The sequence below is a fragment of the Xyrauchen texanus genome, chromosome 46 (assembly GCF_025860055.1).
Source record: "Xyrauchen texanus isolate HMW12.3.18 chromosome 46, RBS_HiC_50CHRs, whole genome shotgun sequence".
Taxonomy (NCBI): domain Eukaryota; kingdom Metazoa; phylum Chordata; class Actinopteri; order Cypriniformes; family Catostomidae; genus Xyrauchen; species Xyrauchen texanus.
This window is the reverse complement of record NC_068321.1, coordinates 1626591-1763919: the sequence shown is the minus strand read 5'-3', so window position 1 is coordinate 1763919 and position 137329 is coordinate 1626591. Positions and strand designations below refer to the sequence as shown.

The 137329-nt window shown below is 39.8% G+C and overlaps 2 protein-coding genes and 1 long non-coding RNA gene across 3 annotated transcripts; 1 reads left to right on the top strand and 2 right to left on the bottom strand.

The window, feature by feature from the left end:
* Positions 1 to 36470: 36470 nt before the first annotated feature.
* Positions 36471 to 83576, bottom strand: LOC127637914 (gamma-aminobutyric acid receptor-associated protein-like 2). Its single transcript, XM_052119162.1, has 4 exons — positions 83416 to 83576; positions 82503 to 82558; positions 50313 to 50485; positions 36471 to 36926 (listed from the first exon to the last, which is right to left on the bottom strand). The coding sequence occupies exons 1-4, from the start codon at positions 83447 to 83449 to the stop codon at positions 36836 to 36838; spliced, it is 354 nt and encodes a 117-aa protein (XP_051975122.1). The 5' UTR covers positions 83450 to 83576; the 3' UTR covers positions 36471 to 36835.
* On the bottom strand, positions 66465 to 69028 carry LOC127637915 (uncharacterized). Its single transcript, XR_007969809.1, has 5 exons — positions 68746 to 69028; positions 68375 to 68452; positions 68008 to 68224; positions 67682 to 67842; positions 66465 to 67595 (listed from the first exon to the last, which is right to left on the bottom strand). It is a non-coding gene; the product is annotated as an uncharacterized LOC127637915 (long non-coding RNA).
* Positions 83577 to 113564: 29988 nt separating the features above from the next.
* Positions 113565 to 131083, top strand: LOC127638596 (carbohydrate sulfotransferase 6-like). Its single transcript, XM_052120176.1, has 2 exons — positions 113565 to 113661; positions 128120 to 131083. The coding sequence occupies exon 2, from the start codon at positions 128138 to 128140 to the stop codon at positions 129329 to 129331; it is 1194 nt and encodes a 397-aa protein (XP_051976136.1). The 5' UTR covers positions 113565 to 113661; positions 128120 to 128137; the 3' UTR covers positions 129332 to 131083.
* Positions 131084 to 137329: the final 6246 nt, after the last annotated feature.

Genomic DNA, 137329 nt, shown 5'->3' with positions numbered 1-137329 from the left:
TTTCACCCTCATTATGTCCACCCTAGTTTGCATATCGAATCTGGATTGTTTCACAGATAAATCTTTAGGACGGTCGGTCCGATTTTGCCAAGCGTGGTGTCATCGAATTCAGAATTCCGTCTGCTTTCATGTGACGAGGAGAGATGAGAGCAATGGAAATGTAGAGCTGAAAAGGGAGAGAGTCATTTGCACGTAGGTTTTGAGTGGTTTAAAAAAAGTCACATGCACGCCTGTAAGATTTGCATGAATACGACTGTAAAGGAGACGTGGTAATGAAAGCATTTTTCACAAGAACGCTGAAATGTTTTTTTAGGAATTGTTGGGTGTGATAAAATCAATCCTTTATTATTATTATTATTATTATCATTTCATGAAACTTATCGGGCTATGCTTGTGAGGAGGAGATTATTTTGTTGCGAGCAGAGCAGACTTGAGTCCAGTAAATATTAAAGAAATTGTTCCAAGAACAAATGCATCAGAAAATAACCGAAGGACTTGAAAAACTTTTAAGAATATAAACAGCATCGAATCTTGCCACGATAATGAGATGAGACACTCTTGTTATGGGCGTTTTGCCCTTTGAAATGAAATCTGCGAAATCCAATAAAGCCCTTTTGCGGTTCAATCGCTGAGTTATCGATTACAATAACAATCCATCAGTTCAGATTTCCTTGTAGATAACTTTTTATTTGTTATTTTATTTTATTAATAATCATGCCAAGGTCTTACATGAAATTGTGTCCAAAATTGCAGAACAAGAACAGGAAAAAAAAAACAAAAACACATACAACAATTATAAAAAAATAAATAAAAAAAAAAGCCAGAGGGAGAAAAAATAAATAATTAAATATATATATAAGGTTGAACAATGAAAGCATTTTTTGACTTTTTCAATGATTTTTTTGCTTTTTATGCCCATCAAAGACATAATATAGAAGTTACAGTCAACCAGAAAAAGTGTCGACATTGCAAATCTCAACATGTCCAACTTGATGAAGCCGGATAACCGTTGCATTTTAGAAATGAGTTCACAAGTGAAGGGATGATGAATTTTATTATGACAAGAGGAGCTTTAAAAACAATATAATAACAATAAATAGCGATACGTGAAATGGCTGAGGCTCCAGTGACTTAAAATTGTAACTACATGGTTTTGCGACGGGTTTTCACAATTCAAAGCCTTTTTTAAGACCAACTGAAGAAAACTCAAGGAATCGATTGAAGGGAACAATCCGCCTTAAAGGCTTGAATCCCTCTGCTCCCAACCACCAGCACGTGGTAATAGCTTGGCCCCCACCGCTGGGCGGCAGTCCATACAATGTCAGTCTATGGAAAAATGTTTGTCTGTGGGTGGCTGCTGTTTTGAAGGTGCTGGCGGTGTGGGCCTGGGGGTTGCCGAGAAGACCAGCGTTGGCCCTGTGAATCTGGGAGGTACGCTCGCGGAGATACGGGGCTTCGCTATGGCCCGCATCATATATGGTGACAGCGTGGTTGGTTTTCCCTGTGGCGTACCGGGGGACCATGCTAGGAGCGTGTTTGGGGGCGTTTGGAGTCGATTGGTGTAGGTTTGAGTGGAGTGTTTTCAGGGCCCGTGGCAGCCCTCGGTCAGGCCAGAGCAGGACAGAGGATAGAAACTCGCGATGGCAAACACGCCATCTTCTTTAACTTTGGTTCCGTTGGTCTGATTTAAAAAAAAAAAAGGTTGTATACTTTTTCTATATGTGATCCTCTACCTGTCTGATTGGCTTTGTCCTCGATCAGTCTTAAGAGTTTTGATTTAGACTCAAAAACATACTTCTATGGTCTAACTTGCTCTATATTGTCTTTTTGATCAGTGTGACTTGTATTTAGTTTGGAAATGTGTTATGTTCAGAAGTTGGTTAAGTTTACAGTTAAAGATGAATAAAGAGATGCAATCTTAATTTGTGTAAGCATGGTATCTTTATGATACATTTGGCTTTTATTAGCTTAGAAGTTGGTTATGTTAACAAGTTAGGTTATGGGATATAGGGATGAAAACCACCCATTTTGTGATGCACTGACAGGCTGCCATGCGGTCAGACACAGTCTGTGAGTGAGCTCGATCAGGTAAAGTGACTCCCTGACATGCTAGTGGCAGCTCTTTCATGACCGCAGCGGTGCCAAGCAGAAATTGACATTTACATTTATGCATTTGGCAGATGCTTTTATCGAAAGCGCCTTACAGTGCACTTATTACAGGGACAATTCCCCCGGAGCAACTTGGATTAGGTGTCTTGCTCAAGGACACAATGGTGGTGGCTGTGGGGATCGAACCAGCAACCTTCTGATTACCAGTGATGTGCTTTAGTCCTCTACGCCACCACCACTCCATATTAAGCATGCCGCCAATATTAAGCATATTTTCATTGTAATAAAACGGGTTCCCATGGGGCTGGGCACACAAAAGAAAATAGACCCCCATAGTGTGTGCAAAGTTTGGGAACGATCGCTCGTTCGTAGCCAACACGGCGGCCTAAAACGTACTAATTTCACAGAGGCTTAATATAAGCAGACTATATTAAGCATATTATTACTGTAATAAAATGTGTTCCCCTGGGCCTGGGCACACAAAAGTGTAATATGTTTCTCGTGGAAAGACCCCGAGTTTGTGTGTACAAATTTGGGAACGATCGCTCGTTCATAGCCAACACGGCGGCCTAAAACGTAATCATTTCACATAGGCCCATTATTGTTTAACCCCACTGGGTGGCAGTCTATACAATTTGACTCTGTGGAAAAGTGCTCACAAATAAGAGTTTTTTACATCTGAGGTGTACTGTTGCAGAAATAATTTTTAATGTCATTCTGAATTTTGCAAGCACAATATTGAAGTGAATAATTCAGGTGGAATTGTACAATTACACAAGGAATTTTTATTGATGGAATAATTCGGATAATAACTATAATAATAATAATAATAATTCATTTCATTTATGAAGTGCTTCTCTAGACACGGATGAGAGACAGACATTCACAGCAAAGGCTGTCCATTTAATTGGCCATATAAAATCAGCATGCTTTAAAAACATTGCCGTAAAATAAAGATTTTAAGCAGCATAACTTGCGTTGAAAATCATTGTATGGTATGGACAGGAACATAGTTTGTATTTTTCCTGTTAGATGTCTTTTGCAAGTATTTGTAAACTCAATTTTATTGATAAATCATTAATGTTTCAAATGAGGGCTGTTCTTACATGGATGCCCCCTAAAGGTTCAGCATTGAAACTGTCTGTGATTCTGTGTTAAAAAATCCACTTTTTAGCAGTTTTGCACAGTGCAGTTCTCAATATGTCCACTATATGTGTGTGTGTGTGTGTGTGTATATTTGTATCTGTAATTCGTAAATCTATCTAAATATCTGTCTTTCTGTCTCTTTATCTGTCCGTCCATCCGTCCGTCTGTATGTCTGTCTATCTGTTTGTCTTTTCGATCGAGCTATCTATCTATCTGTTTGTCTTTTCGATTGATCTATCTATCTGTCTGTCTTTTCTATCTGTCTGTCTGTCTGTCTTTGTGTCTGGCTGTCTGTCTGTCTTTTCTATCTACCTGTCTGTCTGTCTGTGTCTGGTTTTGTGTGTCTGTCTAACTAATTAACTAACTGTGAAATAATTAATGCTTCTCAACAATTTTTCCTGTCTGATGAGAGATTGAATAAAACTTAGTTTAATTTGGCTCGATATTAACTCCGTTAATAACTCTGCTCGGGGGCCCCTTCTCAGGGATGATTTTGCCTTTTTATAAATAGGAAGGAGGGTTTTTGCTCTTATAAATAGGAAAAACCCCACGACCGCATCAGTAGTTTAAAGGATATCCTTATTCTGGTATGAATAGGAAGAGGACGGAAATTGTCCTAAGGAAAAGACAGAGAATTTGATATGCATTATTGTTCTGCATGAACAGTGTCGATCGGGAAATTGTTTGTGTTATTATTATTATTATTAAAATTGTGACATTGTGGGACAGGAAATAAGCCATCCTCTATCGAAGGAAAATCCAAAACAATGGATGTTTTGCAATAAATAAGATTATAATACTGAGCCATATATCAGCAATTTGGCTGGGTGGTCAGAGAAAGGAGAAAGAAAAAAGGAAAAAAAACAAAAGGAAAAGGAAAAAACTTAGATAAATTCATGAGTAAATCCAAATCTATGGTTGAAAGGGTGAAAGGACCCTCAGTGGGATTTTAAATACATAAAAGAGTCATACGAGGTGTGGAAGAAAATAAAACCATTCTGGGACAAAGGTCCTGAACAAAAAGAGACTAATCAAATGGACGTAGCGGTCTCTGTTTCAAAACAAGCCGGCTAAATATGTTACTGTCGTGAACAAAGCTTTAACCCCTAACCTCCCAAAGACACCATGCGCACTGTTGTATCCCGATTTAACACAATTTAAGGGTAACTCATTCGCTGCAGCCACGGATGTATTCGATTCAGATTCAAAGGAAGATACGAGCGAAAATAAAACGGCTGCATTTCCTTTAATCAAGTGCCCAGACGGATATCATATCGTTTCAATAACATTGTCAGAAACGCTGGCTATATGCAAAGAATTACCATATAAAAACGGCATACCTTTATCATCGAAAAAGTTAATTAACGGTGCATTGCTATGAGGGCTCTATTACAGGACGCACTCTGAACTCTGTGGGAATTAATGGCATTCCTGTTAAGTGTAATATGACACCAAAATTAACCGTAACATCTCCAGATAACACACACATGTTTAAAATGCATGATGCAATGGGTGAACTGAACTATCAATCTGGGTCATAAAATAGAGAAAGGAACAGTACGTCACTCCACAGGCAGAGTGAAGACGATTAATACCTTCCAACACCCTAAAACAAAGACTCAAATGCAAAGCTTATTGGGTTTAGTGAAATTTTGTCGAGCATGGGTGCCAAACTGCTCGTTATGACAAAATCCTGAGAGAAGCAACACTCTCTAGTGTGGAGGAACCTATCAAGTGGACTGCTGAAATGGACATTACTAGCAAATCAAGATGAACCCTTTCATATGTACGTGCACAAGGCGGCAGGCACAGCAGCAGTGATCCTCGCTCAGTCCCATTGAGGAACATATAGACCAGTGGCATACTTGTCAAAATTTTAGAGGCAGTCAAAGGCCTCCCTGCATGTTTGTGAGCAGTGACTGCTGCGGCGTTGATGGTACAACATGCAGAACGTATTGTTCTCTCACATCCATTAGTTGTGCATACCTCTCACCAGTTAGGAACAATCATGCACAACATTACCACATTACAGCACAACATTGATCGTAGTATGAAGTTATTTTATTGGCTACTGCTAATCTGACCATTAAACCAACTTCCACTGTACACGCCCCGACATTATCATTACACAAATTGCTGACTCGAGGTGAATTTTCTAACGACACACATGATTGCTTCGATCACCTAAAAACATGTACTTTATGCAGGCCGGATGTTTCATCAACCGTCCTGGAGGAGGGGGACCATTGGTACGTTGATGGGTCCTGTTCCAAGCCAAATGATTCCGTATACTGGTTTGGGTAAGCTGTAATGGAACTTCTGAGTCTAATTATTGAAGCTTATTCACCCATATAAATCTGCACAAGCTGCTGAGTTGTTTGCATTGATCAGAGCATGCCATTTGGCTAAAGTTAAATCAATCGATATATACACGGACTCGAAGTATGCTGATGAGGTAGCAGAATGGGCTGCAAGGGAAGTTATGGTAAGCCCAGAGCTGAATCAAGCTGAAGAGACTTTTTCCATTATACAATCAACACTGTGGTAAAAGACAATTACATGATATTTTTACAGGCAAATCCATCTGAATCTGACAACTTCGGGCCTCAAATTAAGTGAAAAGGACGGGAACCGGGTCAGGAGGCCTGGGAGGCAGCCACAGGACGGGGACAGGGTCAGGAGGTCTGGGAGGATGCCACAGGACGGGGACTGGGTCTGGAGGCCTGAGAGGCTGCCACAGGATGGGGACTGGGTCAGGGGGCCTAGGAGGAAGCCACAGGACAGGGGTTGGGTCAGGAGGTGGCCACAGGACAGGGGCTGGTTCAGGAGGTCTGGGAGGCGGCCACAGGACGGGACAGGGTCAGGAGGCCTGGGAGGCGGCCACAAGATGGGGACAGGGTCAGGAGGCCTGGGAGGCGGCCACAAGACGGGGACAGGGTCAGGAGGCCTGGGGGGCTGCCACAGGATGGGGACAGGGTCAGGAGGCCTGGGAGGCTACCACAGGACAGGGGCTAGGTGAGGAGGCGGCCACAGGACAGGGGCTGGTTCGGGAGGCCCGGGAGGCGGCCACAGGACGGGGACCGGGTCGGGAGGCCCGGGAGGCGGCCACAGGACGGGGAACTGGGTCCGGAGGCCTGGGAGGCGGCTGCCAAAGGACGGGGACTGGTTCAGGGGGCCTGGGAGGCGGCTGCTAAAGGACAGGGACTGGTTCAGGGGGCCTGGGAGGCGGTCTCATGACGGGGACTGGTTCAGGAGGCCTGGGAGGAGGCCACATGACGGGGACTGGGTCTGGAGGCCTGGGAGGCGGCCACAGGACTGAGACTGGGTCAGGGGGGCCTGGGAGGCAGCCATAGGACGGGGACTGTGTCAGGAGGCCTGGGAGGTGGCCACAGGATGGGGCCTGTGTCAGGAGGCCTGGGAGGTGGCCACAGGACGGGGACCGGGTCAGGAGGCCTGGGAGGCTGCCACAGGACAGGGGCCGGGTGAGGAGGCCTGGGAGGTGGCCACAGGACGGGGACTGGGTCAGGAGGCCTGGGATGCGACAAGACGGGGACCGGGTCAGGAGGCCTGGGAGGCGACTACAGGACGGGGACTGGGTCAGGGGGCCTGGGAGGTTGCCAAAGGATGGGGACTGGGTCTGGAGGCGGCCACAGGACAGGGGCTGGTTCAGGAGGCCTGGGAGGCGGCCACAGGACAGGGACTGGGTCAGGGGCCTGGGAGGAAGCCACAGGACAGGGTCTGGAGGCCTGGGAGGTGGCCACAGGACGGGGACTGGGTCTGGAGGCCTGGGAGGCAGCCACAGGACTGAGACTGGGTCAGGGGGCCTGGGAGGAAGCCACAGGACCGGGGCTGGGTCAGGGGGCCTGGGAGGAAGCCACAGGACGGGGACTGGGTCTGGAGGCCTGGGAGGCAGCCACAGGACTGAGACTGGGTCAGGGGGGCCTGGGAGGCAGCCACAGGACGGGGACTGTGTGTGGAGGCCTGGGAGGCGGCCACAGGACGGGGACTTGGTCAGGCGGCCTGGGAGGCGGCCACAGGACGGCGACTTGGTCAGGAGGCCTGGGAGGCAGCCACAGGACTGGGCCTGTGTCAGGCGGCCACAGGACGGGGACTGTGTCTGGAGGCCTGGGAGGCAGCCACAGGACTGGGACAATGTCTGGAGGCCCGGGAGGCGGCCACAGGACGGGGACTATGTCAGGAGGCCTGGAAGTCAGCCACAGGACGGGGACAGAGTCAGGAGGCATGGGAGGAAGCCACAGGACGGGGACCGGGTCAGGAGGCATGGGAGGCTGCCACAGGATTGGGACTGGGTCTGGAGGCCTGGGAGGCGGCCACAGGACGGTGACTTGGTCAGGAGGCCTGTGAGGGAGGCGGTCACAGGATGGGGACTGGGTCTGGAGTCCTGGGAGGTGGCCATAGGACCACAGCGAAGGAGAACTCCGAGGGGACTCCGAAGGTGGAGCCATGGAAGGATGGAGGACTTCAGGGGCAGAGCCGTGGAAGGCTCAGGAGACAGAGCCGTAGAAGGCGGAGCCCTGGAAGGCTCGGGAGACGGAGCCCTTGAAGACCGGGGCAGGCGTGGGCGTTGGCTTGTTGCAGCTCAGAAGCTGAAACCGGGATTGAGAGATGTCTCCAAAACTAGCCCCACATACTACCTCCATGTATAATCTCCGGTCTTAGTCAATTCCCTCCACAGGTGTGTTGGTAGTCCGATCCGATTGACTTCCTTCAGGGTAGTGTCATCAAGACCGGTGTGGATGGCTACGGTGGAGGAGAAATGGGAGAACTTCCGAATTGTCAAACCTGCCTGGCTTAGTTCTGTGAAGTACGCCGCTAGATCCATTTTTGGTCAGTTGTTCTGTAACGAATAGGAAGGAAGTTCAGGAGCTGGATCTAGGTGCGGCAAAAGAGTTTAATGAACAGAAATAAACAAGTACAAAATAACGGGTAAACACAGGAACAAATAAAACATCCACAATGGGAAACAAAAACATAAACAGGAGAAAACATCCATGAAGGGCACGGGCAAAACACAGTAGGTAAAAACAAATTCAGGTACATTCAACAACTGACAAAGAACAAGCAACCAACAGGACATTATATACAAAAAGACTAATGAGTAAATGAAACACAGGTGAGGACAATAGAAGACAGCTGGCAGTGATGAGGGCAGGCAATTATGGAAAGTGCAGTCCATGGGGAACAGATGACAGAGGCAAAACACAGAGCAGACAACAGTGAATCGTGACAATTAGTATTACCCAAAATGAAGTAGGCCATTTTGGATTATCTGAAAATTGCAGGCTCTGACTCCTCATAGGTGATTCATGAGACTGTCACCACATTTACACAACATTATAAGTAAGTAAACTTTATTTATATAGCACCTTTCACAGATAAAAATCACAAAGTGCTTTACATGTAGAAAAATAACAATTTAAACAGTTAAGAAACAATTATACAAAGCATACAACATGATAGCTAAGTTAACTGAAAGCTTGACTGAATAGAAGTGTCTTCAGCTGTTTTTTAAAAGAATCAACACAATCAGCCACACGTAACGACAAGGGCAGGGCATTCCACAGTTTGGGAGCAACTGCCTGAAAAGAGCGGTCTCCCCGAGTTTTAAGTCGGGTTTTGGGGATCATCAGGAGATTTTGACCTGAGGAACGAAGAGTGCGGAATGAAGAGTAAGGGGTCAACATGTCCGCAATATATTTAGGGGTCTGTCCATGAAGTGCTCTAAAAGTTAAAACTAATATTTTATAATCAATTCTATATTTTACTGGAAGCCAGTGAAGAATAAATAAGATCGGAGTAATGTGAGTCCTTTTGTTTGTTCCTGTTAATAGCCTGGCTGCTGCGTTTTGCACCAATTGGAGAAGGTTAAGAGAAAATTTGTTAAAACAAATAAAAAGAGAATTACAATAGTCTAAACGTGACGAAATAAAAGCATGAATGATCAACTCCATGGTAGCTTTGGGTAGTATTGTTCTCAGTTTAGAGATATTTCTCAAATGATAAAAGCAGTTTCTGACCAACTGTCTAGAATGACCATCCAGAGACATTGATTGGTCGAACTGAACACCAAGGTTTCTTAGGCTCAACTGGACGGATGAGTCCAAGGAACCGAGGTGTTGTTTGATTTGGGGTACTTTTTGTTCTGGAGCAATGATCAAAGTTTCAGTCTTTTTTGTATTCAGTTGTAAATAATTGTTGTATAACCAAGTCTTAATGCATGACAGGCATTCCAATAAATCAGTTAATATACCTAACTCCGACTCTTTGAATGAGCAGTACAACTGAATGTCATCCGCATAAAAGTGATAAGACACATTTTTAAAATTACGAATTATATCACCAAGAGGGCTAATATACAATAAAAACAAAATGGGATCTAAAACAGAGCCCTGAGGAACTCCATATGTAAGAGGGGTCATTTCTGACAAAATGTTATTTACAGACTCACAAAAAGATCTGTCACTCAAGTAAGAAGTGAACCATTTTAGAACAGAGCCAGAAAACCCCATTTCATTGCGTAGACGATTTATCAATACTGTATGGTCCAATGTATCAAATGCAGACGGTAGGTCAAGTAAAATCACCACAGTGTATTGTCCAGAGTCAGCAGCCATCAAGATGTCACTTGATACTTTAAGAAGCACAGTCTCAGTTGAATGGTATTTACAAAATCCTGACTGAAATTTATCAAACAAATTTTTTCCTTCAAGAAATGAAAACAACTGCCCCGCCACCACTCAAGCATTTTAGATAAAAACGGCAGTTTAGATATAGGCCTGTAGTTAGTTGGTTCAAAAGAATCCAAATTAGGTTTCTTTAGTATGGGGCTGACAACTGCTTGTTTAAAATGGCTAGGCACAGAACCGGTTAAAAGGGAAAGGTTAATCAATCTAACAATATATGGTCCAACTAAATCAAACACATTTAATAGCAATGAAGTCGGCAATACATGGAGTGGACTTGATGATGGTTTCACTTTACTTAATAAACCCTTAATATCTTCTCAAGTGACGGGTGAAAAATTATCCCAAGAGTATGAGGCAGCTACACCACAGGTTATGATCTCAAGAGATGGGTTTATAGTAGCTCTAATATCTTGCACTTTGTTTACAAAAACGTGTAAAAACCTGTTACAATCAGTCATTGAGTGCACAGGCACTATAGGAGCAAGGGGAGAGACAATCTTAGATATAGTATCAAACAGGACTTTAGGATTTTTCTTGTTCAGTTACAAGATTAGCAAAATAGACCGACCTGGCCAGTTTTATCATAACATTTAGCAATGTGATAAGCTCCTTCAAATGCAGTCTATGCACTTCCAGACTTGTGGATTTCCACAAACGTTCAACTTTACGGCACTTTCTCCTGAAAGACATTATTTCTTCATTCAGCCAAGGGATTCTTAGGGAATGTGCTTTTACATTTCAGAGGAGCAACATTATTTTAAACAGACAGACAATGATTATTAAAAGACTGAAGAAAAGATTCAGCATCACTACAATCAATAAAAGAACTAGGGTCAAAAGATTTAGAAAATCTCTCGGCTGTAGTTTGACTAATAATGCCTCTTTGCAGAGACAGGTTGAAAAATATGCAACTGTGGTCTGTCACATTAATGTCCCTAACACTCAATTGATCAATGTTCATGCCTAAAGAAAAAACAAGGTCCAGAGTATGGCCTTTTATATGTGTAGGGCCAGAAACACACTGTTTAAAATTAAATGATTCAGTGAGTTCAGATGCGACAGTACAAGAAGAGTCATCAATATGGAAGTTAAAATCCCCAAGTATCAGAACATGTTCAAGTTTGATAATTGAAGATAAAAACTCTGCAAAATCCTCTAAAAACAAGCGAGCAGGACCAGGAGGTCGGTAAATTAAGACACAGTAAAATGAGTCAGTATTTCCAACCTTAGTCATCTGTAGTTCAAAGGAGTCGAAAGAGTCCGAATTCATCAACCTGCAGCAGAAGCGGTCCCGGTACACGAGCGCGAGTCCGCCTCCACGCCACAACACCCGTGCTGTTCCAAACACAGAACAATCCGGAGGACACAGTTCATTGAGATAGGTGTACTCCATTTCTCGCTGCCAAGTCTCAGTTAGGAACATAAAATCAATATGTTCTTTTGTGAATAAATCATTGAGGATGAACGTCTTGTTAGCAATGGAGCGTGTATTAAACAGAGCAAATCGCGCCGGCTGGGCACTATCTGATAGGTCGTGATTGACATTTGCCAACTGGCAGGTCACAGGACACAAAAACCGCTCTCGCAGAAAGGGATTTCGGAGCCGCTGAGTCAAAAAAGCCCGGTCCGGTTGACCAATCCAAAAGGGCAGCGATGCACAGGACGAGTTTCTGCCCAACGTGCAGACAGGAACCGACCGCAAGCATCGTTCGACCCAGAAAGATCCTGGACCACACGGACAAGGTGGCTGTCCACATTGTTTCCTCAGCCTGGCCTGGACACCTGCCCTGGAACCCCGCCTCCTTCTCCTACCGCGGGGCCTAACCACCAGCAGGCACACCGGCGATGACGTGGAATACTCTGGACTTGGAGGGAAAAACTCTGTGGACCTGGCCCAGGTAACAGAAAAGTCATTCATATTCTCCTTGATGTAGAATAACATGTGACGATCATATTTTAAAACCGCTGAGACACATCTACTAGTTATCAGGGCTGATAAGACAAAAAACAACCCTACAAAAACCACAGATGCACGTGAGGGGAGGGAAAGAGCAGAGGCAAAGCCGAACAAAGGCGCCATCTTGCATGAGACAAAGAAAACATTAAACACTAAAAAGTTTCCCCCTTTACATTAATTTCGTCTTATACCAATACATTGAAGATGCTTAATTGCGAACAGATTGTGAAAAAATTTAACCGTGTTGGTGAGGCCTAAATACAGTGGATATAAAAAGTCTACACACCCCTGTTAAAATGCTTGGTTCTTGTGATGTAAAAGAATGAGACCAAGATAAATCATGTCAGAAATTTTTCCACCTTTAATGTGACCTATAACTTGTACAATTAAATTGGAAAAACAAACTGAAATCTTTGAGGGGGAAAAATAAAAAATTTAAAACTCACAATAACCTGGTTGCATAAGTTTGAACACCTTTAAACTAATACTTTGTTGAAGCACCTTTTGATTTTATTACAGCACTCAGTTTTTTGGGTAGGAGTCTATTAGCATGGCACATCTTGACGTGGCAATATTTGCCCACTCTTCTTTTGCAAAAGTGCTCCAAATCTGCCAGATTGCGAGGACATCTCCTGTGCACAGCCCTCTTCAGATCACCCCACAGATGTTCAATTGGATTCAGGTCTGTGCTCTGGCTGGGTCATTCCAAAACGTTAATCTTCTTCTGGTGAAGCCATGCTTTTGTGAATTTGGAAGTCAAGTCAAGTAAATTTTATTTGTAAAACACACATAGTTTCAAAGCAGCTTTACAAAAGATCAGGCATTAACAGACGATAAAACTAATGTCTATAATGTTGATGAATCATCATTGTGAAATTAGATAAAATATGGTTTATCGTGTTTAAAAATAAGTAATTAAATAGTAATTGCATTAATAACCCCAGTGAGCAAGCTGAAAGTGACTGTGGCAAGGAACACAAAACTCCATAAAATGTTGATGAATGGAGGAAAAATAACCTTGGGAGAAACCAGACTCACTGTGGGGGCCAGTTCCCCTCTGGCTAACATCATGAATATAATGTAAATATTACTTATGTATAGTTAAATTCATGGTTTAAAATTATTAAACTAAGTAAGTGTTAAGGGTCAGTGTTTAAACATCGATTTTGTTTGAACTGTAAGATTAATGACCAATGTCTTTGAAGTCCATCCTGGATTAACTGCAGAAATTCACATAGGTGCAATTATCCTTGTTAATTGGCTGATGAAGGCTTTTGTTGGCAATTGTTAGTCTATGCATTCCATTTCAAGATTGTAGTCCATCAATAGACCGAGGTGATGCAGGCAGAGATCAGGGATGTGAAACGCAGTTCAACCTGGCCGGTAATTTCAATGAGGTTCGGTGTAGTCCATCCTAAATCCGAGGTTTAGACAATGGCATTATCCCATGTCTTATGGTTGGAGTTGGCATCAGTTAATCCTCTGAAGCCCATCATAATAGACTGAAGTGATGTTTGGCTGGCACCAGCTTCATTTAGTTATCATCATTAAGCTACACGTAGCAGTGGAGTCCAATACGAAGCATGAATGGTGCTGGAACCAGACGGTTCTGGTGACCTCAGGATAGGAGTCCCGAGGTTGAGACAGGGAAACAAATTAAATAATATAAACATAGATGCCATTCAATTTATTGCAGAGATATAAATCATGATCAATGTTTCTGGTTTCTAGTTCTGGCAGACTAAACTAAAGCAGCCTAATTGTGGGTTGGAGGATAAATTAAGTGTATGCCTGGCTAAATAGATGAGTCTTTATTCTAGACTTAAACTGAGTGAGCATGTCTGAGTCCCGAACAGTGTTAGGGAGACTATTCCATTGTTTAGGAGCCAAATATGAAAAGGATCTTCCTCCTTTTGTGGATTTTGATATTCTAGGAACTATTAACAGGTCAGAATTTTGTGATCGTAATGAACGTGATGGAATATAGCGTGGTAGAAGGTCACTTAAGTACTGCGGAGCTAGACCATTCAAAGCTTTGTATGTAGTTAACAGAATTTTAAAATTAATACGGAATTTAACAGGTAGCCAATGTAACGATGATAAAATGGGGCTAATATGATCATATTTCTTGGTTTTTGTTAGCACTCTGGCTGCTGCATTTTGAACCAATTGAAATTTATTTATTGATTTTGCTGGACATCCTCCCAGTAATGCATTACAATAATCTAGTCTTGAGGTCATGAGCGCATTAATTTAGCAATATTTCTTAGGTGGAAGAATGCTGTTATACATACATTGGTAATTTGATAATAAGTGCAGTCTCTGTACTGTGATGAGGCCTAAATCCTGACTGAAATCCATCGTATTTACTATTTCTCTGTAGAAATGAACATTTGGTAGGATACTACTTTTTCTAGTGTTTTTGACATAAACGGGAGATTTGAAATCGGTCTATAATTAGCCAATTCTCCAGGATCAAGTTGTGGCTTCTTAAGCAGTTTGATAACTGCCATTTTAAAGTTTCTTGGGACATGTACTAAGCATAGCGAGGAGTAATAAAATTAAGAAGAGGTTCTGATATTACAGAGGATACCTTTTTAAGAGCTTAGTTGGTATAGGATCTAACAAACATGTTGTGGCTTTTGATGTTTTGATAAGTTTTGTAAGCTCTTCATGACCCATGACAGAGAAGGATTGAAGTTGCACGTGAGGAAAATTATTAGATATTGTTTTCTGAGGTGCTTTGCATAATTCCAATTTTATTTCTGATTATTTCAATTTTATCTGTAAATAAATTCATTAAGTCATTACTATTGTGCTGCGACGGAATATCTGGTTCTGTTGAGGCTTTATTCCTAACCAATTTAGCCACAGTACTGAATAAACATCTAGGATTGTTGTGGTTATTTTCTATGAGTTTACTAAAATATGCCGACCTGGCAGATTTTAGTGCCTATCTGTATCTACAGACACTATCCTTCCATGCACCACAAAATAATTTTGTATTTTTCCACTCTTCAGAGCATGAGTGTGATCATTGTACCATGGTGTAGGGCTTATTTCTTTAAAAAAATTTAACCGAAGTGGGGTGACAATATCAAGATTGCTTTTTGTTATTTCATGAAGTTCTTCTGGGCTTTGGGGTTTGAGTGTATGAGATAGATCTAGAAGATTATTAGTGAAGCTATCTTTAGTGGTCGAAAGAATAGTTCTACCTCAACGATGGCGTGGTGGAGATTGAGTAACATTAGCTGATTGCAGCATACAAGAGACGAGGTAATGATCCGAGATGTCAGCGCTCTGCTGCAGAATTTCTATATTATCAACATCAACACCATATGACAGAATTAAATCTAGCATATGATTATGGTCCTGTTACTATGATGAGTTGGTCCTGTTACATTTTACAAGAGAGTTGAGAATATCGATAAATGCTAATCCCAATGTATCATTTTCATTATCGATGTGAATGTTGAAGTCACCAACAATTAAAGCTCTATCTACAGTAACTACAAGATCTGATAAAAAATTAGCAAATTCACCAAGGAAATCAGAATAAGGCTCAGGTGATCTATACATTGTAGCAAGGACAAAAGACGACAGAGATTTTTTTATTTATATCTGATAGTGTCACATTAAGCATTATTAGTTCAAAAGACTTGCATTTATAACCTGTCCTCTGAGTAACACCAAAAACTTCACTGTAAATAGTAGCAACACCTCCTCCTCGACCCTTCAGACGAGGCTCATGTTTATAACAATAACCTGGGGGAGTGGATTCATTTAAACGAATATATTCATCCGGTTTAAGCCAGGTTTCACTCAGAGTGCATCCAATCTATGATCTGTAATCATTTCATTAACAATTAGTGCTTTGGTAGAAAGAGATCTAATGTTTAGTAGCCCTATTTTTATATGCAGTGTATTTTTAATTTCTTTGTTTTGTTCACATTTGTTAATGTGGCTCGGGATAGGGAAGTTTGGGGTCCCCTGCTGGAGCAGCTGCCCCCGCGACCCGACTTCGGATAAGCGGTTGAAGATGGATGGATGGATGGATGGATTGTTTTGTTCAAGTTTGACTTTAATAAAAAATTGTCTAAATGATTTAGTGAGGGTATTGTGTTTGGTAGTGCGTGGAACATACACAGTCTCTATGAGATATCTAGGTGATAGATTCTCTGTGTTGTAGTTTATGTGACCTGTGTCTCAAGGCAGCTAGCAGACGTTCGGATTAACCAGTTTGTCTGCTTCCTGACCTGGGCCCCAGTTAGTCAAATACTATCATTATTATGACTATAAGACAAATTACTAGAGAGGAGAGCAGCACCTTCCCTGGAGGGATGGAGTCCGTCTCTCTTTAGCAGGTCAGGTCTACACAAAAAACTCTTCCAATTGTCTACAAATCCTCAGACATCCAGCCATTCAGTGACACTAATCTAGTATTTGTGTGAATGGGTGATAGGGACAGTGTAAAGCGCTTTGGTAACCTTTAAGGTTAAAAAAAAAGTGCTATATATTAGTGCAGACCATTTACCATGTTGAAAGTAAAAGTTTTTACTGATATAAAAAGGTAACTTATGTAGATATATGCAATATACTGTATATGTCAAAATGGCAATTTTCATATATGTAACAGGTTTTTAAAACATCTGTGGAATTTAAATGTGTACATAAATGCTCAAATATATGAACTCTAATTTAATTTGTTCATATATGGCCATATACCAGATTAAAATATCAGGCAATGTAATAATTTACACAGGCCTAATTATTGAATCATCATTTGTGTTTTTAGTTTACAGATTTATTGTATGTCTATTTTAACCTTGGATACATTTTCTTGCATTACCTAACTGCACCGTCATTTGATGACCAAACTTTCGTCATGGCAACGTAACTGATTACGTTGTGACAACCGGAAATGTGAAATTCCTAGATTCATAGCCACAATGTAACTTTGGAACTGTGCCAGTCCATCATGACGAGTTTGTGGCAACGTCAAGGAACAATTGTTATTTGTTGGTTACCAGTTGGTAATTTTTGTTTTTAACAATTATTCTATGGGCAGACATACAGTAGTGTAACCTCCCTTATGTCCTTATTTTACCAACATAATTAAAAGGTTATTCAAACAGTTGTGCATATGAATAACGAATCCATACTAAAAGTTAATGTATTTCATTTATTTTGAAAGAGAACAGAGAAAAAAAAATGCAAAAATAAAAGAAATTGAGACTTATTGCCACATAATTGCAATGAAATTACAAGGCTAAATTACTTCTGTGCTCAAATTAAACTCTACTTAGACCAACTTAACACCTAATGCATTTAATTAAATTTAATCTAATTTATAGCAATTTTAAGGATATATCTAAAAATGGTAAATGACTTACAATAATACAATATAAATTACAATATAATCTTCAGATCTACATATTTTTTTTTTCATAAATAAATCATTCTATTAATTTATAGCAAAAATGTCAAATTAATCAGTTAGCAATAAAATAAAAAATAAACAATACAAAACTAATATATATTGTAGTAGTTTCTTGTGCCAATTTTGTGAAAAATCACTCAGCATCTTTGGGGTTTTGATTTCAGAAGAATAGACTTTATCATCACACAATAAAGCCGAGTTGCCTGTAGTGAAACCACAGCAACAACTGACTCATCTCTAGGTTTGGTTCATTATATACAGTCCTCTGTGCTTTAGCCCTGGTCAGCTTATTTTTAGAAGTAAAAACCCTCACCATATATTTTCTCAGCAGTCATGAGAGCACACATGTAAGAGCTATTTCTGTTTCTGCACACACCATCAAATAGCACACATTCCATCACCGTCCACAGGCCTTTACACACACAGTAAACTGCATGTTTGCCCGTCAGACATAACTGTGGTACAAATCAACAATGTTTTCATTGATTACTCCTGATTAACTTGATAAAAATACACTACAATATATATATGTGTGTGTGTGTGTGTGTGTGTGTGTGTGTGTGTGTGTGTCAGATCTCTGCCTTCCCTATGAAGGAGGAAGCGGGAGTAAACAATCCACGTAAGACTATAATGCTTTTCATTGTACATCAAAACATAAACATGCTTTTCAGCACAATAAACAAACACATTCAACAACACTCAACAGCCTTACTTTTCAGCAGTCACTGTGCGTCTCTCTCCGTCTTGTTCTGTTTTCTCTCCTTAACTACTCCCACCACACCTCCCTGGAATGTGAGAGCAGTGTGGCACACAGGTGGAACTCGTTTACCATTTATCTCCCCAGCCTCTCTGTGCCCCAACGCTGCTCGGCCACACCCTGCTCACCACAATATAGATAGATAGATAGATAGATAGATAGATAGATAGATAGATAGATAGATAGATAGATAGATAGACTTATTCACAATTATATTATGTATAAATGTATTTTAACAAATAGCATCAAACATATTTACATACATAAAAGTTTATCCTGTTTAATAAACTTAAAAAACATTTGGCATAATGTTAGCAGACATTTCTGGAGATTAACTCTTTCCCCGCCAGCGTTTTAAAAAAAAAGTTGCCAGCCACCGCCAGGGTTTTTGACGATTTTCGCTAAATTTTAATGGCCCGCAGAATATTTTCTTCCATGAATATATGAAGATGCTATATATCACAATAAAGATCTGAGCCTCTGCTTTTAGGCAAAAAAAAAAAACGATTTTATTTTATCTTCATTTGTTCTTTTTTTATTGCGACTTGAACAGAGGTCGGTTTTGTCAAAAAACAACATTTCAGACAAAAAGCTGATAAAAAGGCATGTTTATGTCTGATATTTTGAGCTTCTCAATACTCCATTTCTTCATGTTTGAGACGATCGCAGTCTGTTTCTTTGATCAAAGAGTTGCGTACTCTTTCAAAACATAAAAGAGGGGTCTTCCTTACCGTATAACACCTAAAACACGGAAACCCGGAAAATTCCGTGTTTGGCGGGGAAGCATTTTTTCATAAAACACGGAAAATTCCGTGTTTGGCGGGGAAAGAGTTAATGCTGCCAAATAATGTAAAAATATGAACATAACTTCAAATAGAAGGTAATAATGTTACTTAACCAATCTGATGTGGTTGTTGCATTTTCATAAGTGGGCTCTCAATGCTTGTTGTTTTTTCTTCAATCATTGAATCGGATCATAAGTAGAGAACATGAAATATAAGTACTATCTCTCACATGTCGCATGTTTTAAAAATGCACTCATTTAACATTTTAAAATATGTTTTCACTGTAATGTTCTAATTGCAAAATAGACTGCAGAAGATGAAAGCTTTTTAAGTTTTAATTTGATTCCAAGTTTGTGAACATTGATTAAGTTTTGATATGATACAAAGCATTTGTTTTATAGCCACAGTCCACCTGTTGGCCAGTGAAATTTAACAGGTTTAAAATCGCCATGTAAGATGACCTCTGCAGCACCCCCACTTTCACCTACAGTCAGCAAAATTGGTACATATATATAGTCAGACAGGCTGCATCATCAGGTTATAATTATAAAAATTTAATTTATTAACTCCACCCAACAGGAAGTCAGCTATTTTAATATTTTTAATGTTCCAGTCTCAGCGATTTTACATACTCCTATTGGATTCATGAGACTGTCACCACATTTAGACAACATTATGCCAAGACATTGAAGATGCTAAATTGCTAAATTGTCAACAGATTTTGAAATATCGAATGGTGTTAACATGGCGAGGCATTAAATCAATGGCAAAAAATGAGAATCAAGAAGTGTCTCATATCTTCTGTGTGCAATGTGTGATTTAGATAAAAATTGAGATGTATGTTGGGGCTAATGAACAAAAGATTTGGTCATAGGGCCACCAACTGGCAGCAGGAAGGATGAAACTTTTAACAGACTTTGTAAATTTAACCCTCTTAAGTTTACATGAATTGCTTAAAAATTTTGGATAATAATGTCAAGACACTGCTGATGTAAATATGAAAAGGTATTTTTTATATTTTGTAAATACTGTTGCCATGGCAATGCATCCATTCTTATTATTCCTTTCTTCCTTTATTTGGGTGTTTTTGAGGTACTTGACATGCTTAAAATTTCATGAAATTTTGCTCACACATCAAGTCATTGGCCATTAGTTTTTGGAAAACTTTCACAAATGGGGGGGTGGGTGGGCATTTTGGATTTTTTTATATTGCAGTCTCTGAACCTTTAAATACTCCTCCTAGGGGATTCATGAGACTGTCACTACATTTAGACAACATAAAGCCAAGACATTAAAGATGCTATATCGCTAACAGATTTTGATATATCGAACGATGTTGCCTTGGCGAGGCATCAAATTAATGCCGAAAAGTGGGAAACGGGTAATGTCTCATATCTTCTGTGTGCAATGTGTGATTTAGATCAAAATTAATATTTAATTTAGCCTTGGGGACTAATCACATGGATTTGACTATTTTGGATCACGGTCATAGCGCCACCAACTAGCAGCAGGAAGTGCGCCCCTTACAACAGTCTTTAAAATAGTCTTCTAATATTTACCCAAATTGCTTCAAAATTGTTTTATATTAATGTCAAGACACAGCTGATGTCAATTTATGAAAGGATTTTTGATATCTTAAATAGTGTTGTCATGGGAATGTTTATCATTAAATGTTCTCATTCCTTTTTTGTATATATGTGTGGTTTTGAGGAGCTTAGCATGCTTAAAATGTAATGAAATTTGACACACACATCAGAGTTGTTGGCCATTAGGCCTGGGCAAAAGTTAACACATGGGTGTCGAGGGGGGCCCTATAATGCCACCTTTGACTAAAGTGGTGGGGCCAGTTTCACCTACAGTTACCAAACATAGTACATATGTTGTTCTCATCAATCCTGACAACTTTCGAAATGACAATCATTAGCTCCGCCAAACAGGAAGTTGGCCATTTTGGATTGAATTCTGATTTTTGAAAATTGCATGCCCTGAACTCCTTCTTGGGGATTCATGTGACTGGCACCAAATATATGCAACATTATTCCAAGACATTAAAGATGCTAAAATGTGAACAGATTTTTAATATATTGAATAGTGGTGAGGATATAAATTAATGGCAAAAAAATGGGAAACAGGAACAGTCCAATTTTTGTGTATTGTGTGATTTGGATCAAAATTGAGCTGTATGTTTGGAAATGGGGGCTGATCACATGAAGATGAGGTGTGTGTGTGTATGTGTGTATATATATATATATATATATATATATATATATATATATATATATACATACATACATACATACATACATACATACATACATACACATATATATATATATATATATATATATATATATATATATATATATATATATATATACATATATACATACATACATACATGGTGTACTTTGCTTTGGGGATAGGTTCAACTATGTTCATATTTACATAAACAGTATGAACATTTCATAATCCACATTTGGCTGAAGAATCAAGTAACTTTGAATCCGTTTGTGTAGCTGCTGCTTTTTACCTTTTTAGGGCAGTATGACAGAGTGACTGTTTAACTATAAAATGGTTAATTGTATTGAATGTAGAAGTGTAAGTTATGATGTTACCTCTTTTAGACATCAGCATGTCTTTTTCAAATACATTGAGGGAGGGCTCAGTCATTATGCCAATAAACAAAAAAGACACACCTTAGATCCTGTCACACAGTTTACACACACTGTAAAAATATCATTATGGACATAATGAAGGGATTTAAGTGTTTGTCATATATATTTGTAGATGGATTTGACAGACGTCAAGCGGGTTTCATGTCCTGTATTCTGTGTCATATTTGTTCTGTGCTAAAGTGTGTCTTGTTGTATAAATATAAAGAATCTGCTGTGACAACTTGTTTCAAAGCTTTTCTATATGCAATCCTTTTCTTGGGGATAGTTCATTTAAAAGTGAAACTTCTGCCATTGCTTACTCATCCTTATATTGTTCCAAACACATATGACTTTCTTTTGTCTGTGGAATACAAAGGAGACATTTTGCAGAAAGTGCTCTTTTCCATACAATAAAAGTAAATGGTGTTCACGGCTATCAAGTGGATAACAACTCAGTTTCAGATTCTTTGTCTGAAAGATTTCAGTTTCTTTGTCAGACTGGATCATATGCTTTCAATAGACATGGGTTTGGAACAACATAAGGAATAATTGTTGAATTGAATGTAATTTTGTGCATTGTGATGATGTTATTCATGTTAAGGTATCTGACAGAACAGTTGTACAGGGCTATGTGTTGTCAGGATTCTGCCGTGTTCTGTTCTGGAAATGAGAAGGGGAAATTCTTTTATTTTCTTCAACAGCCTGTTAGTCAAACTAGTGTTTTGTGTCTCAAATGTAAATTTTTTTTTTCACTTCCCCTTTTCTCCCCAAATTGGAATGCCCAATTCCCAATGTGCTCTAGGTCCTCGTGGTGGCGTAGTGACTTGCCTCAATCCGGGTGATGAAGGACGAATCTCAGTTGCCTCCGTGTCTGAGACAGTCAAACCGCGCATCTTATCACGTGGCTTGTTGAACGTGTTACCATAGAGATGTAGCACACATGGAGGCTTCACACTATTCTTCGCAGCATCCACGCACAACTCACCATGCACCCCACCGAGAGCGAGAACCACATTATAGGTTAACTCAACGTGACTCTACCCTCCCTAGCAACCGGGCCAAATAGTTGCTTAGGAAGCCTGACTGGAGTCACTCAGCATGCCCTGGATTCAAACTTGTGTCTTTTTGTTGAGCGACCCAGGCCCCCCCCATGTTAAATGTTTTTAAAGCAATAAGGCTGTGCTGTATTGTTGCGTTGTCACCGCAACATGAACATAGTCTAGTTTTCTGTGTCTAGTATTCTAGTTTTGATGAAATACAAGTTCATCATTTTTTTGACTCTCTTGGGAGGTGTGGGAGCAGCCACTCTCCCAACATGCGGGCAGAGACGATAAATCCTCTGTTGATGATTCGTGAGCGCAGAGAAAACCCTTACAGCAAACTGGAAGGCTACCACACTCCCGACACGTGGGTAGAGACAGGCAACCAAACAGATACACGAGACAGGACCAAATAGGCAGAGAGAGTGAGGTAAGTTACTTCACACCAAACACACTTCAACACTAAACACATTCAACAAGCCAGCAAAGAACATGACACATGAGGGGATTAAAAAAGGCAGGAACAAACAAGGGGACAGGTGCTGCTCGTCAGCTGAAAGTTGGCATGATCAGCGTTCGCATGGAAACCATCAGGGTTCCCATGGAAATGCTGATTCTGCGTGACAGTGGCACCTGAAACACATGAGGAAGGAATGTCAACACAATTAGACCAAAACAAACAGAACATGGAGCACAAGTGTCCGGATCCCGACACAGAACCATTACAGGAAGTCAGGATCCAGACACCATGCTCCGGACATGAAACAATACAGACGAAGAGCGCGCAGCGGTAACTCACAACCGGACCCGTGCACTCAAACAAATAACATATATGAAACGCAAGACAGACAGGGAACGATGATGTCACGGTCCCGTCAGACAAAAACCCCACCTGACAAAGTGACAGGACCGTGACAGATTGTCATTAAATTCACATAACTGCAATTAGGGCTGGGTATTGATACAGATTTTCCCATTTGATTCAAAGTTCTCGATTAGTGCTATATTTGATTAGAATAAACTCTTTCTTTTTTTGACTGTAAAGAACATAAAAGGTATTAAAAGAGACATTATTCAGTGACAACTCATGTGAATCTCATCTTAAACCAAACTTTATCTCTCAACATGCAGTGAAAAGATCTTGCTGCTGAACATCTTCGCCACTATACTTCTTAATCACTGGTGAATAAAATCTGAACATTTCCCGGCCAGTGACTAATCACAGACATTTTAAGCCACATAGCACAAAATGTGGTCGCATATTTGAGTGGTTTACCCGCATTGTTGAGGGTTGCGCATAGAGTAAAATATAGATCTTGTGATTGAAGAATCGATATTGAGATCCTTCAAATATATTGATATATATATTTTTATCCAGCGCTAACTGTAATGTTAAAGTAAAAAAAGTGCTGTAATGCAATGATCTATATAAAAAATTAGCATAAAGACAGCAAAACCAATACTACCATGTTACAAATTTCTAAATATATTTTTACAATATTCAGAAAATATATTATTATAATATTTTTTTTTTGTATCAAAGTTATTAGAAAGCAATTCTTTTAATGAAATTTTCATGACATTTGATGTCACAATGCAAAAAATCTTAATGTTCCTAACAACTGTCAGTGAATATTTGGTTGATGTATCCTCAGGTGGCGACACCTCCATCTTTCCAATAATTGGCAATCAAGCGCAGCCCTGTGAACCAGTAAAAGAGACCCTGCACACAGAATCTGTTAGATGCAGCATTAAAGTCCAGCTGAGAGTGACATGAAAAACACTCACAGTTGTCCCATAATAAACACGAGAGATGCCCTTTCACACTCTAGAGCAGGGGTGACTCACCATTCACCAACACATGATCGTTTAAAACTTTCTAGAGATACTTTTCCAACAGAAAGTGTGGGTACGATTGCAAAGATTGAAGTCAATTACAGTTTTGGTTTTACAGCCTCCTACTGGTGAACAAGGTTTGAAATTAATCTGCCAAATGCATCAGTATTTTGCTGATGTACCAGCCACTGTGGAAGAAGACCTGTAAGACTTCTCGGAGTGATATATAAAAAGAAATTAGACACAAAGGTATGTGTTTGACGAAACATGATTATATTTTGAAGACCACACGAAAGAAAAGCCACCGATGCATGTCTGATTTGTTGTGTGTGCCATGAGCTCTGAGTGCAATGAAAGCGCTTCTCCAACATACAAACATTCATAGAGTTCTGGGACTCATAACCTAAAATTTTGTTCTATTTTCTTTTCTTTAGGCAGCATAAACTGTTACCAAATCGCAGTACAAACATATTCGATAAGAACAAACATTTGGCAGCATTTTTTAGGCTTATTTATTAGATGATTATTATAATTATCTTTATATTTATAATTGTCTTTAGTTCTTAAGTTGTATGCTAGTAATTTTCACCTGTTGCTGCATACTGATACTTGCATGATGGCAAATGGGGCCGTTGGAGATGGTAAATGTTTGGATTTGGGGAGGTGGTTATATAAGATTTTTTTATCACTTTGTTATTTGTATTGCTTTTGTTTTGTTTAAAGTGCAATTTGAATTTAGAAATATCTTTTGTTCAAGTTTTTCATGTTTCAATAAATGTATAAAATTTTTTAAGCAAAATCAATAAAGCAAAAATATTCACTGACCTTGGGGATTCACCATATAATCAGATATATATTTCGAAAAAATGCATAATTAAAATGAATAACAATTGGCTCCTTAGTGAAAAAAGGTTCCTGACCCCTGCTCTAGAGAAAAAGCAGACAATGATGAACGTTTATATAATAAAATAATAGGCAGTATACAGCAAGTTATAAGCTGATATTCCATTTCGAACAAAGCCTGTCTGTTTGGTTTTTGTCATGTTAACCTCATGTACAGTGTACTCAAGACAAAGCCTGACAAAATGTTGACAGTATTTTCATCCAGTGCAGAATTGGCAAATAATTTACTTAAAGGTCACTATTTTAATTTTTAAGCTATTTTAAACAGTCAGACCAATTTTCAAGCTAAAATCAAGGTTTATCTTGACAAACGTTACCTAGCTAGTTATTATTGTTACAAATTAAAAACCTATTGTGATTGTGGTAATATATTGTATTTGTTATTCTTGCAGTGTTTCTGTGTGCGTAATATTGTATTTTAATAATATATTGAATAATTGAGAAACAAATATGCTTTGGCTCCCTTGCTACTCATGAGTGTGAATTAAAACTGAATTGGCCACGACCCACAGGATGTTCAATTTGAATTTAAATGGAACAGGTCACACAACTTTATTAGTCATCATTTGTTATTTTGCGTCAGAAATAAAAATAATTACATTACAACTATTCAAGTCACACAGAAGTACCTTGATGAGCGCTGTTCGATTCACTGTTTTGATGTATTTTCTTACTGAATATTTTTTTTAGACATTTTAAATAAAAATAATTCTTATTCAATATTAAAAATGTATTATAGAAAAATACTGTATATACTGAATTTACATTTCAATATTTATATATTCAGATTTATAATGAATACATTTGCTTTTTATAACATTATATATTCATGAGTTATAATTATATATTCAGATGTATGACTATATAATAAATATTTCAGTGTCTTGAGAGGGCACTGCGAAAAACCGCCATAAGTGTGTTTGCTTCAGTAATACACATTCCTGCATGCAGGTCTTTGTTTAAACACTCAACTGTAAGTGTCTGTTTTCTTGCAATGTCGTCATGCTGAAACGGGAATTTTTTCTCAGAAGGCTGCAGTTTTTTTTTTTTTTTTTTGTCTGCTGTTTGTTTCACCCACTTTTCTCACCAGACAAACATTTTTTTTTCCTTGTAAGATTTTTATTTGTCATATCTCATCTGCCTAAAAACCAAACAGACAACAGCTAAAGTTAGAATTTAGGATCAATGTTACTTTCTAAAAGTTTCTTTAAAAGAATAAAAAGAACTAAAGTACTAGTAAGCCTACTATTTCTCTGTGCATAGGCTGTACATATTACTATTTCATGCATTTGTTCTCTTTGAATTCATTCATTATATTCCTTCACTAACCCCTGTATCAGTAGATATTATTATGCTGTCAGTATTACTGTACACATGAAATGATGGATTCATGCAAACACGGATCTATCGGCATCTGCATTACCACATTCTTATGATGAGCAAACATTTGAAACTTTGCACTCAAATTAATGACTTTGTTTGACAAGAGCATATTATGTGTTAACAAGGCTTAGGTGTTTAAACAAAGACCTGCTAAAAGAAATCAGCAGCCGCAAGTGCGTAGATTTGTGGGGCACACCTTTTTTCATCCGCCATCTGGTTGTTACGAACAGAGTCCAGAATTCTTGCAGTCTGTTCTAGAGTTTACCCATAATCACACACACACTGAGACCAAACACACACACACTCTTTTTCATTTTTTCAGTGCTTGAAATGCATATTTATAAATTCATAAAAATTCCCATTACAATGTTATTTCCAGCACATCTCAACTTCTGTATTTTGTTTAATAGAGTTGTGTTGTGAAAATGATGCTAATGGAAAATAACATTTTTAACGTTTTCGTTTTTTTTTTAATGGCAAACATTTGTCCTGCTGAGTCTAATTAGCTAACATTGTATATATATCCTAAATACACACAATTAAATTTTTCATACTTTTTGATAATTTGTCAAAATTATGGCTTGATTGGACATGACACAATTCTTCTTCTCGCAAATGGTATTTTTCTTTGTTTTCTTCAAACTTGCCTCACATTTCAAGCATGCTCTTAACTGATATGTTTGTTAACTTGGTTAACAAGTACGCTAACTTTAAAAAAAAACTTTATTAGGGGCTAAATTGTTTGGTGTGGTGGAAATGCCCTTTTTCAGGACACTGTATTTTATAGACAATTTAGTACAAATCCAAATAACTTTACAGATCTTTATTGTAAAGGGTTTAAACAATGTTTTTCATTCTTGTTCAATGAACCATAAACAGTTAATGAACATGCACCTGTGGAACGGTCATTAAGACACTAACAGCTTACAGACGGTAGGCAATTAAGGTCACAGATATAAAAACTTAGAACACTAAAGAAACCTTTCTACTGACTCTGAAAAACACCAAAAGAAAGATGCCCAGGGTCCCTGCTCATCTGTGTGAACATGCTGCATGGAGGCATGAGGACTGCAGATGTGGCCAGGGCAATAAATTGCAATGTCTGTACTGTGAGATGCCTAAGACAGCGCTACAGGGAGACAGGAAGGACAGCTGATCGTGCTGGCAGTGGCAGACCATTTGTAACAACACCTGTATAGGATTGCTTCATCTGAATATCACACCTGCGGGACAGGTACAGGATGGCAACAACAACTGCCCGAGATACACCAGGAACACACAATCCCTCCATCAGTGCTCAGACTGTCCGCAATAGGCTGAGAGAGGCTGGACTGAGGGCTTGTAGGACTTTTGTAAGGCAGGTCCTTACCAGACATCACCGGCAACAACGTCACCTATGGGCACAAACCCACCATCGCTGGACCAGACAGGACTGGCAAAAGTGCTCTTCACTGACGAGTCATGGTTTTGTCTCACCAGGGGTGATGGTCTGACTCAACGTTTATCGAGGAAGGAATGAGCGTTACACCGAGGCCTGTACCCTGGAGCGGAATCAATATGGTGGTGGAGGGTCTGTCATGGTCTGGAGCGGTGTGTCACAGCATCATCGGACTGAGCTTGATGTCTTTGCAGGCAATCTCAACGCTGTGCATTACAGGGAAGACATCCTCCTCTCTCATGTGGTACCCTTCCTGCAGGCTCATCTGACATGACCCTCCAGCATGACAATGCCAGCAGTCATACTACTCTTTCTGTGAGTGATTTCTGCAAGACAGGAATGTCAGTGTTCTGCTATGGCCAATGAAGACCCTGGATCTCAATCCCATTGAGCACGTCTGGGACCTGTTGGATCAGAGGGTGAGGGCTAGGGCCATTCCCCTCTGAAATGTCCAGGAACTTGCAAGTATCTTGGTGGAAGAGTGGGGTAACATCTCACAGCATGAACTGGCAAATCTGGTGCAGTCCATGAGGAGGAGATGCACAGCAGTACTTAATGCAGCTGGTGGCCACACCAGATACTGACTGTTACTTTTACTGACCCCCCTTTGTTCAGGGACAAATTATTCAATTTCTATTAGTCATGTCTGTGAAACTTGTTCAGTTTATGTTTTAGTTGTTGAATCTTTTTGTTCATACAAATATTTACACATGTTAAGTTAGCTGAAAATAAAAGCAGTTGAAAGTGAGAGGACACTGAGTTCATATATATTCTTGTTAGTAATGATCTGATGTTTTACTATTATTTTCCTACATGAACTGAAATATTAATATTCATGTTGTTATAGCTATCAGCTGGTGTGCTGTAGCCCAGCAGCCTCTAGATATCACTGCCAATGGCTATAAACAAGGAGTGACTAAAGCAGCTTTGGGCAGTGCGCAAGCCAGGTGATCACATGACTAACAATCACCTTTCCTGGTTAAAAGTAAATGTGTTCTACATTCACATAAATGCTTACTGTTTCTTTACAAGCTGACAAACAGTGTCACTCCAAAACATTTATGCACAATAACCAGCTTTAAAGTCATTCTTATTATATTATTTCTCCACGTGAATTTCTTTAATCAGTAAGGTGGAGCTTTTTCACACAATTCTGTGACTGGTGGAGGCAACGGAACAAAATCCTCAATCTCTTCAGGGAATGTTCCTAACCAGTCAAAGGCTTGGACACACCTATACATTCTTTATCATTACTATTTTCCACATTTTAGAATGATAGTGAAGACATCAAAACTATAAAATAATTAAACTAAGAAATTCATACATTGACACATTCAAGTTACATTTGTCTACAAAACTCATTTCAAACATACAGACACAAGTATTTAGATAAAAAGGTTTTAAAAACACGAGAAAAATAAAGTCCAAACATATAGCTACATTCACATAAATCTTAACCCGTTTCATTGCTCTGTTTGGTTTAGACTGAATCATGATGGAAAATGATGGAATGTTTGTACATTTGTGTTGCAGTCTGTAATGAGGTGCGTGTGATTATTGAACAGTAGGTCATTGATAGTTTGTGGTCAGGGTGGAATAGTGATGTCCTGTTCGGAGGGCTCGACTCTTTGAACTGCTCCCTTCCAGCATTAAGCTCCTGTTACAGCACTGACAGACTCCGAGAACAGCAGAAAACTATAAACGCACAACACACTTTTATTTCGCACTCAAACAATTATGTAAAATTAAGTCAGCCATTGATTTAGCCACACCCCCTCTTTCCAAAACACTGACACAGACACTGTTGAACAGGCTTTTGTACTGACAAACTGTGTTACCAGCACATAGTTAAAACATGCGTAGCACATGTCTATCAGACAGTGTGATATGGTGTAAACACAAACTAGCCAAACATCAATAACAACAATGTTGGGAAGAAATATGCAAGTGCATGTTATGGCTTCTTAAGTAGCCATCATAAATGAGTATCACCATATATAGAAATTAACTTAAAGTAAAGTGCACGTAAAACACACCAAGTTGTCAAAAAAATAGAAAGAAAAAAAAAGCAAAGGCGCAAAGACCTAAAAGATATATGCACATCGTACAGTATGTTTCACAGCAACATACTGCAGGCTTTCATCATTACTAGGGAGTCTGGGTCCTATCAAGTACACAATCTATTGTACCATGATGTTGTAGGAGGTCTGGGGGCATGCTCCCCCAGGAGATTTGTATTTATTTTATTTTTTGCAAAAACAGCACCAAAGCATTACATTTTGGTGATCTTAGAAGCATCATTTGAAAATGTTCTTTAGTAGCCTATATACTGTATATTGTGTAGCATTACCTATGGACTAAAAATATATGGACAACTTTTTAGTCCCTTACACAGCACAAAATTAAGTTTGTCAAAGTGACATTTCTCAAAAGCCTGCTGTGGCAGTGTCATGGTACAGTGATGGTACAATATGGTGAGTGGTGCGTCGAGTTGGGCAGGGTGGCGGAAGTGTGGTGGCTATCTGGCCTTTTTGGAGGGCTCTCGGGGAGGGGCAGTGGAGTTTTTATTAATTTATTTTTATGTCTCTAAATATTTTCAGTATTATTGTCTATTTGTGTGTCTTTGTCAGTTGGCTTTTGACCACTGGAGTGATTGTTTATGTTGGGTGGGTGTTTAATGTTCGGGGGGAAAAAGTTATGATTTCATGTGGTTTGATTTAGCATTTTCTGTTATGTCTGTGTGAGTTGCTGCATAGAATCAATAAAAGTTAATAAAAAATTTTTTTATTGTACGGCAGAAAGCGTCAGAGTCAGCGTTTTGGTTTGCTGCTTACAAAGTCTAGAGCTGTAACAGAAACTGGTGAGATATGTCATGAGAAGTATTAGGGCCTGAGCACCAATGGTGCGAGGACCCTATTGTTCTTCTAGGCATTTATTAGAGCCCGAGCACTGATGGTGCGAGGACCCTATTGTTCTTCTAGGTGTTTATTATGGCCCGAGCACTAATGGTGTGAGGACCGTATTGTTCTTCTAGGCGTTTATTAAAGCCCAAGCACTGATGGTGTGAGGACCCTATTGTTCTTCTAGGTGTTTATTAGGGCCCGAGCACCGATGGTGAGAGGACCCTATTGTTCTTCTAGGCGTTTATTAAGGCCCGAGCACCGATGGTGCGAGGACCCTATTGTTCTTCTAGGCGTTTATTAAGGCCCGAGCACTGATGGTGCGAGGACCCTATTGTTCTTCTAGGCGTTTATTAGAGCCCAAGCACTGATGGTGCGAGGATCCTATTGTTCTATCGGGAAGACACGCAGGCTTGAGTGAAGTTTAAGATGCCATTTATTTGATAAATGTAAAACAAAGTAATGTCTCTCTCTTTGGCATAGGCCCCGTCCGGCGGTCTGAGGGAGTTGTGCCCGGAACCGTCATATCCTGCCGGAGATAGGAGGCAGGGGCGAGGAGCCTACCCCCATGTGGGACAGGGCTCAGCTTGTGGTGGTGGAGTGGTGGAGGTTGCCTGTGTTTTAGCACACTGAAACAGCAATGTGATAGATTGTGAGCAGACTTATAAAGCAATGGCTTACATGCGATTGGCTAGGAATTACCCCGCTAATGAAGTGATGATGTACAGCTGCTAGTCTTCTCGCTAGAACTACGCTGCACTTCCATTTCTATCGGGAAGACACGCAGGCTTGAGTGAAGTTTAAGATGACATTTATTTGATAAATGTAAAACAGAAAGTAATGTTGGCGTAGGCCCCGTCCGGTGGTCCAAGGGAGTTGTGCCCGGAACTGTCATATCCTGCCGGAGATAGGAGGCAGGGGCGAGGAGCCTACCCCCAAAAAGAGAGAAAGTAGTATACTACCCCCAAAAGAGATGATCCTGTTTGGTACGAACCGGGTCTTGTGTTGGGCGTTCATTCTGGAGAAGAAAAATAGAGATGTGAGCATCAGAATTGACATGAAATTTGTGATATCTCTGGTATGGTTGTGTGAAGCCTTTGCAATGGGATGTTTTTTTTTTTTTTTTTTTGGGCTCTCTGTTGTGGCCCCTGGTTGTGCAGAATCTGCCTAAGGCGAGCAGCATGGTATGCGGCCCTACGTTAGGCCGGCGTTGCTGTGCAGTATCTTTGTTGAAGGACAACATTTGATATGAGAGCCCTCCGACGAGGGAAGAGTTGTTTGAGGTATCTTTGCCGAAGGTGGGCAACGTGTGTAAAGCCATACGATAATGGCAACGTTGCGTGCAGTCCCTTCGTTGAAAGACATCTGATATGAAAACCCTCCGACGAGGGAAAGTTGTTTGGGGTATCTTTGCCGAAGGTGGGCAACGTGTGTAAAGCCATACAATAATGGCAACGCTGCGTGCAGTCCCTTCAATGAAAGAGAACAACATTGATATGAAAACCCTCCGAGGGAAAAGTTGTTTGAGGTATCTTTGCCGAAAGGCGAGCAACATGAGTAAAGCCATACGGTTATGGCGACGTTGCGTGCAATCCCTTTGTTGAAAGAAAACATTTGATATGGAAACCCTCCGACGAGGGAAAGTTGTTTGGTTATCTTTGCCAGAGTGAACGCATACATAACGGCATACGATAATGGCGATGTTGTCGTGCCATACCTTGTTGAAAGCCATCTCGTTATGGTGCGAGTTTCCGGCGAGGGCGGCTGGTTTGAGCAGTTCCTATGCGAAGGAACTGTGCTTGAGATTATGAAAGCCCGGCGAGGGGGAGGGGGGGGACATAGTTATGTGCTGTCCTTGTGAACGGTGAGCTTGCTTGAATTGAATCATTGTGTAGGTAAGGATGAGCTGGGGAAGAGCCACCAACCACCACCAGATATGCATGAGAACTTATGGCTGATGGGGAGTTGAGCTTGTTTGATGATTTGGGTCAAGTTGACTATTTCAGGTACGATTGGGGAGCGCAGCGGCCGAGCATCTTCATAGTAGATTCCAGTATACCTCGAAGGGTGCCCGTCGAGCTGGTCTGTGGAACTCCTGCGAAGCGAGGGAGGGGGTCAGAGGCTACGTTGAAAAACCCGGGAATGTGTCTGGCTGGGATGATGAAATAGACCTGATCCTGTCATGTTTCTTTAGGGGGGAAGCTTGCATGGTTAAGAGAATGTGTGTGATGTCTAGAATTCTAGAGACATGGCTCGTTGTGGGTGTTTTTTTTTTCCCCCTCTCGCTCTCCTCCATCTTATTCCTCGAGCTGGAGCAAATACGGTGAGAAGAATAATGTCTCAGCTTCATGAGAGTTTAGTTGTTGGCTGTAAAAGGAACATGAGAGTCTTAATGTACTCCCGGCATAGAGGCCTGAAGATGCAGTGGACGGTTTAGTTTTTGAAGGAGGTGTGCCCCAAAACATACAAGAATGTGTGCATGTTTGTGCAAATCATCTTGCACGAGACTGCTTTGTGAATGTGTGTTGATATGAATTGGTATCTTCAAGAATGTGATTCTCGAGCATGGATCAGTTCCGGCTATTCACGTCCCACCTTTACGACCTGAAGATGCAGTATCGCACATTATATTTTGTGAATATTTGCAAATCTCCTTCCGAATGTGCTTGATAGCTGATTCGACGGCTGATGTGCCAAGTTACCATTGTCTCTGACATATTTCGGAGACCAGATACACGCACGCCTAAACATGTATGGCTGAATTCCGGCATTTACACTGTCGATCATATTGGTTATGATTAGTTGTTGCTCTAGTGGTCTGACCACGATGAGTGAATGATTTGTGAAGACATGCCAACGAATTTCTGCTCTTTGATGATGCCTGAATGATAATAAAATGGGAGTATGCCATGAGATGGGAATTACTCGCTGTATGACCTGATCGTAGCGAAACCACCTGATCGTGGTGGTAGATAATCTGATGAATAGGGGAAGTGGTGCGGAGCCTACCGCTAGGTGTCAGAGGCGTGCCGCAACAGTGGTGCTAGCGATGAGAACATGGAAGTACGTCTGGAGTAAGAAAATGCTGTGTTTTATGGATCGTGTAAATGCGCCCTTGGAGGCGCTCTGGGAACCTCATCGAATGTTGTACTGAATGAAGTAAATTCTTTCACATGGCTTGGTGAAGGCTATATTAACCCGTTGATACGTATTTGTTTGCACTCAGGAGTGAAGTCAGTGTTCGACGTTGATATCCGATCTCTGTTGCATGATAGCAGTCCTCCAGAAACAGCAATTTGTTTATTTGTGCCGGAAGTGCGGATGACAACATGCAATATCAAAAACGGGACTTCATACCTTATTATGAAATAGCGATCGCCAGATGAATCCAGTTCAGCCTGCTTGGGTCAATTGTCCGTCACAGAGTTCATTCTATAACGTCCATTAGCACTTTTGTACGTAATTATAAATCTTGATATGTTCTCCGTGTTTACATGAGATCTCGCCTGGAAGAATTACGCTCCATCGTTCTTCGACAGACTATGCAATCTGAGCAGCATTCCTGTTGTAAAACTGTATATTATCTTATATATGAAGTCTTCTAAACAGAATGAGCCCATCTCAAAGTCCAAAACTGTTGGCATGTAGTGGCAGTATGTTGGCAGAAGTTGAGTCATTGGAAAGGGAAGGCGGGCTTCCGGAGAAGTGCTGAAGAGCAGATTTATAAAGCTTACAACTTACAATGACTTACATGCGATTGGCTAGGAATTACCCCGCTAATGAAGTGATGATGTACAGCTGCTAGTCTTCCCGCTAGAACTACGCTGCACTTCCATTTCTTCTAGGCGTTTATTAAGGCCCGAGCACTGATGGTGCGAGGACCCTATTGTTCTTCTAGGCATTTATTAAGGCCTGAGCACTGATGGTGCGAGGACCCTATTGTTCTAGGCATTTGTTAAGGCCTGAGCACTGATGGTGCGAGGACCCTATTGTATCTGCTCCATTTATTATTAATAGGGCCCAAGCACCGATGGTGCGAGGACCCTACTGTTCTTCTTGTCGTTTATTAGGGCCCGAGCACAGCTGGTGCGAGGACCATATTGTTCTTCTTGTCGTTTATTAGGGCCCGAGCACAGATGGTGCGAGGACCGTATTGTTGTTCTAGGCATTTATTAAGGCCCAAGCACTGATGGTGCGAGGACCCTATTGTTCTTCTAGGCGTTTATTAGAGCCCGAGCACTGATGGTGCGATGACCGCATTGTTCTTCTAGGCGTTTATTAAAGCCCAAGCACATAATTTATGATTTATAAGCTGTTTTCCTCATGGGGGCCGACAAAATGTCCCCACTAGGTCAAATATTCTGGGTTTTACTCTCCTCATTTGGTCCCCACAAAGTGATAAAATACACACACACACCTCCAGCAAGCCTCGCTATCCACCGTTGCTAGTTCTAATGTGACGTTTTTGAACTGGCAACAAAGGCTTCAGCTTTATCAACGCAAGATGCTGAATCTGTAGCTAAAGAAAGTAGTTCCATTCACGAGCGTTTTTGAAACAAAACCAGAAAATGTCTTGAGAAAAAACCCTGAATGATGTCTTCAGGTGTGGCAATCATCGTATAAGTGGAATAACTGACTCCGGCCCATTGAATTATTGAAAAATAATGCACACAGAGGTGTAACGATCACTCCGCTGCATTTCCACCTCAATTGTGCATTATCTTTCAATAATTCAATGGTCTGTGGTTAATTATTCCTTACTGTAATTGCTACTACGTGCCTCAAACAATACTCTGAATATATTTCAAATATTTTATGTAACCTAAAGAACCTGGCAAACTTTGACAAATCCAATGACTTTGTTGTATCAGTCCGGTACCTAGTCAACACATCTTTGTTTCCAGGCCGACCGATAAAAAAAATCCAGCCAATTAGATGACTTGCAGTGTTATAATATGTTGAAACAGAAATATAATGCCACATGCATGTCCTTAAAGTCAGGTTGACCTCTGACCACTCTCTTTCGCGCCACCCTCAGTGTGCAGGTGTTGTTTGTGTATGTGTTGTGTCTGATCATGTGTTTGTTTCTTTGCTCTTTCTGGAAGTGGAGAAGAATTGAGGACGTACTGGGACTTCAAGCAGGCTGGAGTGTCCTATCACCAGGCCTTCTCGCTGTGGAGCCGCAGTCTGCGGGAACTGCTGCTGTTTCATTAACACCAGAGATATAATGTATAATGTTGTTTTATATAAAATGAAAGAAAGTAAGTCTAATAACAAAATTTTCATTTTTGAAATCAGAAATTAGAAAAGTTTGTGCTTTTGGTAAATTTTTTTGTGGTTTGTCTTTTGTTATATTTTAATATTCAGAAATGAATACTGGGTAAGTCAGAGTAAATCATCTTGACGAACATATGTTTTGGTGTTTGTTTTTATTGGTTAGGTCATCCAGCTACCTTAACTTTCAATTATATTAAATGTATAATTTACAGGGGAAAAATACAGATAAATCAAACAGTAAAAGTTACTATATATTCTCAGTTTCAACATTATTATGCATCTGTAGTAATACTGTTAAACCATTCACAAAAAAAAGAACAAGATTACTAAAGGAGTCATTCTAACATTTCAGAGCACAATATGACAGGTGACACTAGAGGTGAGTGATCATGTTTAAAAAAATGAATCTTTCACCCTGTTTCCAACCTCAGTACAATCAAGCTAGTCCAAAAGAAATGGGAGCAATGCGTGATGTGTAGGACAGCCGGGAAGATGCAAAGATCTTAATATCCAAACGTGTTCTCACCACTGTATGCCACGTACAAAAAGCCATCTTCATCGTTTTCTTTCTCGTAGAGTTGTCCCATCGTCAGACTGAAACAAAAACACAAAACAAATAAACACTTGCTATGTCATAATATGATACAGTATAGGTAAAGTGCCATGCAATATACTGAATATTCACAATCAAAGATGCGTTAGTTACTAAAAAATAAATAAATAATAATAATTACTATTTACTTATCTAACATTTTTATCAGATTGCACTACAGATTACACTTCATATGAAAAGTAATCACATTACAAATGACCTTAAGTTACTTTCTGAAATACTTAACAGAAAAGTTTTTGTTTTTATTAGCAACAAATTCCTCCTTGGTTTATTGACATAGGCAAGTCAAACTCACACCACGCATTTCTCCCTTACAATGACTCGTTAGAGGGCGCACACCCTTCAGCGTGCAAACGGACGTACATATACACATAATTAATGATTTAAAAATATTCTACATAAAGGCTATTTTAGGAAATGTGAAACCCAGTAATGTAATTTAAAATAAGTAATTGTAATTTGATTACAAGTATTTAAAATGTAATGTGTTACACTTCTTTTTGACTAAAAGGCCATTGGATAACAGTAACTAATTACTTTGTAATCAGATTACATCAAACACTGTTCATATATATATTTTTTTATATTAAAACAATATCACACAAGCTAAAGTGCTGTATGGCCCTTTATCAGCAATCACAGACAACTTTTAAGGGCCATACAGCACAATCGCAAGTTTGATATTGGTTATAAACAACAGTTCAACGAACAAGTCAATAAATAAATGAGGAAAACCTAAGGGCTGTAACAAAAACAAATGCACTTATCTGACATTGCTAGTTCAAAAGATGCACCCAAGCATCCGTTACTAATTCAAAAACATCACTTTAGAAGTAAAGCCTGGGCTGTTTAAAACAAGTTGGAAGAAACAAGGATGTGTGTGTGTTTGAGAGAGAGAGAGAAACTGAGTGTGTGAGATTATCTGCATCTGTTGTAACTCCAAAGCAGAGATTAACAGTAAAGCTATAGCTGTTTAACTCAATTCCTCCGCTGTAATGACAGCTGTTGAAGGCAATGTCATTTTTGTCAAGTACTTCCTATTTTCTGTGTGTACAAAAGCTGTCTGATTGGGGGTATTCATTCCTCTTTCTCAGCTGATGGTGGTGGTGTGGAATCCCACCTAACAGGTAAAGAGCCAATCACCTTTCAAATACACACATTACCTATTTAACAATTTGAGAGGCACATTAGCTATACAAGCTGGTAAAATTTCATTTTTTAGGTTAATCTGAGATAAAGAAGCACAATTTATGATACCAGTGTTGTCAGATATCAGATACCTATCCTGGGTATGGTCTCCTTTGCTCTCAAAACAGCCTCAATTCTTCGTGGCAAGGATTCTACAAGATGTTGGAAACACTCCCTTGAGATTCTGGTCCATGTTGACATGATTGCTTCATACAATTTCTGCATATTTGTCAGCTGCACATTCATGCTGTGAAACTCCCATCCTACCACATCCCAAAGGTGTTGGATTCAGATCTGGTGACTGGGAAGGCCACTGAAGAACAGTGAACTCATTTTCATGTTTCATGTTATTGCATTATTGTTATATAATGCAATGGCATTCATACATTTTTAAGTGTGATTTAAGTGTACTTTTAGGGGTATGGAGTGCCAAATTACTCAAAATGAAAAAGGCCTAATTAAATAAATATTAAAAGTGACGTGCCATTAAACATAAGCCTGAAAATGATAAGACATTAAGCATGTGCTTGGATAACACTAAAATGAAATGCAAGGGATGTTTTTTTTAGTTATTCAGTATGTAATGATTATATATATAAACTATTTAATTATGAACTTAAAGATTGATTTCAATATTTATACAATTATTTAATTTTGAGTAATTTTGTCCTCTATATGGAGGCCACTGAATGTGAACAGGCAAGAAAAAGTATGTGAACCCTTTAAAACGTCCTGCATTTATGTATAAATTTGTCTTAAAGTCTGGTTGATTTTTATCTAAGTTACAGTTATGAACAAACACAAGCTGTTTGATCTAATAACAAATTACTGTAGTGTTCTTGTACATATTGAATACATCATTCAAATTTTCACAGTGTACGTTGGATAAAGTATGTGAACCCCAAAGCAAATGACATCAACAAAAGTTAATTACAGTCAGGAGCTGGCCAACTCAGCATCCAATTACTAAATTGAGCTTGGAGGTGTGGGTTAGAACTACTTTGACTTATAAAAAACAATTAAACATTTAGAGTTTTGCTGTTCACAAGAAGCATCTGCTGACATGGACCTTGCCTCACAGAAAAGAGATTTCAGGAGACCTAGGATCAAGAATTGTTGCTTTGCATAAAGCTGGAAAAGGTTACAAAGTTACCCTAAAGAGCTTAAATATTCATCCGTCCACAGTTAGACAAATTGCCTATAAATGGAGCCGATTTAATACTGTGGCTACTCTCCCTAGACATCATGTTCCTCAAACCATTCCCAAACAGTGTGCAGTGTGTGCATTGTCCTGCTGAAAACGGCCACTGCCATCAGGGAATACCATTGCCATGGAGGGGTTACCTGGTCTGCAACGATGTTTAGGTAGGTGGCTGTGGAGCGGGACGTGGTCGTGTGTCACTGGGGAGAGAGGAAGCAGTAAGGGCCATCACCCGTTGATTACTGATATTTAACACCTGTGTCTCGTTTCAGGGACGAAAGCCACCTGAGCGACATACTGGGAGAGACGCTATGTTTGTTCTAAATACTCTGTTGTGAAGCTGAAAAGCCAACACTTTGTTGTGAAGCTGAAGACAACTGCATTAAATGTTGACTCACATGGACTGTGAAACCGGTTACCGTGTCCTTCCTACTCGAACCCCTCTACAATGGCATGTGTCAAATTGACATCCAGGGTTTCGCAACAGAACATTGCCCAGTGCATCACACTCCCTCCACTGGCTTGTCGTCTTCAGTGCACACTGGTGCCATCACTTCCCCAGGTAAACGGCCGTCCATGTGATGTAAATGAAAACGGGACTCATCGGACCAGTCAACCTTCTACCACTGCTCCAAGGTCCATTTCCGATCGTTGTCAATTTGACTGGTCGGCACTGTGACTTGTGCCACAGTACACATCTGTCGGTTCGGACCAGATGGGATGGCCTTTGTTGCCCATGCGCACCGATGAGCCTTCAGGGCCAACACCCTGTTGCTGGTTTGTGGTTTGTCCCTCCTCGGACCACTGTAGGTAGGTACTCACCACTGCTGACTGGGAGCACCCCACAAGCCTTGCCATTTCAGAGATGCTCTGACCCAGTCATCTAGCCATAACAATTTGGCCCTTGTCAAAGTCGCTGTGGTCTTTACTCCTGCCCATTTCTTCTGCATTCAACACATTGTCTACGAGAACTAATTGTTTGCTTACCATCTAATCTACCCAGACCTTGACATGTGGCCTTGTTAGTAGATAATCAATGTTATTCAATTCACCTGTGAGTTGACATAATGATTTTGCTCATCATTGTATATATATATATATATATATATCTGTAAAACATTGTAAAAACATTTGTCTTAAAATGGTTATTTATAGGGAGTCACGTGACGCCATGCAAGGATCGGACGTGTAAACAGTGAGCTATGCGCAGTATTTTTTATCACTTTTCTCTCTCACGGTGAGATTCCAGAACTGTTCTAGGAGGACAATATGTCAAAGAATTCAAAATCCTCGAGCTCTGGAGACAATAAAAGACACTTACGTGCTCAAGCTGACACCCCCGAGCAGGCATGAGCCTGGGAGTCGATTTAGTCAGAGAGATGCGGGAAATGCTGCGAGTGATGTTAAACATGTCAGCAATGCTGACTTGGAGGATCTTGTTGTGAAAGGTCATTCAATCACTGCCATGGAGGAGAAGTTCATTGATGTGGTTACAAGAGTGGGGGATGTCGAGAAACTGATTGATTATCTGGAGTCTTCGGAGAGGGAATTATCTGCTAATATGCTTGGAACTATGGTGGATTTCGAGCATGTCTGGGAGAAGTTGGAGGACTTGGATAACTGTAGCTGGCGGAATAACATCCGTATTTTCAGAATTCCTGAAGCCAAAGAGGGTCAGGATATGGTGAAATTCGTGGATGGGCTCCTTACGAATCTGCTCTACATAACAAGCCATAAGCTGGAAATCGAGCGAGCTCACAGGGATCCTTCTCAGCGAGCTGTGGAGGAAGACAGGCCCGATCAATTCTGGCCTAATTTGTGAGATAATCTGATAAAGCTCTTGTGTTATATGAGGCGAGGAGTAAAGGAAGGCTTTCTTGGAAGAACCACAGCATTTTCTTGTTCCCAGACTTTTTTGAATTTGACGAGAGAGAAACGTGATCGATTCAAGGAATGCAAGAAACTCTTACATTAACAGAAGGTCTCTTTTGCACTGATATTCCTAGCTAAATTGAGAATAGATGCTAAAGATGGCCGTAAAACATTCACATGCCAACAGCGAGCAATGTCCTTCATAAAGTCAATGGAGCAAGTCAACTTGTGATACTCATGTTGCAGCCAAGTGGACCAGCTCACTGAACATTCACTTGACTGTTTGAGGAAACAGAGAACTTTTTTGTGTTGGAGTTTGTTTTGTGGAATAACACACCTTTGGGACAGTTTTGTGGATGAATCTACATGCTCTTTGTGTTATTCCGCCTACTGGCTGGAGATTGTTTTATGTATTGTAGCATCTGGACCAATCAGACACACATTTATTCATAATTTAATGAATAAGCCAACAGATGTAGCAAGCAGAGGCCCACGCAGGCTCCATTTATGTCCGATCCCCCACTGATCGTTATCAGCAAAGAAATGCAGAAAGCGTGATTCACTCCTTTCCCCCTAGGAAATGGACACAAAGCCCAGACACACTGTTCTAAAAATTAACATGTATATCCCCAGGACATTGTGTATATAATCATTACTGTCTTGTATAGTGTATTTTGTACTGTATACTGTTTTATACATGCCTTATGACAGAACTACCAGATAATGTACAATTAGTATAACCATGTTTCCTATCAAATCAATCCTTGTGCAACACCCTGAACATTGGTGTATATATAATCCTGATAGCATGCATTGTATGCTTGTTATATTAATCAGAGTGCATAAAGGGGCCAATCATGCAAATGAGTCAGCTTCCAAACAAAGGAACATTTCCCGCTTGGAAATTGCACCTTTCGTATTGGTCAAGCCAGACTCAAGAGGAGGGATCTCAATCAGAAGTTAAAAGACACGTCCCGCCTCCTTACTCATTCTCTTCTCATCTGCTCCTGGTCATGTTGAACCGGGACCACCCGGTCTGACCACAAGGTTGCAGGCCGGCAGGCCTCAACACCTCAAGCCATGTGTAACTTCTTCTACCATAGTCAATGAACACCACAGTTCATCATAATATCTTCATTCAATGCAGAAGAAATTGATTGCAACTTGAACATCATCGACTCGAGGAACCATCAGACTTTCTCCTGCGAAGCTGTTTTAGAGTAAGGTGAAAACCCCTTTGTAATAAAGGTGCTCTTAAGAATCTTGTGGTTCTCTCAGATGGTCAAGATTACTTTTCATAACTGCATTTCCCCTATTCTGTTCCAGTTTCATTTTATTTTCACTTTTCCCTTGTTGGATTATACACGCAGAAGAATTGAAACGATATGACTTGAATCTAGAGTTTTCAACTTTTGCAGTCCTGGAATTCTTTACCGTCATAAATCAAATGGCCCAGGCATCCTGATTGGTCAGAAAGGCCCCTCTGCAACCTGATCTTCCACACAGAGTTAAAGCAGACTTCTCTTTTGTAAGGTTACAAGGACCGTCAGATTTGCACAACTCTAAGACATTTCATCTTAATCTAGCCTTGCTAGATAATGCTGAAAATCACTTTGAACTGTGGTAAAGTTTGTACCTGACAAATTAATGATTATAGACTGATGGAACTCTTTAAAATGTGTGTAGCGATATGCAATCACCTATAATTGATAAATATAATCATTAATTTTGTATTATATTTTCATCTCATTCTACTAAGAATGGTAACTATAAGGCTTAACTTGACAAAATACAATGATGTTTAAAACCAATGTGATTTTGTAGGGGGGATTTTCATGTTTTACTACCTACACATATAACATCAATAAAAAATGTTTTAGTATGTAAGCATTTGTTTGGATATGAAGAAACATCTGGTGTTAAATTGAGATAAAATGAATATCATGTCTCTTGTACCATTCTCAAGATATAAAGCTCACGATTAAATATGCACTATTTTTGCAACTATTCTTAAGAGTCTGAAAAAAGGACCATAACTTAATTGTCGAAAACGACAGCCCAGTTGACCATGTGACTCTGAAAAGTTTCTTCTGATTTGCGCAGGACACTTTTGGGGGATGCGGCCAATCAGCTGCTCTTGCTCTTGCTCTCTTTGTCTCTTCACTCTTCTCCGATCTCTTCTCTTCGGCCTGCACGTGCTTTGTCTAGTCACTCCGCGGGCGGCCAGGTCCTCCCATGTGAGATCCAAGGGAGCTCAGGACTTGACGTCCTGAGGAGGTGTGAGAAGGCCTCGCTTCACAGCTAACCTCACCATTCATACAGACAATAAATAAATTCGGTCACAAAGAAATCAAAGCATCAACGTAACGAACTTTCGACCAAGCACCTAGAACCTTTCCGAACCTTTCAAAGAACGCAAGTAAACACCACAAAGAATGCAAGTACATCACCAATATTGTGCTCAAAGTGCTGGTGTATTAATTAAATAATTTGGGTAATCAGATTGCAAATCGATGTAGACTCAAAGAAGGATAAATGGTTCTTAAGGTACTGTATTGTCAACAGACTCCGTAAAGTTCATTTTCTTGGTACTGATCAGTTATTCCACATTCTGTCACTTTTCACCAACCTGTCTCATGTATATATGTGTAAGATTAGTTTTATGTTTAGAAAAGCAATAACGTTTGTCTGTATTCAAAGACGACTTTACTGCGGTATATTTTGATAAATAATCTCATCCCTGTTTCTACAAGATTTCGCTTCTAAACTGTACCTAAAAACATGTGATATTATTTTCAATAAGCCATGAGAATAATATCACTCCAATAAGTGAATCATAATTCACTTATTAAAGCTAATTCCTTACAGTAGAAATTGTGAGCTAGACGTTGTATCACGATTTCAATGGTGGAGAATCTATTAAGACAAATAATCTAGTTATTTGGTTGTTGAACGCGACTAATTCTGTTATACATTTCATTACCTAATAAGGACAGTTTAATTTAGTTCATAGCTCACATATTTCAAGACCCTAAATTCCCTCCTAAATATCGTATTTCCTAAATACCCTACATAACTGATCCCATCCACATCTCTAAATTATATATGTAATACCCTACACCCTGTATGAGTGTATACGTTTTTGTTTAGATTAGTTATGTGTTCGTATTTTAGTTAAATAAAGCTTTTGTGTACATTCTTGCGAGTTGATCCTGGTCTGCTTGTAAAAATCAACGTCAATTTAAAGATTCGATCTCAGCTCCATGCTAAGGTAGAGTTATTATTGTGTGGCCACGATAAATATCCTTTCTGAGAATTGATAGACGATCAATACTGAGTGTTCGCTGGACAAACATATACATTGATTTAACTGATTAATTAATTAAACAATTAATTCAGCTATATCTAATTCTATTAACCGATCCAAATGTTCATAATTAATTATAAGTAGTTATGATTATTCATATTTCCCTTTTAAAAATATTTTGACTGTGGTATATTTTGATAAAACATTTAACTTCAAAGCCATACCTATATGTGTAATATTATTGTCAATAAGCCATGAGAATAATGTTACTCCAATAAGTGTAATAATCATAATTCTCTTTATAAAGCTAATTCCCTACAGTAGAAATTGTGAGCTGATACAACGAGACGTTGTATTACAATTTTAATGGTGGAGAATTTTATTCAGACAGAAACTTGTTATTTGTCATTTATTTCAATTATTCCATTTTAAATGTCCTTACATAGTAATGTAGAATAAGGACCATTTAATTTAATTCCTAGCTCACACATACTGTTTCCCTACATATTATGGTGTAAAGGTACATTGGTACTTAACCTATACAGTGTACATTTATACTACCAAATTTGCTACATATTATGGTGAGAATTTGGGCACTTTTTGGGATTACTACATATTTGTGCATTGTGGAACGCACTGACGTTCATATGCATCGATTAAATTGTTTTCATTAGTGTTGACCAAGATCACAAATCACTGGTGTCGGTTGCTATGGCAACGAAAGTTCACAGGAAGTCCTAAAGAGGCTTTTCTGTGGCAACTAACCACACATGTGCAACCTGCTGATGCCATATTGTCAACACAGTACAGCTAAGCTAATAGCATAGCACAGCACCGCTAACCTAACAAGTCAGTGAACTTTCATTGGAAATGAAATACAATTTTATCTTTTACCATGTAATTCTGTCTCATAAAATTTGTATAGAAACACTGGACTTGAGTAATCCGATGGCAAAGTTGTCATGGGGGTTCTCGTAGAAGTGCATGGACTGTTTGAGTTTGGAGGGATGGACGCCAGTTGGTGCTGTTTTGCATGGGTTTAATGCACACGTTTTTTGGTTCTGGAGGAAGTTCGTGTTTTGATTCATGCACTGGAATGTGGTCTTTATAATCTTATGTTTGACACAGTCTATTTTTTCTTACAATGTCAAATGTTAATTTTAGAGATGCACCGATCGACCGGCCAGGGACTGGAATTAGCCGATTTTCCACATGCTCGGCCCGGACCGGTGTCCGGCCGGTCAGCCTCACGTCTTTCCGATTCTAAGCCGGTCCGTTTTGTTGCCAGCGGCGCAGGCAATAACGTCACAGCCGCATGTAAACGTCATTGGCGTTGAAGATCTTCACTGTGTGAGTGAAGAACACATAAAGTTCGAAATGTGTAATCATTTTAAGGCCAAAGTAAACCGTGGGGGAACCACCACAATAACTTTCGGATCAACAAACCTAATTAGACATTTATAACACAAATCACCCAGCTGAAAATGGCCATTTTAAAAAAGAAGCTAAAAAGTGAAAGCGGCTAAAGCTAGCCAGAGCTCAGAGCCAGTCACAAGTCAGCAGCGTCTCCTATCATTCCTAGGAATGAGCAATGAAAATACCAAAGCAATTACGAGGAAAATTATGGAATTCATGGCCCTGGATGACCAGCCGTTCTCCATAGTTGAGGACAGAGGCTTCAGAAATCTGATAAATTTCCTCGATACAGAGTAGGAGGTACTTTCTGACGTCACGTTGCCCGAGTTGTTTAATCTCGTGTCATGTCTGTTATCTGTCAACATTTGGGTACACAAATCCAGAAGAGGGGAAGTGGGGTGCTGGATGGCAGAGGCAGGATAAATACAATACAAATTGTGCCGTTGTGATTTAATGTGCTGAGTAACGTAATTTTTCCCACCGTGTCCGATATTAAAATCAGTGCGACACACATTGCAAAAGGCGTGGGCATTGTCGGTATGGCTTCGGGATATGAAATTCAATTCTTCCATCCAGCTGTTGTTAAATTTACATGTATATTTTGTTTTTTTCACCAGAGCACCAGCTGAGTCTTCCTCTCCCATCTACCAGTAATGCTTGATTTAACATCCCACGTCTACTGCCTGCGCAGATATCAACAGCGCAAATGGGTTGTAGGTTGCCAGATTGTGGTCATAAATGATTTGTAATTTGTTTGATGTGTTGATTGTGTGAGTAGGATGCGTTTCATTCAAGATCTGGCAACTGGACCACCTTGGAATAATACATTAATGTGATTATTCATATAACGTGGTTTGGGCTATACAAATTATGGGAGTTTTTTTGGGAGAAATAACAAAACGGGAGACTCCCGGGAAAAACGGGAGTGTTGACAGATATGGTTACAAGCCGTTCCCAAAGCAGTGCTCAGTTTTACAACTGATATTTGTACATCTAACTTAAGTTGAGCGTATTGACACTTCAGTTTTTCAGATCTTTGGAATTGTTTTGTTAGATGAGTAATAAAGAGAAAAGGTCCATTTATAAAAATAGTGGAAAATGACATCTGTTATATAAAGCAACTTATTTGCAGTTAATTGTTATTTCTACCTCTTTCTAGTCACAGAGCACTTTATTTTGAGAGTTGTTTAAGTGAGAGAAGATCCTGTAACTTAGTGCAGTTTGGGGGAAATTGTAATGTGTAATAATTTATTTTATTATGAAAATAAAATTTAGCATTGAAGAAAGGTAGATTTTGTTTGTATATGCGGTCAATAATAGTTCTTAGAAAGAAAATCGGAATCGGAAAAAAATCGGTATCGGCAGGTCACACTTGCAAAAAAAAAAATCGGAAATCGAAATCGGCCAAGAAAATTGCAATCGGTGCATCTCTAGTTAATTTGAGTGGATTGTCTCTCTCCACGTGGAATGTGGTTGGGGTACCCCATTAAAAGAAGGAAGGATATTTCTCTTCTTGACTGTAAGAAATATGATATAGTGTTTCTCCAAGAAACACATCTTTCAATGCAGGAAGCTGAAAAATTTAGGAAGATAAGGGGTGAACATGTTTTCTTTACTGCTGGCTTAAATAACAGCACAAGAACTCGTGGAACTCGAGGCAGAGCTGAAGCACCGAATGTCATCTAATGGCCTCAGAGATTTGACCAGATTAAAATATAGATATAATACTATTTTGTTTGCAGAAGGTGGAGTTTTGGTTATTCAGGGCAAGACAGTCATACTTTGAGTCAGGGGACAAGGCAGGAAAACTTCTGGCAAGAAATATAAAATAGAGAGAGTTTTTTCTACCATTCCCTCTGCTGGTGGTGAAATATTTACCCTACTGGTGGTGAAATATTTACCTCAGCCATTGATATTAATAATGATTTTAAAGAATTCTATCTTGATCTTTACAGTTCTACGTCTTCGTCTACTGATGAGGATATTAGAAACATTGTGGAACCATTAGAACTTCCTAAACTGACGACTGAGCAAAACAATTTCTTGATTCTGAGATAACCTTGGAGGAGCTTGGCAAGGTAATTAAGGCCTTGCCTACAGGCAAGGCCCTGGGGCCAGTTGGTTTGCCGCTAAGTTTTTTAGATCTTATGCTACAGAACTGGAATCATTAAAGAATGGAAAGCTTCTGCCAACCATGTCGCAAGCCCGGATCAGTCTGATTCTGAGAAAGGACAAAGATCCAAGTGAGTGTAAGAATTACCGTCCAATTTCTCTGATCCAGCTAGATGTTAATATATTGTCAAAAATAATGTAAACTTATGACATCTCTTATATATATATATAGATAAGGTGGGGTTCATTCGGGCCATAACTCTTCTGATAACATTAGGCATTTCATTAATATCTTGGGCAGTGGCGAATGGTCAGACTCGCTGCCATCTCACTTGATGCTGAAAAGGCATGTGATATGGTAGAAAGGGATTATCTTTTTAAGATTTTGGAAATGTATAGTTTCGTGGATACTTTTATTGGGTGAATTAAGTTACTTTATAGACACACAGTAGCGGCGGTTCAAACGAATGGATTAATTTCATATTATATTACTCTGGATTGGGGCACTTGTCAGAGTTGCCCTCTTTAACCCTTATTGTTCTGCCTTGCCCTGGAACCATTAGCAGCCACGATAAGAAAGGAGGAGGATCTTCCAGGAGCGGTGCATAAGCTTTTTCAGTACGCAGATGATATTTTATTATTCGTCTCCAACCTTACTAGATCTATGCCTTGCCTCCACATAATAATTCATTACTTTTCTAAATTCTCAGGATACTTAGTGAATTGGTTTAAATCTGAAGCTTTGTCTCTGAAAGCATACTGATCTATAACAGCTTTTCAGCCAGGTGCCATCAAGTGGCCCAAACAGGGCAGTACGTATTTGGGTATTTTATTCCCAGCAAATTTGTGTGATTTATTTGAGTTAATTTTGGCCCTTTAATAAAATGGTTTTTGTGGGCAACTATGTGGGAAGGTGGGCTACATTTACATTACATTTATCTATGATGGGGAAAATAAAAATGTTGTTTTTTAAATTAATTGTATTCCAAAATTCAGCTACCTGCTACAGTCTCTCCCTATAGATGTACCACTCTCTTATTTCAAGCGATATGATAGCATAGCAAAGTCCTTAATTTGGAATGGTAAACATCCCAGATTACATTTCAATAAGTTACATAGGCCTATTGACAAAGGTGGGCTAGGCTTACCCAAGATTTTATTATATTATTATGCATTCAGTCTCAGACATTGGCTAAAATATACTCGGCAGATGTACTCGGCAAATATGCTAGCGGCAACAACCACAGAGGCACTTCTGTACATTCGTGTTTGATTACTTCTGTCATGCATCTCCTAAAGTGTGTGTTTTCACGCAAGTTTGTGATCTATAGCCATTAACTTAAGACTGCATCTAACAATTAGTTTGACTAGCTAAAGACGCCATAGAAAGCCTGTTGCATAAAACAAGCTCACAGTTGTCTTTAGTAAGACAGTCTAATTTGCATTGCATTGTGGGAAAAATAAGACAGCTTAAAAAAAATGGCCGACAGTGGACGCTCAATACATTTTTTATTCGCTGAGAATATTTGCTTATTAGAGGACTACAATGCTTCAAAATGTATTTTAATGAACACATTTAGTGATTTAACCCAAATAATTAAAAACACAACATTTTGTTACCATTTTTGAAGTCAAAGTCTTCAACCAAGTCTCAACTCAATCCCCTTTCAGCCCACAGTTATTTTCAATGGCAAAATGGAATGTAAAGAAAAGTTAGCCTGAGGTTGTGCTGTCTTACATTTTGGTCTTTAATTAGACTGATTTAAGTTTTTATGCAACTGACTGAAAAAATTAAGATGTAATTAGATGACTAACTAGTAAGACTAGTCTAAAACAGTTTTATGCAACCGGCCCCTGATTAGATTGACTCGACAGCTGCAGAGATCCACAATCCTTTAATGTTTGTTCAGTTTTTTCTGTAGCCATTTACACAGTCGGTAACTGTGATCCAGAGTATAATTTAGATTCTATTCAGATTTTAGAAGTTGAGTAGTGTAATCCAGCCTAAAAGCAGATGAAGATTTTAGATGGATAAAATAACTACATCTTAGAATGAAGTGGCATTTTGGTGTTGATGTGGTACATTTATCAGGAAAGGCGATCCGACAATTTTACTGAAATTTAACAGATTTCATATGTGAAAGTCAACTGTCTTCTTTATTTCCTGGAATTTTTTATGAGGTGTTTAGGGGTGGTTTTGTGCTATTGTGGTGTGAAAGTAACTATACCATTCAAACATGCCTAAATGAATCATTATATTAGCAATTTCACCTGGACTGAGGGACAGTTTTGTCGACGAACAGGAATATGGCTTTTTCAGAAGGCAGCTGGATTCGCTTTCTGATGATCCACATGAACTGAGCCACTGTAATGTCAGACGGCACCAAATACTTCCGCTTGTCAATGTCAACAATCTGTGAGCCAGACACTTTCTCTACTATAACCTGATAAACAAGAGACAGTGACAAAAAAGTTAACAGCAAAGTTAAACACCTGTCAAGAACATGTCCCAAAATAAAAAATAATAATAATATTATGCTTAAAGAACATGAATCCTATGTTTATGACTATAAATTTTTTTTTCTTTGCATTGTGACATTATTTTCATGATCATTTCCAAGGCAACATTCCCAACATGCTCGGAAACATGCAACAGTTGATCCCGCGTTGGCTTCATTTGGAACTATATTTATTAGCTGAACAAAATAGTAATAATAAAGATAAATATAGGCACAATCAACAATCATCAGGGTCCAAGCATGTGCCATCCAGGACATTGCCAAAATAATAAATTGGACAGCTGTTTTTGTGTAAAATGTCTTCCAAAAGATTTTTTTTATCACTGTTGCAAAATAAAAAAATTACAAACTTAAACAGATATCATAGGGCTCTTCATTTGCTGGATATCTGTTGCTATTTTTGCTGCAAAGATATTACATTACACAAATAATAACTCAAATTCAGAGGATTTAATAAAATTTCTTGTGAACAAAATCAGTAGTTCCCCTTCTGTCACTCTCTCCACGTTGTGTCGGAGAAGTGACACTAGGGGTCTCCCTTGAGCGCCGATATATACCTCTGTTCTATGAAAAAAGGCCAATGAGAAGTTGGCAGACGGTATTTGCATATCCCGCCCCCGGACATACGGGCATTTAAGCGGGGCGAATACGGGAGTTCATTCAGAAAATTTCTTCGGAGCCGATGGTCGTGCATGCAGTCTGTTGCGAGTCACACACCAGTTCCCGTTTAATCCTCTGACGCTCTGCATGCTGTTGGATCTTACGGCGCATAACAGTGGCTTTCTCCTTCCTTGCACGGCTGTGCATTTGTTGCCCCTGGGCGCTTCGACAGCGCAGACAACTCGAAAGAGTTATTCTAAAAGAGTATTTTAGCTCTAAAAAGAGCAAAACACAGCGCCGTTGAACATCCTGAGATCCTCAGGATTCTCAGGATGCGTCTTATTAAAGATGATTTTTCCGCCCCGTGTAGTTTCTGGATGTGGTTGATTTCTCCCCACCTCTGACGGTCATGAAAACTGCCTGGCATACCTGGGTTGTGATCACACGCAGGCAGCGTTTTTATGAATGTCTATGTTTTCAGTACGAGAACATAGCCATGACAGCATTGCGGTCGCAAAAGGGCTTTTTCTTGTAGTGAGAGCCACTTCTGCCGCCCCCCACGCCTCGCCTCCTTCCTGCGGGATTGAGGCAGGCGCCGCGGGCGATGAAGACGATCTGGGGACAATGACGGGCTCCGTTTCGCCGGGTGAACCCCCTCGAAACCCCCCACCTCCCCGGCATGCTTGCTTGTTTCCGTCCGAGCTCGGGATGAGCATTCTCTCCAATGGATTATGTTTTCAGTGTGAGAACATAACCGCGGCAGCGTTGCGATCTCTGCTTTTTCTTGTAGTGAGAGAAAGCCACTTCAGCCACCCCCCGCACCTCGCCTCCTTCCTGTGGGATTGAGGCAGGCGCCACGGGTGTTGAAAGACGATCTGGGGAGAACAACAGGACGCGGTCGCCGGGTAAATCCCCTCGAAACCTCCCGCCTCCCCGGCACGCTTGCCTGCTTCCCCCGAGCTCGGGATTAGTGCGGTCCGCTTAACGGCCTACCGTCCGGTCCCTCGAGCTCCCCGGCATTGGATGATGACATCACCGCTGCATCGGAGAGTGTAACAGCGGCGTCTGATGTGGATAACTCGCCTGGGCCGCCACCTTCGGGTCTGCCGCCCAGTCTGAGCCTGATGCACGGAGGTCCGCTATGCTTAATTGGGCTTAATTGGTTCCACAGGCATATGCGGCACTCACAGCTTCCAGGCACTTTGCTTCCAGATCTCAACAGTCACCCGCATGCTGGACGCTCTGGTATGCCTGGACAGAGGCTCCCCTCGGGGCAGACGCTTTGGAGCACAGCTGGCCCGCGGGGCTGCGTAAGTACGCATTTCCCCCAGTGAGCATTCTTGCACAGGTGCTGTGCATGGTCAGGGAGGACGAGGAGCAAGTCACCTTGGTGGCCCCCTATTGGCCCACTCGGACTTGGTTCTCGGACCTCTATTCGCAAATTGGGCTGAAGACCCACAGAGGTGTGCGGTTAGGTCAGTGCTCGTGTTCCTACAGGAGAGGCTGGAGAGGAGTCTGTCCCCTCCACCCTCAAGGTGTATGTTGCCACCATTGCGGCTCACCACGACACGATAGACGGCAAGTCTCTAGGTAAGCACGACTTAATTATCAGGTTCCTAAAAGGTGCCCGGAGGCTAACTCCCTCCCGGCCAAGCCTGTTCCCCTCCTGGGATCTCTCGGTCGTCCTCACGGGCCTCCAGGGACCCCCCTTCGAGCCACTAGATTCAGCTGGACTCAGGGCCCTTTCTCTCAAAACGGCCCTGCTGATCGCGCTCGCCTCCATCAAGAGGGTCGGGGACCTGTAAGCGTTCTCTGTCAGTGACACTTGCCTGGAGTTCGGTCCGGCAGACACATACGTGATCCTAAGACCGCGACCGGGCTACGTGCCCAAGGTTCCTACCACACCCTTCAGAGATCAGGTAGTGAACTTTCAAGCGCTGCCCCGGGAGGAGGCAGACCCAGCCCTTTCGTTGCTTTGTCGTGCTTTGCGTATCTATTTGGACCGCACGCAGAGCTCTAGACGTTCTGAGCAGCTCTTTGTCTGATTCGGGGGACAGCAGAAAGGGAACGCTGTCTCCAAACAGGCTCGCCCACTGGGTTGTCGACGCCATTTCACTGGCTTATCACACCCAGGCCGTGCCCCCCCCCCTTGCGGGTCCGAGCTCACTCAACCAGGAGTGTTGCGTCCTCATGGGCACTGGCCAGGGACACCTCCCTAGCAGACATCTGCAGAGCAGCAGTGTGGGCAACACCTAACACATTTGTGAGATTCTACAATCTCCAAATTGAGTCAGTATCGTCCCGTGTTCTCTCAGGTCCGAGCCTGTAGAACTGAGAAGGGTCTGGCTGCAGACTTGCACTGTCAGACTTGCACGCTCAGACACGAGCGCTTCCGCTGCAAGTGACGTCACTTGCACGCTCAGACATCTTCTAGTACAGAATCTCTCCAGCAGTTTGTTAAACATCATATAAGTAAAGTATTGACTTGTTAAAAGTTTAAATAATGTAAATCGCTGGTACAATTTTCTGAATTGGCTGCAAAATGACAATTTTATTATTATTATTATTACTGAACAAAACGAGCTAATGCCTGTCAGTCTAACTCTGTGTACTTTAAACAAAGACTGGCTGTGTCGGATTGAGAACAGATCATTCAAAAATCGTTTCAGTAAACATTATATATATATATATATATATATATATATATATATATATATATATATATATATATATATATATATGCTTTTTCGTTACATGATAAGATTTTTACATTTTACCTTAATATACGCTATGTTTTATCTCTGATACAAATAAAAAGAAATTAATGTTATGCCTAACAACCACTCACGGTATTAAATACATAAAGGAAACTATTTAATAGAGTATATATATATATATATATATATATATATATATATATATATATATATATATATATATATGCTTTTCAGTTACATGATAAGATTTTTACATTTTACCTTAATATACGCTATGTTTTATCTCTGATACAAATAAAAAGAAATTAATGTTATGCCTAACAACCACTCACGGTATTAAATACATAAAGGAAACTATTTAATACAGTGGTATTACATGGTTTGCACGTTGAACCCAGTGTAGTTCAATAGCGTTTGGACCGCCCCGTCCTGTTTTAATGTCTACATTTTTTGTAAAATACGTAATGTAAAATACATGCAATATTCGGTCATTCGACCTTGCATCTCAGTTCAGTTCGAAAGCGGAAGCGCTAGTGTCTGAGCGTGCAAGTGACGTGACTTGCAGCGGAAGCGCTTGTGTCTGAGCGTGCAAGTCTGAGAGTGCAAGTCTGCAGCCAGACGCTATTGGTAGAACTCGGTAACACGCTGTCGATCTGGCCGGGTGAATCGCTTGTGCCTAGCGCCCTTTCCCTCAGCCGAGGTAAAATAGTGCGCCTTTGTTCCCAGGAGACCCCATCTTTCGGGTCCCTGGTTGGTTCCTCCCTTGCCCTTGTGTGTCTGCAGTTCAGCGGAGGAACTCGCCAACCCAAGCCACTACGGGTACTCAATCTACCCTGTACTGGAATAGGTGCTCCACAGGTTAAGGCCTCCTGTTCGGACTCCCCCTGTGTGTAATTCCGCGGTACTGTCCCCTCACGAGCGGACTCCCGTGTCTCCCTTAGGCAGTTCCAGCTGCCTCGGTCGCCGTGCTGTAGCTTCCCCCCTCTACGAGGCTGGATCTACCACCGCGCCAACTTTCCCACATAGGACCCAAGCGGCCATGTGATGTATTCGCCACTCTTTGCCTACTCTGCAGGGTAAGTGTGGTCTCCGCAGGGTCTTCTCACCCTGAAAGAATAGGAAACGGGAGAAGACCCCCTTCCCTTAATGCATGTAAGGGCCCCGGCTGTAGTAGCTCTATGCAAGACACACCCAGCCAGGCTTGGCCCGTTCCCAGGTTGGCAAGCATCACCTTGTTCCCCTCACTAGGGTAACCAGAAGGATTCTGATGACTTTTGTGGGGCATTGGGAAGGGTACGTGCAGTTTGATACAGCTGGTCGCCTTTGCACATACGAATACCTGCCCGCTCCTGTATCAGCAGTTCACGTACACGGCTCAGCGCATGGCATGATTGAAATGGGACCCCTAGTGTCGCTTCTCCGACACAACGTGGAGAGAGCGACAGAAGGGGAATGTCCAGGTTACGTATGTAACCTCCATTCCCCGATGGAGGGAACGAGACGTTGTGTCTTCCCCTGCCACGTCGCTGAGCCGAGCCGAGCCACTGTTGTGGCCGGACCATTTCCGGATCCTCAGAAAAATCCTGAATGAACTCCCGTATTCGCCCCGCTTAAATGCCCGTATGTCCGGGGGCGGGATATGCAAATACCGTCTGCCAACTTCTCATTGGCCTTTTTTCATAGAACAGAGGTATATAGCGGCGCTCAAGAGAGACCACTAGTGTCGCTTCCCCGACACAACGTCTCGTTCCCTCCATAGGGGAACGGAGGTTACATACGTAACCTAGACGTTTATCCTTCATCTATCAATTACAGTTGAAACTAGATGGGTACATTTCCTGAAGAAAATGTGAGTGGTGCTTGCCGTGGCAAAACTCGTCAAACAGCATGCTGGAACTCGAAAAGAACAAAAATCATGGTCGTAAATAAATCAACCCGGAAGTCTGTACGATTTTCTGGTGCAGAAATATGTGATTTGTTACTCGGTTGCTAGGGTAAGCCCGTGTGGTTGCTATGCAGTTACCAAGGTAATACAATACATGGCTCCTTTCCATCCCGAGCGAAATAAGTCAACCCGGAAGTCTGTACTTTTTTCTGACGCAGAGATATGTGATTTGTTACTCGGTTGCTAGGTTAACCCCATCTGGTTTCTAGGCAGTTACCATAGTGATACTAATCAAGTCTCCTGGCCATCCTGATTAAAATAAATCAACCCAGAATTCTCTTCAATTTTCTGGTGCAGAGATATGTGATTTGTTACTCGGTTGCTAGGGTAACCCCTCCTTGTTGCTAGGCAGTTACCATAGTGATCATAATCAAGTGTCTTTGCCATCCTGATTGAAATAAACCAACCCAGAAGTATCTACGTTTTTCTGATGCAGAGATATGTGATTTGTTACTTGGTTGCTAGGGTAACCCCATATGGTTGCTAGGCAGTTACCATAGTGATACTAATGAAGTCTCCTTGCCATCCTGAGTAAAATAAGTCAACCCGAAGTCTCTACTGTTTTCTAGTGCAGAGATATGTGATTTGTTACTCGGTTGCTAGGGTAACCCCATGTGGTTGCTAGGCAGTTACCATAGTGATAGTAATCAAGTGTCCTTGCCATCCTGAGTGAAATAAATCAACCCAGAGGTCTGTGATATTTTCTGGTGCAGAGATATGTGATTTGTTACTTGGTTGCTAGGGTAACCCCATCTGGTTGCTAGGCAGTTACCATAGTGATAGTAATAAAGTGTCCTTGCCATCCTGAATGAAATAAATCAACCCAGAGGTCTGTACTATTTTGTGGTGCAGAGATATGTGATTTGTTACTCGGTTGCTAGGGTAACACCATCTGTTTGCTAGGCAGTTACCATAGTGATAGTAATCAAGTGTCCTTGCCATCCTGAGTGAAATAAATCAACCCAGAGGTCTGTACTATTTTCTGGTGCAGAGATATGTGATTTGTTACTCGGTTGCTAAGGTAACCCCATCTGGTTTCTAGGCAGTTACCATAGTGATACTAATCAAGTGTGCTTGCCATCCTGAGTGAAATAAGTCAACCCGAAGTCTCTACGCTTTTCTGATGCAGAGATATGTGATTTGTTACTCGGTTGCTAGGGTAAGCCCATGTGGTTGCTAGGAAGTTACCATAGTGATACTAATGAAGTCTCCTTGTCATCCTGATTGAAATAAGTCAACCCGAAGTCTCTATGTTTTTGTGATGCAGAGATATGTGATTTGTTACTCGGTTGCTAGGGTAACCCCATCTGGTTGCTAGGCAGTTACCATAGTGATACTAATCAAGTGTCCTTGCCATCCTGATTGAAATAAGTCAACCCGAAGTCTCTATGTTTTTGTGATGCAGAGATATGTGATTTGTTACTCGGTTGCTAGGGTAAGCCCATCTGGTTGCTAGGCAGTTACCATAGTGATACTAATCAAGTCTCCTGGCCATCCTGATTAAAATAAATCAACCCAGAATTCTCTTCAATTTTCTGGTGCAGAGATATGTGATTTGTTACTCGGTTGCTAGGGTAACCCCTCCTTGTTGCTAGGCAGTTACCATAGTGATCATAATCAAGTGTCTTTGCCATCCTGATTGAAATAAACCAACCCAGAAGTATCTACGCTTTTCTGATGCAGAGATATGTGATTTGTTACTTGGTTGCTAGGGTAACCCCATATGGTTGCTAGGCAGTTACCATAGTGATACTAATGAAGTGTCCTTGCCATCCTGAGTAAAATAAGTCAACCCGAAGTCTCTACTGTTTTGTAGTGCAGAGATATGTGATTTGTTACTCGGTTGCTAGGGTAACCCCATCTGGTTGCTAGGCAGTTACCATAGTGATAGTAATCAGGTCTCCTTGCCATCCTGAGTGAAATAAACCAACCCAGAAGTCTGTACGCTTTTCTGATGCAGAGATATGTGATTTGTTACTTGGTTGCTAGGGTAACCCCATATGGTTGCTAGGCAGTTACCATAGTGATAGTAATGAAGTCTCCTTGCCATCCTGAGTGAAATAAGTCAACCCGAAATCTCTACAAATTTCTGGTGGAAAGATATGTGATTTGTTACTCGGTTGCTAGGTTAACCCCATCTGGTTTCTAGGCAGTTACCATAGTGATACTAATCAAGTCTCCTGGCCATCCTGATTAAAATAAATCAACCCAGAATTCTCTTCAATTTTCTGGTGCAGAGATATGTGATTTGTTACTCGGTTGCTAGGGTAACCCCTCCTTGTTGCTAGGCAGTTACCATAGTGATCATAATCAAGTGTCTTTGCCATCCTGATTGAAATAAACCAACCCAGAAGTATCTACGCTTTTCTGATGCAGAGATATGTGATTTGTTACTTGGTTGCTAGGGTAACCCCATATGGTTGCTAGGCAGTTACCATAGTGATACTAATGAAGTCTCCTTGCCATCCTGAGTAAAATAAGTCAACCCGAAGTCTCTACTGTTTTCTAGTGCAGAGATATGTGATTTGTTACTCGGTTGCTAGGGTAACCCCATCTGGTTGCTAGGCAGTTACCATAGTGATAGTAATCAAGTGTCCTTGCCATCCTGAGTGAAATAAATCAACCCAGAGGTCTGTGATATTTTCTGGTGCAGAGATATGTGATTTGTTACTTGGTTGCTAGGGTAACCCCATCTGGTTGCTAGGCAGTTACCATAGTGATAGTAATAAAGTGTCCTTGCCATCCTGAATGAAATAAATCAACCCAGAGGTCTGTACTATTTTGTGGTGCAGAGATATGTGATTTGTTACTCGGTTGCTAGGGTAACCCCATCTGGTTGCTAGGCAGTTACCATAGTGATACTAATCAAGTGTCCTTGCCAGCCTGATTGAAATAAGTCAACCCGGAAGTCTCTATGTTTTTGTGATGCAGAGATATGTGATTTGTTACTCGGTTGCTAGGGTAAGCCCATCTGGTTGCTAGGCAGTTACCATAGTGATACTAATGAAGTGTCCTTTCCATCCTGATTGAAATAAGTCAACCCGAAGTCTCTACGCTTTTCTGATGCAGAGATATGTGATTTGTTACTCGGTTGCTAGGGTAACCCCATCTGGTTGCTAGGCAGTTACCATAGTGATACTAATCAAGTCTCCTTGCCATCCTGATTGAAATAAATCAACCCAGAAGTCTGTCTGATTTTCTGGTGCAGAGATATAGTTACTGCTAAACGGTTGCTAGGGTACTCTGTTTAGTTGCTAGGGAGTGGCTTGGCAGCTGCCAATCATGAATCTCCAAAGGCTGCTTGTCAGTATGAATGATATAAACCAACTCCCATGCCTCTGTGACATTCAGAATGGAAGATATCCCTCTATGGATTTTGGTTGTTAAGGTGCTCGACAATGGTTGCTAGGAGGGGCTAGGAAGTGTTGATTTGATGCATGATTGGCTGTTTGCTGTCCCGAGTCAAACGAGACCACCCTTGTGTTTCTATGACACTTCTATCCGGAGATATCCCTTTGATATGTTTCAATAGAAGTCTATGGGACTTGTTGCTAAGGTGCTCTTAATGGTTGCTAGGGCGTGGCTTGATAGCTTCACAATGATCCTGAGAGACTGATTGGTCGTCTGAGTAAAATGAGCCCACCCCCTCGTCTCTATGACACTGTGATCCAGAGCTATGTTCAATACAAATCCCTATGCCTTTTCATTTCATGGGCCGCCCTACACCATTATAAGTCAATTGGGGCATTTTTGGGCAGCTCCTGCCCCCAGGGGTGCAACTTTTACCCCATATTGAGGTATGCTCTTACAGAGCCTGCCAGCCTCTTCAAATGTGGCAAATCACACGCTTCTACTGAAATCCTCGCTTGGAGCTGTGACGCGCCAAAGTTTGTCTCAATGTTAAGTCTATGTGATTTTTTCGGCCGCTTTTTGCCCCTGGGGCAAATACCGCACCTCGATCGCTTATAAAAGTCATAGCACACGTGTCCTCAATAGGTCGTTCGATTTGACACCTCATTCGTGGGTCTACGCCAAACGGTAGCGGGACGAGTTAGGTGCCGAAGTTTTGTTAAGAGATATAAAAATAAAAATAAAAATAAAAATAATAAGTATGTGAGATTACAATAGTGATGCTTTGCAAGCACCACTAATAAAAATAAAAATAATAAGTATGTGAGATTACAATAGTGATGCTTTGCAAGCACCACTAATAATAAGTATGTGAGATTACAATAGTGATGCTTTGCAAGCACCACTAAATAATAAGTATGTGAGATTACAATAGTGATGCTTTGCAAGCACCACTAATAATAAGTATGTGAGATTACAATAGTGATGCTTTGCAAGCACCACTAATAAAAATAAAAATAATAAGTATGTGAGATTACAATAGTGATGCTTTGCAAGCACCACTAATAATAAGTATGTGAGATTACAATAGTGATGCTTTGCAAGCACCACTAAATAATAAGTATGTGAGATTACAATAGTGATGCTTTGCAAGCACCACTAATAAGTATGTGAGATTACAATAGTGATGCTTTGCAAGCACCACTAATAAGTATGTGAGATTACAATAGTGATGCTTTGCAAGCACCACTAATAATAAGTATGTGAGATTACAATAGTGATGCTTTGCAAGCACCACTAATAATAAGTATGTGAGATTACAATAGTGATGCTTTGCAAGCACCACTAATAAGTATGTGAGATTACAATAGTGATGCTTTGCAAGCACCACTAATAAGTATGTGAGATTACAATAGTGATGCTTTGCAAGCACCACTAATAAGTATGTGAGATTACAATAGTGATGCTTTGCAAGCACCACTAATAAGTATGTGAGATTACAATAGTGATGCTTTGCAAGCACCACTAATAAGTATGTGAGATTACAATAGTGATGATTTGCAAGCACCACTAATAAATAATATTTTTATTTGCTGTTGACAAGAGGAAATTTATTACATTTAGCACATGTCCTCAGACTATCCTGTTTGTATACGTTTTAAGTTTTGTCATGTTTGGACCTTGCACACATATAAAGGTATAGAAGTAGTTACAGTTCAAACCCAAATAATTTATTGGCTTATATCTTCTAAACGATTTGACATATCAAAAACATATTTTTTCAGAATGGCACAACATTTTTAGGGGCAGAAATAAAATTGGAGATATAAGGTTTGTTTGACTTGACTCAAGGAATTTTGATTCTAGCCCTTGCATCCAGTAAGTGCACCATAAAAATGCGACCAGTAAGTGCACCATAAATTTCATAACGATTTACCATTCGCAACGCAAGTTATTAGCTGCTGAAATTTGATTGGCTGCTGGCAGCCATTTTTGTTGATTTGTTGAATCGTTTTTGTAAGAATATATAAGTTAGCCTGTGACCCATAAAGTATGCATGCATATCTTCAAGTTTTTTATTGAAACGGTTGCAGCGTTATAAGGAATTTTTAGATGTAGCGCACCCTATTGGCGAAATTAGACGAAACTTTGCATGCATTCCTTAAAATGTTCTGATATCAAAGTATTCCAGGTTCCGTAAAATTTGGACTAAAATATAGGCCATTAAGTAAACTTTTTCCATGCCCAAAGACTTAATTAGCTTATAACTAAATGATTATACAGATAAAGGGCCACATTTTTCCTGAGGCAAGACACTTATTACTTCAAAACAAATACACCAAAACATGTCAGCTCCTGTTGCCAGTAGGTGGTGCTATGACTATAACTTAATATTGGCATGTCAGGCCGGGACTGTTATCAAACATTTGAAGTTTGGGACAGATTGGACATTGTATGTTTGAGTTACAACAACTTCCTATTTCATGGCAAAACATCGAACTATGCCAGGCCACCACAGACACGGCATTCAAAGAAAACTATTTAGCATCTTAGGATCAAAAATTCCTTTAGATTAGACTGACCGAATATGATGTCTATCTGATTTAATATCAAGGAGGAGTTTGTTAAAGTAAGAGTCCTGGAAATGGCAAAAACTGAGCGAACATATAAGAGAAAAACAAAAACGGCTGACTTCCTGTTAGGATATGGCTCTAAGAGACTTTTTTGGTACATGTTGACATGTTACATATGCCTACCAATTTTCTTACGTGTAGGTAAACATGGCTTGAGGGCTGCTTCGTTTAAATTTGGTAGGTGGCGCTATCGAGCCATTTTGCCAGAACTAATTCTGAAACCCATATCAGATGTATATTTTCATCACGTCTGATGCATGTGCAAAGTTTCATGAGTTTGAGTACGTTTAGGGCCTCAAAAATGCTAATAATTTGGTAAAAGAATACAGAATAATAATAATAAATATAGCTGGAAGCAGCGATGATGGGCCCAAGCACCATGGATCCATTTCCACTCGGTGGCTTTCGGAAAACAAAGCATGATGGACACAGCAACAAAACAACATTAATGTAAACCTAAGGATTGTGTACCCTAAACATACAATGTGTAATAGATATATGCCACCAATTAAGTTTGACTACAACTCCCAATAAAAAACATACAATTCTATTTTTATCCAAATCACACAAATGAATGCAGAAGATACAAGACACATCCGGTTTCCTTATTTTTGCCATTCATTTACTGAATCGCCATGGCAATACCATTCGATATTTAAAAATCTCTATTCAGAAAATCTATCTATATATAACTGTAATTGATTTTGCCAATTGATTAATTTAAATTTTTGCTATAATTTAATTTCATTATTTATTGAAAGAAATATGTAGATCTAAAGAGTATATTGAAATGATTTAATTTAAACCAGTTTCAAGGATTCACAATATATACCTTGGTGTTAAAATAGACAACTCGTTCACTGTATTGATGCAAGAATAAAGTTCTAAAATCCATATCAGTTCAAAGACAAAAACGCCTACATTTACACAGCATCAAATTAACTTGATGTGACAAAACCAATCTCTAAATTACAAATTCAGGTTACATTTACCCATCACTCAATTTTAAAAGCGACACACGAGTATTGAGAGCCCAGCCAGGAGTTGTGTAGCACAGCGTGGTGCGGCGCACCTCAGCATGAGCGGTTGTGAGGGGAATTATTTTAGGCACTATCAATGTTTCTCAGTTACCCAGTTGTAAAGCTAGTCACAAAAACATGTCGACTCGAGGGGAAAACTCTAGCTGAATTTATTGTGGAGCAGCAGTGTCTGGAAATTATTCTAAACAATTTTGAAGCAATTCCGGTAAATATAAGAGGACCATTTTAAAATCTGTGGTAAAATATCTTGTAAACACTTCCTGCATTAAATATATGAAAATAATTAATCATGATTCTTATTATTTTAAAATATATTTTATTGTCACACTACATATATTTATCACAATGCAAACAACTGCAACAAAATGGGCTAATGAAAGGTGTGTTTGTATGACTAGTGTGTGCTTTGTGGAAGTCAGGAACAATCTGAAGAGAGTCTGTTGAACCTGGTGTGGTGCGAAACAACGCCCAGATGATATAGTCCCCAAAATGGCTGAATTTGCTACTGCTTTTCTCAAATTTTGCAATGCAATTTGCGGCATTTTTTGGGGGTTGTTTTGCTGTGAAAACTCAAAAATCACCATTATATACCTCTGCGTTAATTACATTTTAAATGCAATTAAATGTAAACATTTAATCCATAATAACTGAATATGCAGTTAGAAACCAAAACAAATAAATAAATGCACACGACAATACCATAGCTACATTTAGGTGAAAGATCTGGCTACTGAAAGACCCATTTTTGTTCTCATTAAAATGTTCTGCATCAGAGAATGCAATAAAAATTGTCTAAGTTAAAATAGATGTACAAAACATCTGTAAGCTAAAAACACAAATGAGGTTTCAGTAATTATGCCTGTTGCCATTATTACTTTATTTGATATTTAAATTTGGTATATGGCCATATACAAACAAATTAATATAAGTTAATATATTCAAGCATTTATGTACACATTTAAATACCGCAAGTGTTTAAAAAAACATGTTACATATATGAAAATTGTAATTTATGTCATATTCTGTATATTGCATATATCTACTGTATAAAATGTACATTTTTATATCAGTAAAAACATTTATAAACACTTATATTCAGCACACAAGTGTTTCCATTTTCAGATTCATAGCCTACTGTATTAATAGCACTTCAAATTCTTATCACATTTCATTACACGTCTAATGGGAATTTTAAGTGAATGTTAGGGATTATTTGTATAAATGCGGGTTTTGTGTCTCATTATCAGCATACAGGGTGAAGATTAAACGCGAGCTGTGTTGTGTGTGTTGTCTGCGGTGTTTAGAAGGATACACCGTTCATTTGTAGATTATACAAACAGCTGCTGTACATTTGGGAATGTTGCGACAGCTTCCTACTTGTCAAGCATTTGTTTTGCCCCTGTCAAACATAAAGGAAAGAGATGGGATTCCCATAATAACATAATACATTTGATAACTTCATCTCTATGTGTGCTATTGCAGGTCATGGGATATTGTGTAGTTCTGTAGTGGAGAATTACATAAATCAGCGCTGATAAAAGGTGTCTGACTGAGTGGTCTAGTGGTAATTAATTCGCCCATTGCATAAGAGGTTAAAGGTTTAAATCAGTCCATATAAAACGATATATAATGAACAAAGATTGCATCTGCACCTCAGTTGATGTATATATTGAGAGGGGACACATTTGTTTGCATTTTTTTATGGGATTCGACTGGAAAATATCTCAAACTCAAATGTGGGGTTAGTTGTTACATAAATGGTTTAAACGTTTTCACACACACTTATAAGACGAAAATTCATTTGTTTACTTGTTGCCATATCAACACCGCATACATATAAAAAAAACTGCGGGTAAATCCGCTTCGAAAATTTGCACGAGAGCACCGGTGACCAAGATGGCACAGCTCACAAACCCCCATGACACAACAGAGCCATGAATCATTCGATTTCTATAGGAAGAAAACACACTGCATGCCGGCGCTGCACATTAACAATCAGATCACCTGAGAGTGATTAAGAGAGAGAGAGATAAAGACAAAACACACACTTTCACTTTTCTATTTCCTGGAAAAGAGTGCGAGCTGCAGAAAAAACTCCTGACACTATACGACATTGATAACAGCCAAAAATAAATAAATTCAAAATAACACAGTCCAGTGCCGGATCGGTAAACAAAACATACACAGATCAGAAACAGAAACTCCAACTCAAGAACACATGAAATTAGAAATATACTTGACTGAAGAACGTCGTTACACACACTTCATATACATGCCATACGAAAGAGGGATCCCTTCTAGACAGGACACCAAAACTCTTCTGTGTTATTTTGGGAATCATTCATGGAGCTTGGATGTCCTCTATTGGACATTTTTATTTTGAAATGGTTTTCTATTATTTTTACATTCCGTTTGATAATTACATTATATTTTATTTATATAAATATGTTTTTTAACAATACACTTGCCAAATACCTCAAAACATGTGAATATGCACAAAAAGGAATGATGACATTTAATGCATTGCCATGGCAATAGTATTTAAGATATCAAGAATCCCTTCAGAATATTTAATCTGCACTGTCTTGACATTATTCTACAATTTTTTTGAAGCAACTCAGGTTAACATAATTGGAATATTTCAAAGTCTATTAAAAGTTACACACTTCCTTTTGCCAGTTGGTGGCGCTACGACCGTGACCCACAATAGTCACATCAATGTGACCAGCCAGCAAAGACAAACATTTCCTCAATTTTGATGTTTTTAAATTTCTGCACGCAGAAGATCGGAGACATTTCCTTATTTCATTTTTACATTATTTTATCGTTTCACCATGGCAACACTGTTCAATATATCAAAAATCCCTTCACAATTTAGCATTGTCAATGTCTTGGCATGATGTTGCTCACATTTGGTACCTGTACCATGAAATTCCTGGGAGGAGTATATCAAACATGCATTTTTCAAACAATCCAAAATAGACAGATTCATTTTGGGCAGAGCTTATGACTGTCAGTGCAAAGTTGTCCGGCTTGATTAGATCTATATGTTTTCAAAGTTTGGTGACTGTACCTCAAAAGGGATGTGCTAGATACCCAGATAGCAAGAAGTCGGCGGTCCGCTGGCGGTGCGCCGGCGGCAGTAGAAGCAGCAGAATGCCGATATCGCAAACACGTTCGACGGCGGTCCGCCGGCGGCAGCCGCTTTTTAAAAGCGGCAGCCGCCTTCCTGCCGCCTTCGATACGCGGACGGCCCGCTGGCCAGCCGCCGCTCCGCCGCCGTTATATCGAAGGCAAACGCTTTTTTCGAGCGATCTGCCGCCGCTTATTGTATATATATATATATATATATATATATATATATATAGCATGCAGTTTATCAAGAATAATGATTGATCAAACCAGACAAATTTCCATTTGGCGTTTTAATTCCACATTTCAAAGTACAGTAACTGTCATTGAAACAAGATGTCATATCACTGAAATATAAATAACAGAAAAATACAAACATTATATATACACACACAAAAGAACATGCAGGTTTCCAATTTCTTTTTTTTTAAAAACACTATTGTAACACTTACAATAATTGTTAATAATATAAAGAGGTCAGCTCTGGGATGAAAAGAATTACCAGTAAACATAAGCAATGAGGATATTTGGTACCAAAGAAAGTGCAGGATACCAAATAAATTGAGGTATAACATCATATTTACAAGTCATTTCTAACAATAGGTTAAGTGGTAATAATTTAGAGTAAAGCTCTGGAGTAGAATATACCATTATAACTGCAATGCTGACTTGTGGCACAAGGATTTACAAGCTATATGTAACAATAGAATAACAGTTAAACACTGTGATGGAATGAAAGTAGAATTTTTGGTACTAGTTAATGTGCAATATCAAGTATCAGAGGTATGAAATAGGATTTACAAACTATAATAGAATTGTTAAGCACTGACGGAATTAAATAAGCCAATACTAAAGTCACGGTAAGTAGAATATTTGATACCAGATAATGTGCAAATATCAAGTATTAGATGTATAATCTAGGATTTACAAGCTATATTTAAAAATAGAATAGTTAAGCACTGTAACAATGAAATAAGCAGCAAATTGTATATGAAATAATTGAGATCTTTGGTATCAAGGAATGTGCAGGTATAATATACATTTTGACATTCAACTTACACATGACAACAAGTGGGAATAAATATAATTAACAGCAGAAAATCTGGCTGTAGAGAACACAGCCAATCAGAATGTCTGGAGAGGTTGGGGACTTCTGGGCTAAGAATCACCGGTTTTCCCGACCCCCAGAATGAGGCAGTGCAAATTGGCATATCTTCAGTGATTCCTCGTGCGCCTATATAAAAGGACAAACCATCCCATATTCATCCAAGGAGCTGCCCTCAAAGCAGGGTCACGAGAAAAAAAAAAAAAAAAAAAAAAAGAGCAATTTCCACAGTGAACAGTGTGGATTGGGTGAGTGTAGTCTGACACTTTTAGCAGGCTTCTTTAGGGGTCTTGATGTTACTGACTGCAGGATAAAGAAAGGGTTCCAGTTGTCAGTGATGCTGGGGTGTCAGTAGTCAGCCTAGGTTTAAGGGGTCGGCTGTGGGTCCCTCTCAGCTGTGCGGCGCCTTTTTCCACCTTCATGTTCAGATGCTCCTTTCAGGTAACGCGTAACGTTAACCTGGATCACCTCATCAGTGGCATCCTGTGTTGCCGGGTTCTACCGGATGGCTCCTGTAGAAAATAAAGATCTGTCATTCCATTTGAATGGAATAAGGTCATACACATCTACTTAAATATAAAAAAAATATCCAACTTACTTTGAACAATGGTCTTCAGGAACATGTCTCTAAAACATGCTTTATCCCCTACACCAGTCCAGGTTGTATTGATGGAAAGGTGATTAGAGAAGATACTCTGAAGCATTCAGCCACACGGTTGTCTTTAGGTCCCTCCCACATTTGATTGCCAAAAACCGAAGCTGAAAATACAAAAAAAACATGTTACAAATTACATTTCTTTGAAGCTTCTCATAAATTTAAAATGTGACAGGCTGTGGATTCAGACTGTAGAATATGCAGTGTACGATCTTAATTGTACTTTTTAGATTACCCTATACCGTTATAAACGAAATCGGCACACTTACAAATCGTTGCTGGAGCTCTTTATCCTGCCTCAAACTGTTGTCAAGCAACGCCAAATCTTCCTGGGTGTCTAGGGGGGAGTAACAGATCCCCTGTCAGGGATAACTCTCCAACAGACACATTGGCACTGAAACGTTGCAGCATAGCATTTTGTCGTCCATGCTACGCACAACATCGCCAAACTCCCAAGACGTCGCAGCATTAGGGTTTGATCTGCACCTACAGGGGTTCCCAGAATAAAAGAATAAAGCAGTCAGTCCTGGACCTTCAAATACTAAACTATGACATTTATATCTAGGTCTACTACATGTACAGGTGGCCCCAGTGGGAATTAAACCAACAACCACAGGTGTTGTTTGCAAGTTGTACCCGATTGCCCAGTGCGAGCAAATGTCTTCAACATTGTCCCAACTTGCTTCACCTGCTCTTGAAGCGAGCCGCTGTCATCTGGGAAGTAACAATATATTGATTAGCAATACACTAAATATAATAGTAATATAATATAACCACAATTATCATACCAGTAACTTTCCCTGTAATTTCTATCCACAGTATGTTATGCATGGCATACAAGTTCATAATGAAGAACCCTTATGATAACATCAATTTCATTTTTTTTCTTTGAAGCAGAATATTTGTTTGTAAAAGGGAGGAAAAAGAAAATGAAATATTGGTATACAGATTTTGGTTGATATATCATACTGTACAGTGAAATGTGCTATTGTTATATCCCTACTCACCTGAAGGACGGATAGATCAGGCAAATCTCCAGTCAGGCCTTTGTAGAGTGTGTGCTCCTGCATATCCACAGGTATTTTAATTCAAACATGCAACATATTGTAATAAATCTACAATATTCAGCCTTTACCTTACACCCTCGGTTGTTGCTCTACACTTATTATATTAAATACTTATTTATATAGCTTGCTCACTGTATAATCATGATAGCCTAATACTTATAACACAAGATTGCATCTTAAACGAATGACTGAGTTGAAAACTTGAATAAGAACGCATTTTACACAGAGGGACCAGCTAGGGAAACTTACCTGCCTACAATAACTGTTTTCATTTGAGTTACATTAATCATGAATAACCTTAGCCGAGTCCCCAGGAACATCGGGCTATTAAAGTAACAAGCCTATAACTGCGGTCTTATTAATTCTAGCTTCACCATACACTCAACTGTGAGGTTTATCTGATTTTCTCATGGACGTGTAACACAATGCCCTGACAGTGACTTCACCGGTGTCCTGATCTTTATTAGAAACTGAGAGGAGACCAAGTTAATATAATTGATATCACAATTATCACAAAAATTAACAAACAGTCTGCTTTAAAACTAAGAAAAAACAAGCTTCTATACTAACGTTACATTAAAAATGAACACGTGGCGAACTAGCTTAGCCGCTATCTGCCGGCACACCACATTAGATTAAAATACTTACCCTTGTAGTTGTGCAGATAACTCGATATGTAGAGTTTAAAGCCCTTGTCCCTCTTGCTTGTCGGACCAGGGGACCAGGCATCAACAATGCGATGAACATCGCTGACGCCAGTATTTTCGGAAGATTCTGGAGACGTCGAGTAAAAACAGACATTTTGGGCGACGCGCAAGTAAACCGGAAACAGATTTGGCGACAGCGGAACTTCACTGTTCAGTCTTTGTCATGTGTTTTAGCAATACATTTTTAACATTTATAATGTGTTTAGATTTTTTGTATTACCTTTACAGGGACTTTAACACTTTCTTAAACATTTGTACAGGTCAAATTGCAAAACCTGTAAAAGGTAAAATAACAAAAAAAAAATCGAGGTTGGAAAAAATGTAGACATAAACGAAATTTCTGTGCAACTGTGAAACCAGAGGATAATTTCAGCTTTTTCATTGAGTTTATCCTTCACGTCAAAACAGGGATTTTCATGTTTATGATAGATATCACCATGGTTGCAAATTAATAAAAAATAATTAAAGTATAGGCTACCCGATATTTTGGCCATGTTGCAGATGTCTTTCACTGTTCACTGATACAGGCATTGGTGAAAAGTCTAACTTCATCAATTTATTCTGCTAAATTGTTCATACCCTGTATTAAATATCTATTTTAAAACCTAATCAGAATCAGAAAGATATTTATTGCCAAGTAAGTTTTACAAAAAGGAATTATTTTTGGTTTATTGGTGCCTGTCTCAATGTGCATCAATCAAATAAATGTAAACAATTTTCACCTGTGTATAAATAATTCAATATATTTTACATATATTACTGTATAATCGCTTCAGAGTTTCAAAGTAATTTAAATGTCATTTCCTAAACCTTACCTTATCATGGAATCAAGAGTCAAGAATCTGTTATAAACCCTAATGGCTTTGGAGCAAAAATAATAATAGCCAACATGGCTGGTCGATTTTGAGAGTCTAAGCTGTCCTCGTATTTCAAAGCGGCTTGCCGCGCCGACCGCGGTCGATTGCCATGAGGCAACCGCCAGAGAAAATGAAGCTGGCGGCCCGCCGTCTGAACGCACCTATAGCCGACAGCTTGGGGACGGCGGCAAAACGAAGCCGTCGCGGACATTTTTTGCTATCTGGGAAATGGGCGTGACGACTCGGCGGCAAACGCTTCATCCCTGCCAGTGAGACGCACCTATAGCCGACAGCTTGGGGACGGCGGCAAAACGAAGCCGTGCGGACATTTTTTGCTATCTGGGTAGCCCCCCAAACACGGCCATGTTCTAGGTGGCGCCGAAGAGCCCCTTCTGCACCGCACCACCTGTAACTCTGCCAGCGACTCTGATGTTGAAAAGAGTTTTCAAGTGTGTTATGTAACCCAAAAGTACTTTGAAAGCAGAATAATAATACAAATAATAATATTTGTATATTACAAATATTATTATTTAATATATAAATATTATATATTATTATTTGTATAATAATAATACAAACTGAGGTTGATTCGGGGCAGTGGTGGCTCAGTGGTTGAGGCTCTGGGTTACTGACCAGAAGGTTGAGGGTTCAAGCCCCAGCACCAACAAGATGCCACTGTTGGGCCCTTGAGCAAGGCCCTTAACCCTATCTGCTCCAGGGGCGCCATATCATGGCTGACCCTGCACTCTGACCCCAGCTTAGCTGGGATATGTGAAAACTAATAAATTTCACTGTATATATGCAAAAAACTGTGTGTATAATGTGTGACCAAAATAAAGGATTCTATTCTATTCAAATAATAATAATAATAATCCTTAGAACAACAATAGGGCTCTGCACTTTCAGTGCTTGGGCCATAATAATAATAATTGGAGAAAAACATTCCAAAAACAATAGGGCTTTAGCACCACTGGTGCAGGCCTCTCGGGCCCTAATAATTGTGAAAAATCCAAGCAAAAACATTAGGGTTTCAAGCCCTTCATGCTTGAACCTCTAAAAATCCAGACATAAACAATACGGTTTCTAGCCTACAGACTTGAACCCCAAAAACAATAGGGTTTGTAACCTTTTGGGGATGAACCCCCTAATAATAAAAATTCTGACCAAAAAATAGGGTTTCTAGCACTTTGGGATTGGGCAAAATTTAAATGATCGTGTTAGACTGTTATTAGAGACATGACAGAGCAACCATATTAGAAATTATACTGCAATGCTCGCATTTGCGTTACAGGTACTTATAGAAAGAGTACAATGTAGCATGATTAGAACACATGTCTTTGCAAATGTTTGTTAAACAAGTGTTATCATCATGTAATGCAGAACCTTTGCTTCACAGAGTGATGTATTTTAATAAAAGTCAAGGTATAGTACCAAGTTTGTGCATCTTTCTGGTTTTGGAATGTTTGTGTGATGACAGGCCTCTGTGTCTTGGCAAACGTGGAGTGCAATATTTTGTAGGAATTTCCAAGTTGGAAGTTTAACATCATGTGGTGTCCCATTGCACTTTTCCTAGTAGGAAGGTGGAATTATTTGTTTAGTTTTTATTTATTTTATTATGATTTTTATGACATGATAGTATTTGTATATGTTTTGATATCTAAGGGGTATAGCAGCCTTGTGACTAAAGAAAGATACATTACGGGGGTTCGGGGTAACCCTGACAGAAAATTTGGAAAAATGTAAAAGTCTGAATGGACCATTTTTATATTTTATTATATAAAAATCTACCAACAACAATGTCCATCACAATAGTAAAGATTATAATACAGTTAGCTAAAGTTAAGTAGGACTATAAATTGAATATAAATATCAAATAATGGAAACATGCTAATGAGCTCTCCACTATACTTTGTTGTTCCTTGCCATTTATGCCAGAGATGATGACATCTTTGATACATTTTTACAAAAATAATCCGTTTGTGAAAGACTTCAAACATGCTGATCATAATAAAGGTAATTTTAGGGGTAAAAAACATAATTGTTTAAAGGCGATCTGTAAGCCAGTTGTCCTGTCACAAACCTGGTTTAGCTGAACGGTCGGACTCATTTCAGACACATGAAGTTCACTTTGCTTCATTCTTGTTAGTGTATGTTGATCGTAGGTACCATAGGCACCAATGGTCTTTACAAGCAACTTGGGCTAACAATGCTTTTGGTTAACACAGCCCTGAGTGATTACATTCATTCTGTTGAACGATTTATCAGACTGAATCAACAAGCAAGTTTGTGAGTAAGAGTGAATTATTTAAATAGGCGATGGCATAGTTATTTTTTTAATTTGAGTAAATTATGTGGAATGAGTGAAAATGACAACAAGAAAGAAGTGTTTTTTGGTATTATTTGGTGTCAGTTTAGACTGCAAGCTCACAAAAACTTTTGATTAGCATGGTCTGAAGATGATCTGACCTAAATTAGGTGAAAATTCAATTATCGTTGTGGGAAGAGTTAGAAAAAGTAGGTTTTCAATTAATTATTAATGGCCGACAGGAAGTTTGGCCGACCATGACAAATGTGGTATTGTTGAACTCGGCCTGACCCAAGGAATCTATCAAGACCAGTGTCATAATAATAGGCTAAAATTATCAAAAGCATTATTAGCATTTTTATATACAGTACTGTGCAAAAGTTTTAGGCACATAAGATGTTTCACAATATTTTTGTCTTAAGATGGTTATTTAAATCTTCAGCTTTAGTGTGTCAATAGGAAATATACAATTTAGACTCCCAAACATCCCTTTTGCAAATAGAATAGAACAGAACAACAGTGAACCCTGCAACAGATGGCATGGCCCCTAAAAGTCCCCCACTGAACATCGAGTCAGTCTGGGATTACATGCTATTGAGACAGCCTTATTAGATAGAAGATCTGTGGTGAATTCTCCAAGAAGCTTGGTACATCCTATCCGCCAACAACCAAGAAAAACTGTGTCCAGGTGTACCTAGGAGAATTGGTGCTGTTTTAAGGGCCAAGATGGCCACACAAAATATTGATTTAGCTTTTTATATTTTACTGGACTTTGTATGGTATTAAGTGATAAGTGAAAACTATTTATGGCATTATTTTTTAAAACATCCTCACTATGCAACTTTTTTTACAAGTGCCTACAACTTCTGCACAGTACTGTATCTCGTTATATTTTTTGACCACAAGCTAGCACTGTCCTGAAACTTGTTGAGCACCTTCAGGGCACTGAGCCTGTGACACACAAAATGTTTAATAATGATATGCTAATGCTTTTGTAAAATACAGCATTTTATAACAAAATTCAAAATGGCAGACATAGGCAAAATTGGTATCATTCACACGTTATGCCCAAAAGAATCTAAATAGTCCAGTTTCGTGGTTTTAGGACAAACCGTTCAGAAGTTATAAGTAAAAATATCCATTTCTTTTTTGTATCTCATAACCAGTAAGTGGTGCTGTGCTGAAACTGCTCAGGTACCCTCAGGTCATGGTTGTCATAACACACACCAAGTTTGGTCTGAATACGCTAAAGCATTGCAGAGATATAGGATAATAATTAATTTGGAGTTATTCGAAAACGGTTTGGTCTTTCAAAACTCTTTGAACAAATTTTGTCAGCATGGTCTAAAGCCAAATCTGAGCACAATTTGGTGAAAATAGGCCAACTGTGTAGGATTTCAAAAAAGTAGGTTTTCAATTAAATGAATAATGGCCAACAGGAAGTTTGGTAGACCATGACAAATGTGGTATCATTGAACTCGGCTTGGTCAGTGTCATAACAATAGGTTACATTTATTTGAATTTTAAAATAGGTTGTTATATATTTGACCAGAAGCTAATACTGCTCTGAAACTTGTTGAGCACCTTCAGGGCATTGCACCTTCGGTGCTTGGACCCCTAAAAATAGGGTTGTCGATTTAAAGTGTTAATTTAATGCAATTAATTATGACCATTAATCATGGTCTCGACTTATATAAGGAATGTTCCTATCTTTTGAGTAATTCAAGCTTGATGAACATACATAAATGTTTTTTTTATGAATCTGTTGCAGTAGGAAGCCTATACAGGCAACGTGCCTCGTCAAACCAGCATGGAGGCAGCACTTTATTTACAAAGGTTCAAAATATGTTTAAACAATAGGTTTATGTTCAATGATATGGAAATAAAATAAACAATATTTTGACTGTTAAAGCCTTTGTATTGTCTGAATGCTTGTCTGTTGCCACTATAAATGCACAGTACTATATATACTAAATTCTATTTATTTGGAGGGCTTTCTCAGGAAATATTGATATGTGATTAATTCAATTAACCCTAGAATGCATATATGTGGGACAAATAAGATAAATCTTGAAATCTAGATGCTTATTCTTTAGAAAAAATGTACTGCAATAAAAATTGTATTACCATTTTAAAATTTTAAAAGGTTAATATATAGTTTTGTTCAATTCTGAAGCATTTCATACACATTGAAAATTAATTAGGAGTTGCATAATGGTCAATTTCCATATTTGTTGGTAAAATATGGAATATCTCAACAACACAAACACATACATAAAAGTACTAGGGTCAAATGTTTTGTTTTTTTACAAAAAAATACAAAAACTTGGTAATTGACTTTATGTACCAGTTCAGTTAAGATTTAATCTATATTGCTATATTACTCTATGTAGCTGTACTTGTCAGAGTGCCTTTGCTGTGTAGAGGCATCTAAACCCTGGTTGCTCTTTGGTGACTCCCACTGTAATGGGTACAATGTCATGCACTGTGGATAAAAGCATAGACTGAATGACAACTTGCTACACTTGCATTATACCACACATAAATACGAACGTGAACATGGTATTTAACATACTGTATATACACTACCGTTCAAAAGCTTAGGGTCACTTATTTTTTTTTTCACATTTTAGAATAATAGTAAAGTCATCAAAACTGCATTAAAGGAATTATGTTGTCACTAAACAAAATCCAAAATAAATCAAAATATTATATATATATTTCAGCATTTTTGCATAGAATTTGCAGACATGTACTCTTGACATTTTCTCAAGCAACTTCTTGAGGTATCACCCTGAGATGCTTTTTAAACAGCATTGAAGGAGTTCCCATCTATGTTGGGCACTTATTCGCTGATTAACTTTATTATTTGGTCCAAGTCATCAATTTCAAAAACTCAATTTTTAAATTAAATTTTAGTTTTATCATGAAATAAATGAATATGTTGGCACAAATATATTTTTGTCTACAAAACTAATTTCAAACATTAAAGCATACGCCTTCAGATCAAAAGATTTTTAAGTTCATGAGAAACATTTCAGTCAAGTGACCCAAAACCTTTGAACGGTAGTGTATATTTATTTACATAACAGATGGATACCACTTTTACTCTTCCGATTCCGATATCGGAAATCTCAGTATCGGCCGATAACGGTCCCGATCCGATACCAGTGTTGGTTTTTTGCATAATCAGTTTAGAATATCTTTTATAACATTACTGTGTGGAACTAATTTGGAGTACTCTTTAATATGTAAAGAAACACAAACCTCTAACTACACATTATTTCATTATAAATGTATAACTTATTAAGAAACACTTTATTATTAACTAGTATACTGGATAATGTAGCAGCAACATTAACAGTAATTCCAGTGTTCAGCAGAAAAGAAACCAGTGTTGTATTTTTGCCTTTTTTTATTCCAAAAAAATGTTTCAACTTGCATCTGGACTTTAAAGGATTCAGATCTCTTTTTTATTTAATTTAGTTGTAAGACATCAGTCCACTTTTCATTCACACAGTTATTTTTTGGAACCCATTCAACTTAAATATTGTTATAAATTGTAAACAAATACTAATGTAATAATAATAATAATAGTTATTCATATTAATATTATTGACTTTTAATTTTAATTTAAATACAAGAGTAATATATTTAAGTCATGCACTTTTTAAACCCTCACACTTTTATTTTGACATTCTGAACTCGCCAGGAAGTTCAGTATGTGTTTGTTTGTAAGCAAATTCACAGTAGTTTAATTCGCTTCATATTCAAATTCAGGTAAAATGCTCCTCCAGTGTCATTCTAAATGCATATCATAAAATAACCAAACTATTGAGTATCTACATCTGAGATGCTGTTCTTGACTAGCGCTCAAATATTGTGCACCGCTGTGAAGGCTAAAAATAGCCACGAGTGCATCCCCAGCCTGTGTGTGAGTATGTGTCAACAGAGCCGCACCATTCACTAATGCACTGGTGCTGTACATACTAAATATTCACTTATTAAACACAGCCTTTTGTGATTCACAGAGTTATTGCACATCTTCTAGTAGTTTTTAATAAAATGCACGAGTCATATGAACTACTTTAATTGTGTTTTTATGGTTCTTTTAATGTCATTCTTTTAGCTTGACAGTAACAAACATGACTAACACAAAGCATCAAATTTGGATTGGGCTCGTCCGACCGATACACGATCTGTCTAAAAGCTTTGGTATCTAAGCTAATACCGATTCAGGTATCGGTGCATCTCTATCGCAAAGACAGCCCGATCATGTAGATTTACACAGTACAACAATAGGAATATCAGACCTTTCCTATCTGAGCATGTTACACAACTTCTTGTTCAGGCACTTTTCATATCTAGACTGGATTACTGCAATGCTCTTCTGTACAGTTAAACCTCTGCAATTAATCAGAGCACGTGGCACATTTGTTTTTCAATAATCCCAAGAGAACGCATTTCACGCCTCACTTCATCGAACTGCTCTGGCTTCCAATGGTTGCTCGTGTCAAGTACATGGAATTGATGCTTGCTTACAGAACAGCCACTGGTCCCCCCCAACTCACTACTTCAAGTCTATGTGCCCTCCAGAATCTTGTGATTGGCGGGTGCCTCGTAAAGGCACAAAATTGCTTTCTCACTGTTGGAACGACCTACCGAACACCACCCGAGCAACTTATTTCAAGAAACATTTAAAGAAGCACTCTTTCATGAGCACTTGACTCAGTCCTACTAATAGACTTTCTTCTTTCTTCATAAAAATATTCTCACTCCAATCTTTCACCACTGTATCTCACCTACTTCCCTACTTTTACTACTCTAGTAATTTGAAACTTTGTATTGCAGCACTTCTCTTGTTATTGCCTCCTTATTACCAAACGCATTTGCTGTATTCCTCATTTCTAAGTAGCTTTGGATAAAAGCATCGGATTAATTAATAAATGTACAAAAACTTTGCATTACAATAATATCATAAAAAAAAATATTTAAAAGGTTTTTTTCTCCACACGAAATAAGTTTAATGCCTAAAGACATGATTTGTAGTTTTTTAATATATGTATGAAATCATGAGCACTCACATTAAAATGAAGACTCCAGTCATATCAGTAACCTTATAAAAGCTGTTTTATTCTACATGGAGAGGGTCCGCAAATGGGGACCACATGACCACACATCCATGTTAGAATCACATGACCAGCCGAATACTACTCACTTAATCTCAGTAACCGTCCTGTTATTTGACACTTTCACTCATTGATTAAAGTAATCATGACTGACTGTGAATACTACATTTCTACAATGTCATCTGAAACTGAAAAACACTGATTTTAAATTATGCTGCATCCAAGCTGCTAGATGTTAGTGTAGGTCAAAGATGACACAAAGACAAAAGATACTGAGTGCACTAAGTAATTAGTAGAGCTGTTGATTTAACCAGTTAATTCAGTGCGATTAATTTGATTAAAAATAACGTGTTAAAAAAATTTACGCCATTAACCGCAATGCCCCCGGTCCGTAATATGGAAGATTCCTGGGAAATGCAAGATTGTAGTACTTACTCCAGAGGGCAGTAAGTGAAATTTCAGCTGTGTGGCAATGCGCAGTTTATACAGTGAAGAAAAAACCTTTGAGCAGAAGAACAACACAGACATGCGTTACGTTCTTGCGTTCAAAACACTTGGAGCGCAAATCCGAACTAAGAGTTCTCAAGATGTGTTTAAAGATTGAGTATTAAACTATATTTATCTTGACACAGTGAACTAAACATTTTATGTTTATGATAAAACACACCCGAGACGCTACACAAGCATGTCTAACGCAAGTGTAAATTGACGGGTCCTTAAACAAGCCCTCATAATAAATCTCCAACTGATTGACAAATTCACTTGTGAAACGGATTGCTGTGAACTGTGTGCCAATGATTGACTTATGATCAATAATATGGTAGTAAACAATACATTGCAGGGCTCTACAGTGCGAGTATTTCACTCGCATTTGCCCCTAAAAATAGATATGTGCGAACTGGAAAAATAATTTACGAGCATAGTGTGCGATTAAAGATTACAAACGTAACCCCCCCATTTTAAGATATTTGTTTAAAAATTACAAAACCCACATTCCACAAGCAGAGTTTTCTGTGATGACGTGATCCAGTCAGAGAGAGAAAGGTGAACAATGGAAAAAAGTAGCGGTATAGGCGACATAGCATTTTATTTTAAGCGAAAAAGAGGAATTTGGCGAGGGGGATTCGCAAGGTTCAACTAACGAAGTCTCTTCACAAGGTTTACCGGAGACGGCTAACGTTAGGGATGCTGAAAACAATGTTAGCAAAGCTACCGTGACCACAGCTGTCACTTCTACATCCACTGTAGCCGGTGGAGGGAGAACATATAGATTCAATGCAAATTGGCTCAAAATGTTCCCATGGCTAGAGTTCGAAAACAATCATGTTCTGCAAATATTGTACAGGGCAGAAACAGAATCTATTTACAAATATATAAAAACAAATTAAGATACGAATAATCAAAAGATTTAAAAATAATGAAAAAAACTAATGAAATAATATAGGCCTAAATGCTCAAGCGCACCATCTTACCCTAGGATGGCACCAGAAAGTCCACCGGCTGCCCTTACTCGTACGCTATACGTTATTCAAGGACCCGAAAGCAGTTGCGGAACACTGACGATCGCTTCACGCTCATATCACGCGTAGACAGAGCCGGCCCAAGGCATAAGCGAACTAAGCGGCTGCTTAGGGCCCCGGTGGCCACCACGGGGCCCCCAAGAGCACATTAATGTTTTTTTTTTTGTGTGATTATACTGGCAATGGACAATGTAAATGATACAAAAACGCAATATTAAATGCAATATTATGTTAACGGGCTACAGGATGCAAGCACATTCAGACAGCAAAACAGCAATGTCACAAAAAAGGACATATCCTCTGGTGCAAAGAAAAGGAAAAAGAAGAAAACAGCACGATAAAGGTATGTTAAGTAGCTAGGCTAAGTTATGAACATTAGCTGGCTAGTTAGTTAACATAGCCTATGTAGCATATCTTCTTTTTTAGGAAAGTTTGATTAATCATCCGTAAATAGCCTTGACATCTTAATATATTATTAGTACAACATATTACTTAGCAAGTTTTAGATTAAAGTTTTTGTCTTCTGTGTAAAAATAACTTTCCCGGGTATATATTTTTGTAATAAAAATAAGCTTCTGTTCCATAAACTTTGTACTGATAACTGACAACTTAACATTATTTACATTAGTCTACCATTTTGGTTTCTTTGCTATTATATTCCAATATCATTATGCCTCAATTAGCTAGTTATATATTAAGAGTTGTTGTTCTAGGAGTACAAATGGCTTGTTGCTGTGTATAATAATTTGTGTTGAGAAAATAACATATTTTGTCAAATATTCTGTCAAATATGTACTCTTACGAAACTTCCCTAGGAGCACTGTTGAAATATTTTGGACGTGGGGCTGATGATAATTTTTCAACAATCCCAGATCATTATATTTATATGGATAAATATATGCCTTTGTTTTTGACAGACAGTTGCATTACCTTCTAATATGACATCTAACATGGCTAGCTTTTATTATTATTTTCATCTTTCATCAGGTTCATCCTTTGCATGTGAGGAGCACTTCCCAGCACATGCATCCACTGATGTTGTCATCTATCCTGTCTGACTCAGAAAGGACTGATCTGGTAAGCAGAGGGCCACTGCCTATAAAGGAAAACTTCACATTCTCTGAAAAACCTGATGGCCAAAGATTCCACTACACCTACAGAAAGTTAATTAATGGGGAAAAAATTTAAGTGGAGCCGCTCACTTATTCAAAAAGAAATGATACTGTCTACAGCTTCTGCTGCAAATTGTTCTCTAGGAAGTACACAAAACTGGTAACAGAGGATCAACAGGATTGGGTAAATATAGGTGTGCTACTGTTACATTTAAAAGGGTAAAATCATGCCAGGCAGACATTGGTATGTTGTAAGCAACACAGCTACAACTAATAAAATTGATAAGGGGTGTGTTAGATTTATAGTGTCCGAATAATCAAGCATTGACAATATTCAATCATATTGGCGGCACCGAGGGGGCCCCCAAATCAAATTCTGCTTAGGGCCCCATAAAGGCTTGGGCCGGCCCTGCACGTAGGGCATCAATTTGGCCAGCGGTGGCCCTATCTATTATGCTGTTCAGACTGTATTCGTTTTGATTGGTTAGATTTATATGCACTTTGTTTATATAAGTTATACTTTAAATGCAAATGTTTAATAGTATTATTTTTCTTAACAAATCAATGCATTTTTAAATAAATTGTGGTTAAGGTAGAGTATAATTTCATTTAATAATTTAATTAGAATTGTTTTAACACCAATTATGAAAAGAGCCGGAATGCCCATCGCTAATCTGAAAAGAGATAGTGTAGCGAAACATAACATCTCATGGCGGCATATCCAGTGCTCTGGATTAGACCGGAGAAACCATCAGGCTCTGTGTAAGAAGCCTTGAGGAGGCAAGTGCTGCAGTCTGAGGAGGAGAAGAGGAAGCAGCTGAAAATAAAGATAAACATTGCATACTTCATTGTGAAAGAAGAAGAACCTTTCATCAAATTTGGGCCGCTTATCAGACTCCACCACAAAAACTGAGTTTACATTAATCCCACATACGACAATGTGTGGAGATGATCGGTCAAATTGCTGACATAATGAGAGATCGCTGGCTGACCTCCAAGTATGCCAGACGGTCAACATACAAAAGCAGCTGGACAACTGATATCCTTTGATTTTAGTAGCCATGGGTTCAATGTGTGATTTGGGAGGTATGTGCTGTTCCACAGATGTGTGTCCCTTAGTACACGCACACACACTCATATATGCAGTATAAATATGTATGTAATAAATTGTTCGTTAATAAACTCTGTATTTAATTTTTACTGTGCTCCTAAATTTCTTTGTGTGCTCCTAAATATTTTTCATTTAGGAGCGCATGTACTCCTTGGGAAAAAAGTTAGCGCAGAGCCCTGCATTGTATTCTAAAGCCGCTTTTTGTATTGTCTTATCAATGATTAACTCTTCTGCCACAAGAATGTAATGCATTTTAATTATCTATATATATATAAAATTTGTAAATATTTAAAGATAACTATGTATCATTATTTCATCATTATATATTGAGCTATTGTTATATGAGGGGCTTTCTCAGCAAATATTTGCATATGCGATTAATTAATTGGGACATTAATTCAATTTAAAAATTGTAATAGATTGACAGCCCTAGTAATTAGAATTTAATGAGATTCAGTATTGAGAGTATTGGTAATTACAACAACAACAGCTCAAAAAAGCTCAATAGTTCAAAATGTCTGGATGCATTACAGTAATAAGAATTTGGGAGGGAGTTTTGGTTGTGTCATGAGAATATCACAAAACATATAAATATTTTTCTTTATGAAAAAATATAATAAAGAGGTTAAAATGATGGTAGATTAAATTATTTAACTGCTGCTAGTTTATGTTAATTTTAGATGGAAATCTATTTGTGGGGTTTGTGACCACCTCAGATCTGCATCAGCACCACTGACACTTTGTTTGTTTAAACTGGTTATAACTAAATCTCTTCAACATAACTGGTGAACCAAGTTAACCTTAACCCTGATAATATGCAAAATATACTGGCTTGTGCAAATCAGTGACCTATACAATCACTGTCACTACTAAGTAGCCCAGAAGACAATTTTGCATCACCCAAAGCCAAACCATGTTCCTGCATCAAGCTCAGACGAAAACAGTTTAATACTCACAGGAACTCTGTCTGGATATTTGTCACGGATTTTGGCTGATTCCAAACACCTGTGCTCTAAAGAGATGACGCAGAACAACACATGTTTAGCAGTAGATATGCTACATTTTTAGAAAGGTGTTGTAAACAACATTGTGATTGGTAAGCACTGTTAAGTTCATCAACACTGATATCATACATTAACATACATGTTTTTTTGCCAATAAAAATATATTTATAAATGTAATGTATAATTATAAGAAATCAAATTAAAATGGCTGTAATTAAACACTTTATATAATATTTCCTTAAATGTCAATTTTATATATATATATATATATATATATATATATATATATATATATATATATATATATATATATATATATATATAAACAGATAATTCCATGTAGGTGGATTTTGGGACTGACATTAGGCAGAATAACCACTTTATATTTATCAGCCTAACAGGTGCAGTTATAGGACAATAGACAATCTCTAAATGGCCAAATAAGTGAGTTATATAGTGACTGCTGAGTTCACTATAACACTATCAAAAAAGCCCAATTACCAAAGTATAGTCCTATCATCTTTATAAGATACTAAACATTAAACATCTCACAATCACATTGAAGATTACTGAATCCGTTTGCCAATATGCATCTCTTTATATTTGATAACAAAAAAAAGTGTCAGGCTACAAAGAAAGTGAAATTTAACACTGACATATAAATGTAAATAAGCAACAATAGTTTGATTACTATATTATCAGTATGAACACGAACAGAATGCCTGACATAAGCACACAAATACATATTATCTTCTTCATTTTAAGGCTAACGTAAAAACACACAGCAGTTTGACAAACAGATCAATAATGACATATCTGACAGGCCTTTTGTAATAATAATAACAGGACATTTAGGATGAATTACCCAGAGAATGATCCTCTTTAAACATCCATTTCATTTTTGCAGTTGTGTTGCGCAAGTAGCGAGATGTTAATGCAATATACAATTATATAAAAGCAATTAAATGTTAAAACTCAAAACGTCAACAATGTAGCAGCAGAAAACATACGTCTGCAAACAGACGTGATGACGTCATCTGCCACAAGTATCATCGTGTTCCACCGCAGGTGGTGACATCACCACGAGGCCGTGCCATCCTCTAGATTATGGGGGATTTCGCGCACTTTATTTGTCTGCAGGAATTGCAAAACTACTATTGCAAAGGTCAAACAGCTGTTTCAACTGTTTTTCATTGTTATTATTCAAATTAAATGTACGTTAATAATTAATATAAAATGCCAACCCAATTTATTTTTAAGGCTAAACGTGCTACGAACATGGCCAAGTCTCTCGCTGTTGCTATGGTGAACAGATGACGCTCCGTCACCGGAAGAATCACTCGTTGGACTGATAAACTCGTAAAAAGTGGCGATTTTATAAAGTTGTTACTACTCACACAGCAGTTAGTTCTGCAACCGAAACGGGGTTGTGTGATTGTTTTAGTGTTGAATGCATTACGGATAAACGTGTTTAAAATTGTGTGTTATGCGGCGGTTTTTATGTAGTGTATTCAAATAATAATGTCTTTCTATGAGGTTTACCCGCATCCCGCTTTAATCAGTCACAGAAAGTGTGTGCCAAACTGTTTGTGCTCGTGGTTTAATGCCTCACTTACATTTCTCCTCTACTATTGGCTTATAGAAGTCAAGGTAAGTTTCTTTAAATATATATATATATATATATATATATATATATATATATATATATATATATATATATATTTATATATTTGCAATTTCTAAAGATGTAATGTAATAAAGTGTCTGTATGAGCAGGGTTCTGGCTGAAAATGTGTTCAGATAATGAACATAAAACTGTGTGTTTAAAACTGCTAGATTAGATCATAAACTGTTCCTTTAGTTTGTACACTTTGCAATGTATATGTTGGGAAGTATGCTAAAAGTAGTAAAGTTAGGTTATTTATTCCTCGGGTGCAGGAAGAGGACAGGAACCAGGATGGGATGACAGGCCTGCTCAAACTCCAGATCCCCCCTCTCAAACCACAGGAGCAGATGTTCAGTATTTACCTGCGCCTCACCTTTGCATACCAGCATATGGCACTTTTCATAAATACATATAATACATTAAATCTCCGTTTTTTTTAGTTTTTTGCTGTGAGAACAATTAGGCCTAGATATGTTTGATAAACATCTAATATAAAATTAGCCTAGCATGAACAAGTATCTAATTTTAAACGCATCAAATGCCTGACCTCTTTGGCAGTATCCAACATGTGATAGTATCCAACATTTAAAATCACAATGTCATAATTTGTGTGTTTTGTTTCTAAGAAATAATTAACTTTAAACACTGTTGCAATATTAATCAGTTATCAGTGTTTTCCACCACCTTAGTTATCGATATCTGCAAAATCCAATATCGTTTGACCTCTAATCTCAATATTGTTTTGATGTTAGTCATTGACAAATGTACACATCCATAATCTTACAGTTTCTCTGCCGAAAGTGTCCAATGATTTTGATCAGGTCATATGAAATTGCCAATGGCCTGGATCCATTAATCACTGATAATTAGCAATGGAGTACAATTAAATTAAAACAATGTAAAAACTGCAAACTCAGCTACACAAGCCACACATAAGTCTTATAATGAATCCTATTAAAAACACAAAGGCCAACTTGCATAGAAAAGCCTAAATTTGTACATAAATTGAGGTCTATCCTATTCAAGATTTATTTCCATTGCCAGTGCTTTTATTTTAGATCTTTCAGTTGACATCATGATATACTGTATACCATTACCATGATATTAAATTACTTATACCGTTATATAGAATTCTGGTTGTATCGCCCACCCTTAGTTCAGATCTAGAGTGTGCCCACGATTGTGTGTGGGTCCATCTACAGTCAGATCAAAAGTGTTCAAAAGTGTTGTGAGTTCTTTTGTTGTGTTCAGGATTATCTTTATGAATGTTGAAATACCCAGCAAAAACAGGAAATTACTCATAATAGTTCTGATAACAGAACTAAACACTGATAGCTAAACACTCTCACTTTGTTTTAAGTGAACCCTAGGACTCAATCCTAATGACCTGAGAGGTCTGTTGGGTTTCAGGTATACTTGTTGGGTCAACAAGTATACCTGAAATGTATTTAGGTTGTAGGCCAGAGAGTGATTTATAAATGAGTAATGTGTTCACCTTGGGAATTTTGCCAAATATAATAAACTGTCTTGTCATTGTTTAACTGAAGGAAGTTATATATCACCACATATCCCTTATAGCTGTTGTCAGTTGTTTGTTGTTCATGTTGCACGTTTATTGGGCAAGGCTGACAGATGAGAATAAACCTGTTAAAATAGGACAGAATGAAGAGACGTGAGAAAGAGGTCTGCGCTGCACGTAATCCCCAGCAGTTATATTTATTTAACTGTTTTTTCCACATTGTTTTAAACAATAAAGAGATTTTCTTTTCTTTTGTTACTTCAAAACCAAGTTATGCAATTTTTTTTTCCACAATCAATATACATCTCCTTTTTCACTTATTTTCTTGTTCACAAAATTCACATTTGACATAAGGTATTCAAATAAACCTATAAACTTGACTCTTTGCATCTATAAAGCTAAGCCAAAATGTATTTTGTGCACTCTGAAATAATTACTTGTACCATGTGACTGGGAAAGTGCATTAACTTAGTACATATATGAACTTTCATGGAACCCAACACAGATATTATGAGTAAAAATTAACAATGAACACTCTAAGATGGTAACTGGAGCCTTTTTGAGGTAAATTAATTACATTAATTTAACGCACCACACCGGAGTTCCCAAAATCATCGTCATATTTGACATCTTTTCACAAATCAGAGCATTTACATATAGCAAGCATATAGGCTACATGATTGGATAGCATGTGTTATGCAACCTGATATATTTTGTGTTATTTTTCCACAGTCATTCATACCTGTTAAAAAAGGACAGAATGAAGAGTGCTGCACGTAATCCCCAGCAGTTATGAGGTGCGCAGGCGCAGTACGGCAATTTTCACCCGCGATCTCCCAAACTACTCTTTCAAAGCCACAGTCCACTTTCAAAATATGAGTCCCATTCTCATTCAATAGAAAACTGCGGTTTCGATGTAGTCAATTGTCCACAATAAGTAACACAGCAATACAGCATCACATTTCTGTTGAGATATTCTTATATCTACTGAACAATAAAAACATTATCCAAATGTGTACATACTTTTGGTGAGTCACATTCACCGAGAGCAGAAAAAGGACAAAGTGTCCCCTGGTGTTGTGGCAGTGGCCAGAGAGCTCTCTCTGAGGGAGAGGGAGGGTGAGCTGGGCCGCAGGCTTTGTTGGTAGAGGGGCCCACCGTTTATTGGTTGGTATGTGGGGGCTCGCAGCAATGGAGTGGGAGAGCTTTCTTACAGCATACACTCCATATTCTTAGAGAAGCTCAGAAGTGGGGATGCTGGTGAGATGGACAAAGTATGTGGTGAGACGGGCTGTTGCTCTAGTGTTTCTGGAGGCTGAAGTGTGTTGTCCTGGCTCCCTTGACTTTTTCAAGGAAGTCCTTGGGTCCTGTATCTTGGAGCAGTTCTAAGTTGTCACAGTCCGACTATAGTATGCTCTGTGTTTGGGGCTCAGCCTGAATTGTGTCCCTGAGCAGTGAATGTTGTGTCTGCACTGTGTTATTGTGGGATTTGTTGATCAAACGTCCATCCAGGTGTTGAAGTGTGATAATGTGGTAATCCTGACACTGCGGTGGTGTTTGTTGTGTTCAGGTTGAGTGAATTTGTGTATAATGCAGATGGATGAAGGAAGAAGAAGATATTGTCCTTTAGCACTTTTGCACCTAGTTTGTTTGGGTGATTTAAGCAGTTCTCTTTGACTCCAGAAAATATTGAAATTATCAATGTAGTTCAGTCTTCTCAAGTGTTTATAAACATATTTTGTCCTTGGGCTGGGAGCAGTCCACTGATGAGCGACTGAACTTTCAATCTCCCAAGTGTTTTAAAGAGTTCATTGAAATCCCTATTAAGGAGTTCTGACTGCTCCTTCTGATTATAATTGTCCCACATGTAAAATAACCAGATTTACTGTCTTGTGATTCTTTAGAATGTTTTGAATTTCCTTATTCACATCATAAACCGTTGCTCGAGGAAGTAGTGGTAGCCTTGTTACTAATGTTTCTGATAATAGAGTCACTGACTATCAGAGTGCTGGGCTCTGTTGTGATCTCAATGGAATCCATATGCCTACTCAACCTTGAGTGCCTGCTAGCTGCAATGTTAGCTGTTGACTAATGTGATCTTTTTCGATCACATTCTGGGTTTTGTAGTCCACATTTATTAGTAGTTCAAATCTATTTTCAAGACATACAGTATCTGGGGTGGAAGGATACCAGTATTTCCTAGTTGGGTCATAGCTGTATGTGGGCTTGATGATCCCAATGTTTTTCGAGTACCTTTTTGTCTAGCTCCCTGTTTATGCCATCGGTTCCCCTTCTGTCGCTCTCTCCACGTTGTGTTGGAGAAGCGACACTAGGGGTCTCTCTTGATCACCGAATATACCTCTGATCTATGAAAAAAAGCCAATAAGAAGTTGGCAGCTAGTATTTGCATACCCCGCCCCCGGACATACGGGTATAAAGGCGAGGCAAATACTAGAGTTCATTCAGAAATTTTCTTCAGAGCCGATGGTCGTGTATGCAGTCTGCTGCGAGTTACACATACACACCAAGTTCCCGTGTTTTCCTCTGATGATCTGCATGCTGTTGGATTTGATGGCACATAACAGTGGCTTTCTCCTTTCCTGTGCACGGCTGTGCATTGTTGCCCCTGGGCGCTTCGACAGCGCAGATAAAACTCAAAAGAGTTTTCTTAAAAGAGTGATTTTATTTAAAAGAGTAATTTCCTCTAAAAGAGCAAACACAGCGAGCGTTGAACGTCCTTTTCAGGACGCGTCTTTATAAAGATGCCGTTCCACCGCTGTGTAGTTCCTGGATGTGGTAGAGTGCTCTCCGTTTCAGACGGCCACGGGCGTTGTCTCGTGTGTCTGGGTAGCGATCACACCGAGGCTGCGTTTGTGGATGGTTCATGTTCTCACTGCGAGAACATGACCATGACAACATTGCGGTCGAAGCTCGTTTTCAACCGAGAACAAGCCACTCCAGCCGCCCCTCGCATTACCCGTGCCGCCACCAGCGTGGGCTTGGACTGGAACCCCCCGTCCTCCCCACAGCCATCGCTGTTGGATGACTGGTTCCTGGGGTCTGGACGCCGCTCACGGCCATGCCCCCCCAGTCCCGTTTTTCCCGGAGGTGCATGATGAGCTGACGTCGCTGTGGAGAGCACCTTTCACCTCTCATCACAAAGCCACTCGCTTATCCACTCTCGCTACACTCGACGACGGAGCAGTCCACGGATACACGCCGATTCCCCCGGTGGATAGGGCTGTTGCACTTCACCTATGCCCCGGAAACCCTACCACCTGGCGGAGTCGCCCTGTACTCCCCTCCAAGGCCTGTAGGACAACATCCTCGCTGACAGTGAAGGCCTACAGCGCCGCCGGACAGGCCGCTTCCACCCTGCACGCCATGGCCCTCCTGCAAGTCCACCAGGCCAAGGCGCTCAAAGAATTGCACGTGGGTAGCCCTGATCCCGACGTGCTGCAGGAACTGCGCTCAGTGACCGACCTCGCCCTCAGAGCCACGAAGGTCACAGCGCAGTCACTCGGGCAGGCAATGGCCACCCTCGTGGTCCAGGAACGACACCTGTGGCTGAACTTGGTCGAGATGCGTGAGACCGACAAGACTCGCTTTCTCGACACCCCAGTCTCCCAGTTCGGCCTCTTCGGCGACACCGTCGAGGACGTTACCCAGCAGTTCTCCGCGGTGAAGAAACAGACGGAGGCGATCCCTCAGATCTGCTCGCCGAGGGCATCCCCCTGCGAAGAAACAACAGGCTGCTCCGCCTCAACCTGGGCCCAGCTCTCAGCCCACGCGTCGAGCGCCCCGCAGGAAGCAGATGCCCCCCGTCTCATGGACCCCCTCGAGGACCCGGAAGGCTCCCAGGCGCTCCTGAGACGGACAACCTAGAGCCCAAGACGTTAGCTCCGGAGATGGTAAGACCGCTCCGTCCCCCGGTGGAGGGCCGGGAGGAGAATTTTGTTTTGAATGCATTTCATTTGCCACTCCCCTTAACTGGGGCAGCGGTACCCAAATTCTCAATAAAAGAGCTATTTCCTTTGCCTCTGGGTCATCTGGCCCGCAATTGCCGTTCTCACGGCACTCTGCCCCCAGATCTCAACAGTCCCAGCATGCTGGATGTCGTCACAGGTCCGCCTTCAGCCCCACGACTGACCCCCGGCCGGCCGCTTCGAGTCTTTTCTCAGCACCAAAGCCTTGGGACGCACCCTCGCCTCCCGACGGCAAATTACCTGCTCTGCCCCGCTGCGAAGCCGAGTACGTTGAAAATACTCGTCCCCTTGTTGCCCCTAGCACAGAGATTGGATGCGTGGCTTTCACTTCCCAACCCGTCACGCTGGCTGGCCCGGACCATCCGACTCGGTTGCGCAATTCAGTTTGCCAGGCCCCGCCCCCCTTCGCGGGTGTCTGCTTTACTGCAGTGCACGGCGAACATGCCCAATCCCTGCGCGCGGAGATCGCTACTCTGCTACTCAAAGACGTGATAGAGCCTGTCCCTCCAACCGAAATGAAGAAGGTTTTCTACAGCCCTTACTTCGTTGTACCCAAGAAAGGCGGCGGCTTACGACCAATCTTGGACCTGCGAGTTTTCAACCGAGCACTGCTCAAACTCCTGTTCAAAATGCTCACGCAAATGTGTATCTTAACATGCGCCTGGCACCTAGATTGGTTCGCAGCAGTAGACCTGAAGGACGCGTACTTCCACGTCTCAATTCTGCCGCGACACCGACCCTTCCTACGGTTCGCGTTCGACGGCCAGGCGTTTCAGTACAAAGTCCTCCCCTTTGGCATGTCTCTGTCCCCTCGCGTCTTCATGAAAATCGTAGAGGCAGCTCTTGAAGCCGGCATCCGCATACTCAACTACCTCGACGACTGGCTCATACTGGCCCACTCCCGAGAGTTACTATGCGCGCACAGAGACCAGGTGCTCAAACACCTCAGCCGCTTGGGGCTTCAGGTCAACCGAGAAAAGAGCAAGCTCACTCCGGTTCAGAGCATCTCCTTTCTCGGCATGGAGTTAGACTCAGTCTTAATGTCCGCACGTCTCACCAACGAGCGTGCACAGTCGGTGCTGAAATGCCTCACAAAGTTCAAGCCAGGCACAACGGTCCCTCTAAAACTCTTCCAGAGGCTCCTGGGGCATATAGCATCCTCCGCCACAGTCACGGCCCTGCTGATCACCCTCACCTCCATCAAGAGGGTCGGGGACCTGCAAGCGTTCTCTGTCAGCGACACTTGCCTGAAGTTCGGTCCGGCAGACACTCATGTGATCCTAAGACTGCGACCGGGCTACGTGCCCAAGGTTCCTACCACTCCCTTTAGAGACCAGGTAGTGAACCTGCAAGCGCTGCCCCGGGAGGAGGCAGACCCATCCCCGTCGTTGCTGTGTCCGGTATGTGCTTTGCGTACCTATTTGGACCGCACGCAGAGCTTTAGACACTCTGAGCAGCTCTTTGTATGCTTTGGGAGACAGCGGAAAGGAAACGCTGTCTCCAAACAGAGGCTTTCCCACTGGGGAACAGAGGCTTTTCAGCACTGGCTTCAGACTTGAGTCCCGAGACGAGCATTGCGCCACGGCACGCACCGTGTGATAATCACCCCCGCATGCCCCCAAACACTCAAACCCTGGACAGACCTCTGCTTTCTACGGGCAGGAGTGCCCCTGCAGCAGGTGTCCCGACGTGTCCTGGTCACTACTGACGCCTCCAAATCGGGTTGGGGCGCCGTTTGCCTTTGAAGAGGGGCCCCGCTTCGCTGGCATATCAATTGCCTAGAGTTGTTGACTGTTTTCTTTGCCCTGCTTTAATTTCTCCCATTAATCCGAGACAAACATGTCCTAATCAGGTCAGACAGCACCACTGCGGTAGCGTACATAAATCGCCAAGGCTCAGGTCGCTGCGTGCCATTCAAATCCCCGGCAAACTCAATGTGGTAGCGGACGCGCTGTCACGACAACGCTTGCCCAGTGGAGAGTGGAGGCTTCACCCCCAGTCAGTCCAGCTGATCTGGGAACGATTCGGCAAGGCCCAGGTAGACCTGCTTGCCTCCCGAGAGACCTTCCACTGCCCGATCTGGTATGGCCAGACAGAGGCTCCCCTCAGGGCAGACGCGCTGGCACACAGCTGGCCCACGGGGCTGCGCAAGTACGCATTTCCCCCAGTGAGCCTTCTTGCACAGGTGCTGTGCAAGGTCAAGGAGGACAAGGAGCAAGTCACACTAGTGGCTCCATACTGGCCCACCCGGGCCTGGTTCTCGGACCTCGTACTCCTCGCGACAGCCCCTCCCTGGCGAATTCCCCTGAGGAAGGACCTTCTTTTCAGGGGCAGGGCACGCTCTGGCATCCGCATCCAGACCTCTGGAAACTCCACGTCTGGTCCCTGGATGGGACGCGTAAGAACTAGCTGGCCTACCACCTACTGTCATAGACACGATCAACCAAGCCAGAGCCCCTTCCACCAGGCAGCCCTACGCCCTGAAGTGGTGGTTGTTCACAAATTGGCTTTCTTCCCAGGCTGAAGACCCACAGAGGTGCGCAGTTAGGTCAGTGCTCCTATTCCTGCAGGAGAGGTTGGAGGGGAGGCTGCCCCCGTCCACCTTGACGGTGTATGTTGCTGCTATCGCGGCTCACCACGACGCAGTAGACAAGTAAGCACGACTTAATCATCAGGTTCCTCAGAGGCGCCCGGAGGTTAAATCCCTCACGGCCAAGCCTGTTCCCCTCCTGGGACCTCTCGGTAGTCCTCACGGGCCTCCAGAGACCTTCGCGCTCGCCTTCATCAAGAGGGTCGAGGACCTGCAAGCATTCTCTGTCAGCGACACTTGCCTGGAGTTCGGTCCGGCAGACACTTATGCGATCCTAAGACCACGACGGGCTACGTGCCCAAGGTTCCTACCACTCCCTTTAGAGACCAGGTAGTGAACCTGCAAGCGCTGCCCCGGGAGGAGGCAGACCCATCCTCGTCATTGCTGTGTCCGGTATGTGCTTTGCGTACCTATATGGACCGCACGCACGCTGTCTCCAAATAGAGGCTTTCCCACTGGGTAGTATATGCCATTTCATTGGCTTATCACACTCAGGCCATGCCCCCCCCCGTGGGTCCGAGCTCACTTGACAAGGAGTGTTGCGTCCTCATGGGCACTGGCCAGGTGTACCTCCCTGGCAGACATTTGTAGAGCAGCGGGTTGGGCGACACCCAACACCTTTACGAGATACTACAATCTCAGGGTTGAGTCAGTTGCATGCCGTGTTTTCTCAGGTCCGAGCCAGTAGAACTCGGTAACACGCTGATGGGCTGGCCGGGTGAATCGCTTGCATATAGCGCCCATTCCCTCGCTTGAGGTAAAACTGTGCGTCTTTTTTTCCCAGGAGATTCCACTCAACTCGAATCCCTGGTCGGTTCCTCCCTAGTCCTCATGGGTCCGTAGTTCGGTGGAGGAACTTGCCGACCCAATCCACTGCGGGTACTCAAATCTACCCTGTACTGTAAGACTCCCCCTGTGTGTATTTTCCGCGATACGGTCCCCTTACGAGTGGAACCGCGTTTTCCTTGGGTAAGTTTCGGCTGTCCACCGGTCACCGTGTGTAGCAACTCCCCCCTCGCTGAGGCTGGATCTACCACCGCGCCACTTCCACGTGTCGCCTAAAAACACATGTGATGTATTCACCACCTTACCTCCCCAGCTGGGTAGGGGTGGTCTCCGCAGGGTCTTTCCCCCCTGAAAGAATAGGAAATTGGGAAAGACCCCCTTCCCTCAGTGCTTGTAAGGGCCCCGGCTGTCTATTGATCTATGCGAGAAACATAGAGAGAAAAGAGGCCCAGCCAGGCTTGGCCCTGTTGTAGAAATTTTGATACTCATTGATCAGTGATAGTCATTGCAAGGGAATGCCCCTGTGTCTTAGGAATGCAGAGGGGGAGGATCTGCTTCTGTTAGAGACCTTGGATAAAAGAGTATAAAATACAAGTCAGCCCTCCCCTTCTCGTTACACTCATGGCACAGATTAACTCTTGTGTAATGACTGGGTCCTTCTTGCAAGAATAAATTATTTTAAAAGACTGTTTGATTCAGATTGTCTCTTACGCAGTGATAATGGTTGGTTAATAATGTTTTTTGCCACAACAATTTGGTGTCAGAAGTGGGATTCCTTGGAAGTGCCTTCTGGACCTGAGTGTGGATGGTGTTTGGCCACCTGGACTGAGAAGTTCCAGCTCTACCTCGTAAGCTTAAGAGAGAGGGGCCGACCACATCAGGGCCAGGAGAAACTCCACTGGAATCAAATGAAAAGGAACCCGTGGCAACCCAAATATCTCTGGTAAGGGACGACTAGAATTCTTTTCTTTTGGTATAAAAGTGAGTGAACCATAGTGGCTGAAACTGTTTTCTGTGGTGCGAGTACCAGAGGTTCTCGAGCAGAAACTGAGACCTACGAACAGGTTAAGAGGTTTTCTAAGCAGAGACTGAGTTCTCGCAAAAGTTGTTTAATTAGGTTAGCTGAAATACTGAGCGCTGGAACGTACTCCAGAGAAAGATTTTGAGCAAACCATAATTAACAAAGCACTAGGGAGTGCACCCTTAGCTGATCTTGGGTTAAGAAATCAGATCTGTTGGAGACGTCCGACATATTATTAGATGTGCGTCGAACAGTAAATCCACAGAGAAACACAAACAGCCAGTATGGGGAAATCTCAAAGCAAGCTTGCCAAATTTGATACACCGGTTTTCTGTCATAGGAGAAAAAACTATAGGAGAAAATGTATGCAGGACATAGAGAAAGTATCAAATACCATGATTTCCCCAGGGGAGGGAACACTGAGCACGACTAGACTGAGAGTGGTGTGAGAATCAGTGGAACAGGGCAGCGGGGCGCAAAGTGGTTGTTGTGGCTGCATTCAACATGTGTGTAAGAAATGTGTACAGACAGTGGGCTGTTGGCTTAAGGAAGCAGATAGGAGAGAGCGAAAGCAAATTCAGAAAGATTTAGCATGTAGTATTGAAAAGTGTAGGGAAAAAAAAAATGTGTGAAAGATATGTTTGTGTGTCAGCACCACCAGAACCAACTAATGAAAAGTATGTTTGTGTTTCCCCACATGAAACGACGATTGTGCCGGCGCCGCTGGCGTATAATCATCACTATGCCGTGGTGGAGCTGAAAGCCCTGAAACTGAACCCCGACCTCGACTGCTCTCCGCCCAGGAGACAAGCACCGCAAGCAGCTTCTGCCGACTCTGACAGTGAAGGAGACCTGAATGAACTTTTTTCTGAGATCGCACAAGCAGTGAAAGCAAGTTACATTGAATGGAAGAGCGATTGACCTCCACCCTGGCACACGCAGAGGAACAGCTGCTGACAAAGAAAGACAAAGTATCTTCAGCTGGCAGTTGTGCGACTACAATCTAATGTCAGTACATTGAAACCACAGCAGAAGTGAGCCGACAAAAAGAAGAGAGGCTACAGAAACCAGCGGAAGTGGAATTGCGGCTTGTGTGAGACTAATGACCATGAGTTCAGAGAATGCACGAAATGCAGGCTGTGCAAACAAGAGAGACACTGGGCTTCAGACTGTCCGGAGAAGAAAAAGGCAGACTGAGGCAGAGCAGAGAGCAGCGAGGGAGGGGGCCGGACACAGGGTGCTCGGCAGCTGGCTACAGAAAAGGGAAGTGAACATTTTTTAACCACACACACATACAACACACACACACACATACACTGATGTACATACTGCTCTCTGCAATGAAGACAATGCTTGCAAATCTTTCAGTTTGACTGATGAAGATTTATGTGATAATGTTTCGGATGAATGTTTGAGAATGTACAAAAGTTCAGGGTTTTTACAAATGCCGAGATATCAAATGTTAGTTGAGGGGCATTAGTAAATTTTTTGGTAGATTCTGGGGCTGGCCATTCTACGATACGACCATGTGACTTACCATGTGTCCCAAAATTGACAGGTTCAGTGCACAAGAGCACCTCAGCATCGGGCCATTTGGTTTCTGAAAAATTCACAGTGCCCTTAGAGTGTGAGTCGGAGAAGGGGAGGACATTTAAACATGCGTTTTTGTGTTCACCAGATTGTCCGGTACCTCTAATGGCCAGAGATTTAATGTGTGAATTGAATTTGACCCTTAGTTCCTTTGGAATTAGCATTGAGGAAGAACCACAAATATGTTGTTCTAAATTTGAACCGCAGTGGGCATATGAATAGCGTGTAAAAAAATGATGATTGGGCAAAAATGATCTTGAAATTGGCAAATGATCAAACAATGTCATTTAACACAGAAAATATGACGCCTGACTAATTGCATTGCACGTCACATGTCGTAATTGAACGGGAACCACAATATGAGGAGGGGTGGTTTAACGGGGTAGAAAATGAGACTGTGAAATTTGATGAGATTTTCTGGACAGAAAATGTGTGTGCGCTCTCAGCTTGCCTGACAGAAAAACAAATGCAGTTCTATTTGATAGCAGGAGAAACTGTACCACACTTATCTCTGGCCAAGGCCAAAGAGCAGCTGAGGACAGATCTGGGTGCTTTTGTGAAAGAATGCATAAAAGCAACAGATTGGGCGGAAATAGGTGTATTAGGTAAATAGGTTCACTCAAACACAGCAGAAGTGTAGGGGCATTTATGTCAAAATGTGATTTTGAGATTGAAGTACAGAGAACTGTAACTGCTATTGTGAAGAGTGGGGTGGAGAAAAATGGGAGGGGAGCTACTTCTGTCTCAGACATTCACCCTGCTCTGACAGAAGTACCTCCTAGGCTGTGGCAAAGCACAAGTATGACGTGGGGCTAGTGAAAGGCTGTGAACCGGTTGTAATCACCCCAAAATCTGATTACAGACCCTGTCAAGTGCAATACCCCCGAAAACGGGAGGCATTGCAGGGTATTATGCCAGTTTTTGACTCATTATTGAAAGAAGGCATAATTATACCATGTCATGATTCTCCAGTGAGCACTCCAATCTTCCCTGTGAAGAAAATAAGAGATAAAATTCACCAACTGAGTGGCGATTTGTCCAAGGTCTTCAGGCCGTAAATTCAGCTGTCATTTCTAGGGTGGCATGTGTACCAAACCCTTACACAATTTTGTCACAAATTCCGCAAAATGCAATGTATTTTACTGTGGTGGATTTGGCTAATGCTTTCTTTAGCGTCCCAGTGGACCAGAAGAGTCAGTTTTGGTTTGCGTTTGATTTTGACAATAAGGGTTATACATTCACATGGTTGTGCCAGGGGTACACTGAATCCCCAACGATCTATAATGAAGCGCTTCGAAGAAGCCTTGAACCCTTAACACTGACAGCTGGAACGGCTTTGTTGCAGTATGTGGATGATTTGTTGATCTGTGCATGTGATGAAGCTACGTGTGTGGCTGACTCTGTATCCCTTTTGAAGCACCTAGATCAAGAGGAACACAAAGTCAGTCTTTCAAAATTACAGTTTGTGAAACAGGAAATAACGTTTTTGGGACATGTCATCAGCCAAACAGTAAATCCATCTGTGACAAACGTGTACAGGTCATAAAAGATGTGCCAAAACCAATTACGAAAAAACAATTATTGTCATTTTTAGGAATGTGTGCTTATTGTCGTACATTTATTCCTAATTATGCCATTCTTGAACAGCCTTTGCGAGCCCTGATGACAGGGAAAGGGCTGAGGTCATGTGACAAGCTTTTTGGGCGAGCGAAGCCGAAGAGGCATTTGCTAACATGAAAGTGCAAATGGCTCTGGCTCCCACTTTGGGCCTGCCAGATGTAAACAAACCGTTTGTTCAGATGGTTGATGAGAAAAATTAGTTTATGACTTCTGTTCTGTTGCAGACTCATGGAGACAGACTGCGACCTGTGGCATATTTTTCAACCAAACTTGATGCAGTAGCAGCAGGTCTACCACACTGTTTGAGGGCGGTGGTGGCTGCTGAACTGGCAGTACTGGCATCCAGGGAATTTGTGGGGTATTCTGATTTAACTTTGTTGGTTCCACACGCAGTCTCCATGATTTTACAAGAACAGAGAACGTCACATTTATCTACAGCCCAATGGCTGAGGTACCACACAATTTTATTGGACATGCCAAACATAACTGTTAAAAGATGCACAACTTTGAATCCTGCCACACTCCTCCCCACAGAGGAGGATGGCGAGGGACAATCACTGTTGTCTGTCAGCGCTTGAACAGGTGTGCATACCACGTCCAGATCTATTAGACACGCCATTAGACATTTGTGACAATATCCTCTTTGTGGATGGGTCAGCTTCTAAGATCCACAAACAGGAAAGAATAAGGTTGGTTACGCGATAACCACTGAATTTGAGGTCGTGACATCTGGCAAACTGCCATCAAATTATTCAGTTCAGGCAGCTGAACTGGTTGCTTTAACTGAAGCATGTAAACTTATGGCAGACATAGTGTTATGCCTTTGGGGTAACACACAATTTTGGTGCTTTATGGAAGCACAGAAAATTTCTGAAGTCAGATGGTCGTCCAATATTAAATGCATCTCTTGTGTCTGAGCTTTTGGAGGCCATTCTTTTACCAGACAAGGTCGCGATTTGCAAATGCGCAGCGCACACTAACGATAACAGTTCAGTCTCAACAGGAAACGCACAAGCAGACGCGGCAGCGAAGGCCGTGGCAGCGATGGAGACAAAAGAGACTACGTGTGCTTTGATATCTGACAATAACCTCAACATTTCTTCTTGTTTACAGAGCATGCAAACTTTTTCCACAGGAAACCGGTGGAAGGCAGCTGGCTATAGCTTTAAGGAGAATGTGTGGATGAGCTGTGATGGCATGCCTTGTTTACCCAAACACTACTTTCCTCATTATGGAAAGTTGATACACGGGTTAGACCATGTATCAAAAGCGGGGATGGTTGCGCAAATGAAAGAATTGTGGTTTACAAAGGGTTTCACGATATTTGCTGAACGTTTTTGCAAAAGATGTGTCATTTGTAACACACATAACGTGGCAAGAGGGATAAAAACACCTATAGTATCTCAACCACTATCAGGGGGGCCTTTTGAGTATCTGATCATGGATTTCATCGAGTTAACCCCTTGTAGGAAACAGAAATACTGCCTGGTGATGGTTGACATGTGGTCCAAATGGATTGAGGCCTTCCCAACCTCGAAACAAGACTCGGCAGCAATAGCGAAAACTCTTTTAACCGAGATTGTTCCGAGATGGGGAATTCCAAGGAAAATCAGCTCGGACAATGGGACACACTTTGTCAATGAAGCAATAAAGCAGGTGGGTCAGTTTTTGGGAATTGACATGAGAACACACTGCAGTTACCACGCCGCCAGTGGAGGCGCTATTGAGAGGGAGAATCAAACAATCAAGAACAAATTGGCTAAGTGCTGTGAGGAAACTGGGCTCACATGGGTTAAAGTACTCCCAATTGTGTTGATGTACACCAGAATGAGAAAAAGAGTCAAAACAAATTTAAGTCCATTTGAAAGACTTATTTAGAAGACCCCCATTCATGGGAATAGAAGGGGAAACAAAGGCTGCCATCAACAGATCTGTGTGAGAATGACATGTTGAATTATCGCAAAGAAATGTCTTCTCTGTTGTCCAGTGTTTGTGTTCAGGTGAAAGCTACTCAGGGGAAGGTTGCTGAAACCCTCCTGCATAAAATCAGGCCTGGCAATTTTGTTGTGATTCGTGACCTGAGGAGAAAGAGCTGGAAGACGAAAAGGTGGCTGGCACCATTCCAAGTGCTACTAACAACTCACACGCCAGTGAAGGTCGCAGAGAGAGCTACATGGTTTCATGCCAACCATGGCAGGAAAGTTCTGCCCACATCGCAGGAGAATCAGCAACAGGGAGAGATTGTACCGAGTGAATGTCAATAAACGCCAAGGTCAAGTTTGAACACCAAGCACCACTATCATTGGAAGAGCAAGGCCTTCCACAGAGAATAACACGGCCTGTGTGCAGAGTGAACCCCATCGTGTGGTCACAAGCAGTAATCATCGTGAAAAGGTATGAACAGAAAATAATTAAAGGAATATTAACAACAGACCCCTGCATTCTAGCTGTGTGTGTGTTTAAGAGGAGCCAGATACAAGAAAGGAGGAGACTGGAAAATGCAGGCAGCCCTAATTGTGGAAACAGCTCCGGCTGGGCACCGTTAATCAGCAAAACAGATAAGACACTGAGTGCTTCAAAAGACTGAACTCCTTCACACGTTCTGGTCAGACAGCTGCAGTACTGATCTAGCAAACGGAAGAAATGGAGCGTCCGAGACCGTGGCACCCATTCAGAGTGCCGGGAATGTGTGGTCTGGGTAAGGGTATGTGCATAATGACTTTGCTTGCAGTGACAATTTGTATGATAATACTGCACCTTACCGAGGGCCTGAGAGTTTTATCAACAGAAAACCACACCAACTGGACTGAGACAACTGCGCCAAACAATACCATCCGACATGTCAAGAGAAGCGCATTTATGTTCATGGAGCCAACGCGTGGCCTGGAAGGAGAAATCATCACAATTCAGGAAGGAACAAATGTGACTTTCAACTGCAACCCATTTCAAAAGAACTGTCGCAGCGAAGAGTATGCTCCTTTCTATGTCTGCAGAGATCCATGCAAGTGGGGCGACGTGAAAGCGTACTACTACGACTACAAGAAGGGGAACAACGAAAGATTCAGAGTACAAACGAACCACAGACTCAGCAGCAACAGGGATGGAATGCGAGTGGAGCTGAAACAAGTAAGAATTTCTGATCAAGGCAGGTACTACTGCGGACTGGATATAGAAGGAACAGACTGGTATGAGACGATTGACATTATTGTAGTTGAAGCAGCTCCAACAAAGATGACAAAACCTTTGGAGGCACCTGAGCTTGAACAAGAGACAGAGGAAGAGATGGCTTGGATGGGAAACGGAGACACAAGAAAGGTCAAGCGAATCCTGAAGTGCAGAAGGCCATGATAAGTTGTCAAGGGAACAAGGCCTGTGCTCTGGCGATGCTGCAAAAGGAAGAACTGAAGATATCAATGAGCTGCTGGCTTTGTCTGCAAATGTCTCATGCTTGGAAAGCTGTCCCACTGACTGTAGCGACAGCAAAAGAAACAAAGTGTCTGATTCCACAGCAAATGACTGATGTGCTCAAAGCTGTGATTGATCTGGAGAAAGGAAAGACACCAACAAAGGGACCTGCGGACAACTGCGACCACGTGCAGCAATATAACCACACTGATATAGCGATTCCACCTCTGAGAGTGACGGCGACACAGGGTGACGTGTGCATTTGTCTGAACAATGCGAGACGGTTTAAAGCAGGTTGGTCTGACTGCAGGGTCAGAATCAACGTGAAGGACAGGACAGCGGACAACTGCACAGCCGTCATCAATGACAAAGAAGTCAACTTCACATGCCAATTCAGCAAGCCACATGAAACTTCACCTGCAGCAGTGTGGGTGTGTGGCAACAGGGCATTTCATCGGATGCCAAAGAAATGATCAGGGTGTTGTTATCCAGCTTTGATGAATGTGGGTACATCTGTGTATTTGCCAAACAAGGCACCTGGGGTGGGAAGGGAAAAAAGAAATGTTGAAATCTTGCCTGGGATTTTGCCAAAGCACTATGCAGGGTACACATGATCTGATCCATTGACGACGCCTGGAGCAAATGTGGGGTGGTCATTGTTCTTAGGGGTGGGTACAACTTTAACAATTAATAAGATAAATGGGCTAGCATGGACAGTATTAGCAATAGCTAATAGCACAGAAAATGATTTGACAATGTTAAATGATGAAATGAAACAGTTAAGTTATGCGGTCATTCAAAACAGGTTGGTTCTTGATATGTTAACTGCAGAGAAAGGGGGAGTTTGCAAAATTTTGGGAATGTCTTGTTGTTTCAATATTCCAGATTACAGCGACAACATCACGAATGTAATTTAACATATGAGAAAAGCTGTACAAGAGCCAGAACGTGTTGAAAGTACATGGGTTACTTGGTTTATGAATCTCTGGGGAGGATGGGGGTATTGGCTGATTCAAACTGTGTTACCAATTGTGGTGATAGGACTGTTGATATTGTTATGTTTACCATGCATCATAACATGTGTTTCCAGCTCAGTACAGAGACTGGTTAAAGCAGGGGTGTCTAATGGTGAAAATGACAGTATATCAAGAGGATGATGAACACAAATCTGATGATACGAGTAGCGAGAGCTACTGTGAAATGTGTTAAAATGAGGTATGTCTTCCCTTTCTGAGAATGTTTTGATATGTAAAGAGGGTTATAAGCAGCTGTCATCCGTGTTACGAGATGACTTACAAGGAGAGGGTTTGAAATGAGGGATTTTATTATACTTTTAGTCTTTGTATTTTTATAGCCTGCTGACATAACCAAGAGATGTGACATAACCAAAATGTTAAATTAATGTATTTTTCCTACTTAATCTGTACACTATTTCTTGTTTATACTGAGGTGACTGAGGGTCTGATTTTATGTCAGAAGTGCAGTAACAGTGTTTACTCATTTAGCCCGGCTTCAGATAAAGTCTTTTCGCATAATTGATAAAAGTGGGAACGGATGGAGGAACGAGACGTTGTGTCCTTCCCGGCCACGTCGCTGAGCCGAGCCGCTGTAGTGGCCGGACCATTTCCGGCTCCTCAGAAAAATCCTGAATGAACTCTAGTATTTGCGTCGCCTTTATACCCGTATGTCCGGGAGCGGGGTATGCAAATACTAGCTGCCAACTTCTCATTGCCTTTGTTTCATAGATCAGAGGTATATTCGGTGCTCAAGAGAGACCCCTAGTGTCGCTTCTCTGACAAAATGTCTCGTTCCCTCCAAAATGTAAGATTTTTTCTTCCTCGTCTGTCTGTGTGAAGGCAGCTGTGTTGTCCTGGTTTTAAAAGAATCTAAAATGCAGTTAGAAGGAGGCTGTTAGACTGCTTTGACAGAAAATAAACTTTTTGTTATAATATTACAGTCCTAAAGTCTCTGGTTTTAGTGTGGATGCCAAATTAAGTCATTTGAGCACTGTGTTGAACTGCTTATATAAAAATAATAGGTTAAACTGCAAAAGAAAGTTAGCAAACCGTAGTGAAGCAGGAAGTATTGTCAATAATAGTTATTTGTGTGTAGTATAAGTCATGGTTTAAATTAGTAAACTAAGGAAATGTGAAGGGCCAATGTTTACATTTTTTTTAATTTTGTATGAACTGTAAGATGAATTACTAAAACGACAGTATTTTGAAGTCAAGTCATTTTTATTTGTATAGCGCATTTTCACAGCACACATCGTTTCAAAGCAGCTTTACAGAAAATCATGCTTTAGCAGAAAATGAAACTGTAATATCTATAAAGTCTTAGAGTCATCATTGTGTTGTTTGATTAAATATGATTGTATACTGTGTATAAAAATATATAGTTAAATAATTTTATTTAGAACCCCAGTGAGCAAGCTGAAGGTGATTGTGGCAAGGAACACAGAACTCCATAAAATGTTGATTAATGAAGAATTATAACCTTGAGAGAAACCAGACTCACAGTAGGGGCCAGTTCGCCTCTGACTAACATCATGAATATAATGTCAATATTAGTTATTTATGTGCAGGGCAGGTCATGGTTTAAAATGATTAATCTAACTTAGTGTTAAGGCCCAGTGTTTATAATGATTTTGTATGAAATGTAAGATTAATGACCAAAGTCTTTGAAGTCCATCCTGGATTAACTACAGAAGTTCACATAGATGCAATTGTCCTTTGTTAGTTGGCTGATGAAGGTTTTTGTTGGCAGATAATTCATAGTCTATGTATTTAATTTTAAGAGTGTAGTCCGTCATTAGACCATGGTGATGCAGGCATAGATCAGTGAGGTGCATCACAGTTCAACCGGCAGGTCATTTCGGTGAGGTCTATCATAAGTCCAAGGTTCAGGCAGTGGCAAATTATGTATCCCATGTCGTATGTTTGGAGTTGGCATCAGTTCATCCCCTGAAGTCCATAGTAATAAACTGAAGTGATGTCTGGCTGGCACCGGCTGCATTTAGTCATCATCACTCAGAGACAGGTAGCAGTGGAATCCAACACCAAGCAGCAATGTTCACCTCGGGATATGAATGAATGGATATGAATGAAGGTTGAGACAGGGAAACAAATAGAAATATATTAGCGTAGATGCCATTAAATTTTTTGCAGAGTTATAGATCATGATAAATGCTTCTGGTTTCGGCAGACCTAACTAAAGCAGCCTAACAGTGAGTGTGTCTGCATCCTGAAATGTGTTAGGGAGACTATTCCATAGTTAAGGAGACAAACAGGAAAAGGTTCTATCTCCTTTTGTAGATTTTGATAGTCTAGGAACTTTTAACAGGCCAGAATTTTGCGATCGTAATGAGCATGTTGGAATTTAGTGCGGTAGAAGGTCACTTAAGTACTGCGGAGCTAGACCATTCAAAGCTTTGTACGTAGTTAACGAAATTTTTAAATTAATCCAACATTTTAAGGGAAGCAAATACAAGGAGAAAAGTAGAGGCCCTAAAACCGATCCCTGTGGCACTGTATATTTAATGTTTTTTTTTATTTGACAATTCCTTGTTTACACAGAGTGCAAAGTGGTAGCAGTCTGCTAAATGGGACCTAAACCATGGAGGATATCGAACTCGAACTGCTTGACAGCCTACATTATAAACTGCTCTGACGAGGTAAAGATGGAAACAGATATTACACATGGTCAGTTTTCTAAACACCCATCATCATTCTCATTAAATATTTTTGTTTGTTTTACTGCAGTAGCACTAACTGGTAACATGTATAGATTCATATTTAAGTGAATCTGTTGGAGTTTATTTTATTACAACTGTAAATGTTGTAGTTAAAGTTTCCAAATGTGTTATGCTAGTAGTTTTTTTTAAAACAAATACTATAGTGTATCAAGTTCAAGCTCAGAGATGGAAGGGAGAACAGTGATGCAGTCAAGTAAGGCTCTTTATTTCTCTGCCTTCAACACTCAGCGTGCACTCTTCTCTGTGCTTTTCTCAGTTCAATCAGATCAGTGTAACACAAACTTTGTGAACATAAACTTCTCTGAGTCTTCAGCTTCACAATAAAATAAAACACTCAATAAGATACACCAGTCACTGGTCACTCATGTCATTCTCTCTCTGCCGTCTGGCGGTGGAGGGGCTGTTTATATGCCATACTCCCCATGCTCACTGGAATTAGAGACAGGTGTTAGACATAATTTAGCTTAGGTTCAAGCACCCTTACTGCTTTCTCTCTCTCCGGACGGGCGCTCCACCACGAGCAGTATCTGGGGTATATATCAGTGGGGATTTCTTTAAGACTGCAAGGGAAGCTCAGCTTCCCCTATAATGTCAAAAAAATAATGGTCAAATATGTACTATTGTGTAAACAATTTAATGACTAAAAATGCGTTAGAACACGTTCATCTCGAAGACGAGTTCGTTCAGAATCAGCTACATTACATATAGCAGGTCGGCTGACTCGATTTACTTCTCATACATTCCCGTAGCATCAGTGCATTTCCCTGTTGAAGCCGAGCGTCCATTGACTTCAATGGGGCTGCTCTGAACAGTTTTTTTCAGTGCTCCGAAAATAGACGGTCATTGGATAAATGCTGCGATCATCTCTGGGGGTGAATGAGGAGTGGGCTGGCCCGGACTCCGGGCTTCCACGTGATGATTGGAGGATCTGTCGAAAGATTGCATCTCCTTTTGATTGACAGCGAATCTGTACTATAAGAAGTCACTGAAGCTATTTCGTGCTCAGTCCCATTGCGGATTTCTCAAGTGTAGTGGAAAGACAAACTGCTGCAACCTATTTCTTTATATTTGTTTGGCGAAATTGCTAGTCAATTTGCATAATACATTTCACACAATTATACACCACATTCCTTGTTTCAGTTTTACCAAGTTTAATATATTTTGTTTTAGAGCATTCGTTCGTTCATTCATTCATTCATACAGTAGGCTAGGCTAGCGTCGTACGGGTGAAACTACGCACGATGGCAGACGGTGCTAATATTGTCGACCTGATTTTGGCGAAACCATTTGAAAGTCTTCCTTACGAGGAAAACATTAGAATTAAACAGCAGGGCAGATCAACACCTAAGATTGATTTAGTGCAAAAAATAGGGTAAATAAGTTTATAATGTAGGCCGAAAATGAGCTTCCCCTCTTTGAAAGACCAGCAGCCGCCACTGGTATATATATATATATATATATATACACGTATGTGGCAGCAGGTCGTGGTCTATATATATATATATATATATATATATATATATATATATATATATACTGCTTTTCACAGGTCTTACCTGTGACAATGGTAGAACAATGGGAAACTTTCATAAGGGTAAGCACAATTGAAAAATATAGCAGCGATGATGGGCCCAAGCACAACTTGTCCATTTTGAAGCAATTTATTTAAACACAAGAAGGCTATTTATAAATGTGATCAGCCCCCATTACCAAATATGCAGTTGAATGTTCATCAGAATCATACAATGTACACAGAAGAAATAACTTCCTGTTTCACATTTTCTTCCTTAATTTATTGCATTGCCATGGCAACACTGTTCTATATATCAAAATATTTTTGGTTTTTATAATTTATAAGTTTGGTTCCAGTCACATGAATCCCCTAGGAGAAGTATTCAAAAGTTCAGGGCCTACAATTAATATAAACTAAACTAAAATGGCCGACTTCCGGTTGGGTGGAGCTAATGACTGTAATTTTGAAACTGACCCCACCATTTTTGTCAAAAGGTTGTGCTATAGAGCTCCCCAACCATGCCCATGTGTTACATTTTGCCCAGGCCTATTGGCCGACAACTCTGATGTGTGTGCAAAATATCATGAAAATTCAAGCATGCCGAGTACCTCAAAAACATTTGAACATTCATAAAAAGGAATAATGAAATTGAATGCATTGTCATGGCAACAGTATTTAAGAAATCAAGAATCCCTTCAGAATTTTAAATCTGCACTGTATTGACATTATTTAAAAAAAAATTGGAAGCAGTTCAGGTAAACATAAGAGGGATCTTTCAAAGTCTGTTAAAAGTGCCACACTTGGGGATGTGTTAAAATCCAAGAATTTTGGTAGATTAATTTGGAGAATAAGCACATAAAAAAACTGGATCCTAACTAGTATTATGATTGCCAGACAGATCATTTTAAGGGGTTGGAAGTGGCTGTAGCGCCCCCATTTCAGGAGTGGTGTTCAGAGATGGCCAGGTTGGCAGCTTTTGAGAAGGGGGCATCCAGAAGACTGGGGAGTTTAGACCTGTTTGCGGAGAAATGGGGCAAGTATCTGTCTCTTTTGAAGGGCTCTCAGGGAGGGACAGTGGAGAGAGCGGTGTAGTGGTTGTGTGTGTTTATTATATATTTTGTTTTTTGTTTTGGTTTTTTTGTTTGTTTGTGTGTCTATGGTTGTGTGACCACTGGGGTGTGCGCAATTGTGAGGGTTAAATGTTGATTCTGTTTGTATGTGTTTTGTTTTCATTGTTTAATAGTTGAATCGATAAAAAATGTGAATCACAAAAAAGTGCCACACTTCCTTCCACCAGTTGGTGGCACTATGACCGTAACCCATATTAGCCACATCAATGTGATCAGCCTGCAAGGCCAAACATTTGGCTCAATTTTGATGTAAATCATATGATGCACGCAGAAGATATGAGAAACTGTCTTTTTTCCCATTTTTTGACGTTAATTTATCGCGTCGCCATGGCAACACCGTTTGATATATTAATGTCTTGGCATGATGTTGCCCACACTTGGTACCTGTAACATGTGTAAGGTATGGCGGAGGATCAGTGGCCTTAACAGATTCACGAACAAACAAGAACTTACTGTTAAAAACTCCCCTAATTACTGAAATAGCGCCAACCAGTCTCCACAAGCACAATAAATGCATTGACAAAGAGACAATGAACTATTGACAGAGAACCGCATGTGACGTCCGCATGCTCACCACGTGCTTATCGTGTGGACAGGAAGGGGGAAACTTTGAACGTAACAATGTGTGTGTGTGTGTTTTTCAGTTAAACACAGAACTGCATATTGCTAATGAAATACGTGTAATCCCTGTATGTTGTGTATTTCTGAGGTATATCAAACTCGTTAGAACTGTTTCGTTGTGTGTTTTAAACTCTGAGGCCTCATATTTAATAGCCTCAGTGTATATTCCCTTTCTAAGTGTACTAAACACATGTTTCTTGGTATCAAATTAAACCTTACGATTTGTCCGAGCTGAATTCGAATATAAGATCTCTGTAGAATGATATTACGCGATGTTTTACTATCTTTTGAGTCATTCAGCCCAAAATCTCTTACTGTCATAAACATGCAAATGAGCTTTGACAAAGGAACTCTCTCATGCCCAGAGTAAGGAAGACTTTTACTGACCTCCAAAGGAATGTTCAGAGAAGTGCTGACCCTCACTTCATTCTCTTACTGAAAAAGAGAAATGAACCCTGTTAATCCTATATATATATTCTATATATCCATGTGATAAATATTGACATGTATCTAATGTGCCATCTCACATTTTCCCTTAAATGTGCTTGATCTATGTTTTCTTGCAAACTAATGGGTTAATGTTTCAGACTTTGCATACTATGGTTAACCAAAATCATATGTGTGGCATATTTGGTCTCTATAACTTGGTATTCTGAAGATTGAAATGACTGTGTACATGATGTGTCGATAACAACAACATATTAGTATTACAAGTATGTTTCCTATTTTCTTTCTTGCACATGCAATGGGCAATTTTACAACAAAGAGCAATAAACCAAATTCCCGCCTAGAACTCAAACCCTTCTTATTGGTCGAGCCAATGAGAGGTGGGACCTGTTTCCTGAGGGTATAAAATTGCTGCGCCCACTTCCTCTCTCTCTCTCTCCTCTCTCTCTCTCTCCTCTCTCTTGTCGCTTATCTCTTGCTTTCTGGTTCTCTGAGCCTTGTGCTCTCTCACTCTCTCGCTGAATGATGCCAAACTAGAAGGCCCCAAGGACTCCCAAGCGTGCGCCAGGCTACGTACGGCCTTGTCTTTCCATTCACCAAAGATATCAAGACAACATCATCAAAGATCAACTGGAGCCTCAACAAATTGCATCAGGACAGTTTAATTCAAATGGGACATGCAAGTATCAAACTTAGTCTCATTATTTGATACATTAAGTATCCTTAACCCCTTTCTAAAAAGGGCGTGTCAGAACTAATACTGATGGTTTGCTCAGGCTGTTGATCTGCTGAACTTCAAACAATGCTATAACTTCTTGCCTTCCTGTATTCTGCTTCAGCCCTCTTTCCCTTGGTAAACTGTATGAATGTATGTATATGTATGTTAGAGTAGTTTAAATGTTTAGTCTAGTTAATAAAGTCTTGTTCATGTCACATGTAAAGTTGTCTGTGTCTCAAGCTCATATCTAAAGTCACTAATCATAGATTTTGACTACTTGCTCTTAATACTTAGTAAGAAAGACATTTCCCTTGCCCCGAAATGTACATTTCTATTAATTAATTAATTAATAACCAGTATTGAGTGTTCACGGGATGAACCGAGTATTTGGTTGTAATGTTAATGTAGCTACATCAAGTTAACCCGATTAACTGATCCAAATATTCATAATTGATTATAACAAGTTATGATTGATTATTAATATTTCATAGAGCTGATTCGCTACCTAATGGTGGAAGAATATAGAGCTGATTCGCTACATAATGGTGGAGAATGCTGCGGGCATGATTAAACAAAGGTTATGAGCTTGAACCACTGTCAACCTAAAAGTGTGCATTGAATAATTCCGGTCAGAATAGGACATGACATGCTAAACGGCATTTGCTTCACTAGTTGCTGGCTTGTTTGGATGCGGATAAGGTGATGGCTTGAATTGACATCTCTACTGTAATTGAAAGAGTCTTAACACATTTAAGCATATTTTCAAAAGGTATCAGTGTACGAGTAATATGATTTTAGCGGAGAAACCCTAATTTCAGTATTAAAGTGTAAGTCTGTTTTGATGAAGGAATCTCAGCTCAGCGGCATGTAAACTGTACCAGAATTGATTGCTTAACCTGTTTCTGATGAAGAAATCTCAGTACAGTGTTATATAAATGTAGATTTGGGCGATGCTCCCCTTTTCACGGTATAAAGGCCTTACAAATTATAGTTAGATTGATGTCCTTCATCTAAACTTTATCTGTGCATCTAAAAGGCTTAGCTTCCTGGTGATCAAAACTGTGTTTCACTCACTGAAACTCTGAAGTGCATTGGTTCCCATGACAACGACTTGTCACAGGAAGTGCTCACTCCAGATAGCACATGTGTTTCCTTCCGACGCCATTTTGTAAACAAACCAGCCTAGGTGGCTAAGCTAACCCAACTTAGCAGCCCCTTAGCTTAGGCTAAGCTAACTAATAGCTTCAACAGTTAGCTGCTAGCATAATTTACATGAAGCCTTTATCTACAGCTTGTGTGCATGCAGAGTGAAGTGATCTAAACCATTTTCCTTTAACCCCATTTCTGGTTTCTGAATTCTCACTTTCTCTTTCCTTAACTTTAATTCTTCTCATCTAACTTCACCTGCACCTTTCAGGTGCATCCCTTACTGAACGCTGTTCAGCTAAATTTGCAGTTACTTTGTTAATTAAATCTAAAAACTTGATTACATGTAAACTGTTTAGATAGAGAATAATTTTTGAATAATTTTCATACATAATGTACATTTCTATTAATTAATTAATTAATAACCAATATTGAGTGTTCACGGGATGAACCGAGTATTTGGTTGTAATGTTAATGTAGCTACATCAAGTTAACCCGATTAACTGATCCAAATATTCATAATTGATTATAACAAGTTATGATTGATTATTAATATTTCATAGAGCTGATTCGCTACCTAATGGTGGAAGAATATAGAGCTGATTCGCTACACATGAAATCCCTAGGAGGATTATTTCAAATTCCAGAGCATGTATTTTTCAAACAATCCAAAATGGCCAACTTTTTGTTATTACTCGTTATGACTGTTAGCACAAAAGTTGCCCGGCTTGATGAGATATATATGTGTACAAAGTTTAGTGACATTAGCTCAAAAGGGATGTGCTACAGAGCCCCCCGAAAACTTCCATGAATTATGGACAAATTATGACAAGAAATGTTCCTCCTTTTCTAACTGTCCATGATATAGATGTGTTTAAAGGTGTTTTAAATCATTAGGCTTATGCCCTGCTATACTAATATAATTCTCGTTCAAATAACATGTCCAAACAAATGCATGCAGTTACAGTCTAAAGTTACCTTTATCACTTTTTGCAAGGTGTGGAATTTTGGTTAGTGAAAATGTTGAGTGGGTACTGGATAGTGACCTTGGAAACTACTAGCTACAGTGGCCAGAAAGTTAATTTCAAACCCTGGTCACGACCTACCAGTTCAGAAATCTCAAAATGTTTTCATTGTAAATTTGTATTGTTTTATGTTTGGTTACTTCCATCTAATCTAAAAAAGTAAAAAACTTTCTTTCATACTTTTATACAGAACACATGACAGGAAATTGTTATGATTTTTTTTATTTGTGGCCACAGTCTCTCATGAAAATATATTGCCCATATGAAGTGATTTTGAGTTGCAAATGTCACTTCCTGTGTTCTGTACATTCCTCCACTGTCTGCTAAAATGTTTTGTTGTTTTAAGCATTTTCATTTCCTTGACTGTTTTCTCTACCTATTGGCCGAGCTTTCAAACTGAATCAAGTTTGCCTGGATCCAGTATGTCAGTGTGCTGCTGATCTTTCTGTGGCTTTCCCAGCTCATTCAAACCTTCGTCTTTCAGAACCAAGTCTTGCCAACCATCCCACAACTGCCATTTAAACAGCACAGCTTCTAATACGACCTGTGTTTTGTTTTATTGTTAGTTTGATCTTTCTTTTTTGTCTTTTATTTTTTTATTACTATCATTTGATTGTACAATTACAAGAAATGTGTTGAATTTGTTGTTCTGGATCAGTTTTTGCAATTTCAGCTTGTGTTTGTTAATCAGTTTTTCTACATACATTGTTTAGCATTGTTTTCTTTTGTTCAGGTCAAGTACATTTATAAGAAATTCCCCTCAGAATGTTGGGTAATTTTCTGGTTTTGAGTATAGCTCAAGGCCATTCACTTAGTGCTCAAGCTATTGATTGCAGAATAGAAGTATTTCAAGTAGAAACCTTACACAAAAAAGAATGCCAGACTTTAGAATCCAACTGAAGTTTCTTAAAATGCTGTTTCTGTTTGTTTTTGTTACAAAGAGTATAGGTAGTGTTTTTCTAGGAAGTGTACATGTGATGAGGAGGAGGGCATGGTGTGGCCGTGAGGGAGCATGGCCGGCGCTGAATCAGATGATCAGCGAGAGAGCGAGATATATGGGGGCCGGAGACGCCAGTTCGAGAGAAATGCACACGGCCGCGCTGCAGATGTGTCTGTGTTCATCTTATGTTTTATATTGTTTTAAGTTGAGTTTTACATTAAACTTTGTTGACTTCAGTTGGTTCCCGCCTCCTCCTTGCACATCCTTTATCTGTTACAGTGGTACTGAAACCCAGAAGGGAGGAGGGATGCCCGCTGCCGTCTGACAGAGGAGCAGCCGCGGCCGTCTGACTGGGGACAGAGGGATCGCTGATGGATGGCTAGAGACAAAAGTATATGTAATTATTAACACAGAAGTACATTATTAGATTTGATTGCGTAGTACTGATTTGTAGTGTTTACTAAGGTAAAGAAAGTTTCAGAATAGTTAACATGTTTGTTAAGTTTATTGCATAGGCCTACTTGAACACTGAAAATTAATGTTGCAAACATTTTCCATTTCCCCAACCTTTGTTATGCTAAATTAAGTGATTAACAGTCTCTGAAAGATAATTTTTTGATGGTTTATTAGAAAACTATATTCAAAAGCAAACTATTTTCGTATGATTTACTATATAAAAATCCCAGGAGATCAGCAGTTACAGAAATACTGAAACCAGACCATCTGGCACCAACAATCATACCACGGTCCAAATTACAGAGATAAAAACAATTCCCCATTCTGATGGTTGATGTGAAAATTAACTGAAGCTCCTGACCCATATTTGTATTATTTTAGGCACTGCTGCCACATGATTGGCTGATTAGATAATCGCATGCCAGACGGGCTGGTTTGAATATTTCTGTAATTGCTGATCTTCTGGGATTTTCACACACAACAGTCTCTAGAATTTACTCAGAATGGTGCCAAAAACATCCAGTGAGTGGCAGTTCTGTGGACAGATATGCTTTGTTAATGAGAGAGGTCAACAGAGAATGACAAAGTCTACGGTAACTCCGATACCTGCTCTGTACATTTGTGGTGAGAAGAATATCATCTCTGAATGTTATTCTGAGATGCGGGTTGGTGCTGTTTTGGCAGCATGAGGGGGACCTACACAATCTTAGGTAGGTGGTTTTAATGTTGTGGCTGATCGGAGTAATGCTGTTATATCTCGCAAAGTAAGCAGATAAATAAGTATTTTAAACAGATAAACATATAAGTAAACTTACACAGAATTTAATGCATTTATATAAAAAATATAGAAATAAAAGAAACAGTATAATTTACATAAGTAGGCCTATGTTTGTTCTTTAAAATCAACTGTTCAAATCTTATTTTGGCTCATTTTAAATGAGCTTTATATTGTTCCTCACACAACGAATCTAATCAGGGAGGTTCAAGTAACCTAAGATGTCTCAAAAGCTCCTGTTGCAGAAGATTACTCATTGTTAAGGCAGATAGCTCCGCCCACTCTGCAGTCAATCACCACTAATGGCCACGTCTCATGTTTTTTTTTTTTACATCCAGCTGGTGATCAGAGAGAGATTTTTTAACAGAAAACATCAAAACTCTCAACTCAGACACTACCCGAGGTAAGACACGATTTAGGAATATACAGATACTGCGTATTAAATAAATATACATAATTACTTGGTGTATTTGCAGGATAACTCTTGAAATGGTCTGTTTGTAACTGGTATTTGTTAGTTTTGTTTGGTCGTTCATTTTAATGATGAATCGCAGTGAAGATGGAGCAGCAGTTGAGTTTCCAAATGATGCTCAAAAATGCTGTCTATTAAAACAACAGCTCACGGTTTTTAGAGACTCCCGTGTGAAGCGTGCTCTAAAGAAAAAGTCACAATTACCGACCCTCTTATTAAAGAAATCGTTCAGCCAATACAAGTGTGGAAAATACAGTCATGTAGTCACGTTATTTCGAAAACCGTATGACTTACCATTAACACACTTAAACATTTTTCCATTTCATAACGTTTAGTTTTCCGAAGTAGGCTATATGTTGTTCAAGAGAGCGTTTTCGTAAGTTTGGAGAAATGTGAAGAGAAGTTATGTTGTGGATGAGAGGCATGAACGAAGCAAAAATCACTACGTTTTCAAACGGAAATTTATTCATATAGACATAGTCTTTATTTTATGTAAAATAATAAAAAGAGACATTTTGCTAAATGTCTTAGCTGCTCTAATTTTATATAATGAAAGTGCCAAACATTTATAATTACACATGTCAAACATTATTATACTCTGAAAGTTTGTTCTTCGCGTTGCTCTCAAGCCTTGCACTCGCGTGCAACATGAATCATTTGAATGCATATTGAATCACAATCTGTCAAGAGATCAATCATGTTAGATAAGATTGTCTTCAGAGACATCATAAACGGGCAGGAGATCATAAAATTGTAACGTTCAAAATGTTGTCTGTAGGAATTCATGCCTTCACTTATAAGGGCAATTTAGCAATACTTTGATGGAGTTTGTGTACTCAAGATCGTGCATGAGCACTTGCTGGACCAACCTGAAAAATAGAGCTATTATGTTGTAGTCCAAACACCTGGATGAGAATTCGCTGTTGGTTCCCTCTGGATTTTTTTATGGGTTGTCATAATGGGATATTTGAACTTATGAGTAAATTAAGTTCTGTGGTAAACATTGCTTGACTATAAGTGGACGTTTTGTTACAGAAATTACGCGCTTTCATAGGCCCTACCTCAAATGTGAATTTTGAAGTCCCCGTGTGATTTGAGTTAGAGAAGCAAATTTGTGATCCCATTGTTGTCAGATTTTATTGATTATTTAAAATAATAAATTATTTAAATATTATATTTAGAAAAGTATTGGTGATTGCTTACTCATTCAAATGGACTTTCTTGACATCAAACCTTGGACAATGTCTTGAGGCACTTTGAATGCGTAAAACTGCAAACGAGATTTGAGAACTGCAATGAGGGGAAGATTTTCAGTCAATAACAACATACATTTTGGTCTGTTCTTCAAAAAACAAAAGTTTTTATATGACTTCAGAAGACTTGGAATATAGTACACTTTTTTGGGGCCTTTTTTGATCTTGGACGGCATCAGTCACCATTCACTTTTATTGTATGGAAAATGGCAGCATGCACATGCTAAACTTCTTGTTTTGTGTTCCACATAAGAAAGTCAAAAGGGCTTTGAGTGATGTGCATGTGAGAAAGTGAAAACAGAATTACATTTTCTGTTAACTTTTTATTTAAAACAGCATGGTGTGATTGTATTTAGGGATGTGACATGTTGCGTGCATAAGTGTTGTTGAAAATGCTTGTTTTGAAAGGGATTTTTTGTTGTTGTTGAGACATGAATCCATTAACTGTTTTGCATTTAATTTGCATTTCATGTAATATACAAGCCTCTAACATGCTGGACTCTTTATATACAGTTGAAGTCATAAGTTTTCATACACCTTAGCCAAATACATTAAATTCCTGACATTTAATCATAGAAAACATTCCCTGTCTTGGTCAGTTAGGAAAACTACTTTTATTTTAAGAATGTGAAATGTCAGAATAATAGTAGAGATAATTATTTATTTCAGCTTTTATTTCGTTCATCACATTCCCAGTGGATCAGAAGTTTACTTTATTAGTATTTGGTAACATTGCCTTTAAATAGTTTAACATGGATCAAACACTTTGAGTAGTCTTCCACAAGCTTTTCAAAATAAGTTGCTGGAATTTTGGCCCATTCCTCCAGACAGAACTGGTGTAACTGAGTCAGGTTTGTAGGCCTCCTTGCTCACACACGCTTTTTTTTTTTTTTTTTATTTCTGCCCACAAATCAGATTGAGGTCAAGGCTTTATGATGGCCACTCCAATATCTTGACTTTTTGTCCTTAAGCCAGTTTGCCACAACTTTGAAGGTATGCTTGGGGTCATGGTCCATTTGGAAGACCCATTTGCGACCAAGCTTTAACTTCCTGGCTGATGTCTTGAGATATTGCTTCAATATATCCACATCATTTTCCTCTATTTTGTGAAGCGCACCAGTGCCTCCTGCCACAAAACACCCCCACAACATGAAGCTGCCTTGGCCTGCAAGGCTCACCCTTTTTCCTCCAAACATAACAATAGTAAGCATGCACAAACCTTTTGGCCACTGAAAATTTCCAGCCGAAAATGGAAATTTTTTTTTTTGGCCGAAAGAGAGAAAAAAAGCTGAAAATATGAGCCAATATATATATATATATATATATATATATATATATATATATGCATGCATGCCTCCCCGCCCCTCAGTGCTCAGGTTTCACTCTCGATCGATCTTATCATAATCACGGCACTGCAAGCAAAGGCCGATGTCAGCGGTGTGGAAATACTATATAATACTAATAAGCAGTACCGCCGCAACCTATACACATACTACGCAGTCTGCGTAGGGCACCGACTCCCTAGGAGGGCACCATTTTTCCCTAGGAGGGCACCAGAAAGTCCACCGGGTGCCCTTCCTCGCACGTTATACGTTATTCAAGGACCCGAAAGCAGTTGTGGAACAGTCGATCACTTCACGCTCATATTGCGAATGCGACAATCTTCTTGACTACTGGGGCATGAACAAAGATCGCTTTCCATTGCTTGCACGCATTGCACGCAGGTATTTATCTGCCCAAGCACCAGCACAGAGAAAGAGACTATTCAGTGCAGCATCTCATGTTCTTGAGTTGCAAGAAAGCTTAGCAACTTTTGATCTTTGAAGAGAAACCTGACACTTTTACTTAAATAGAAAGCAGTCCAATTTTCTGTGCATAGCAATTACATTATACTTTGCTTTAGCCCTTCAAAACTTTGTTCTTCACTTGAGGCTTCATCTGTCATTTACATTTGAGTTTGGTTTTAGTTCTATTACTACTGTTTTGCACTGTTATTTTGCACAATTTTATATTAAAGTGGAAATACGTTTACATAAACAGAATTGAGGCCCTCTGCCATTCTGTGTTTTGCCTGTTGTTTTCATTAAAATGACCTTGTAGCATATTTAAACTTTTTGTATTTGAAGATGCTATAGCCTAGAGCTAATAAGTTCATTACTTGACTGCTGTTTTGCATATCATTAGAGTTTTCTAGAATGTTACATGTATTGGATAACTGGTAAAAAAAAATAAAAACAAATCTGTCAAATTTGATTGTTAAAGAACTAAATAAAGAATAATCTATTTAATATTGTTATAATATATTTTGTCCAATTTTGGTGTGTTACTTTCAATAAAAGTGTTATAATTTATTTATTCAAATTCATGAAATGAATTAAAAAGTATAATATTAAAGTCGTTTTCGGCCAAGTATATCCTGAATTTTCGGTTTCGCCCAGAATATTCATTTCAGTGCATCACTAAACAATGGTCATTATGGCAAAACAGTTACATTTTTGTTTCATTAGACCAGAGGACATTTCTCCAAAAAGTAAGCTATCGTTATGAAAGCTTTGGGTTTCCTTTTATCTTTGTTCACATTTCTTTTAAAAGCAGCTTTATCAGACAATACATTTAATTATATTTCCTTTTTTCTTGAACAGAAAAAAGTCTTTTCCGTCTTTTCCTTTATATACATTTTAGAAAGGAAAAGACGGATTTTTTTTTATTTATTATTGTATTTTTTTTAAAGAATAGTTTACCCAAAAAATTAATGCCTTTCATACAAGAAAGGCATTGTTTCCTTTTAACAAGTGCAACTTGCACGAGCCACTGTGAATGTGCTCCTGCAATATAGCGCTCATAAATACACTGTGGACGTAAATATTTTCACTGCAAAATGTCTTAAATTTGGGTTGTTTCTCTCCAAAACATATGCTTTCAGAAGAATGCAGAAGGAAAATGAGACACAAATTGCAAGGACTACTTTTTTGACACTTTTGGGTCCTTTTTTTAAACTTTAAAGTGAGTTACTATCAACTGTCATTGGAATGAAATGACTGATATTCATTAAATATTCATAAATAATAAAAATTTGTGTTCTGCATAAGAAATTGTTTCAGGTCTGAAATGGCATAAGGGTGAGTAAATATAACCATTTGAATTTTTGGGTAAACCATTCCTATAAATGATTTGTCTACCATTTATTTATTTTAAATTTTTTATAATATATTTTTTTTTGTTTCTTAATAAAACTATTAATAGTAAATTTAAACAACACACAATCTTAAATATTTCTTATTCAATTTCTGTCATCTTTTTTTTTTTAAATCCTAAAATCTTTTTCATTGGAGGTTTAACATATTTTATTCAAAATAAAGCTTTATCAGTCCATACATTTTGGATGTAAATCCAAAAACACAAACTGATAAAACACAAACTGGATGAAGCACTCTTAGCTCAATAAAGTCAACTTGTGTGTTCACTTTATTAATATCTGCATCTTTGGTAAATTCGCTGCCATCTTCTGGTTATAGTTAGAAAGATGCCAAAGAGTATTGTGCTTTAATGAAAGCAAAGAAATCTTACTATGTTTAAACAAAAAGAATTGACATGGTCACAAATTGTCACAAATTTGGTTATTTGACCTGTGACCTGCATAAAAATAATAGTTTATAGCTAGTGTAGAAAAACCTTGTTGAATTGGGTGAGCCCAACAATATTAGATTAGTTGTTGTAATTCGAATAAATCTCTATTTTATTTATGTACCAACTAGTAATGAATGTTAGCATGCTAAATACATACTAGTTAGAAGAACTACAGCATGTAGTTTAGTCACCATGTTAGCACAGCATTTGCTCTATGAAGCAAATAATTCATTTGATGTTTGCCATCTACCTGTCCTCATCTTTACCATAATGGTAACTCCCAAAAATCCAACATAACAAAATATTTAAATTTAACAAGTATCACCCTTTATAGTCATCTTGCACAAAACACATAAAATAACATTTACACTCCCTATCAAGTCCCATGCAAAGCATTCTGGGAAATGGAAATCACCTGCTCCATTTCATCAATGCTACACATTTAAATACTCCTAGGTGATTCATGTGACTGGCACCATATTTAGACAACATTATGCCAAGTATATTGAAGATGCTCAATTGAGAACCGATTTTTGATCAATCGGTCGGTGTTGCCATTGAGAGGCAATAAATTAATGGTGATAAATGGGAGACAGGAAGTGTCAAATATCTTGTGTGTGTGATTTAGATCAAAATTGAGATGTATGTTTAGTCTTGGGGCTAATCACATGGAGGTGACTATTTTGGGGTCACGGTCAGTGCCAACAACTGGCAGCAGGAAGTGTGGCTCTTACAACAGACTTTAAAATAGTCCTCTTATATTTACCTAAATTGGTTCAAAATTGTTTAGAATAATGTCAAATGTATGTGTCCACCATGCATTGTTTTACGAAAGCCACCAGGTAGAAATGGACCCATGGTTCATGGGCCCATCATCACAAATATATGTAGAAATATAGCTGCAAGCAGTGAAGTTGCATTTTCAGTCTTTTATAGATATTTTAGATCCCTTAACCATACCCCTTGCCACTTTTCAGCAATACAAAAAAATGGCAAACAAAGATTTGTGTGAGGTAGAGAGTGTAATTTTAAGTTGTTAATCATTGAAAATCTCCTGAACCATTCCTGTCATAGGTGTCATATTTTATATCACTTGGAATGTGGCATGTCATAATTGGTCAAGATAAGCGGGAACCTGTGTCATAACACTTCTTGAGGCTTCAAATTTTGAATGTTTAAATGAGTGCATATGTTTTACTGATATGGCCACTTCAGTGAATGGAGCCAAAGATCATTTAAAACTTAACACGTTTCCTCGCACAGAACAATCAAATTACTTAAGACTTAACAATTAAATGGATTACTTTTATGATGGTTTTATGGTGCTTTTGTGGTGTATTTTATCGTCATGTTTTTGAGCCGCAGCATATTTTAAAAACTCCTAACTGCATGACTAAACAATTAGAGTTTATATTAATTTTATAATTTTGAAGTTTAGACTTTGTTAATATTATATCATTCTTTTGAAACGAGTTGAATACGCAGTCGAAATCAAACAAAATAATGTCAAATTGGGAATCAAATCAAATCACTTTGTCACACGACCATATACACCAGTGCAACAGTGGTGAAAGTTAGTGTGCAGTTCTGAGCAACATAGCAGTCATGACCGTGACGAGACATATACCAATTACAATAAATAACATTTACACAACACAATTTACATATCAAATGTACACCTAATTACACAATAATATGTAATGTACAGTAAACAATACACACAATATAGAATACACATATAAAAAATTAAGAATTTATAAAAAATATGTATACTATATAATTATGACAGTCCAGTGTGAGATATAAGATTAATAAGGTGCAGTGCTGATGTATATTGATCGTGAGAGATCAATTGTTCAAAAGTCTGATTCCTTGGGGGGGAATAAGCTGTCATGTAGTCGGTTGGTGCGGGTCCTGATGCTGCGATACCGCCTGCCTGATGGTAGCAGTGCGAGCAGCCCATGACTCGGTTGGCTGGAGCCTCAGAAGACTTCACCTTCATCTTAGGGAACCGAGGTTACGTGCATAACCGAGACGTTCCCTTACAACTCAGTACACTTGACATGCGTGCTAACCCATATGGGGAACAGAATTCCATCATGCCGCACTACACGACATAACCTTCCAGAGAGGAAACAATGCCAGTCCCGCAGGACAGCGATGGACATGAGTATGCTGCAAGTAAGTGACCCTCATGTTGGGCCAGGAGGGGAGCACTCGGAACGAATATATGAAATGATTGCCTACAATGGTGCTGGCTTCAGGTGCGTGATACGCAGAGATGGTTGGAGAGGAGAGGAGTGGGTAATGCATCTAATCGCTCTTGAAGAAATATGAGATATAGGTAAGTTAACTGGGTCTTTGTCTTGTGAAAGACACCAATCAGTAAACGCATTCCATTTTAGCACGTAGATGTGTCTCGTGGACTGAGCTCTGGCCTGTAAAATGTTGTTTATTACTGAATGCGTCAGTTCTGATGCATTTAGTGCGCTCCGTTAAGGGGCCACACATGCCGGTTCCACAGCTTGGTCTGGGAATGCCAGAAATTCCTCAGCGGTATTTCCCATGGCAAGCTGTATAATATCTCTATCATTTCTGGAAACCATTTTGGCACAGTTAACAGAACTGTTTCAATGTCCACCCGGACTTTGCTAATGACAGAATAAATGAGGCGCACCAGGGAAGCATTTTGCAACCATACGTGGGCCAGCGTGTTATAGCAACAAATTACGCCACTACTGTTGTGTTGTCTGAACTAATAAGAATGTGGAATATCGGAATGAAAAGCTCTCAGAGCTAGAAAGACAGCCAGTATCTATAGGCGGTTTTGCCCCTGTTTCCAGGTGTCGAAAGGGAGCACTTTCTTTCTGAAAACTTGACCCAGCATAAACCCTTGCTGGTAAAAGGCTGTCGCTATCTATGGTGCTAGAGCAGCTAGACAGTGACAAGTTACCGCAGTGCACAGGAAAATGAAGTTTAAACTAAAACCGACACTGAAGAATGGTCTGTACGCACTCGTTCATGAGGTGCGTATGCCTGTATTCCTAAAAAGGAGATTTTCTGGCAGGGGAAAAGTGTGCTTTTCACCAGTTAAAATTAGAACAGATTTTCAATATGCAAAGTAGTAAGTCTCTGTTTTCTCTCAGTAGTGCCTCTGATTGGCTGGTAATAACAATAGCTGAGGTAATTCAAAACACACACACCCCATTCATTTTCAATGGGGCGAGTGCCACATCGATACATTTAGTGAATGTGCAAATCTAAAAAGCCACCTGTAACTGTGCAATTGGTACATGAAGTACGCGTCCTTCAGATCTATTGAGACAAATGAATAGATTTGGACGGATGTGTGATAAAATCTAGTTTTGAGTTACATCATGAATGGGCACGTAGCAAGCTCTCAATTCAGGTGTCTCAGAACTAGAATGGGCCGAAGCCTGCCATCCTTTTCCAGAACAAGGAATTAACAGCCGTAAATCCCGCTGTGTGTGTTGCAATTTGTGCATGCAACACCAGCTTATTGTGTGGCCAGACCACAGATTATGCTCAATTGTTGTAAACACCAGCTCTGACATGTCCGTGAGGACATGCAACGCACTCAAGCAGCAGGACAGCATTCATATGAAACAAGCTCTATTGTGTTTTTTGCAAGAAGATTGTGTATTTTGGCTCGTAAGACTGGCACATCTTCGATAGAACTGTGGAAGACAGAACACCGTTGAAATGTGGTGGCCGATATGCAAATTGGATTATATAGCCATGTTCGATCGTTTTTTTTTTTTTTTTTAGCACCCAGTCGGAATGCCAGTAGGAGCTTTGCTCATCCATTTGTTTGAGGAGCTTAGCTTGGAAAATTTGAAAACAGTCATCGCATGGAGTGCTGAACCAGTTTGACCCGCAGCTATGTATGCTCTTCCTGCCTGTGCGGATGTTAGTCGACACAGCTTAGAAAGATGAACAGGGTGTGAGTTCCACTCCCTGCTACTCGCAGGGCAGAAATGTGCCGCTACCGCCTCTAGGGGTTTTCTTCCCCATAATCCACATTGGAGAGGATGTAATCACTGTACGGGTGAGCTGAATAGGGCACGCACCAGGATTTTGGTAGTTGGTTATGAACTTCAGGGAAGAATGGGGCAGATCTACATGGTCACTGGACTTTGTCTGGACTTACGGAACATTCATCAAGGTGAGATTGTGTAGGTTGCTCTGGAGGAGACCATATGATATGGAGCTCTTTGACCATTCTTGAAAGGATGCTAAGCATCGGCCTCGCTGAGGGTAGGGGTGGTAGCATCATCCACTTGACATGACATCGTCGTCATCCCCAGCACCAGACCACCAAATGAGATGAGGCTGTGCACCCCGAATGATACGAGGCTGTGCTCGTCACGCACCTAATGTATTGGCGTAGATGCATTGCATGGAGATTGAGGGGCTAGCATGCATGTGCCGGCACGAGGTCCATCTCAAATTGCTCAACCTCGCGGCCCTACTGTGCCTGCTGGGGTGACCTCAGGTAGAAGAGGCAATGGAAGGGCGTGTGAGGCTGAACAAGGGCGATTCGTGAGCGCAGCATCTTGAGACTCATGCATATCTGATGGCAGTATGTACCTCTCACAAAAGGAACACTTACGGAACAATATCTTTAAAAAGACGCGAACATGTAAGCCTGCGTGCGTGATTTATTTATATATTTATGTATACACGCACACACATTTCGCACAATATAAAATATTAAATTGCTTTAAGGATACACAACACCTGCCGATGTGCTGCAGGGTATCCGGATGCTTAAGCGGCCCATTTACCAGCAAAGTGATGTTCGACGGAACACTGCAGGGGAGAAAGAGTCTTCACGAATCAGTGGGTGGAATCTTCATGGAAACGAGTAGTCTGCGGTGAAGCAGTAGAGGGCTTCTAGATGAGAGATGAATCAATGTCTTGAAGGAAGAAAATTCTGAGTAATGGTGTTTGTGCACCTGCTTTTATAGCGGACAGCTTCACACCTAAAAGGGCGGGGCTCTAACACAATAGCCAATATTAGAATATTGCCATTATTTTAGAGGTCATGTGGAAGGACAACACCCCAAATGCGTTAGCACGCAATGTCAAGTGTACTAAGTCTTGAGGGGAACTACTGGCATTATCACACCAGTGACAGCATTAATATTAACACTCATTCTCTCCATGTTTATTATTGTATTAAAATAAGGCCCCAAAAAAACAACAAATGTTGACCGAGTATAACTACTCTCACGAGCCGTCAGACTTTCGCAAGCTTACAGCAGGAAACTCTTGAGGAAAAACAAAATGATAAATGTCCTTTGTCTGCTACTGATCAGAGTTCTTGCCCACAAGTCACCATCTGATGCATCTTTGATTTCATGGACACATCAGGGTAATTTCCTGCATTCTCTGTACTTGCGTTCTTGAGGATTGGAATCGAACTTCGGCAGTGACATAGAATGAGTCCACTAGAGCGTAAGAATACAACAGAATGCAGATTGAGAACTTGGTGAGCTGTCTCCTCCTTACATAGGAAGCTGTCTTCTATGGCAGCATCCTTACTGAAATGATGCTTCAAACCGATTTGGAGCAATCTTCATGGGCGGATGCTCCACTCATTATTAAAATAGCACTATTCACGTGCGGTACATGGGAGTCTTGACTCAACTGATTTCAATCAATACAGGTGATGCATACTCTGAGCATATGCATAGAACACACACATTTTAGGTAAAATAATCAGTTTTCTATTATATTAAACTATTTTTAACAATACGTTTCAGTATTGAATGGATTATAAGTACTGTATACACTCACCTAAAGGATTATTAGGAACACCTGTTCAATTTCTCATTAATGCAATGATCTAATCAACCAATCACATGGCAATTGCTTCAATGCATTTAGGGGTGTGGTCCTGGTCAAGACAAACTCCTGAACTCCAAACTGAATGTCAGAATGGGAAAGAAAGGTGATTTAAGCAATTTTGAGCGTGGCATGGTTGTTGGTGCCAGACGGGCCGGTCTGAGTATTTCACAATCTGCTCAGTTACTGGGATTTTCACGCACAACCATTTCTAGGATTTACAAAGAATGGTGTGAAAAGGGAAAATCATCCAGTATGCGGCAGTCCTGTGGGCGAAAATGCCTTGTTGATGCTAGAGGTCAGAGGAGAATGGGCCGACTGATTCAAGCTGATAGAAGAGCAAATTTGCCTGAAATAACCACTCGTTACAACCGAGGTATGCAGCAAAGCATTTGTGAAGCCACAACACGCACAACCTTGAGGCGGATGGGCTACAACAGCAGAAGACCCCACCGGGTACCACTCATCTTCACTACAAATAGGAAAAAGAGGCTACAATTTGCAAGAGCTCACCAAAATTGGACCGTTGAAGACTGGAAAAATGTTGCCTTGTCTGAGTCTCGATTTCTGTTGAGACATTCAGATGGTAGAGTCAGAATTTGGCGTAAACAGAATGAGAACATGGATCCATCATGCCTTGTTACCACTGTGCAGGCTGGTGGTGGTGGTGTAATGGTGTGGGGGATGTTTTCTTGGCACACTTTAGGCCCCTTAGTGCCAATTGGGCATCGTTTAAATGCCACGGCCTACCTGAGCATTGTTTCTGATCATGTCCATCCCTTTATGGCCACCATGTACCCATCCTCTAATGGCTACTTCCAGCAGGATAATGCACCATGTCACAAAGCTCGAATAATTTCAAATTGGTTTCTTGAACATGACAATGAGTTCACTGTACTAAAATGGCCCCCACAGTCACCAGATCTCAACGCAATAGAGCATCTTTGGGATGTGGTGGAACGGGAGCTTTGTGCCCTAGATGTGCATCCCACAAATCTCCAACTGCAAGATGCTATCCTATCAATAGGGGCCAACATTTCTAAAGAATGCTTTCAGCACCTTGTTGAATCAATGCCACGTAGATTTAAGGCAGTTCTGAAGGCGAAAGGGGGTCAAACACAGTATTAGTATGGTGTTCCTAATAATCCTTTAGGTGAGTGTATTTATAATGGAAATTTATCTTAGTCCATGGATAATTTTTTTTTATCCATATTTATTTTGCCTACCTGTGGAAGCATATATTTGATGAAACTTTAGAATTCACCCAAAATGAGATATCTTATGAGGCAGCATAATTAAGATGCCTACCTTTTGGAACAGCCTTCCCCCATGTATTTTTCCCATTAACACTTTTATACAACAATCTTTGCTGTATAAGTGTCATCATAAATTACAATTACCGAGTAATTGTGTAATGCTTGGACCGGATAACTCGAGAGAAATCGAGGGAAGAGCTTGAAGGCTGAAAAGGCTGTATCACGCACATTTAATGATAAGTGTACAGGCAATGCAATCCTCTCATACATGAGAGCTACTTTTTCTTAGCGTCACAAAACTTAGTTAACAAATAAAATATACAGGAAAAGGGTAGAGCACGTCTAGCATCTACAATGGTCTCATCTCATCTCCAACTACGTCATCACACATAGTACACGTCATGAGTGACGTAACCATCTCTCTTAAAGGGCACACTGCACTATAATGTGATAAACATGAATACACAGTAACGATCGTTACAATTGGCGCATATTATGGCTGTGTATAGCATGCTAGCGCATTAGCATCATGAATTCAGCATGTAAACCAGACAAATTGTGCATTTGCTACTTTAAATCATCATTGAGTGGTTAAACAACTTTTTGCGTATCTAGGGTGAATTCTACTCATGAGGCATTTAAGTCATTGATAACACTTTTTAATCTCACATTAAAAAAGGTTTTACTGAGTTTTCTTAAATGTATTTCTAATCACCTCCCACAGCAGTGTAGCAGGTGTCTGAATGTTTGAAACCAGTATACTGTTGCTCTGCTGTTCCTTTTTACCCCTGAACGAAGAGTGAAGAACTTCTGTGGCTGTATATCGGGGCCTATTTGTTTCACCTCTGTTTGCGGTGGCACACAAATTAATACTGAAGAAACATCACCTGACACTCTAAAAGAAGCTGTAGAACAAAAGCACTTTAGAATTATTTTGGATTCAATGTATGTTGCGCCACTTGCTTGCAACGTAATCACTCCCTTGCAAAAATCCAGAGTTAATGGCAAATTTACCGCTAGTTATTTTTACATTCAAACGAGCATGTGATATGCTGCAAATGTTTGCTAGAAGTTTGCAGCTCTTCACTGGTATTGGTGAACCTGCAGCAAACCTTTGGCAACAGTGGACAATTTGCTGCAAAGCTCATTTGCATGTGAAATAACTAGCTGCGAATTTGCCATCAACTCTGGATTTTCGTACAGGCTCCAAATGAGCTTAGTTTTTAATGAAAGCATTCGCGAAAGTGCAAAACTCTGTTTGGAGCGTCAGTGAGTTCAAACTGAACTGCAGGGCTTAAACAGTGTAAAATACAGTGAGTGAAAGTTGTCACTGTAATGGGAAAGTTAGTGGTGTTAATCAATTTCTGTGCACAATTTATTAAAAATGTATAACCGTTTAGTTTTGTCGTGTTAAGTAGGCCAATGTGAATTATAAGTATAAAATAGCAATAAAATAATTCAGCTTAACTGTTCTAAGCTTGTTTTGGAGGTGTAGCCAACAAAGAATGTAAGGGGATGAATGGGCAGTCTCTCCACCACAGAGCTCACTGAATGCTGTAACTTGGTCAAAATAATCGGCTGTAAATAAGATTGAATATTAATATCATTATTTACTGTTTCATGGGCCCAACATTTTTACGGTAAAGACACCTATTGCATGTCTGATGGTAGTTTTTGATTTTATGTCACCATTCTCAGGCTTTAGAGGTGTGTTAAACATGTGACATGTAACAGGTTGATAAATACACATCCTTACAAGTAATCAAGTCATGCCAAATCAAGAAAAAACTGGTTTTGTCAATAGTTGAGAAAAAACATAAAAAAACATGTATTTCTTCTACACCATAGATTTCCCTTTAGAAATAAGCACCATTGCTACTCAGTTGTCTAATTTGGGATATCACAGTAATTTAATCTTTTAATCAACATTAATATCAAGAGCAATAATTGACCATTAAGATTTTTGTCATTTTCATGTAGCCCTAATTTAAAAAAAATTGTTTGAGACCCAGTTGACTTCTCTACATATGTTTAAGGTATTTTAAGACCATAACATAAGTTGAATCGATAATTTTATGTGGACACACATAATGTTTAGGGACAAAATCAGTGATCTTAGCTGTCCAGACAATTTATGAAAATATAAGAGAAAAATGAATGGCAGATGTCTAATATGGCAAAGATCCTAAACGGCTTTGTGTATTCAAGGTATATTTTATCAGCGTGTGTGTGTGTGTGTGTGTGTGTGTGTGTGTGTGTGTTCTCTGGTAATCAAACCCATGAATCGGTTTAGCCACAGGGACAGTAAAATTACATGCCCATGTAAATATTTAGTGGGTATCAAGCTGAAATTTTATAATAATCTCTTTTTGTTTTTATTAGGTGAATAAAGTTTCCAGTATGCTTCACTGCAGAGTGCCAAAGCCGGCGGTATTGAGCCTCATCCTGATTCAGGTTGTTGCAGTGGTACTTCTGTTCGGCTGGTACAGCCACCAGGTCTCTCAAAACACGTCATCATCTGAGGGCAAAGTCCATGTGCTGCTTCTCTCTTCCTGGAGATCCGGCTCCTCCTTCCTGGGTCAGGTTTTTAATCAACACCCAGATGTGTTTTATTTAATGGAGCCAGGCTGGCACGTTTGGACGTCCTTAAAGGAAGCTGGCGCACATAGCTTACGAATGGCAGTGCGCGATACGATACGCAGCGTCTTCCAGTGCGACTTGTCTGTGATGGATTCGTACATCCCCCAGCAACAAAACATCTCCCATCTCTTCATGTGGAGTCACAGTCGTGCACTCTGTTCTCCGCCTGCATGTATGCTCACACCCCGCGATGAGATTAGCAAAGAACCGGAGTGCAAGCTGCACTGTGACGCGCACGGTTTGAAGCTTGCAGAAGCTGCGTGTCAGACTTACAGCCACGTTGTGTTGAAAGAGGTGCGATTCTTTGAGTTGGAATCTTTGTACCCACTACTGAAAGACCAGAGTCTGGATCTGCGCATTATTCATCTAGTTCGTGACCCACGAGCTGTGTTTCGTTCCCGCGAGCAGTCGGCCAAAGCCCTGGTCAGAGATACAGCCATAGTTTTGGAGCAAGCAGACATCCCAGAACAAGACGGGCAGTACAACGTCTTGCAAAAAGTTTGTCACAGTCACGTACACATTTATGAGACTGCCATGCTTAAGCCACCGGATTTCTTGCGTGGACGCTACAAAATGGTGCGTTATGAGGATCTGGTGCACAACACATTGATGGAGATCGAATCTATGTACCAGTTCGTGGGTCTCGAAATGACCAAAAACTTGCAGGAATGGATCTATCGCATAACCCACGGGAAGGGAAAGGGGACAAAGAAGGACGCATTCAAAATCACTTCACGAAACGCCGAGGATGTCTCCTTGGCTTGGCGAACCACCTTACCGTACGAAAAAGTCCAGCGCATCCAAGATGTGTGCAAAGGAGCCATGTCTCTTCTCGGATATAAGACCGTTGATGATGAGCGAGAGCAGAAGCTGTTGGATTTGGAATTGTTGGTGTCACGAGAACGCAACCAATTTAGTTGGCTATCGCCGAAAAGCAGTACCGCTAAAGTATAGTAACTGGAGTGATCAAAACCCGAGATCAAAGAATTGAGGCACATTTGTGTCAATCAGTTACTTTCTCCTTCAGGTTACATTAGTGTAAAAACTAAATGATGAAAGATCAAAGATTTATGGACATTTCAACATTCATAGTGCCCACAGTGCACAGGAAGTAGCTGTTAATCAGATCAACGGAAAGTCAGAGGAATGAGTAGTTGAAAGAGATTGTGTTTCTCACACAAGACACAATCTTTAATTACTGGATGCAGTTTTTAAAGAAACAATCATCCAATAATCAACTTCAACATGTATTTATTGACAATGAAACTGTCTTTTTGTTTTTGTTTCCAACAAGGAAAATTGCATTTCAAAAGTTACACAGTGGGTAAAGGGAACTATGGGACTGGTTGTTTTTCTCTTGTTTCATGATAAACACATTTGAACTGTACCACTGCAAGACATACATGTCACTCAGCAACTTCACACAAACCAACTACATAATGATATGTCAATATTCTCACATATAAAGTAGTTTATTTGAGATTATGTTTAGATTGCTCTATTTGATGGATGTGATTTGTCATTGGACAGCGATTTAGTCAAACAAGAGAGCTAGGATTAGGGTTAGCCTATTGGTTAAAGGAATATTCCATGTTTAATACAAGCTTTGCTCAATCAGCATTATTTGTGGACGTTATTATTGAAACATAATAAAATTGTTAATTTGTGGTCAGAGAGTTCATTGTTTTACACCGATAAGTGTTAGTAAGCCTATACTTTTGAAACGGTGAGTATATTAACATTTACAGATTAGCCCCATTTACTTCCATTGTAAGCACTGCAAGGAATGAAGGGGGAAATCTAAATTTTTTGTGGTAATCAGTATATTATGCCACAAATGCTGCCGATTGAGCTTAACTTGTACTGAACCTGGAATATTACTTTAATGCTTACCCTAACCGTAAATAGTTGCTTCTGATTTGTCAATCTCACTGGACACTATTTACTAGTGTCAAACAAGTTAGCACAAAATGACAAACAATATACTTCAATGAACTCTTGAAAACATGAATATTGTTCAGTTGTGGTCAGTATTTCGAATTTCTTATTTCGAATTACAATTGTTTTTATATTTAAAAACGTATAGTTCCGACTCTAATCATGTTCACTTCATGTTGGAATTTCTGTAATTATGAGATTGCTACTTGGGTATTGTATCTCAGACCTCGGAAATGATTTGCTTCTAGACACACTCGACACCAAAACGTCTTCGTTGATAAAAAATATCTTTATCATAAAAATTTATCACTACTTTATTTCATTAATCCACCTCTTTGTTATTGCAAACTGAACAAAAAAAAGCACTCAAGGTAACCATAGCATAACAAAATCAAACAGAAATATGTTTAACTACATTTAACAGTTGAGGCTGCTGCCATTTTGTTTCTTTTTACATACATCACAACTGTCAAGTCAGAGGTTTCATAGAATTTCAAGTTAACAACTTGTAATTATGAGTTCTATGAAAATGTAAAGGTCGGAATCTCGTGACATGATGTGGATCTGATTGGATGAGACACATTAGAAGATGTAAAATAGCTGATATACACATCAGTTCAATTTTATATTATTGTGCCATGTTGCAGCAAAGCATTATATTTGGCAACCGTAAACAGAATATTTAGGTTAGTGGACCACATTACTTGGCGAAATAATTTGTATTGTTTTTTATTTAACATTTATTGAACAGCAGTTAAACGGCTTGGTTTCTTGGTGTCAAAAAAAATCTTTGTACAGCGTGCTGACTTGCTTTATTGCTTTAATGAAAACCAATCTTAATTTATTAATTTCTTTGATAAACATATCTAGGTGGAAAAACCACGTTCTATTGAGATATTTCACTAGGGTTCTAATATTATATACACATTTACCCTTGAACCCAAACTGCATAAACTAGAGAGTCCTTTAGTCAGTGTCATGTTATTTAAGGTAACTTAACATAGTAAACCTTTTAAGGTTTTCTCTTCTGATTGTATAATTATAATGATAAAATATATAACATTTACTGTAAGTTAATTATAAGCTCTTCAAATTATAAAAACATTTGTAGAAGAAATCATATTATATAGTTCTCATTCATGATGAACTCATGTATACATACAAGGCAGTGATATAATGCAAACTACAACTTCTAATGTAGATTATAATTAAGAGTGTAATATTTTCTCAATGTCGATTTATTTTCACTTGCAGCCAATACAATTTTTCACAAAAACGTTCACATGCATCATCCATAAAACAATCAAATATGAAAATATTCATTCCTGTGAATCTACACTCAAACCTATCAAAATAAGATGTAGTTTAGGTTTATGTAATGTTTACGGGGATATGGGGAACACGCAGGCAGAAGCTAGTTTTTTTTTAATAATTTTTAGGAATGCTGAGGTATTGCAATTTAACTACATTTTGAATCATATTGATTGATATTTAACACATTACACAGTGTCCAAGATGAGTTCTAGTGTATATAAATGTCAATACAAGATTAATAACCCCTTCAAAACACTGTTAAGAGAATGTAGATCTATTAAATTCATGAAAACATGGATAATGTGTGTTCAGAACAGAAGTCATCACAATCCATCCTGTTTTGAATAAATCATAGGCATAGATTTACACACATTAATCTTAGGTTTAACGTGTTGCATATCGTCATCATATAATCCAAGTTTATCTTTTTCCTTCAGATTGTGCGGTCAGTTCTAAACATGAAGATTCAAAAAACAAGCAAAAAAAAAGGAAAATACAACTATAAAAAATATATATATATATAATATTAGTTGTGGTGGGCCAAAGAAATGGGAAATATGACTGGGAATGAGGAAATAATGTTACTTTGCCTATATTACCAGACTGATGTTCTCACATTTTATTAACCAACATTTTCAATATTATCCTCCTTGTAATATGTCCCCAAACCTAAACCCTTGAATGGTTGTACTGTATGTGAAGGACAGAAGTGACTGTAATGTTATTTTGAATTGTGTCTGAACCCAAAGAAAATCGTTTCCATGATTAACGTTTTGAGCGTCAGTATTTATGCTTGGATAGAGTGAGTTGTCTAGCTTTTTATTTTATGATGGTGATTTTAAATATACTTTATATTGGTTGTTTGTGTAACAGAGTAAAACTTGAAAACTTGGAAGTTCGTCAAAAAAACAAGAGAGGAAAGGCTTATTTTCTGATGGGAAATGTTACTTTTTCAATATAATTGTCTGAAGTATCTTTAATGTTCATTTTGTGGTTGTTCTGTAAAAAAGAGAGTTTATTCTGTCCCATTAATGGACAAAATGTGTCCTCAAGTGGGAGAAGGGGGAACATCCATAAGAGTTTTATCGCAACAACCTATCACGTTTCTCTCAGTCTGAGTTTGAGTTTGGCTGTGAGAAAAATGGTACGTTGAAATGTTCTCCACTCCACCAGTACTGAAGAACTAATTCTTTATTTTAATCATTTAAAAAACTTTAAACATTGATCATTAAAACTCTTTCTGCTGTAACCGGTAAATACACACAAAAAAGCTGTGATATTTATTGTGTCCTTTTTATTGCTGGATCATGAAGTTGATCACAGAAAGATGCAATGGCTAAACCTGTCCGTGTAGCACATGATCATCGAGTGAAAACATTATGCTCTACCCCCCGACAACTGACAGGGGCCAAGCAAAACGATAAGCCCCAGAGACCAACTTAATGTGGCCCTTATTAACCTTACTACATACCAATAATACAGTACAACTGACGGGCCAAGCAAAACGATAAGCCCCAGAGACCAACTTAATGTGGCCCTTATTAACCTTACTACATACCAATAATACAGTACATGCTCCACATTTTCTAGAACTCCACAACTATCACACAAACCATTTCCATGATTCCCCATAATTATCAAGGTCAAATTTAACCCTGTATGCCCCAGTCTTAACTTGGACAACCAAACCCCTCTTCTGCTCTCTACAACATACTTAAACCTCATTACTGACTACATTAATGAATAAAACCCTCTACTTGCGTGTTACGTTGTGGAAATCAATCAAACAAAGCAGGATGTCTGCAAGTGAGCTGAAGATCAAAAAGCAAGAGTTCCTTCTCTCACATGAGTTCAAGCTCTCAATCTCTTCTGCCCCCTACAGGTCATACTGAGACACCACATCTCCTCTGTTAAGAACAGTTGTACACATTTTTTGTTTCATTCTTTCATTTATCATTCTGATTAATACCAAACATTACCACTATACTTTAAGGTATGTTTGAACAAGTATTGTTAACATATTTTTTTCCACTTGGTAAGGCTTAAGTTTCCTATGTGCTCATGCAACCAATAATGTACCACAAGTCTTACATACTCATCACCTTAAGACTAGGTGCAAATTATTAACCTTTTTTACTACTATTTTAGAAGATTCAGTTTCACGCTGGAACAAAAGAACACAATTAGGTTAACACATAATCTTGGACCCATGTAGGTGCTTGTCTAACTCTGACTGGCCTGCCAGACTAAGCAACAGGTGGTTAGCTATGTGCTGTGAAAGTCAATGTATGAAAGTTCCCTTGATCCATCCCCCTCTCTCCACAAAGAAACAGGTGTAAGGCAAGACATATTCCAACTACATCCATCGGAAAGTATGTATGTGTAAGGCCCCTTTTGACCAGAAATGTTGTGTTTAGTGTTCATTGGTCTACCATGTAGTAATTCAGCAGGGGAACGCTGGGTTGTAGAGTTGGGTGTAGTGCAGTAGACTTGTAAAAAGTCCTTTCTGAAGACTTTCCATCCCTTCCCATCCAGAACAGCAGTTTGAAAAGTGTAAATAATGCAGTGGTTAAACTGCTCAATTTCACCATTTGCACAGGGATAATACACAGATGAAGTTCGGTAAACAATGCCCCTGTGCTGGAGAATTGCCTCAAACTCATGTGACCTAAACTTACAGCCATGATCTGAGATCAGTTCTTTTGGGTTTCCTACTCTGCAGAATACAGATGAAAGAAATAATTGAATTGCAGTCTTTGAAGTTACCTGAGGCATAAAGGCTACCACAGGCTATTTGCTGAAGTAAACTACAAGGGTAACAGCAAAATGACAGTCTGCTGGGGCCTTGTTAAAAGGTCTCACAACATCAATAGCAAGTTTCTCCCATGTTCCATTAGGGTATGTACAGGAGGAAGTGGGAAGGTACGAGTAACAGCCAACTTGTCATGATTTTGGCAGGTATGGCAAGTTTTGATGGCAGACTCAAACTGTGCATCCATTCCGTTTTGAACTCAGTAGGTGACACACTGGTAAGTGTTGAAGTAAGAGCAACCACTTTCACATCCTCCTCTGAACAAGACTCGTTACTCCACAATGGCAACCAGGACAAACAGTCAGCTGTAATATTTTCACATCCTGGTTTGAACTGGATGTTGTAATCAAACACCATCAGTTTAGCTGACCATCTAGCTAGAAAGTACAAAATTTCATAACTTCATCTTTTTAGAAGCAAGATATCCTGAAGCAAATTTAATGACAAGGATAAAAAGGCTGTGATCCTCCAAAGTTCCGAACTCACATGTCGCCGCTAATTCCTACGTATTGATCCGTGCTTTCACCTCGCTGTTGGCCTCGCTGGTGAAACCTGTATCATTCGGGTACTACATTGACTTTAGGCTCAAAGAAGGTGTAAATAGCCTGGAATGCCATGTTATATTTGTTGTCAGCAACAGTAAGCAAATAAAATCTCTTGCCCTCTGCACCCATGTAGTGAATTATAAAAGCATGTTTCCGTGCATCTGATAATTCCTTGTCCATGGCCAGTATGTAATTCTCGAACGCACAAATTCATGCCTTAAATGGCATCGGCAGTTCTCCGAAGTATTGTAGAAATGGTGTGAGGCTAGCTAAGGTTCAACGACATCCTTGTACAAATACTCCTATTCATACAGTTCCAGAGATAGGTATTTTGGAACCCATCTGTAAACACCTGTATACATGGATAAAATCTTTCACTTAAAAATGCACTCACCTCACTGCCAACATTAACTCATTTTTAAACATTTCCTGACACTCTAATGAGCTCAAATCTATATTAGGTAATGGGAACTTCACGCCATCGAAGGAGGAAGAAGCTTACTGCTGACTGCCAAGAGGCGGAGGAGCCCACTGCAGCTCTGCATGTGCCCTCAGACCATCCCATGGGGCATACCAAATTTTGTTTTGATAGGACACAGCATTGCCGAGATGCAGCCTCAAATCTGATTTCATAGCCACCTCGTTAACAATTTGTTAACTTTTCAATAGTCAAATATCAAAATTCTGTATAATTAGTTGTGGAGATTATTTCGAGCCATTTTTCATTCAAGGAGCAGAAATGAAAAAAATATGAATGACAATCCAATATGGTGGCCACTGTAATGGGCAACGTTTTAATGTAAGGGGTCCTTTGGAATCATCAAGAGGAGAGTAATAAGACAAAAAGAATTGTGTCTCTAGGATAAACAGTTCAAAATATATTCACAAAAGCACATCTTTGACGTGGTGGTGCTATAGAGTATGTCCTAGAGACCCCAATTTTTGTATGGAGCTATTCTTGACTACCCCTATCAGTGTGCCAAATTTCATAATTTTCCTACGTATGGTTCTATGGGCTGCCAAAGACTCTCATTGGTGAGGAATGATAATAATAAATATAGCTACAAGCAGTCATTATGGGGGTCAACCACTGCACAATCTCCAATGCAAAAAGGCATGTTGCACTATACTGCTGGACCACATTGCCACAGGTTTTACAGTTGCTGAAAAGACATAACAAGCTGAGTGTCAGTAAGTTTTGAAAAAAGTATTAAAAATGGTGGAAAGCCATTATGGCTGATATCAAACAGCAGAAAGAAAGAAAAGACTGGTCATGATGCATTAAACTTATTAGCATGCTAGCTGATTAGCTTGTTAAATTAATGTTGTCTACAGATAGCATTGTGATCAAATAGCCTTATTAGACAGAAAACCCAACAGTTAGCATGCTAAACTATCATTTCATGTAGCATGCTAACCATTCTAAACAGACCATGTTCTTTTGAACTACATGTGATGCTGTCTCAAAACTTCTCAATCCTTTCAAAAGATATCACTCCCATATATATCAGAAGAACAACACTAAGACAAAAAATAAATATGCCTGCAAACAGAAATGATCTGTGAAAAGTCCTGCAACTATTCAGTAAACAATACATAGATCTCCAGTACAACATAACATCAACTCTAACACTGGTCCTCCTGGGAATTGAACTCACCACCTTTTAAACTAAAAATCAATGCTATAGCATATTGAGCCACTCGGTTCACATGGCCATTGAGTGGCAAAGAGAATTCCTGAGGTTAGAGTCAGCACTCAAGTGTAGGTTATCTTTTAAACTATTGGTGGCGCTGTCTCAATACTGATAAAGTATCATCAGGCAATGATTTTGATGATGCATACCAATTTCTCAGAAATCCGACAATGTATTTTAAAGATATATCATTTTGTAATCAATTTCCATTTGGTGCAGCGACATAGTTGATATGGGAAAAATTGGTATTGCTGAAATCTTCATGACCCATAGAATCCATAGACATCAACCCCATGATTTTAGGACATACAGTTCAAAATGTATAGGCAAAAATAGCCATTTCACATCTTTTGACTCATAGGTGGTGCTGTCACAAAACTCTGCATGTGCCCTCAGACAGTGGTTCTCATACCAAGTTTCGTTTAGATAGGACAAAGTGTTTCCGAGATACAGCCTCAAATCCATTTTCACAGCAACCTCGTTAATTATGATTTTGCGTAACTTTTCAACTAAGGCTAAAATAAAAATTCATATTTATTTAATCTGTGCGGCTCATTCTCAAGATTATTTTGAGACCTTGCTTGGTAGAATTGGTTAATGTTGGAAGGAATAATAGTGGAAAAACAATGAATTACATAATCCAAGATGG

Coding starts and splice junctions, on each gene's coding strand:
- LOC127637914 (XM_052119162.1), bottom strand. CDS start 83,449: ATGAAATGGATGTTTAAAGAGGATCATTCTCTGG. Junction 50,486..82,502: donor AATATCCAGACAGAGTTCCT/GTGAGTATTAAA, acceptor CTTGTTTATCAG/GTTATAGTAGAGAAAGTGTC. Junction 36,927..50,312: donor AAAACTGTCCCTCAGTCCAG/GTGAAATTGCTA, acceptor TTTTTGTTTCAG/TCTGACGATGGGACAACTCT.
- LOC127638596 (XM_052120176.1), top strand. CDS start 128,138: ATGCTTCACTGCAGAGTGCCAAAGCCGGCGGTATTGAGCCTCATCCTG.